The sequence below is a fragment of the Pecten maximus genome, chromosome 8, assembly GCF_902652985.1.
Source record: "Pecten maximus chromosome 8, xPecMax1.1, whole genome shotgun sequence".
In the NCBI taxonomy this organism is placed as follows: Eukaryota; Metazoa; Mollusca; class Bivalvia; order Pectinida; family Pectinidae; genus Pecten; species Pecten maximus.
The window spans coordinates 29,807,625-29,942,389 of NC_047022.1; the positions used below are offsets into that span (position 1 = coordinate 29,807,625).

General features: G+C 36.9%; 6 protein-coding genes across 10 annotated transcripts; 3 read left to right on the plus strand and 3 right to left on the minus strand.

Annotated features, from left to right (window-relative positions):
* Positions 1 to 39: 39 nt before the first annotated feature.
* Positions 40 to 5,300, minus strand: LOC117333144. 3 transcript variants are annotated; one of them, XR_004533831.1, is made up of 3 exons: positions 5,191 to 5,300; positions 421 to 4,609; positions 40 to 284 (listed from the first exon to the last, which is right to left on the minus strand). XR_004533831.1 is itself a non-coding variant. In XM_033892287.1 (2 exons), exon 2 carries the CDS (start codon positions 4,422 to 4,424, stop codon positions 3,390 to 3,392), a length of 1,035 nt encoding a protein of 344 aa, XP_033748178.1. In that variant the 5' UTR covers positions 4,425 to 4,609; positions 5,191 to 5,300; the 3' UTR covers positions 40 to 3,389. The 3 variants fall into 3 exon arrangements, 1 of the variants encoding a protein (XP_033748178.1); XR_004533832.1 differs by having other exon boundaries at positions 40 to 250; positions 404 to 4,609; XM_033892287.1 differs by having other exon boundaries at positions 40 to 4,609.
* Positions 5,301 to 9,860: 4,560 nt separating this feature from the next.
* On the minus strand, positions 9,861 to 24,777 carry LOC117332259 (amidase-like). The gene is made up of 11 exons (XM_033891143.1): positions 24,756 to 24,777; positions 24,443 to 24,550; positions 23,859 to 23,973; positions 22,985 to 23,157; positions 22,321 to 22,460; positions 21,020 to 21,220; positions 20,272 to 20,346; positions 19,935 to 20,091; positions 14,012 to 14,071; positions 12,406 to 12,693; positions 9,861 to 10,358 (listed from the first exon to the last, which is right to left on the minus strand). The coding sequence occupies exons 1-11, from the start codon at positions 24,775 to 24,777 to the stop codon at positions 10,159 to 10,161; spliced, it is 1,539 nt and encodes a 512-aa protein (XP_033747034.1). The 3' UTR covers positions 9,861 to 10,158.
* Positions 24,778 to 43,196: 18,419 nt separating this feature from the next.
* On the plus strand, positions 43,197 to 52,399 carry LOC117333147 (conserved regulator of innate immunity protein 3-like). The gene is made up of 6 exons (XM_033892291.1): positions 43,197 to 43,463; positions 46,821 to 46,962; positions 47,428 to 47,503; positions 48,436 to 48,556; positions 49,069 to 49,157; positions 51,534 to 52,399. The coding sequence occupies exons 1-6, from the start codon at positions 43,265 to 43,267 to the stop codon at positions 51,681 to 51,683; spliced, it is 777 nt and encodes a 258-aa protein (XP_033748182.1). The 5' UTR covers positions 43,197 to 43,264; the 3' UTR covers positions 51,684 to 52,399.
* A 716-nt stretch (positions 52,400 to 53,115) lies between these two features.
* On the minus strand, positions 53,116 to 67,288 carry LOC117333146 (N-lysine methyltransferase KMT5A-A-like). 2 transcript variants are annotated; one of them, XM_033892290.1, is made up of 9 exons: positions 67,193 to 67,288; positions 66,009 to 66,120; positions 65,087 to 65,250; positions 60,710 to 60,840; positions 60,227 to 60,317; positions 59,728 to 59,787; positions 59,108 to 59,298; positions 56,971 to 57,147; positions 53,116 to 56,753 (listed from the first exon to the last, which is right to left on the minus strand). In XM_033892290.1, exons 2-9 carry the CDS (start codon positions 66,112 to 66,114, stop codon positions 56,717 to 56,719), a joined length of 957 nt encoding a protein of 318 aa, XP_033748181.1. In that variant the 5' UTR covers positions 66,115 to 66,120; positions 67,193 to 67,288; the 3' UTR covers positions 53,116 to 56,716. The 2 variants fall into 2 exon arrangements, with proteins under 2 accessions (XP_033748181.1, XP_033748180.1); XM_033892289.1 differs by lacking the exon at positions 53,116 to 56,753 and having other exon boundaries at positions 56,881 to 57,147.
* A 176-nt stretch (positions 67,289 to 67,464) lies between these two features.
* Positions 67,465 to 105,098, plus strand: LOC117333148 (protein strawberry notch homolog 1-like). 2 transcript variants are annotated; one of them, XM_033892292.1, is made up of 31 exons: positions 67,465 to 67,544; positions 68,575 to 68,700; positions 69,550 to 69,699; positions 70,919 to 71,728; positions 71,865 to 71,976; positions 74,753 to 74,962; positions 75,404 to 75,488; positions 76,005 to 76,095; positions 77,026 to 77,187; positions 78,936 to 79,071; positions 79,451 to 79,556; positions 79,802 to 79,955; positions 81,658 to 81,840; positions 82,360 to 82,457; positions 83,299 to 83,450; positions 83,927 to 84,121; positions 84,314 to 84,526; positions 86,970 to 87,112; positions 87,417 to 87,545; positions 88,006 to 88,141; positions 89,701 to 89,813; positions 90,318 to 90,389; positions 90,688 to 90,787; positions 91,012 to 91,086; positions 91,870 to 92,016; positions 95,139 to 95,233; positions 95,585 to 95,677; positions 95,877 to 96,023; positions 96,485 to 96,561; positions 102,421 to 102,617; positions 102,888 to 105,098. In XM_033892292.1, the coding sequence occupies exons 1-31, from the start codon at positions 67,527 to 67,529 to the stop codon at positions 103,019 to 103,021; spliced, it is 4,659 nt and encodes a 1,552-aa protein (XP_033748183.1). In that variant the 5' UTR covers positions 67,465 to 67,526; the 3' UTR covers positions 103,022 to 105,098. The 2 variants fall into 2 exon arrangements, with proteins under 2 accessions (XP_033748183.1, XP_033748184.1); XM_033892293.1 differs by lacking the exon at positions 67,465 to 67,544 and adding an exon at positions 67,854 to 67,929.
* A 10,378-nt stretch (positions 105,099 to 115,476) lies between these two features.
* Positions 115,477 to 125,613, plus strand: LOC117332260 (probable proline iminopeptidase). The gene is made up of 7 exons (XM_033891145.1): positions 115,477 to 115,604; positions 119,335 to 119,458; positions 120,173 to 120,348; positions 121,682 to 121,766; positions 123,194 to 123,381; positions 123,921 to 124,065; positions 125,221 to 125,613. Exons 1-7 carry the CDS (start codon positions 115,477 to 115,479, stop codon positions 125,329 to 125,331), a joined length of 957 nt encoding a protein of 318 aa, XP_033747036.1. The 3' UTR covers positions 125,332 to 125,613.
* Positions 125,614 to 134,765: the final 9,152 nt, after the last annotated feature.

A 134,765-nucleotide genomic window follows, 5' to 3' on the forward strand; every position in this document is an offset into this window, starting at 1 on the left:
TTGTTTTGCTATGGGCTGACCTTTGCTATGGGCTGACCCTTTGCTATGGGCTGACCTTTGCTATGGGCTGACCCTTTGCTATGGGCTGACCCTTTGCTATGGGCTGACCCTTTGCTATGGGCTGACCCTTTGCTATAGGCTGACCTTTGCTATGGGCTGACCCTTTGCTATAGGCTGACCCTTTGCTATAGGCTGACCTTTGCTATGGACTGACCCTTTGCTATGGGCTGACCCTTTGCTATAGGCTGACCTTTGCTATGGGCTGACCCTTGCTATGGGCTGACCTTTGCTATGGGCTGACCTTGGCTATGGGCTGACCTTTGCTATAGGCTGACCTTTGTTATGGGCTGACCCTTGTTATGGGCTGACCTTTGCTATAGGCTGACCTTTGCTATAGGCTGACCTTTGCTATGGGCTGACCCTCAGTATCTATAAGAAATAATGATATATCCACAAGTTCCAGTGACATCATTAGAAGGTTTAAGTTCTCCGACTTCATCATTGTGACTTGATCCTCTTCCCCAAGGATGGGGTCAGCTTCTTATGTATAGCCAACATCCTGATTATTATTGATTGTATACAGGTAACAGTAGAGTCATAAAAGTTTAATCAAAATCGTGAGAAATTTTCATGAAAGTTTAGTCAAATATCAGTAATTTTCAAACATATAATATGAATGCTTTTCATAATTTTCAACCTTTTATAGCATCATCTCTAAAATACCTAAAATTATCAGCCTATTCTTGATAATCTACATAACCTTCATCATGCAAGGTTCATTTCAAGAAATATCGGTAAATTTCCATCTAATTAATAATTTGACTGTAGGTCATCTAGGCCGAGTTTTCTCTAGCCCTGTCACCATGTCTGCCTACACCAGACATGGTGACAGGGCCAGAGGTAACTCGGGCTATACATTGTAGGTCATCCTGACCCTTCGGTTCAGACAACCTAAATAATACATCAGTTTCTGGATACCTTAATACTTAAAAGAAATGCAATGAACATGCTGCTCAATATCATAAGCTCACAGACACTATGTCAGGTAAGCTGAAACAGAGATATTACAAATACTGAAAAGTGTTTTGCCTTGTGACCTATATTACAAATACTGTAAAGTGTCTTGCCTTGTGACCTATATTACAAATACTGTAAAGTGTCTTGCCTTGTGACCTATATTACAAATACTGTAAAGTGTCTTGCCTTGTGACCTATATTACAAATACTGTAAAGTGTCTTGCCTTGTGACCTATATTACAAATACTGTAAAGTGTCTTGCCTTGTGACCTATATTACAAATACCTGTAAGTGTCTTGCCTTGTGACCTATCAATTCAGGCAATTACATCAGTACAGACAATGTACTCTGTATGTACTTTTGACATTATACATAATTTCTCTGGATAATTTAAATCCTTGCTAATATTAAACAAAATATGATAAAGATATAAACGTGGCAGTAAAACCTGGTATATACATACAAAGGTTATTTATAAAACAAAACTATACAACTACAGTTGCAGCAGTGATATACAATGTATTCACTTTTTGCTGAAACTAGCCTGAAAGGCTTATATATTTAGGGAAAATTCCACATGAATTTTTTTTCTGGTAAAATACACAATTACGTATACATATATATATATATATAACTGATAGCAAGTAAAGCTTCAAAAGCTCATAAAACAGTTAGTAGGTAATCTATATTTAATTTTTACATGACATACTGCTGGCCAGTAGAACAAATACACAAGCACAGAAGCAATATAAATATGTACAGACATTAATATTGTAAACAATGTATTTCAAAAAATGAAATCTGGGTAGAGAGATTACAAATAAAAAAAAATTACTTGCAATTGTCTGACTTATTTTTTCATATTTCGTAAAGAGAAAAACATATAATCATGATATCTTTGTTCTTAAAACATATTTTACATTAAAGTAACGTACATTACTTTAACATAAGGATTTATAATCATTTTTCAAGAATGGCAAGACCATGACAAACACTACTTTTAATGATGAAAAAAATCATCTTAAGAGTTTTAAATTTTCATCATAAACAAGATCATAAAAAGATTACCGAAGGACAGGTACACGAGTCGAATGCTATATATTGTTACTCGCACAATAACACCTTACGAGTAGCTAAGTGGCATGCTATAATCTTACTTTTCACTACAAAGTCAATATTTAATTTTCTGACAGTTTGACGAAAACAAACTACTCCAGCCTTCTACATCAGAAATGGACAGCAATAATTACTCTGTTAAAAAAAATGAATAGTGAAATAAACAAAGGACATAAACTTTTTCAAAAACAGTTGAATCGAAATACTTTTAAGAAAGACATAACTTCATATCAGGATCATGATATATTCCAAGTTTCAAAGAGATTGGTTGAAAAATGCAGGTGATTACCAGAGAAAAATCAAATACTGAAATGAACAAAGGGCAATAACTTTTGCGAAACTCATCAAATCAAAAATTCTTTTCAGGTAAACATAATAATATATCATCATTATGAAGCCTTCCAAGTTCCAAAGAAATTGTTAAAAAATGTAGAAGATCTCCAGATAAAAAAAACCTGAATACTGACATGAACTGTCAAATTAAAAAAAAATGTTTTCAGAGAGACACAACATCATATCATGACCATAACTGTATATATACCAAGTGTGAAAGAGATCAGTGGGAAATTTTAAGATACGATTTCTGGACAAACAAAAGTTTATGCCTGCAGATAGATGGATGGACGACACAATACCATAATACTCCAATCATATTTGACTGGCGTATAAAAATTGGAAACACAAAAAGTCGCCAAAAATGTCAAGATTTTTGCAAATGAGCCGATTACTTCCACCTTAGATTCTATATTAAACATTTTTTTTCAAGTAGACATTATTTTGTCCTCATGAGAAATAATTTATATAAAGTTTCATTTATCATAAGAACAAAAACAATTTATGATAGGAAAATTGAGAGTGAAAGTGTCAATATCTTTGCAAAAATAATGATACTTATAAGTTATTATATAATAATTACTTGAACATTCTTTATTAAAGATAACAAAAAGTACATACTCTATTTATATAAAACTCAATACTAGTAATATACTATTTTGTCTGAAGTGTCTAAATAATAATGATAATTTGGAGTTTTATCTATGAGTATCACAGCATCATATATATATCTCGAAGAATTCACAAGGTAGAGTGGCTAAATTCTTGTGGTAGAGACTGCGATCTAAAATAAATGAAACCACAATAATGTTGTTTTTAAATGTTATCTACAATTGTAGATGCCCATGACAGATTTTTTGCCAAACCCTTCAACCAAACCTTACCAACCTATACCAATAGCAATTTTAAAATACTTTAATTACCTAATTTTTCACAATCTTTCTTACTGCATCCATATCACAAGACACGTTGTCTTCCTTGATAAACCAATGGTGCCACTTCTTTGCCCGGTCAATCTTAGCCTTGTTCCCAAGTGCCCAGTTGTTATTAATGATATCTGGGTCCAGCTTGTTTCGTTTTGACTCCGGATAAGAGTACCACTTTCCATCAGGATAGACTTGCAGAGTCAACATCTTGTACTTCAACCCTTTATACTTTGACATGATCAAAACTGATAGGAACTGTTGATCATTTTCACCTTCTGAAATCTGTTTGTTTGGCGGCAGCTTTTTCAGGCGTGAATCGAGGTTATGTAGTTTATCAGTAAGAGCATGCCAGGTATTCTTCATTGCAGTTGTTGGACGCATGAAAAGAAACCCGCCAGCAATAATGCCTGGCCTATCAGAAACTGGTGTAACCAAAATGTCAAAATGTTCAGCTGTTTTTTTCAAAGTTGGCATTGGATTCCGAATCCACAGACAATCTACTTCAAATAGGAACATTTCGATGTCAGCATTTAATATGGCTAAAATTGCCTCCGTCCTCCTCACCATGAGCCGAACATAGCCTGCATGACTGTATACCTGATCTCCACTCAGAGATAGGCCGGGCAGTGTCACTGCACTGACCTCTGGCCAGTCCTTGTGAAGTTTGTCTCGAGAAATAGTGTCGGTAGTGATGAATAACACTTGTTTGTGAATTCCCATATGTTTAGTATTACACAACCAACTATAGGTGAAGCTCATGTAAGCATCATTGATGAGTGTGACCAGAACAGTATCATTTGTATTGGAGCGGATCTTGTCTGCTGTCTCTACCACTGTTACAATGCCTGAACTTTGGTCACTGACAGTGTTAGATTCTATAATAATGTTTGGGTTATCTGGCAGGGAATCACGCTTGGTCTCCTGTTCGTTAGTCATAAGAGATCTGTCTGCTTTGAAGTAGATCAGAAGTGGACACACAATTGCTAAAATGAAGCACAAAGGTATCAAAATGACTTTTTTCAACATTCTCATTTTTTTTATCTGTAGAAATTTCTTTAAGAAATATGATTGTCCTTTGTGGGCAGAATAGGAGACTTGATTGGTAATTGTGGTAGGGTGTCACATCACTTATCTTGTGGTATTGTTGAGTCACATTACTTGTCTTGTGGTATTGTTCAGTCGCATTTCATTGTCTCAGGGTACTCTCATTGTTAATGCTACAATGAAAAATAAATATTTAAGACCATTTATTTACAAAAAAAAAAGCAATTATGCATGCGTTTTTTTTTATCGAAAGTATATTATCAAATTGATTTATGATCACACTTAATTCCCAAGGATGGACAAAGAGGAATACTTAAATTTAGACCTCTGACCACTTTTCGCTAGCTAGGGGTATAATAGTTACATGTAGCTAGGCCTACAGAGTACAGACTAACGAATAATACTAAAGTATCACTCCAAAACTGTCAATTATATGACGGTGATCATAGTATGAGGGGAGTTGCGTATAACTTGGTTAATCTTGCTGGAAATATTATCTTTCTCCCCACTTTAAATACTCTTTTCATTGGCAAATAAAATACCGTTTCTTTGTCTGGCTATGAAATTGAAAGCATGTATAGCCCTGTTAGCCTGTAGACAGTAAGTACCGTTACGCACAGTGCATATGTAACAGGAGTTTTAGGCATGCGGCAGCAACTGTTCGATACTTATGTGTATTCGTATTTATTTAAGTATCGCAGTCTTGTCGGTGCTTCGTGTAAAGTAAAGAGAAAATGACTTGTACATCACTCACCGCCGGGAAAAGACTCCACATCAGCTCCTACCCCGAAGGATACCAAACAGGAAATAGATTACGCTGTTTGGAACATCTCTGCACTCATCCAATGTTTCCAATCGGATCTCTAATCGGAACCCCTCGTCATTTTCTTCGAAACTATCTATCTTTTCAGGGTAAAGGACTTCATTATATATATATATATATATATTTGTATGCGTGTTTTATGGAACGCCAAATTAGCATATATTCAATTAATTGAACTTATCTTCAATTATTTGTACCCATCTTTATTATTTAAAGATAGATTATCTAGGTACAATCTCTTATTGAATTAAACCTATCTTTAATTGAATTGAGCCTGTCTTCACACTTCTACACTTTTTTCATCAAAAAAGAAAATCTTTAAAATCTCTCAATGTTCAGACCAGAAACTTGTTCCCACTGGTCACTGGTGAGTTCGTCAGAAGTCCATTTTCTGTATCCTTTACTGGGGAACCAGGTTCGGAAAGCTCTTGTTGGGACTGAAATCCCAACTAATTTACAGTTAACCTTAATTAATTTCCCCGTATGCCGAGTGCCGACACTATAATTTCACATCACAAACCCAGCCAAAGTATTAGATACACAGAAAACTGCATTTCCCTTCATTTGGGCAGGGACGTATAATAAGACATATATATCCCTGATTTGGGTTTGTATCATGTATCACTTTTAATGTCATGATTTTGTTGGCAGCTATGTAAAGTGAGTCGGACATGATCAAGAGTCGGACGTTTTCAGCACGTCATACCGTCCTCATTCCGTCCACCCCATTATATAGACTGCCCTATTTATACACAATAAAGCCTCCACTACCCAGAGTTGTCTCCATTTGAAAACTCGCTCGTTTCTGACCTTTGCAGTGTTTGAACCCGGCAAAGTAGAAAAGCGCCAAAATACAAGGAGTGCAAAGATAAACTTTTGTGGTGTCAAACTGATATGAACAGACAATACTTTGAATTGTTACGGCTTACAGCGCTGAGAGCTTCATTTCAACTGTACGATTCGTGCATAATGCATTCAAATATATCTTTATTTCATCAAAAGGCATTATTTTTCATTTAAAATTTAGCTTTAAAGTCGACCATATGATTTGATCTTGAGTCGGACACCAAAAACATACAAAATGATCATAATTCGGACAGTATCCAACTATATCTTTTTGTATCAATCTAAAAAACCTAAACTAGATTTCAACTTTGATTATAAAACATTACTTTTTTATTAATATTTTCATATATCTTATGTTTACAGTTATTTTCAATCATTCTATGTTTCTGTACGATCCGCTCGATCATGGTAATATCTCTTGGTACGGTCATAGAAGTCGTGAATCTCTCATATGCGGTCAATCTGTGGTCCACTTGAGCGAACTATAATTATCCTAAAATAAGCGGTCATCTGGGTAACATATGGCCAGCGGTCACTTGTAAACGTTGGTCCATTTTGTCAAGAAATTAGCGTCAAGAATATCACAATATTTGCACATCTCAACAGAGCCAAGCTTATTACAACATATTATTGAAATCCACAGGTAAGGTTTTGACACGTTAATTGACAAATTGCTTACAAAGTGATGGTCAGCTTCCAAATTGGGACAAACCCTACAGACTAACCAGCAATGTTTATCAATCAGTTTGTGATTTTCAAAACAAGTATGATCTGTTGTGGTAGCGGCCCCCTGCATGACTTCTAGATATTGTAAACTTGATCTATTTTACAACATTTGCGAAAAAAACTTATATTTTCCCATTCCATATGAAATATCTGTATTGCATTTTTGCCAGTAAAATATAGAAATTTATCAAACTAATAAAACTTATATTTTTCACTGCAGCGATGAGCAGTGAAAATATAAGATTTTGCAGTGAAATTATAAGTTTTGCAGTGAAAATATAAGTTTTTCGTTTTTGATCAATTAGAGCGGACCTCGTTGAAACTTGCAGATTTTTCCAACCGAAGCGGAGATAGATAAATTGGTTATTTTGCTGTATTTCTGAAATTTTCAGACTAGTTTTTGACAAAATACTCAATTGATATTTGCTATTCATGCACATATTCTCCGATAACAGCAGAAAACGCTTAATTAAGTTGCGTTGATCAGTCCTTTCAAAATGGCGCGGTCAAGTTGACGTGGAGGAACGTCACAAAGAGATGACGTCATTACTGATTCCCGCACTTTTTGACGCTATTAATTTTTAATGTTTTTAATTTTGTTTTTAAGTTTATGAAATGCAATAAAAAGAAAATTGAATGGTTTCCCGTTAAAGATAACATATATTTCACGAGTATGACAGAATATTTCGATATTTTTCACTCGTGCTTCGAACTCGTGAAAATATCGATATTCTGTCATACTCGTGAACTATATGTTATAGCCTATTTAACGGGAAACCATTCAATATCCTCTATGTATTTTAAGTATTTTGAGTATTGAATGAAAATATTGTTTAAACTAACTTATTTTAATTACCCTCTTTTGCCGGAATCGAAGCACACGAGATGACTTACTGTGGCACGCAGTGGACCGTTTCACGTCCAGTCGGGGAATCGAACCCCGACCACCTAGGTGAGAGGAAAGTGTGTTAATTACCACTGTGCCACCCGATCAAGCTATTTAGGGGATATTGGAGAGACCAAAATAGATCTCCTGCTTCCATTACAAAACTTCAGATTTAAAATCTGTCCTCACTACTCTTTCTTACTATACGTTTTCTTACTCTTGGTGTCTCGGTGAGATCCCTCCTCATATAAATATATGACATTGAGGACATTAAACCCCAAAACTAAAAGGTTATTTTCATTGTTATTCATTTTCTACATTATATTTATTTGGTTTGTAATAGGACATTCGTGTTAACCTTTCCATAGGTCACATGGGTGTTGTGAATAAAAGTACAATGTATTACGTTAGGTCGAAAACTCAAAGATTCTTGCAAAGCTCTACATTTATTGAGTGATTTATGTATGAGTTAAGTAAATACTGATATATCATTCCATTATAAATTATTTAAAGCACATTGATCAGACTGCATAGCGATGCAGATTTTCGGGTAGATGTTGATTCCAGTACCAGTGCACGTGGTTGCAACTATCTGGTAGTACAAACAAGTATGTACCGAACCACTAAAATCTTCATTTCAAGAAATTAAACACCAACACATCTTTTATTTTAATGCTTATGCGTTTAAAACCAGCATATTAAGGTATCTAAATATTTAAGTATGAAATCGTAGCCTTGTTGTTGAAGTAGGGACATACATGTATATGTACGTCCCTGGTTAAAAGGAGAAAAATAAAAACTGAAATAAAATAATAATAATAACAAATAACATTCAGTAACCCGTGCTTAGAAGCTTTGTTTCTGATTTTCTGATGGAACCAGTTTTAGCAGACGCCAGCATTATTTTCTACTTGACGGTGTTCTGAGGGGTATCTGAATACGATTTTAAGTTTATATTAGTTATCAGATACATTATAACTGAATCTGTTTGCAGATTGATCTTAAGAAACACCTTATAACTGTTTTTATTATCAAAGATTCAATTGAACGCTGAAACACCACATCCTAATGAGATATCAGGAGCCATACTGTTGATCTGTGACACCAAGAAACGAGAAATCAAAATATGATTATATATAAACGGGAGATTACTCCCGATTAGTGCAATCAATGATTGCGAAAGCTCACCGGCGGCAGCAATCACACTATGCATTCATTTCTATGTATGTATAAGCATGTCATTTTGAAATTGTATGTCACATAATATCGCTCCTAGACCTCTAATGGATGTATAAACCAAATAAGAAGGGTGTGGACTTACAAGCTTTCCAAAACTAACCCCCAAAATCTTTAAAGTGAGTTTTTGTGTCAAAAAAAAGTAAGTCCACTAAATAGTAAAATGCCAAAATGCCAATTTTTTCTGCATGATTTACCACAGCATCACTCCTGGATCTCTAATGAATGTATAAACCAAATTAGAAGGGTGATAGGTGTATACTTTTGGACTTACCCTCAAAACTTTAAAGTGAGTTTTGGTGCAAAAAAAGTCCACAAAATGGTAAAATGCGAAAAAAATCACAATTTTGTTTCTGCATGATTTTGCCATAACATCACTCCTAGACCTCTAATGAATGTATAAACAAAATAACAAGGGCATGAGGTGTATACTTTTGGACTTACAAGCTTTCAAAAAACTTACTCCAAAAACTTTAAAGTTTTGGGGTGGGACGCCGACGCCGACGCTGACACCGACGCCGGGGTGTCAGCATTAGCTCTCGGTTACTCGTAACCGGTGAGCTAAAAACGACAATGATGTATGTTTTTTGTTTTCATGGTAAGATCATGTTTTTATTCTTCACTAATCCAGCATGTATCATAATCTATCACTGCAAGAATGTTGATATGATTTCATTTATTATTATTATTGTTATTATTTAGTCATTAATTCATTAAAGCCATATACTCGCGAAGAAACATATATATATCAATGTTTACATTTTGAGGTTTTTACAGTTTTCGGACTTGATACATACCTAACAGATTATTATGAACCAATAACTGAAAGAAAATGTGTATTTATGAAAGTATACGGGGAATTCCCAAAAATAATGGCTGCAGGACCAAGTTTCTCTGAAAATTAGTCCCACAATAATAATGCAACGGCGGGTTTTACAGTCCATACAAAATGGCGGAACGCCGCAAGCGTGGAACTGCAAAAACGCAGACAGATTCACATTGTAGACTACAGCAATATTCCTACTCTCCCGTAGGAACGATCTAAATGTTGATAGCTATGTACTGACGAAACATCTAATTCAATATATATAATAAAGTTTACAGTCAAAAGCTTGACTAATCGTGTAGCCGACATCTTTGAATAATTTTACAGTAAACCATGCTTAAAATGAACGATACATTTCCAACCCTATTTTATGCGTTTTCTATGAATTGTGTTGGTCTCTGATTTTTTCAAAGGCATGCGCCATTTGCATGACCATGACGTCATCGAAGCTACGACCAACAAACATCATTCCGACCGGAAGTCCCTCGCAAAATCCGGCGTTGACAGTCAAGGCTGGGTGTCCCGTGGCGTTAAAGGGAGCAACGTTTTTCATCATTCCGAAGGTCAGGCGAAGAGTTTCTGGAACAAAGAAGGAACGTACTTTTGTCACTTTTCAGTACTTTGAATTATAGATACAAATTATTCAAATTATACACAGTGGGTACTTTCTGGGGCGGAGGCGGTCCCTTTTAAGACGGGGACTTGAATGATATGTCTCTTATGATAGGGACTTGGCTAATAGGGTTGGTCTCTCTTGCGATAGGGACTTGATTGATAGAGTTGGGCTATCTTACGATAGGGACTTGGTTAATAGGGTTGGTCTCTCTTACAATACGGACTTGGCTAATAGGGTTGGTCTCTCTTACGATAGGGACTTGGTTAATAGGGTTGATCTCTCTTACGATAGAAACTTGGTTGATAGAGTTGGTCTCTCTTACAATAGGGACTTGATTGATAGGGTTGAGCTATCTTACGATAGGGACTTGGTTAATACGGTTGGTCTCTCTTACGATAGGGACTTGGTTAATAGGGCTTGTCTCTCTTACGATAGGGACTTGGCTAATAGGGTTGGCCCTCTTACAATAGGGACTTGGTTAATAGGGTTGGTCTCTCTTACGATAGGGACTTGGTTAATAGGGTTGGTCTCTCTTACGATAGAGATATGGTTAATAGGGCTGGTCTCTCTTACGATAGGGATATGGTTAATATGGTTGGTCTCTCTTATTATAGGGACTTGATTAATAGGGTTGGTCTCTCTTACGATAGGGATATGGTTAATAGGGCTGGTCTCTCTTACGATAGGGATATGGTTAATAGGGTTGGTCTCTCTTACGATAGGGACTTGATTAATAGGGTTGGTCTCTCTTACGATGGGGACTAGATTAATAGGGTTGATCTCTCTTACGATAGGGATATGGTTAATAGGGTTGGTCTCTCTTACGATAGGGACTTGGCTAATAGGGTTGGTCGCTCTTACGATAGGGATATGGTTAATACGGTTGGTCTCTCTTACGATAGGGACTTGGTTAATAGGGCTTGTCTCTCTTACGATAGGGACTTGGCTAATAGGGTCGGCCCTCTTACAATAGGGACTTGGTTAATAGGGTTGGTCTCTCTTACGATAGGGACTTGGCTAATAGGGTTGGTCGCTCTTACGATAGGGATATGGTTAATAGGGTTGATCTCTCTTACGATAGGGACTTGGTTAATAGGGCTTGTCTCTCTTACGATAGGGACTTGGTTAATAGGGCTTGTCTCTCTTACGATAGGGACTTGGCTAATAGGGTTGGCCCTCTTACGATAGGGACTTGGTTAATAGGGCTTGTCTCTCTTACGATAGGGACTTGGCTAATAGGGTTGGCCCTCTTACGACAGGGACTTGGTTAATTATGGCGCGGGAAGGATGTCATTTAATTAAATATTTTTGCCTAGTCGAAAATAAAATATTGCCTAGGCAAAATTATTTCTGCCTAGGCAAAAATAGTTTTGTTTCGATTATTGCCTAGGCAGAAATAGAATATTACCTAGGCAGAAATATTTTTGCCTAAGCAATATTCGATTTTTGCTTAGGCAATATTTTATTTTTGCCTAGGCAAAATTCGATTTCTGCCTAGGCAAAAATAATTTTGCTTAGGCAAAAATATTCAATTATGACATCCTTCCCGCGCCATAGTTAATAGGGTTGGTCTCTCTTACGATAGGGACTTGGTTAATAGGTTTGATCTCTATAACGATAGGGACTTGGTTATAGGGTTGGTCTCTCTTAGGACAGGGAGCTCATTAATATGATTTGCCTCTTACGACAGGGAGATGATCAATAGGGTTGATCTCTCTTAAAGCAGATGACCTCTTAACCAAGATGGTCATTAAAGACCAGGGGCCAGTTTCATCAACATTTCTGAACTTAGAGGAAATCCTTATCTTGAAATGTTTCATTGAAAAGCATTACAGAAGTTAAGGATGTGAAGGAATGGCGATGAAACCGATGCCTCAAGAGGGCACTCAAGAGACCATTATTGATTTGTTACCATCATTACAATTATTTTCTTGTCCTTTTTTCTCCTGTCTGTCGATTTTTTTCTCTATGGTATTATTTAACGAGAACCCATTAAATATAGCTACATACCTGACACTGATATGTCTTCAGTAGGTAGTTCCATGGCGGTACATGGCAGAGTTGGCATCACCAGGACGTCATACGTCTGAAGTGCCTCGTCGTACGCCTGGGTGAGCAGACGGTTGATGTTCTGTGCTTTGGCGTAGAACTTGTTCTGATAGTTCTTGGCGATGTACTCACAGGACACCGCTAACATTTTACACGGTAAGCTAATGTCGTGAGGACGAAGGTTGTACCCTCGGGCTAAGGCTTCCTGCATGGATGTGCAGTAGTGCCCTTTCCAGTTCTCACCGTTTCCTGGTAAAATAAACATAGATATGAATGGTTTTACAGCACAATCACAGTAGACATTGAACACACCTACATGGGGTCTTGAAAACATTTACAGGGGACTTTGAACACATCCACACAGGACTTCGAACACATCCACAGGGACTTTGAACACTATCACATGGACTTTGAACAGATCCACAGGGACTTTGTACACATCCACAGGGACTTTGTACACATCCACAGGGACTTTGTACACATCCACAGGGACTTTGTACACATCCACAGGGACTTTGTACACATCCACAGGGACTTTGAACACACCCACAGGGACTTTGTACACATCCACAGGGACTTTGTACACATCCACAGGGACTTTGAACAGATCCACAGGGACTTTGAACAGATCCACAGGGACTTTGAACAGATCCACAGGGACTTTGAACAGATCCACAGGGACTTTGAAAGGACTTAATCCCTTATGACTCTCTTATATCTATTGCTGCCACGAACGAACACTGCATACTACTACAACTGTAAAATAATATGATGTATGGTTGATTATGTAACCTATGATGTGTAGGTTCGGTTAGTAGGACGAAATATCCGAATTTGCGCCGCAGACACTTGGCGACCGTCATTATAGTTTTTACATTAATCTGCACTCAGTTCAATACCACAAAACCACTTACTTTGGTATGTGTAATTCGTCTCTATTTTATTAATAACTATCAATAACAATGACGGTTACCTGACTACCTACCATCAATTAAACAATGAAAATACGGTAAGGAATGTTAGATACATAAATGATATATCATTCATTAACGACCTGAATGTAGTTCCCGGTAAAAGTATATCCGATTATCCAAGGACAAGTTCCCTTCGGATAATAACATCAATGATATCCACACATATATGTTTGCCATGACATACCTAAGATATAGCTACTTAACATATCACTAGTAGCTACTACTGCTATACGTATATGAGGTCTTATTCCACCTGATTACATTGGTGGATATTGTTACATGACAGCCTGTCAAAAGTTTCCTATCGTGTAAACCTCTAATATTGTTGGAGTATAGTAGCTACATGCAGTACTTCATGCCCATGACTGAGGCATACGGACCTACGAAACACTGCATTATAAGTGATACATTTGAAAAGCATTACAAGAAAAATACCAAAACCAAAAAGAGTTCATAAGATTTTATTGACATGTTTGTACCCCAGTTGGGACGTGTTTGTCTAAATACTCTATTAGGAATATATACATTTGATAAGTATGAAGTCCAGTAACCGTGGACAACGACAGGCGGACAAGTAGTAGAGTAGTACTTACCGTTTCCTTTCATCATCATTGTATAGGCTCCATAACTTATAGGAAGCCATATAGCGAATCCTGCGAAAACAAAACAAGATTGAAAATTAACATGTCTAAAATTGGACGGGATTGGAAATGCCATAATTCGTTTACTGCATGAAATTCTGCGATTCTCAAACTTCTTGTCATCGGGAAATGAATACAGTGTACAGATCAATAATATAACCAGCTCTTAGGGAACGATTAGGGGACAACTCCTCTACTACGACTACATCTCCGGAGTACCCTCCGGACACCGCCTTTACCACAGCCCCGACCCCAAGAAAACCTCTGTCAATGTGTAGTGGTACGGATACCTCCTCTACCACGACTCTGTCTCCCGGAGTGACCTACCGACAGTGTATACCGAGTAACCAGTACAGGCACCTCCCGCCTCCCGGAGTAACCTACCGACAGTGTATACCGAGTAACCAGTACAGGCACCTCCCGCCTCCCGGAGTAACCTACCGACAGTGTATACCGAGTAACCAGTACAGGCACCTCCCGCCTCCCGGAGTGACCTACAGACAGTGTATACCGAGTAACCAGTACAGGCACCTCCCGCCTCCCGGAGTGACCTACCGACAGTGTATACCGAGTAACCAGTACAGGCACCTCCCGCCTCCCGGAGTGACCTACCGACAGTGTATACCGAGTAACCAGTACAGGCACCTCCCGCCTCCCGGAGTGACCTATCGTCAGCGTGTACCGAGTAACCAGTACAGGCACCTCCCACCTCCCGGAGTGACCTACCGACAGTGTATACCGAGTAACCAGTACAGGCACCTCCCGCCTCCCGGAGTGACCTACCGACAGTGTATACCGAGTAACCAGTACAGGCACCTCCCGCCTCCCGGAGTGACCTACCGACAGTGTATACCGAGTAACCAGTGCAGGCCCCTCCCGCCTCCCAGAGTGACCTACCGACAGTGTATACCGAGTAACCAGTGCAGGCCCCTCCCGCCTCCCGGAGTGACCTACCGACAGTGTATACCGAGTAACCAGTACAGGCACCTCCCGCCTCCCGGAGTGACCTACCGACAGTGTATACCGAGTAAGCAGGACAGACACCTCCCGCCTCCCGGAGTGACCTATCGTCAGCGTGTACCGAGTAACCAGTACAGGCACCTCCCACCTCCCGGAGTGACCTACCGACAGTGTATACCGAGTAACCAGTACAGGCACCTCCCACCTCCCGGAGTGACCTACCGACAGTGTATACCGAGTAACCAGTACAGGCACCTCCCGCCTCCCGGAGTGACCTACCGACAGTGTATACCGAGTAACCAGTGCAGGCCCCTCCCGCCTCCCGGAGTGACCTACCGACAGTGTATACCGAGTAACCAGTACAGGCACCTCCCGCCTCCCGGAGTGACCTACCGACAGTGTATACCGAGTAAGCAGGACAGACACCTCCCGCCTCCCGGAGTGACCTATCGTCAGCGTGTACCGAGTAACCAGTACAGGCACCTCCCACCTCCCGGAGTGACCTACCGACAGTGTATACCGAGTAACCAGTACAGGCACCTCCCACCTCCCGGAGTGACCTACCGACAGTGTATACCGAGTAACCAGTACAGGCACCTCCCGCCTCCCGGAGTGACCTACCGACAGTGTATACCGAGTAACCAGTACAGGCACCTCCCGCCTCCCGGAGTGACCTATCGTCAGCGTGTACCGAGTAACCAGTACAGGCACCTCCCACCTCCCGGAGTAACCTACCGACAGTGTATACCGAGTAAGCAGGACAGACACCTCCCGCCTCCCGGAGTGACCTATCGTCAGGGTGTACCGAGTAACCAGTACAGGCACATCCCGCCTCCCGGAGTGACCTACCGACAGTGTATACCGAGTAACCAGTACAGGCACCTCCCACCTCCCACCTTCCGGAGTGACCTACCGACAGTGTATACCGAGTAAGCAGGACAGACACCTCCCGCCTCCCGGAGTGACCTATCGTCAGCGTGTACCGAGTAACCAGTACAGGCACCTCCCACCTCCCGGAGTGACCTACCGACAGTGTATACCGAGTAAGCAGGACAGACACCTCCCGCCTCCCGGAGTGACCTATCGTCAGGGTGTACCGAGTAACCAGTACAGGCACCTCCCACCTCCCACCTCCCGGAGTGACCTACCGACAGTGTATACCGAGTAAGCAGGACAGACACCTCCCGCCTCCCGGAGTGACCTATCGTCAGCGTGTACCGAGTAACCAGGACAGACACCTCCCACCTCCCGGAGTGACCTACCGACAGTGTATACCGAGTAAGCAGGACAGACACCTCCCGCCTCCCGGAGTGACCTATCGTCAGCGTGTACTGAGTAACCAGTACAGGCACCTCCCACCTCCCGGAGTGACCTACCGACAGTGTATACCGAGTAAGCAGGACAGACACCTCCCGCCTCCCGGAGTGACCTACCGACAGTGTATACCGAGTAACCAGTACAGGCACCTCCCGCCTCCCGGAGTGACCTACCGACAGTGTATACCGAGTAACCAGTACAGGCACCTCCCGCCTCCCGGAGTGACCTATCGTCACGCAGTGTGTAGTGGTACAGACATCTCTATTACGACCTCCCGCCTCCCGGAGTGACCTATCGTCAGTGTGTAGTAATACAGATACCTCTATCACAAAGCCTGCCCCGGAGTAATCTACCGTCATCAGTGTGTAGTGGTACAGGCATCACCTCTACCACGACCCCGGCCTCTCGGAGTAACCTACCGTCAGTATGTAGTGGTACAGGTATCTCCTCTACCACGACCCCGGCCTCTCGGAATAACCTACTGTCAGTATGTAGTGGTATGATATCTCCTCTACCACGACTCCGGACTCTCGGAGTAACCTACCGTCAGAATGTAGTGGTACAGACATATCCTCTACCACGACCCCAGCCTCTTGGAGTAACCTACCGTCAGTGTGTAGTGGTACAGGCATCTCCTCTTCCACGACCCCGGCCTCTCGGAGTAACCTACCGTCAGTGTGTAGTGGTACAGACACCTCCTCTACCACGACCCCGGCCTCTCGAAGTAACCTACCGTCAGTAAGTAGTGGTACAGACACCTCTACAACGACCCCGGCCTCTCGGAGTAACCTACCGTCAGTGTGTAGTGGTACAGACACCTTTACCACGACCCCGGCCTCTCGGAGTAACCTACCGTCAGTATGTAGTGGTACAGACACCTTTACCACGACCCCGGCCTCTCGGAGTAACCTACCGTCAGTGTGTAGTGGTACAGACACCTTTACCACGACCCCGGCCTCTCGGAGTAACCTACCGTCAGTATGTAGTGGTATGACACCTCCTCTACCACGACCCCGGCCTCTCGGAGTAACCTACCGTCAGTTTGTAGTGGTACAGACACCTTTACCACGACCCCGGCCTCTCGGAGTAACCTACCGTCAGTGTGTAGTGGTACAGACACCTTTACCACGACCCCGGCCTCTCGGAGTAACCTACCGTCGGTGTGTAGTGGTATGACACCTCCTCTACCACGACCCCGGCCTCTCGGAGTAACCTACCGTCAGTGTGTAGTGGTACAGACTTCTCCTCTACTACGACCCCGGCCTCTCGGAGTAACCTACCGTCAGTGTGTAGTGGTAGAGACACCTCCTCTACCACGACCCCAGCCTCTCGGAGTAACCTACCGTCGGTGTGTAGTGGTACAGACACCTCCTCTACCACGACCCCAGCCTCTCGGAGTAACCTACCGTCAGTGTGTAGTGGTACAGACACCTCTACCACGACCCCGGCCTCTCGGAGTAACCTACCGTCAGTTTGTAGTGGTACAGACACCTCTACCACGACCCCGGCCTCTCGGAGTAACCTACTGTCAGTGTGTAGTGGTATGACACCTCTACCACGACCCCGGCCTCTCGGAGTAACCTACCGTCAGTGTGTAGTGGTACAGACACCTCCTCTACCACGACCCCGGCCTCTCGGAGTAACCTACCGTCAGTGTGTAGTGGTATGACACCTCTACCACGACCCCAGCCTCTCGGAGTAACCTACCGTCGGTGTGTAGTGGTACAGACACCTCCTCTACCACGACCCCGGCCTCTCAGAGTAACCTACCGTCAGTGTGTAGTGGTATGACACCTCTACCACGACCCCGGCCTCTCGGAGTAACCTACCGTCAGTGTGTAGTGGTACAGACACCTCTACCACGACCCCGGCCTCTCGGAGTAACCTACCGTCAGTGTGTAGTGGTATGACACCTCTACCACGACCCCGGCCTCCCGGAGTAACCTATCGTCGGTGTGTAGTGGTACAGACACCTCCTCTACCACGACCCCGGCCTCTCAGAGTAACCTACCGTCAGTATGTAGTGGTACAGACACCTCTACCACGACCCCGCCCTCTCGGAGTAACCTACCGTCAGTGTGTAGTGGTACAGACACCTCTACCACGACCCCGGCCTCTCGGAGTAACCTACCGTCAGTGTGTAGTGGTACAGACACCTTTACCACGACCCCGGCCTCTCGGAATAACCTACCGTCAGTGTGTAGTGGTACAGACACCTCCTCTACCACGACCCCGGCCTCTCGGAGTAACCTACCGTCAGTGTGTAGTGGTACAGACACCTCTACCACGACCCCGGCCTCTCGGAGTAACCTACCGTCAGTATGTAGTGGTATGACACCTCCTCTACCACGACCCCCGCCTCTCGGAGTAACCTACCGTCAGTGTGTAGTGGTACAGACTTCTCCTCTACCACGACCCCCGCCTCTCGGAGTAACCTACCGTCAGTATGTAGTGGTATGACATCTCCTCTACTACGACCCCGGCCTCTCGGAGTAACCTACCGTCAGTGTGTAGTGGTATGACACCTCTACCACGACCCCGGCCTCTCGGAGTAACCTACCGTCAGTGTGTAGTGGTACAGACACCTCCTCTACCACGACCCCGGCCTCTCGGAGTAACCTACCGTCAGTGTGTAGTGGTATGACACCTCTACCACGACCCCAGCCTCTCGGAGTAACCTACCGTCAGTATGTAGTGGTACAGACACCTCTACCACGACCCCGGCCTCTCGGAGTAACCTACCGTCAGTGTGTAGTGGTACAGACACCTCCTCTACCACGACCCCGGCCTCTCGGAGTAACCTACCGTCAGTGTGTAGTGGTATGACACCTCTACCACGACCCCAGCCTCTCGGAGTAACCTACCGTCAGTTTGTAGTGGTACAGACACCTCTACCACGACCCCGGCCTCTCGGAGTAACCTACCGTCAGTTTGTAGTGGTACAGACACCTCTACCACGACCCCCGCCTCTCGGAGTAACCTACCGTCGGTGTGTAGTGGTACAGACACCTCCTCTACCACGACCCCGGCCTCTCGGAGTAACCTACCGTCAGTGTGTAGTGGTATGACACCTCTACCACGACCCCGGCCTCTCGGAGTAACCTATCGTCGGTGTGTAGTGGTACAGACACCTCCTCTACCACGACCCCGGCCTCTCAGAGTAACCTACCGTCAGTGTGTAGTGGTATGACACCTCTACCACGACCCCGGCCTCTCGGAGTAACCTACCGTCGGTGTGTAGTGGTACAGACACCTCTACCACGACCCCGGCCTCTCAGAGTAACCTACCGTCAGTGTGTAGTGGTATGACACCTCCTCTACCACGACCCCCGCCTCTCGGAGTAACCTACCGTCAGTGTTTAGTGGTACATACACCTCCTCTACCACGACCCCGGCCTCCCGGAGTAACCTACCGTCAGTGTGTATTGGTATGACACCTCTACCACGACCCCGGCCTCTCGGAGTAACCTACCGTCAGTGTGTAGTGGTACATACACCTCCTCTACCACGACCCCGGCCTCTCGGAGTAACCTACCGTCAGTGTGTAGTGGTACAGACATCTCCTCTACTACGACCCCAGCCTCTCGGAGTAACCTACCGTCGGTGTGTAGTGGTACAGACACCTCCTCTACCACGACCCCGGCCTCTCGAAGTTTGTACGCTGCATCCATGACACATGTTGACACGCCCTCATCGACTCCGTCAAAACCTTCTTTCAGTATGCCAACTCGCTTTCCATGAACTCCTTTCGAGATCTATTAGGGGATCAACCGTGATATTATAATTGATTAATATAATTTGTTCCTAATCTTTTACTCTTCAAAAAACAGTGTTTTTTTTCGAAAAAAACTGATCAAATTTTATTTTTCTTCTTTAACACGTAAACTAGTTAACGTTAAATTTCATGTCATTAGGTGACCTCCCTGAGGACTGACCATGGAACTGTAGGGAGGGACTACGATGTTTGGTGGTTGTCGAGGATCCGTCCCGTTGTCGTATCCAGCTAGCACCTGTAACAGGAAAACAAATATGATGGTCTACGCATCAGTGTCACCATGGCCGCTTTCGTTTATCGCTGTCCAAACGGTTGGACCGGTTTGACCAAAGTTCTTCATTTATGAAACCGGTCATTTATTGTTGTTTTCAGACGAGCTTTGGTAAAGACTTTCAAGGCCTGCATTAACATCTTGAGGTCCGTCAAGATATTTGCCCGAAATATTACATTTAAAAAACGAACAAGCCCCATGACTTAACCTACGACTATACACATCTCTTTGAGCAAAACCTCACTAAAACTGTTTTCCATTACGATGGGTCTGGTCATCAGTGGGCAACTACTTGTCAGCATAGTTATCAAAATTATTTCAAACAAAATTTGAGCTATTTTCCCCTGGTGGTTAAACAAACCTTGCGGCGCATGACGGCTATTTAGAGTCTATCTACACAAAATCAATTTCTCTTTACGTCAGATCGCAGCCTTTTCTGGATGTTCAGGTAATACTTCTAAGGAGATGTATAACTGGTGTCTAGACATGCACTCGAATAATACCTTTTGAGCCATAACGCCGTATAAGAACTATGAACGAATACTGAGTACGACTTAATAATAGAAAAGAGGAAAAGAGCCATTCCATTGAAAATTGTAGTAGGTCGGTAGTCAAGGTACAGTCGGCAGTCACGCACCTCAAGTAGGAGCGCGCAGTCCGCCACTGTGCGCGTCATTGGGCCGAGATGGTCCACAGTCATTTCAATTGGCACAGCCCCCGTGTACGGTATTAATCCGAACGTAGGCTTCAATCCCACAATCCCACACCAGCTGCACGGGATGCGGATAGACCCGCCCTGGTCAGCTCCGATCGCCAAATCTATTTCCCCTCGGGAAACCTAGTAACACAAACAAGAGTTTCGTGATATTTTATCTGTAACATACACTGTTTGAATTTTGAATGTATTTCATGTAAGAAAAACCAAAAACAAACAAACAAAGAACATTCAGAAATTCTAGCTTAAGCTCGCTACAAACAAACAAAGAAAAAACAGAAATTCTTGCTTAAGCTCGCCAAAACGTGAAAATAGATCTCGATGTCAAACCAGGGTTAAGGGGTTAAGTCACGTTCTCAAAATGGAAAGTAGGGTAGTGACAAAATGTAGTTTGACAAGCAATCAATTGAAGTAGACAGCCTCTTCATATTATTAACAGTAGTTCACTAAACTGTTAGCGACCGACATGACATTCCAACAAACGTTTTGTTTATTTAAATGTAGCTGCTGTCCCCATTGCCGGATCGTGAGATGTGATTAAAGATAGTATCTTATCTTTTCTCTTCTATCGAAACAGCTCTTTCTTCCTACTGTCTCCCTTGATACTGCATCATTTTAGATGAGCGTCATCCTCAATGAGGAAGGTTTTCAGTTCGGCCCTAGACCGAGAAGATGCTACTCTGCTTAACCCTCAGCTTCTTTGCATCGTCGGATACCCACGGTTGATTGCACTACGCTACATCAATCACTATATGGGGAAGCACTATCAAGTCAACATCAGTGTTGCACTATTACAAGGAGACAAGGGGCCGCGGTGGCCGAGTTGTTAAGGTGTCCCGACACTTTAACACTAGCCCTCCACCTCTGGGTTGCGAGTTCGAAACCTACGTGGGGCAGTTGCCAGGTACTGACCGTAGGCCGGTGGTTTTTCTCCGGGTACTCCGGCTTTCCCCCACCTCCAAAACCTGGCACGTCCTTAAATGACCCTGGCTGTTAATAGGACGTTAAACAAAAACAAACCCAAAAACAAGGAGACAAGCGCGAACATTCGACATCCTTCTAAAACGCTACACACACATCTAGATCGCAGGGGAGGCCGTCCTAAATTACCATTGTTGTGTCGTATTGAAAGAGCGAAAACCAAACTGATTCGTTGACCGCTGTTTTTGTATGTATTGATAACAACACCATGTACCTATTTACATGTGATGTATGTTACCCACCAGAGACACGGAGCCGCTACTGGACCCTCCTGCTGCTCGAGTGGGACAGTACGGATTGGGAATGGGTCCAGAGGAGGAAGTCCATGACGTTCCGGATAAACACATATCTTCACAAGTTGTCTTACCAACAATACGTCCACCTGTCGTATACAACCACCTTAGTATATAAACAAATTCAACATTAATATCAATCTCAAAATACAAATACTTAAATACCCAGTTCTAATCCAGAAGAGACACATTTTACCCAGAATTCGTTCCAACCTAAGGGACATGTCTAGTCTAGACATACAGTGTATATAGGTATTTCTAGCTAATCTTAATCTATACTCCAACCTAAATCATGACAGAGCCAATCCTTTACGTGCTTACTTATATTTGTATATAAACCACGATAGTTCAGTCCTATCAATCCCTTATATGTATTTTGTATGAATCTATACATCATCGACAGTTTCTACAGATAAACAATTCACAAGAAGCTTTCGATTGACAAGGTGTTATTAAAGACTTTAATACCGACAGATATGGCGTTGGTGCTGTAGCCGACTATCAACATTTATAAATACAGCATTTACACTATCTACCTAGTAGGTGGACCAATTTATGGCAGCATTATAAACCATTATAATGAATTTTAGAATGACAAGCAAAATCACATCACCAGCCTCGAGCATCCTTGTTACGACTGTCGCGTCGAACTCTGGGGTGTATCCCTCCAGTTGCCTGTTGCCATTCATCATAGGAACTCCAGCCACGGCGACATTGTCCTTGACTCCTATAGTTTTGCCAGCAAGTTTCCCTGTGTCAGCACCAGTGATGTCACATCGCCAGTACCTGGGGACGTAAATAAACACCTGAGCATCGTAACCCTTGACGTCACATATCGCCACCAGTTTGATACGTAAAATAGTCTTTAGAGCTACGTAACGCCATCACGTCACATCGCCACTACCTGAATAGTCACTAGAGTAGAGAAACACTTTACGTCAGATCGCCAGTACCTGGATACGTAAATTAAATACTCGAGCATCGTAACCCATGACGTCACATCGCCACGAGCTGGATACCAAAAATAGTCAATAGAGCTATGTAACCCATGACGTCACATCGCCACTACCTGGCTACATAAAATAGCCATTAGAGTAGCTAAACGCTTGACGTCACATCACCAGTACCTTGATACGTAAAATAAATACTAGAGTATCGTTACCCATGACGTCACATCGCCACTAGCTGGATACTTAAAATAATTATCACAGTACCGAAACCAATGACGTCACATCGCCAGTATCTGGATACGTATAATCCCAACAGCAACAAAACCCATGAAGTCACTTCGCCAATACATGGATACATAAAGATAATCACTACAGCAACGAAACACATGTCACATCGTCAGTATCTGGACACGTAAAATGATCGCTATAGCAACAAAGCCTGTGTCGTACCGGCAGTTTCTAGACACGCACTGACATCACTATAGCAACGACACTCATTATTAAATGAAAAAACATTTCAGTTTTAAAAAAACTAACCAAGAATTGTCCTTAGTTTCTCTGTGTCCTGGTGTCCTTGGATACTTTACCGGAAGTTGCGGTTCTGGGATTTCATTGATCCGCTGGTAAACCTTCATGGTGCCCTCGAAGTATTCTGTATTTAACAAAGATGTGTTCTGGTTGTAACAAGTTATATTAAAAGAAAATATGCATTGGTCATATTATATGTTAGAAATAAATACCGGTATATCATAGTTCTATCAAGAGTAGGTTCTATAGGTATTTAATTCTGGTAGCATTCTTTTCGCTCCAAATCCATTCGATACCATTCACATGGAGGAGTCAGAAGGTGGTGTGTCGCTGCTGTTTACGTGAATGGTGAGTGACTGTAAAGTTATGGTACTTAAGTAGTTAATATTCGCTGCTGGTTCTTCATAAAAACTATACACGAACTATATATATATATATATATATACATGTAGTATGTGATTTTATTTGTAATTTTTTGTGTTTTGATAAAGGGGCGGATTGCATCGAAAATTAAACAAACCTTATTGTTTACACTGTTTGAATTACTTCTTTGTCCCATATATATTATATCAATTATATCACTTTGAGCATACCCTGAAATCCATCTATTTCCTCTACGGTACACTTCAGGCGGAGATTTTCTGATATCAGAGTCAGTTCGGACTTGGACGGGAGCAGGACGGCGGGCGTCTTCCGGAATTCTATGGACATTGTAAATGTTATGTTTCTTGGATAGGTAATCAGAAAACGAGAACTAATGACACGAATGAACATGACGTCAATAAAATCAAATTTTGTATTTATTATTATTCCGAGGACTGCCACATTGTCCTGAGGCAACTTAAAAAAAATTCTTAACGTTTTCAGGTATTAAGAGCTTGTTAAGCATTAAAGATGTAAACTCACCAGACTGCTTGGCGTCTCCCATTATCATATAATATCCTGGATCAAAATAGGATTTTTCAAGACCTCCCAAGGTATTCTGAGGAAATCATATACTATAACCCATAGTCCTCATGACATGGTATAATAACACTATTTACAGGCAGTGTCAAACGCTGAAATGTCACGTTAATTAAGATATGGTTGTGTCGATGAATACCAGTATTGACATAAAATCGGAAACGTGTTATAAACCAATCAGTGAATGGTAGAGGTCTCTGAAGACGACCGTACACTGGTACAAGTTTGTGCTGAATTCACCATTCCTGTTTTGAATACTTGTGTGACTATATGTACAATATATCGAGATAGTGTGGTGGTAAGCTCGGCTGTCTTACGTACAATCCTCTTCTAAGGACCCAAAAGTATATTGGTTGCTAAAGAAATCATTAAGGTTTCAACATATTTTTGAAATGATCTTATTTATTGATGTGTTGGTAATGGTCGATGATATCTTGTTTTGAATCAACTGGATGGACTAGCATTCGACATTATTATTCAATATTACAAATGAATTAAACCTATTGTCTGATATATAGCTTGTTATTTTTTTTATTTTTTTTTTTTATTATTTTTTTATTTTCAAAAGCATTTGATAATAAAGACATATACATGTTATATCCACTCACATACAAGTATACAATTCATTCCATTATCATTCCCATCCTTCATCAAAATCATCATCTTTCTCGTTAATCGTCTATTATTTGTTTAATATTAACTAGAGCATATCATCATCATCATTATTCATCATCATCACATTCAACATTTTCATCATCATCATCATCATCACCATCATCATCACATTCAACATTTTCACAATCATCATCATCATCATCATCATCATCATCATCGTCATCATCATGAGTTCTATCATCATCATCATCATCATTATCATCAATCATAATCATTCATAATAATTATCATAATTATTGTCTCATCATCATCATCATCATCATCATCATAAACTCTATCATCATCATCATCATCATCATCATCATTATCATCAATCATAATCATTCATCATAATCATTCATAATAATTATCATAATTATTGTCTCATCATCATAATTATCATTATCATCAATCATAATCATTCATAATAATTATCATAATTATTGTCTCATCATCATCATCATCATCATCATCATCATCACAATCCTTCATCCTAATCATCATTACTATCATAATCATTTTCTCATCCTTGTCATCATCAACATCATCACAAGTTCTCAGGTCATGATGAAATAATAAAAACAAAAAATCAAAAACAAACAGACATATGATGTTTGTGGTGTAAGGAACATATGGACAGCCATGAGTATTTCTGCAAAGCAGATAAACATGTATAACTTCCACACACAACCACACATACCTGCACACATATCCACACCCACCCTCCCACACAACCTAAACACTCATAACTCATCCACCTCACAAACACATAACACACACATACACCCTCACCACATAGACAGTACAACCAGACACACATACAATAAACATTAAAGGGAAAGAGACATATAGAGAGAGAGAGAAGCCACATTTACTTACAAGGTATATTCTGTAAGTGTTAGATGAATAACAAAAAAATAGGAAACCTAAATAAACAATTAAAGCCAAATGTGGAGACTTGGGGTTAGCTGTGTACATATAGTAGGGAAAACAAAATTTAGTGTGGGATAAGCTACATTTCCAGGATAGGTTTCCATTTTCTCCAATTAATTTCAAACTTCCTTCTCATGTAGATGTTTTTCCTATAGTTAATAAAGCTTTGAATAATGAAGTGGTCTTTAATAACATTAATAAGTGCATTGAGGCTCAAGGACTTGTGAAGACATCTAGTTTTATATATATAGTGTTTAATAAGAATTAAAATTTCATTATCAACAGAACTTGCTTGAGCAGTTAATAGTCCAAAAAGAAAGGATTCCTTATTTATCAACACAGGAATTAAAAGAATGTCACAAAGAGAGTCCCTGTAGCAGTTTCTGAACTTCTTGACATTCCCATAAACAATGGATAATAGTTTCTCTCTCCATATTACACAAAGAACATAATGGACTAGGATATAAATTTATCTTGAAAAGAAAAGTATTTGTTACTAAAATATGGTGTAAAATTCGACTCTGAAACCACTGTAACTTGGAATATTTTTGTGACAGTAAATGGGATTCTAAATACTTTTTGCCATTTCTCAATATCTAACTCATCATTAAACTCTTCATTCCATTTTTTCACTCCAGTAGGTGTTGATGCTGGTGTAATAAGGTAATTATAAAAATCTTTACACCCTTTTTTACTCTTATAGAATATTTCAATGAGAAGAGGTCTGAAAGGTTGGGATGGTCTTTCTATCTGAAAATCATATTTCCTAAGAAAACGCTTAGCTGCTGAGACTAATCCTTGGTACTGCAAGAAATTTGTATTAATTTGAAAATTATGCAGAAATTCATGAAATGAGTAAAAGGTCAGATTATTAGAATTTTTAATAAGGTCATTTACTGAATGAACAGATGCCTGAAACCAGTTTGGATAAAAAACAAAGTTATTTCCTACTTGTATATCAGTATTGTACCAAAGTGGAGTTTTTAGGATTGAAACTTGTGTAACTTCCCTCATCGAATTAGAATTATTCAACCTAATCCAGCCTTTAAAAACATCCTTCCAAAATTTATTTTTGCAGTTAGCTCGACACAGAGAAATATATTCCCTACCACAACTTTGTAACTTTTTTTTTATTTATAACCAGATCTAACAGTAAATTCCATTTTCCTGATGAATGGAGTATTCTTCTTGCCCAACCTAGCTTAAGAGCATCTATAAAAGAATGCAAGTCTACCATTTTCAATCCCCCATCTATATAATTTTGAATTACTACATCTTTCTTAATTTTATAAGATTTACCATTCCACAAAAAGTCAAATAATAAGGTGTTAAGTTTAGTAATACATTTTTCAGGTGGGTTAGGTAAGGTAATGAACAGGTAATTAAACTGAGAAATTAGTAGAGACTTAATAATACTAATTCTACCAATTGGAGTCAAGCTCCGCCTACTCCATAAGTTAATAAGAGATTTAAGTTTCACAATTTTTTTATCAAAATTCATTTTGGGGATCTCATTTAAATCAACAGCGAAATCTATTCCTAAGAAAGTAAATTTTTCCATTCCCCATATTAGATTCAGTTCTGGCAAGAAAGTTTCCTGACTATACTTTCTACTACCTATCCAGATAACCTGTGTTTTGTTAGTATTAATATTTAGCCCGGAAATGTTTGCAAAACTGTTAAGTTCATAAATTGATTCTTTAAGGGACCTCTCGGAGCCATCTAGAATTAAGCCTGTGTCATCAGCATATTGAACATTAAGAATATCTACATTTTGAAATTGTATCCCTTTAATATCTCTATTGTTTCTTATTCTTGCCGCTAGGACTTCAACGCAGAGGATAAAAATATATGGAGCAATAGGGTCTCCTTGGCGACAACCACGTTGTATATTTATAGGTGCTGAAATGTTACCACCTTGATTAACTGAAGAAAACACATTATTATGCAAGATTTTTATCTAATTTCTAATATTTAACCCAAAATTAAAAAATTCAAATACCTTATTTATAAAATCCCAAGAAACAGAATCAAATGCCTTTTCAAAATCTATCATAAGTAACATACCAGGAATATTTAACTCTTCTGCATAGTGCATTACATCATAAACTGTGCGAATGTTTTCCCCAATATAACGCCCTGATAAAAATCCTGTCTGGTCTTCACTGATAAGTTTTTCTAACACTGTTCTTATCCTATGAGAAATAATTCCTGAAGCTATTTTATATGTGATGTTCAAAAGTGAAATTGGTCTCCAGTTTTTTTTAGAAAATGACGTGGCTTATCTCCCTTTGGAATACATGTAATTATGCCTTGTCTTTGAGTAATTGAAAACTGACCTACCGAAAAGCTATAATTAATTGAACGAACAACAAATTCACCTAAGTCTTTCCAAAAAGATTTAAAAAATTCAGCCGTAAAACCATCAGACCCTGGGCTCTTATTATTTTTCATATTTTTCAAAACCTGGCCAGCTTCTTTTAAAGATATTTTACCTTCTAGACAGTTTGAATCAAAATCACTTAACTTTGGAACATCACAACCTTGAAGATGGACATCTAAGTCAACATTATATACATCCCTAAATCTATATAAATTTTCATAAAATATTCGCACTTCCTCTAAGATATCTTCCTGTTTTGTAATTATAATGTTATCATCTCTATGAACTTTTGGAATAATTTTAGAGGTAAAATTCCTATTTTCAAGGTTAAAAAAATATGAAGTTGGTTTCTCCCCCTCCTTGCTCTAGATCTAATCATACTACCTTTTATCTTCCCTAGACGAATAGACTCCAACTCTTTTTTCTTATTGTCTAATTCATCCTGGTCTGCATTATTATTAGCTTCTAAAATTTCTTATAAGACTCTTTCATATGTGTATATGTAGGATAGGGACATTCCACCCGAGGGGTCACAAAATGTGGTGAAACCCGAGGCTTGCCGAGGGTTTTACCACATTTTGTGATCCCGAGGGTGGAATATCCCTATCCTACATACACACATAATGAAAGAGTCTTTTTCTCTCATATCATTACCGAATTTCTGGCGAAAGTGTCCCTCAGCCATCCATTTTCTTCAATTTTTTAATTTCTTTATTTGACGTTTTTACTAAATATACTTGTGATATTCTGAAAGATCATACCCTATTTTTAGCAAACTATGTTTGCACACAAATTTCATTCATTTTGTGGTTAAGTGATGAACGAATGAACAATTCGCCGATAAAAATTACCGTAACTTGACCGACTTTTACGTGGCCGTGATCAAATTGTCAACATCCGAGAAAAAGAAGTTCTATCAACAATACTGAAAGCCAACGCTGAAATGAGTTTCCCAACTTCACATATAATTTGATTTGCACCTCGACATATTTAATCATTTCACAGAACACACTGTACTTTTAAATGTCAAGTCAATTTTTTTTTATAAAATACTACGTCACTGCATGACGTCACGACTGTCATTGGAATTCCATTCATACATGTAGTTCAATGAGAGTGATGTCGATCTCGATCGCCATGACGCGGCGATGTTTCGTGGCTGGTAATTTTAAATTCACTGTGATTTTGGCAACTTCGTGTGTGAACCAGCGAACAGTGACTCTATACGAGTATTCGATCTTTTCTGTGACATAGGATTATATGTGTTTAACCGGTTGTCTTGATGGAATGACGAAGGTAGGTCAGTCGATAGGCTAACGATGATCATATTGAAAGGCTAGGATGGCAGTTAGTTTTCATGGTTACTCTACACAAATATAGACTCTGGGTTACAATTGAAATAAATATTTTTTATATGAACATCGAGGGGTGTCATTTTTACCGAATGTTCGTTCATTTAAGAGCCAATTCCCAACTTCCAAATACACAGGTTACTGAGTAGGCCTAACAGTTACTGACAGTACCGTAGAGTAAACAAATTCCAGGGCCCCCTGCTGACGCAAACGGAACCATTTCATAGGTTGTGACGTTTGACATTTTCTTTTTTATATTTTTTTATGTATGGCTTTTATTTTACTTCCTGTCATTGCCAGGTGATTGTGTGTGTTTACATGTTTTTAATGACAAATGACAAATCTGTCGGGTAGGCAAGTCTGTATTGTACTGTAACTGTTACAACAGGCCTGTAGGCGTAGTCTAACTGTTTGTTACAGTAACGGAGTTATATGTTCGCTCAGATGAAATGTCTAATCGTTTAACCGTGTAGCCCTATTGATTTACTGCTGATATGATATATATTTATCTAAGAATGTATGTATTTTTATAGTTAAGTCCAACGTTTCAAAACCGACACCGACGATAAGGACTGTCGGATGTGAACACAAGCAGACGACGTTGTGAGAGTTGTCCCCCTTGAACGCAGATTAATCCGCGCGCGTGAAATGCTATGTAAGATAGATTTTTCTCTCATATCTCGCCATGTTGGATAGAGTTTGCCCATGTATAATAGCTATGTAAGATAAATCTATCTTACATAGCATTTCACGCGCGCGGATTAATCTGCGTTCAAGGGGGACAACTCTCACAACGTCGTCTGCTTGTGTTCACATCCGACAGTCCTTATCGTCGGTGTCGGTTTTGAAACGTTGGACTTAACTATAAAAATACATACATTCTTGGATAAATATATATCATATCAGCAGTAAATCAATAGGGCTACACGGTTAAACGATTAGACATTTCATCTGAGCGAACATATAACTCCGTTACTGTAACAAACAGTTAGACTACGCCTACAGGCCTGTTGTAACAGTTACAGTACAATACAGACTTGCCTACCCGACAGATTTGTCATTTGTCATTAAAAACATGTAAACACACACAATCACCTGGCAATGACAGGAAGTAAAATAAAAGCCATACATAAAAAAATATAAAAAAGAAAATGTCAAACGTCACAACCTATGAAATGGTTCCGTTTGCGTCAGCAGGGGGCCCTGGAATTTGTTTACTCTACGGTACTGTCAGTAACTGTTAGGCCTACTCAGTAACCTGTGTATTTGGAAGTTGGGAATTGGCTCTTAAATGAACGAACATTCGGTAAAAATGACACCCCTCGATGTTCATATAAAAAATATTTATTTCAATTGTAACCCAGAGTCTATATTTGTGTAGAGTAACCATGAAAACTAACTGCCATCCTAGCCTTTCAATATGATCATCGTTAGCCTATCGACTGACCTACCTTCGTCATTCCATCAAGACAACCGGTTAAACACATATAATCCTATGTCACAGAAAAGATCGAATACTCGTATAGAGTCACTGTTCGCTGGTTCACACACGAAGTTGCCAAAATCACAGTGAATTTAAAATTACCAGCCACGAAACATCGCCGCGTCATGGCGATCGAGATCGACATCACTCTCATTGAACTACATGTATGAATGGAATTCCAATGACAGTCGTGACGTCATGCAGTGACGTAGTATTTTATAAAAAAAAATTGACTTGACATTTAAAAGTACAGTGTGTTCTGTGAAATGATTAAATATGTCGAGGTGCAAATCAAATTATATGTGAAGTTGGGAAACTCATTTCAGCGTTGGCTTTCAGTATTGTTGATAGAACTTCTTTTTCTCGGATGTTGACAATTTGATCACGGCCACGTAAAAGTCGGTCAAGTTACGGTAATTTTTATCGGCGAATTGTTCATTCGTTCATCACTTAACCACAAAATGAATGAAATTTGTGTGCAAACATAGTTTGCTAAAAATAGGGTATGATCTTTCAGAATATCACAAGTATATTTAGTAAAAACGTCAAATAAAGAAATTAAAAAATTGAAGAAAATGGATGGCTGAGGGACACTTTCGCCAGAAATTCGGTAATGATATGAGAGAAAAAGACTCTTTCATTATGTGTGTATGTAGGATAGGGATATTCCACCCTCGGGATCACAAAATGTGGTAAAACCCTCGGCAAGCCTCGGGTTTCACCACATTTTGTGACCCCTCGGGTGGAATGTCCCCATCCTACATATACACATATGAAAGAGTCTTATAATCTTACATAGCTATCTTACATGGGCAAACTCTATCCAACATGGCGAGATATGAGAGAAATTGTTTTCTTAAGATCTTCTTCTCTAAGATTCTGCTGTTTTTTCCTATAAGATGCATAAGAGATAGATTTTCCTCTAATTTCCATGAGCAAAGTCTCTAAAAATAACTGGTCATTGATAAAAAATTGAATGTCACTATTGGGAATAAGATTAATGGAATTATAATTGTACACAGGTAAACAGTATTGTAACTTAATGCGCTCAATAGTCTGTTTTATTGTATTTAAGTACTCCGGCTCATGTAATAACGAGTTATTTAATTTCCAGTAACCTCTACCTCTTTTAAATTCATTTATTTTTAGCGATATAACTGTGGCTGAGTGGTCTGATCTATAGCTAGGTTCGATACTTGATTTGTTAATACTCGATAAAAGGTTTTCTGAGACTAAAAAAAAAATCTAACCTGGCCTGTTTTACTGGAGGAATTCTACGCCAAGTAAATCTTCTTCGGTCTGGATGATGTTCTCTATAAATGTCATTCAGATTATAATTTTCAATAATTTCCAATACCTTTTCCCTAGCAGCAGAGTTATTTATATTAATGTAGTTATGATCATAGTCTAACTCTGGGTTCAGAACTAAATTAAAATCTCCACAGATTATTATATTATCATTCCCAAAATTATCAATTGTATCTGATACTAAGTTATAAAAGCCTGGATTATCTCGGTTTGGGCCATAAAGAGAAATAAGTGTTGTCCTTGAGCCTTCAATGTTTATGTCTAGAGCAAGAAAATTACCATTTAAATCCCTCTTTTCCTTGTGTACCTTGCATTCAAAGTTATTATTTAAAAGGATTGCAACACCACGTGAGCTGGATGAAAAGGAACTGAAGTAACTGTCATAACCCCATTCATGTTTAATATATAGCTTGTTATTGCCGTAAGGTGTTTTCAATACTTCAGGTCAACAATTCTTGTCAAAATATCGGAAAACAACGAGGTAAGTTGATAATACTTTTTCCTTGGTGGTCAACAACCTTACGGGGGAAGTGACAACCCTACTTTTCTACTGCTCACAACAGTGCAGATATACCACATATTAGGATAACAAAAAACGGCAAGCATTCTTTTCGGTCAGAAGCACTTAAAATCTATTGTGGCTGGTATGTGCCATTTCGTTGTTTCGCCCGCTAATCATCGGCTTTTCGCAGCGACAGAACGAAATAACGAAATAAGTAACGCGAAATAACGCTGTTTAGCGAACCGAAATAGCCCTCGTATTTCGTCCCGCTCATCAACGTAACTTCGCCCCGCGGGACGAAAGGACGATAATCATCACTTTCTCGCTGCGAAAAGACGATAATCTTCGCTATCTCTCCCCGCGTCGAAACAATAAACATCGCTATATTGCTGTGGGGCGCGGGGCGAATAGCGGTGTTTTAAAAAAAAACATTTCAGTTTTAAACAAACTAACCAAGAATTGTCCTTAGTTTCTCTGTGGCCTGGTGTCCTTGGATACTTGACCGGAAGTTGCGGTTCTGGGATTTCATTGATGCGCTGGTAAACCTTCATGTGCCCTCGAAGTATTCTGTATTTAACAAAGATGCCCATCAAGTGTTCTGGTTGTAACAAGTTATATTAAAAGAAAATATGCGTTGGTCATATTCTACGTTAGAAATAAATACCGGTATATCATAGTTCTAGCAAGAGTAGGTTCTTTAGGTATTTAATTCTGGTAGCATTCCTTTCACTCCCAATCCATTCGATACCATTCACAGGGAGGGAGTCAGAAGGCGGTGTGTCGCTGCTGTGTACGTGGATGGTGAGTGACTATAAAGTTATGGTACTTCTGTAGTTAATATTCGCTGCTGGTTCTTCATAAAAACTATACACGAACTATGTACAGCTCTTTTGTATATATACATATCAATTGTATCACTTTGAGCATACCCTGAAATCCATCTATTTCCTCTACGGTACACTTCAGGCGGAGATTTTCTGATATCAGAGTCAGTTCGGACTTGGACGGGAGCAGGACGGCGGGCGTCTTCCGGAATTCTATGGACATTGTAAATGTTATGTTAGATAGGTAATCAGAAAACGAGAACTAATGACACGAATGAACATGACATCGATAAAATCAAATTTTGTATTTATTATTATTCCGAGGACTGCCACATTGTCCTGAGACAACTTTAAAAAAAATTCTTAACGTTTTCAGGTATTAAGAGCTTGTTAAGCATTAAAGATGTCAACTTACCAGACTGTTTGGCGTCTCCCATTATATATATATATCCTGGATCAAAATAGGATTTTTTCAAGACCTCCCAAGGTATTCTGTGGAAATCATATTTTTCATATTGTATATATAAATATAGGCGGCAAGATATCAGTATAGCAGTTTGAGGTTTTTATATTCCACCTATTGCCGTTGTAAAGCTGTACAGTAGTACTAATAGATACAGATATAGTGCATCATATCTGTATTGCCGTCTCCTCCATGCCTTATCATTACCTGATAATTATATTTCAATGATCTAACATTTAAACCTAACTCTTCATTAAATAATAAGTAATCTGCAATGTAATTAGTAATTGTTATTTTTTTTTTAAATATTTAAGTAAATAACCAATAAATATTGTTTTTAAAGTTTCGGAAGAATATTTGGCATGCCATTCAAAAACAAGTACATGTATATCACGTCCTACTTACTAGAGTACGGTCGTCTTCAGAGACCTCTACCATTCACCGATTGGTTTATAACACGTTTCCGATTTTATGTCAATATTGGTATTCATCGACACAACCATATCTTAATTAACGTGACATTTCAGTGTTTGACACTGCCTTTAAATAGTGTTATTATACCATGTCATGAGGACTATGGGTTATAGTAGGTCATGTACATGATATTTATATAATAATTCATAATAAATTCATTGCTTACAATGTCTCCAGGTTGCTGGCAGACGTTCTGATTGGAGAATCAACACCATGTCAAAAATGTGACTTTAGTCCACATACAGGGGCATCTCTATCTTATATTATAAAAAAAGCCAGAAATACCTATATATAAATGTGTCTTTATAAATAGGTAATTCTGGCTATTTCTTAATAAAGGACTAGACTTGCCCCTGTGGTCCATACGTCGTTGTATCGCTCTTTACCAAAACAAATTTTGACAACGCTCTTGGAATCATTCGCGACCGCTTAGAATTAAATAGATCTTGGCGTAAGATCACTAACATACAGATCCAAAATAGCATGCACTATAATTTTTATTGACACACTTGCCTTTCACCTAGGTGATGGGGTGTGATTCCCAGCTATAGAGCCTTAGGGGACACCCTACTTTACATTAGCCCATAGTCACAGCCCCAGCCCAACCTTCTGCTGTCTGCCACTCAGGTAGCTGCTGCTGAAGTCAATAGCTGACATACTCAAAACCAAAAGCATGCAGCTTTCCGAGAAACAGGTTATGAGGAATGTTCAGTGTGTCAGTGTTTCCTAATTTGATTTTCATTTCTGTATATGCTAGTTGATGTAAGCACTTCCATTTAAATTCCTTTATTTTTATATCTGTTAATATGTTAAAACAGTTTAGCCAGATATCATTCCACAGCATTGGTTTCCGTTAATGTTTTCTAATTTACTTTGAACTTTAGTTTTATTATTACCATTTAATTTCACGCGTATTATCTTTAGCTCAAGCTTTGTATGTTCGATGTTTCTATTGTTTCGATCTCGAATATTTAAGACAGAATCTAAGAGTGGGTAGACATTATCATCAATCATTTCTTACTCTCATAATATTCTTTTCTATTTTGTCGGTATAACAGATTTAAATCCTGCAATTCAGATATTTTTTTTTTTCTTATCTTTTAATCTTCCATATATAACGCTTTTTTTTTAATTTCTCTGCGTCGAAATCCATATGTCTTCTATTGTGTTGATTCTACTTTTTGTAAGAGTTAAAGAACAGTGACTTCCTGTTGAAAAGAATCATGATTGCCAAACAAATCTTCCCTTAACAGTTTTCTCATATCTTTTGGTTTAATGATTCTTAAGAATCTCGACGATGCTGTTAAAAGATATTTATTAAATGGAGACATGTAAGATTTAAGAAACTGGTATCCGAGCATTTGCACAATATATAATTTTAATGTATGATGTTGACTATTTTTAACTTTCAAGTTATTTCTAGGTAGTATAATATCACTTATTCCTTTGCGTACGTGTCGTAGTTGATTCAATATTCGATAATATGTTCGATATGATTCCCAGATGTCGATTACTGACGGAAAAGAATACCTTACAAAGGTTCATGGTAGACATCATAATCTCAATGCGAAATACTATATTTCCTTGTGCAATATGAAGTTAGATTAAAATGAATTTCATTTAAATGGCCGGTGTCATTGAGGAGGCAGAAGAAACCCATTCTTCCGGAACACCTGGTTGTGTTTGCAATCTACCTTTTAAAGGATCCAGCTCAAAGTAAATATGTATTTAGTTGATTCATTTCATATTTCTTTCGGATTTGAAGTGAGAATTACAAAGTCGATATTGTGTTCGTTTCTGCACATTTTGATACCGTGCATTACAGCCATTCATTATTCAGCATACTGAGTATCTTGTGCTGAATTCATCATTCCTGTTTTGTATACTTGTGTGACTATATGTACAAGATAGTGTGGTGGTAAGCTCGGCTGTCTTACGTACAATCCTCTTCTAAGGACCCCAAAGTATATTGGTTACTAAAAAAATAATGAAGGTCTCAACATATTTTTGAAATGATCTTATTTATTGATGTGTTGGTAATGGTCGATGATATCTTGTTTTGAATCAACTGAATGGACTAGCATTCGACATTACTATTACAATCTTATCTCGTAATATGAAGAAGCTAATGAATTGATTCATTTTATCATGTCTGATTACATTACATCTCAGACTTATATTAGATAAATACCCTCTCATTAGGTAATTGTGATTACAAAGAGGTTAAAGCTTCCTGCTATTACTGAGCTTTGGAATAGTGAGATATATATTAATAAGATCGTGATCATGTCTCTGAAAATATAAAATTGTATGTGATACATTCAAATATTAAACGGTGTGTTTATGCACCCTCACAAAGTATATCTATATCTGAGTAATTTATGTCTAGCTTTGAGAACACAGGAGGAGGGACGACCGTTTGGTATACTACTCCACTTAAGCCTATATACAATGAGAACAAACATCGTACCTGTACTCAATGAAGCTTGACTACTGCATCGGTTAGTGAATGACTGGTGTGTAAGTTAACTTATGATCGTAACGAGGTGAAGTTCAATATTACAAATGAATTAAACCTATTGTCTGATATATAACATCTTGCTGTGGGGCGCGGGGCGAATAGCGGTGTTTATCGTCTTTTCGCGCCCCCTCCCCCTCCCCGGGGGCGAAATACGAAAAACAGCGGGGCGAAATAATGAAATGGCACATATCAGCCGACATAAAATGCAGCACATGCAGACAAACATATATAGACATACACATATCAATTCAGTTCTTTTGGCGAACTCACGCTTTCATGCATTTCCACATTTTAACAGGCTAACATTTAAAGGTTCATGACCACACCTCCAGTACATATTATTTGCTATTGAAATAATTTGTACAAACACCAGGGTGTTTGCGAGATTAGCTATGGTTTTACCTGTGTTTCTCACAAATGCCTACCAACTCTTCCTAATAAACCAAATGGTTGGTTCGTTTATTGCGAGAATAAGTAGAAACTACAAAAAAAATCTATCTCAAAACAGGTAACAGGTACGAAATCATACTTTTCTATGGATAATCATATGGTATTTACAAAGGTACACCTATGCTTGAATTCTAAAAATACATCTTAGATTTTGACTTTTAGTGTTGTAAACTCACCTACCCTATGTATCAACAGACCATTTCAGAGGGGTAGGTACATGTGTCAATGATTTTTTTGGTATTTATAATCAATACTCAGGTAAAATAAAGCATATCCCTTATCGAGAGCGCCTTGCCCCCTATCAAACACACGCGAGCACAGGTAAATCGGTCTTTGCGCATGTGTGTATCGATGTACTGGACTTATTCGACATACAACGATCATGTTCTGGTTAATCCGCCATTACGTCAGACCAAAACATCGTCAATTTTAAACGCACACAAAAAGCACCTCGTTTTATTTAGGCCACTACAAAAGTTACCACATTAACCAAAAACTATCATACTTATGGGATACAGTCTTATTGATCATGCACATTGTTGTCATTTATCCGTACTTTCGAAATTCCACTGGGTCCTATCGACATGTCCAAGTTTTGTAATTAAGCAGCCATTACGTCAGACCAAAACATCGTCAATTTTAAACGCACACAAAAAGCACCTCGTTTTATTTAGGCCACTACAAATGTTACCACATTAACCAAAAACTATCATACTTATGGGATATAGTCTTATTGATCATGCACATTGTTGTCATTTATCCGTATTTTCGAAAATCCACTGGGTCCTATCGACATGTCCAAGTTTTGTAATTAAGCAGTCATATATACGTCAGACCAAAACATCGTCAATTTTAAACGCACACACAAATCACATCGTTTTATCTAGGCCACTACAAAAGTTACCACATTAACCAAAAACTATTATACTTATGGAATATGGTTTTGTTTATCATGCACATTGTTGTCATTTATCCGTATTCTCGAAAACCCCATTGGAACTTTTCGAAAATTGGAGATTCCCGCCGATCTTTCCTGTGCTTGACTTTCATACTCAAAATACAAACACTTGGACAGCAAATTGTGATATATTTCATATTGATGACACTTCTGCACTTTGGTATTAATAAAATTAAAGCACATAATTGGATCTTGGTGATGATTTCAAATAGAAATTATCGATAATTATGTGTGTGGTTTTCACGATTTCTCGAATATGGCGTCAAGTGAAGACTGAACCGAGCGACCGCAAAGGATTGTGGGAAGGTCAGGGGCCACTATGTTAACACAAGGGCAAATAGAGAAGAGTGCAAATCGAGTGGGGCTCTGGGTTTACAGGTAAAATAAATCTGAACGGAGATGTTATGTCAGAAGTATTTAGTTTTTTAGTTTTTTAGTTTAAACATATTTTATTGTATCAAATATATACAATAGGATTGGGCACAAGTTTTCCAACTTATATCAAGCCCTTTCCATACAATATTATATAACACATACAAAATATACAAGATGACATTAACAATAAAATAATTATTTAGTGTGGGAGTGTGGATAAGGGAAGGGTAAGGATGGGGTGTAAGAAGGTGCAAGTATGTGAAAAGAATGTGACATCTCCTTCATTTTAATTCTTTTATGAAATAATTTAGACATTTCCACTAGTAATTGAAACATCTTTTTTTTTAAGACTGCGTGAATGATTTTTCTCGACCCAGATGGCACAAGTACACAATCCACTACTCGTAACTTTCGGCTTTTCAATGTTCATCATATTCCCTGCCACGGTTTTCTTTCGCTTTGGTCTTTCCTTTCCTTCTGATATTTCCGTTTCCCAAGTGCCATATGAGTCGAGAAAGATAAAAGACGCAGACTTTGATAGAGTTAAAGGGGTTAAACAATTTACATATATATATATGATTTTTTTCTTTTTCCCTTTTTCTAAAAACACAATATATCAAATATATTAAGTACTGAAGAGAGATATGTTGAAAAAAAAATGAAAAAAAAAAATGGGGAGACTTGCACGAATGGAGTGATAGAGAGAGGTAGGTGGTAGAGAAAGTACAAATGTAAAATCAAAATCTATTTGTATCGTGAATATATTTCTGAGTGTGCAGAAATATTTTTTCGTTGTCTGCTTTGGATAATTCATGACTGCCATGTAGAATAAGCTGTAGGTCCAGTGGGATGAAATCATTTAACTCACGGTACCACTTTATTCTCTGATCTATGTACTTGTTGCAAATAAAAAAGAAGTGAAATGCATTTTCAATAGAATGTCCACAATGACAAATTTGAAAATCAATTAAGTTAGCATGAAATAAGTCGTCGTTTAGAGTACTTGAATTAGTTCTTAATCTAGCATGCAAAATATTAGATTTTCTGTCACCAAACAAATAATAAGAGGGGATATTTATGTCATTAAGCTTACGAAGAGAGTTTTTAAAAGCTGGGGCTGACCTACTCTGTCTTATGCCAGGGTCTAAATTATTCCAAAGTCGAATAGTAGACGGGAAAAAAGAACTATTAGAAAGTTGAAGTCTGAAGTTAGGTAAGGAGTAATGGTTTGCATTACGGAGGTTATATTCTACATTTTGTGACACTAAAGGAGGTAGTAAAGCTGAAAGATAATTCGGCGTGAGGTTAGCTTGAATTTTGAAAAAAAGTTGTAGTTTTCTGTTCTTTCTTCTATTTACTAGTGGTTCGAGTCCACTTTCTGAATATAATGAAACCCTACTTGCATAAGATGGTAAACCTGTTATAATACGGATAGACTCTAACTGTAGTTTTTCTAGATTGTCTGCGTCACCGAGGGTACATCCGTCCCAAACTTCACAACAATATTCTAGTAAAGGAAGAATATATGCTCTGTAAATTTTGTCTAACGTTCGTCTATTTAACAAATACTTCAGTTTTCGTAAAACACTTACCTGTTTTGACACATTTTTACAAATATTTTTTATATGCATACTCCATTTACAATTTTCACTTAATACTACTCCAAGGTGCTTATGATTTTCTACAAAGTCTACATTTACATTATTAAACTTAATTTCAATTGCATATTCAAGTTCAAAGTTGGAAACAAGTAATGCCTCTGTTTTAGAAGGGTTGAAATTTACTAACCACTTACTAGCCCAGTGTTTAATTTTATCTAAATCGTTATTTATTTTTCTTTCAATAGTTTGAGGAGATGTATCACAGTATAATAAGGAGGTATCATCTGCGAATAATTTACAAAGACTTTCCAGGTTATCAGCTATGTCATTAATATATAGAATGAATAAAAGAGGGCCTAATACAGAACCTTGAGGAACTCCGGCATTGGTAGATTTAACCAAAGACTTCGTATTTCCCACAAAGACTTGTTGTTGTCTATCACTAATATAATTTTTGAACCACGCTAACAATTTTTCGGAAATGCCATAATTTGCTAGTTTAACTTCCAATCCCCTGTGCCATACACGGTCGAACGCCTTTGAAATATCACAAAAAACTATACATGAAGGACGTTTTTTTTCTAAGTTTTCGCATAAAGTGTGATATAATTCAATAATTTGATGTACTGTCGAATGACCTGGCTGGAAACCAGACTGATATTTATATATTAATGAATGATCTAATAAATAGTTGTGCAAATATTTCACTACCAATCTTTCAAAAACTTTACCAACAGTGCTTAATAGTGAAATAGGTCTATAATTTGAAACTACCTGTTTATCCCCCTTTTTGAATATAGGCATTACTAATGCTTTTTTCAATTGTTTGGGAAAGATACCAGTTTCTAAAGAAGATCTAAAGATAAGAGAAAGAGGAAGAGCTACTGATAGTGCTGTGTTTTTTAACATATGATGACTTATGGTATCAATACCTACAGCTTTACTAATATTTAACGATTTAAGGATGTCGATAATGTCGTTCAAATTGAAAGGTATGTCAGAAGTGTGGACATGTACCTTAACAAAATCATAATTATTGTGTTTCAAGCGCGGAAAGCTCTAAAACCAGATTACCACTAGAAAATAAGTACATAAAAACTTACTGTAACAGGTGTCATAGAAGCAAGGGTACGTAAATTCGCACACCTGACGATTTTTTGCGTTTTTTCTCCAAGTGGTCGAGGACTGTGTTTTTTTGTTTATATGTTGACTAATGTTAACCTTTAATGGAACATTTGCCGTTTTAAGTACATCTTTTCAGATTAAATTCGTTTTGAAAACAAATTTTAACTGATACGACTCTCGTCCGATAAAATGGATACCGGATGATTAAATATTTTATTTAAAATAATCCCAGTTGTTGATTGGCATGTGAATTTGCAAATATTTAAGGAAAATATCATTTGATCAGATTATAAACAAAACTTAATACAAATCCACCAAGTATAACTAATAACAGCGCTAACCTGTAGACACCCCGTCATTTTCACCGCCTGGTTTACATTACCTCCGTAGGGAGCGGTCATTATTTAAAGCAAAAATGGCGGTAAATTGACTCTTTCCAATTTTACATTATTTTGTTTTTAAAGATTTTTTAATCGTGTCATTGGGCTTTATCTTAGTTTAGGATGTTGTTTGTCTACAAAATGGTTGAAAACTATTTTTACCTACAAAATTAAAGAAGTTAGATGGGTGTGCGAAATTACGTACCCGATCGTTTTCAAACCCAGCAATAAACACAAGTTAACAACAGCTCCCCTGCGCAGTGATACGTGTGCGCATATCAGGTTGCACACTTGTATGTTACGAAACATTTGTACATCTAACAATGTGAGGTATTCTTTCTTGATTTGAAATTGATTTGACGGAAATGTATTTAAAAACATACCAAAAGTGTGCGAAATTACGTACCCCCACTCACACTTCACATACAAACAGCCAAGACGATATCTCTTAGGCCTAAGCAGTGGAAGACGATTTCTAGAACAAAATGCGATTCCTATTTCGGAAATTAATTCTATAAGGACTTTCAGTACTTTGATTATTTTCAGTTGTGTCCAATCTGATTACAGAGTAATGTCCCTTGGTATAATGAGCATGCGCGAAGTAAGGTCGCATGCTTTCCGGTGAAGGACATAACCTCGTGTAGCAACCTCAGGACACATTAAAAGATGGCAGGTGTTATTACACGATCACTTTCAAGGACGGCAAGTTCACTGCTGCGAAATTCACACCTGGCAAAGCAGTTATCTAGGACGACAGTGAGAAACTTCAGTCAGCTTCACCGGTCGTCACCATCGCTGCTTGTTTCAGCCTCTAGTCAACCCAACATTCACGGAAAAACGTGCAGATGCTGTTTGCATACACAGGGTACTCCTACTTTCATATTAATGTATTGTGATTCGCTTAGAAGATCCTCTTAACACAGATCGATAACTTATGCCTAACCCTTTTGTAAATGCAATAGTTTTCACCAAACGTCTTTTTGTCAGTTTTGTTGCACTTGTCAAACTGAAACTAGATCTCCTAGCAGCATGATGAAATTTGCAGGGACGTCAAAAATAGTAATAACAAGAAATATCTTTAAACAAGAAATATCTTTTTTAAAGATAAACGGCATAGTTTTAATGCTGGTGGTTATAATGTAAAACTACTGGTGAAATAAATTAACGAATTACGATGTAATTAATAAATGCGCAGTTTCAGCACGGATAACAAAATTATATCAGTTTGAATCATTTTTGGTGATAATAACACTACAAATGTGTCATTTGAATAGATGCATCCACTTATTCAGCTTGCATTCAATTTAAAAGGGACATCACAGTAAAAACGGTGCAATTGTCACTGAATCAATGAATGTACGCGTTTTGTTCCTTTCCAGTTATGTTTCTGTGCTGTTCCAATGTTCACAGTCAATCCCTATGTCCAGCTTGTCCACTCGATTTAGTTGGGAATCCCCCTCTAAATTTAGCGCGGAAATTATTTTAAAATCATTACGTGACTGTTTTGAAATCGTGGCAGCACAAACACACGATAGTTTACTAGGTGATATCTATATTCCATCTGGGTTAGTTGGATAACGATATTATACAGTGGTTTAAATGTTAAATAACACGTTCTGTATATATTACGGCACACATATTTATGTGTAAATAAGTGTAAACATTGTTCATATAGTATAGTGACAGTAGCGATGTACTGGTACAGACTGTATAAATATTACCGAGTTTGTGGAACTATTACAGAGTTTGTGGAAATCTTATCGAGTTTGTGGAAATCTTACCGAGTTTGTGAAAATATTACCGAGATTGCCATGACCTACTATCAAACAATCAAGCAGAATACGAGCGGCGTCCGTATTACTGCTGTTTTCATGTTTGAACTGTTACAGTCTATTGTACTGCTTCCCAAGTTTAATTCTAGGATTATGTTTGACCCATTTTCCTATTATTCTCTTCTTTGCGGAAGCTGTTATCGTTTTCAACCGCAGTCGATTCACATTGGAAGCTATTTTTGTTTCCATGTGTTTTAGTTTGTTGTGCGCATGCATTTATCGTATATGTCACAAAATTTTTGCATATTCAGATTGTTTGATAACCTTTTAATAATTGATAATTGATGTTTTTATGTACATAGGCCTACATCATCGAATTCGAATGGTTATTGTTCAGAAGGTTATTTTTTTAAAAGATATACCCAATAATATGATCAAAAATACAGAATAAATATTGGTTTACTGTGAGGTCCCTTTAACTTTGTTTCGTTTTTAACTGTATATCTGCATTGACCGCTACATTGACCAATCACATACTTCATCTTGACCAGATCGCCACCTGTCGCGTCATATCTGGGGCCAAAACAAAATTAGACGGCTATGCCGAAAAACATAAGTTTACTTTCATGGCTTTCAACATAACTGGGTTTAAAAGTGCGTCAAGAAAGGAAATAGCTTGCTATTAGTTGTAACCAAAAGGTATACGCAAATTATATGCTGAAAGTCCACTATTTCAAGCATTACGGTAAACCTCCGATTAATTCGAACACGCGGATAGTTCGAACACACATTTTTTTCTAGAAAAACAGTAATTTTTTAGCTAGTAATAGTTCGAACTCTGGCTGTTTATAACTGACAACATTTCGGATAGTTCGAACTTGTCAAATGAAGAACGTAAAGTAAGAATTTTTTTATCGGCAAACTGAATTGAAAGCTCGCGACGACCCGGCCCCGATGACCGGCCCACAAAAAATGCCAAGATTTAAATTTGATCAACAAGCACGTTTAGGTTATAAGATTGTATGCGTGATCATTAGAATGCGTCTGTGATTTAATATATGCCACATATTTTAGCTTTAATTCAGTTTTTGTTACATTGCAAAATACACCACGCACGAGACAGCTGATTGCAAAATTTAGGCCCCGACAATGTATAAATAACATGCGATATTTGTATTCGCGCTGTGTATGGCAAACTAAGAAATCGTCCGTGTATTTTCACATATAACTAGTGTTAACTTAGCATTATGATTATTTCATTGTGACTGGACAATCTCTTTAGTATTGCCAATCAAGGTATTACCTGAAAACCTGCGACCTCACGCTAGGTAAGCAGGCCACGCGAGGTGTCGCTTGCGGTAAAGTTGAAAGGTCGGCCGCCCGATCGTGCTGAGTGACGTGAAGAGCATTCATATCCAGTCAAAACAATCCACAGGTGTCCCAATAAGTGATGGATAATTTTGCAGATATCAACTATGTTTTGTAGATAATACGACTGGGCATATTTAAAAACAGACATGTTGATGTTCTGACCTAATTTTACCAACACATATCGCCTATTTTTACAGTAGTGGTTTCGTAAACGCAACAGGTTATGAAGACTGCTTTTGATGTATTTAAGAGACCATTTATTACAATAATAAAGTGATAGTTTCTCATTCAGATAAAAAATATAATCATGCAAAGATTATACTGTACAAATGTTTAACTTTTATGTCACAAATGAAACGTGTACTGTATTGTTTTGGGGCCTACTGTAGCTACGCATTGCCCGATCCGCGAGCGGCTTCGCGCAAAAACCATCATAATTATCGCGAAATGAAGAACGTTTAACGATCAATTAATATTGAATTAAATGAAAAACTATCATTTTTCTTACTTATAAATGTGCCATTGTTCAGGCCGCCGTTGTTACGTATCAGATTTACGATGGATGTGTTTGTGTCTAATGATTTTACTCTGCCGAGATTTTCGCCAATATTGTCTCGAATAGTTCGAACTCGCGCATATTTTCTGAAGCATAATTTCGAATAATTCGAACAGGTTCGTCAATATTTATTTAATTTTGTTCGAACTAACCGGAGGTTTACCGTAAGTTCAGCTAGCTAAAGATTTTGAGTTATTATTCTTTTTTTCCATAGGAAGCCCGTCATAACCTCTAACACTTTTAGTAAAGTATTTGCATGTTTAATATAGAATGCTTAAAATCATTTGGAGGGAAAAGTTGCATTTTATTAGCTTCATCTGTGTTTGCAATTAGGTAGTTTGCTAATCTGGACTGAATGAATGTTGATCAGCCAATATCATAAAGGTCGAAAAACCATCGGACACATACAGCAGAGACCTATATATTTATATAGGTCTCTGCATACAGTAAGTATATATAGAAAGTTAGAAAAAATGACAGTGCTTTATTGGTGGAGTTCTGTATAAGAAATTTCATGTTACAGATGATCAGGATTTTTCCAGTTACCTTGCAGAAGAAATATCTACAGAAAAGAGTACCATGAGAGCAGTAACAAGTATTTCAGACTGGAAAATAACCAAAGATAATGCAGAGGTGAAACTGGAAAAAAATGTAGATAATGAAAGGTAAATTGTGATGATAATTATTTACTTCTGTGTGGTGTCCTCGTATAATGGATCATGGAAATGCAATATAAGAGAAGCTTTATCTATTGGAGGGTACGATAAACTATATACTAAACTATTAGAAGGTGGTAACCGTAATGCATAAACTTATTGTGTGAGGAAAGCGTAGCCTCTGGGCTCTATGTTATCCTCGTTAAAAGAAATGAAGAATTAAACCATAAACTTTTTTTGTAATTTATATACACCTGTCTTTTCTGGTTTTCACCTAGTGGAAATGCAATTAGCATTATATTCAATTTATGTAATTATACATTATTGTATCACAAGTTCAAAATTTTAGCAAAGAAAGACATACAATGTGTATATGGTAATAATTTTTATCCCAGTATCATAGCATTAGAAAGTGAATGAGCTGTTTAGGTCTCTGGCTTATTATCATCTGTGGATTCATTTTTACCTTTTCAGTGTGACAATTACATTTAATATGAATAATGCCACAGGTAGTGAGCAGGCTTTAGAGGGTGAAGGATTAGAAGGAGAGGTAAGTTTTATCTCTTGTTTTTCTAAAATCTGCCTGTAAATTTGTTCTGTTGTGTATTTTCTATCATAGATCTGTCTTTGCAGTGTCTGCGTTTACCCCTGTTTCTCTGATTCTACTAAGTAAAACTGTCATCAAGTTGTTCTAAAACCAAATTGTTCACATCTTCAGAACATAGAGGTCACTCTGACTATATTTTTCCTCTTCATTGATTCACTGTAGCTCAGTAGACTTTGTATTTTACTTTGTCTTTTTGATGTTGCTTGCCCCTTACATATATTTGTGTATAGTGTGCACATTTTTTTCAAAATTTGACTAGTAAAAAATCCACTGTGCACTATACGCAAGTACAAGCCTTTGCCGGTCAGATGCAATTGGGCAAGGATAACACTAATGCCTTGATCTTGTGCGGCACTAACTGACCAACTCAGAGATGAAAATGGACTAAGGGCAAAAAGGCTGAAAATTAGATTACTCAATTTTTTCAATGGGAAAAATTACTAGTTTACATTACACTAATATTCTCAAAAAGGCTGAAATCAGCCAATTGGCTGAATCTCTGCCAACTGGCCCTATAAAATTATGATCTGACTGTGAAAACTGCTGTAGTTAATGGTCTGCACTAACTGGTTGAATTGAAACCGATAGACCTGTTGAACATACAAAAACTATATCATGCAGAGCGTTTCTGAATATGTTGTTTATCTAATTTTGATTTTCAAAAATGTTTTCTACATATTTGTTGGGCAAGTAAATTTTTAGTTTGGCTAGTAGATTTTTGGTGTCCACTAGCCCCAAGTTAGTGATAAGATCATTTTTTCTACACCCCTGCAGTTAGTTCAACATAATCACCAAACTGTTAACAGCCCTGCAGTTAGTTCAACATAATCACCAAACTGTATCATAAAGCAGAAACATTTCATTCTTATTTTCAGATCGAAGCAGATCCACCTTTTAATGTAGAAATAAAAAAACCAACAGGTAAAATAATGTACTTTGAATGTACAATGATCCCCGCAAGTGAACAAGGTGGGGATGCAAATATGGATGAAGTAGGTAAGTTGCATCTTTCACTCTAGGACTGAGGATTGAAAGTCATTTCACATAACACTGTAAATTATAGGTATTTTGTTGAATCCCAGGTTCTTAAGTGACAAATTATTTGCTAATGTATTTCGACGCTAAAATTAGTTCACTCGGATGAGTATTTTAGAGTGTGTAAGTCAAGGCAAAAGATTATCTTACAAGATAAATTTTCTTGTCCCTTCACATCATAAACACATGTTTTGATTACTTGTTTCTCCACTAGCCATTTAATTTGTTGACAGACATTATAAAATATTGGATAATCAACAAAATAAGATATTAGAAGCTTCAGTTAAATATAGCCTTATTGTTAAATGAGATTATACCAGTATTTTTTTCTTTAAAGGTCGCCATTCAACAATAAAACTTATAAATGGCTTTGTTGGGACATTGATTTTCTTGGTTTTCATATTGTTTAAGGCTACAGAAGTCATACTGTGTGATTTCATTCCTCATTAATGAAGTTATATATTTCCTCCCAGCTGATGCTTTTGAAATCACATCTGTGACCATGGATGAAGGCAAGCTTAAAGAGGGTACCTTTACAATGTTTTCTGAAACCATGGATGGGGTAAGTTAGATGGAGTTTGATTGGTGAGGTCTAGTGGCAGGTGTTTATTTTTCACTATATTTCATCAAAATAAGCTATAAAGCATATCTGCAGACATAATCATGATATCATAAACATAGAAAATTGATACCTGCCTTACTTTCATCTGTGTGCCATCGTTGTAGGCCGATTGCCATTTTGTCTTCATCTGCTGAAAGATTGTAACAGTTAGTACAGAGCAACCCGCTTATTTGCATAGCCCTTTTTCAATGACAAAATATGCAAATAACCGGAGTATTCGTATAGGCGGAGTTGGGTTTTGGCCCCTCTTATACACTATGTAGATCGTCAGGTAGATACTCAAAATGGGCGCTATATGATTGTTTACGTTATTTGCATTAAAAATATATTTAAAAAAAACAACATTATTTAAAATATAAGAGTAAATACAAAATACATGGGTTGTTATTCTTTCATCGTTTACTTGTCACTCTGGGTCCGATATTGGTCATACACGCGTGGGTTGGCACTACGATGTACAATGTCATCGTTTCAATTAACATTCAATATCGTCTCAAGATGCGTTGTGTTCCTGCTATGAGTATATTAGTTGTTTGATCATAGATGATGAACTGCTGAAGCAATAGACTGTCTTAAATGACTGTGACATGTGTATTGTCGTTTGGGTTTGTTTTGGAAAATGGCGCACACACACAAAGAGTTGTCGTTCATTACACATATGCCCCCACAATGCAACGCGCCTAGTAAACAATCATGGCGATCGCAACCTGCCTCAGCGAGTGTTCAAGTGCACAGAACACAGGTTTGGATCGATGCTATAATGAATAAACAAATCTCATCAAAAGATGAGGCATATAAACATTTTATTCAGTAATTCTTCTGCACATTGCTACTGATATGGTCTGGATAATAACTAAATGTCGATATCGATGCATTGAACGTAACCTGTAATGACGAAGTGTGAACCAATGATAAGATAATGTTGTACATCGCGTCGAATCAATATGTAAGTTAAAACACATTTCATAAAACTTTTATTATGGGAAAATCACAAAAATACCCTAAAATCAATTCAAATTTTTCAATTTTTTGGAATTTTTATATGCATATAAGCGGGAGTCGGTGTTTTAGTCGATGCAAATACACGGGATTAAAATACAAAGCTAAAGAAGACAAAAATCGGGACCTGAGAATTTTATGTAAATAAGCGGGATATTCAAATAACCAATATGCAAATAAGTGGGCTCCTCTGTATTAAGTTATGAATGTTCAAAAAGGTATGCATTACTTCTAAATGTGCTGTTACCCGATGTTACTGCTATTATTTAAAGTCAAATGCTCATAGCATCTTGACTTTTATTAGCCCACCATAGGGAATTAAAGGATGGGGGAATTATATGATTAATACTTTCATCATTCCACACGTGTGTCTAGGTGCTCTATCTGAAACACTTCTGGTGACTTTAACTTCATACTTGGTGCACAAATTCATCAAGGTGAAGTGGTGCTTTATGTATCAAAAGTAGGTCACTCTAACTTGCACTTTGACCTTTGACCAACGTTCTGTTGGGCGACTAATTTGCTGAATTGTCTAGTTTGATTATGTTTCACAACTAAATGACACCCCAAGCTAATTCATATACAGTGGAACTTCATTAACTCGAACTCGGAAAACTTGAATACCCCGCTTAACTCGAAGTACTTCGTCGGTCCCGGCCGAATTCTCTCTTTATCTTAAAGAAAACTCCAACTCGGAAAACTCGGATAATACGAAGTGAAAATTTTGTGCCAACAATAAAAATCCTACTAGAAATGATCTAAAATAAAATAAAATAATTTTTGTGTCCAACAACGATCGGTGGTAAACGCCGACATTTTTTAACAGCGCAATTCTGTTTGTAATACTGAAGATATCAACACTAAAAACCTACCGATTATTACATGCTATTATAAGTGTTTCATAAATTCATTAAATAATCTTATTATAACAACATCTCATGGTGATAAAAAGTACTGCTTTACTTACATCAGGTAATGTCCTAAGGCGGTCGCTGAATATAGGCCTAGTACACACGATAGTCAACAACTCATCTACCCGCCCCCTCAAGCGGAACTAATCTCTGACACACTGGTACTCGACTGCTGTTTTATGAAACGGTCACCGGTGCCTATTAAATCTTTTAAACAGCTGAAACAATAGCGTAATTACTGCCGAGGTGTTCAGAGTACGACTGTAATGGTCAACGCTGTATCAAAGTTTTCTCGTGGTCCTGTTGACTTCGAGTTAACGAAGTTCCACTGTATGTATCTCAAGTATGGCCTTTGAGACATCTTTGTAATGTTTTGATAATGATGAGATCCTATTTCATTCCACAGCAAATCTACGACAAGCTGATGGACTTGCTGGATAACCGAGGTGTTGGAGATGAAATGATAGCTGCAATGAGGGAATTCTGTAGAGCATACGATCACCATCTTTATGTGAACTTGTTGTGTAAAATGAAAGAATTTGTGGATGAAAAATAAATTGTTTCTGTACAGCACTGTACATGGATCAAGATGCTAGACATTTTTAGGTACTGTATGTGATGTTTAAACCATACAACTATCTCTGTGAAGGGTGAACAAGAGGTACAAGGATTTCAATTCAGTACAATTTTACTGCCGATTTTCTGTGTAGATAGCAATGAAGTAATGATGTTATATTCATCCAGTAATAAGTCCAGGGGACCATCACATTGACTCCTGGGGTGGTTTTAATATTACAGGATAATAGAATACTAGTAAATAGTAACATTTGCTGGCATTTTCACTGAACTTCAATAGACAATAACGGGCTTACTATCAAGCAAAGGCGTACTTTATTATAAACATGACAGTGTTTTGGTAAAGGTACGTGTATTAAGTATTTTACAAAATATATAATTATACACTACACAAGTGATGTCATTCGAACATGCTGCAAGTACAATGTATACAGTACAGGTGACTAGTCTAAGGCAAGGAAATGTTCTCGTCCAATGTGTTGATGATTGTTGTATGGAACATAATGCGAAACATGGTATTTATGTAGAATTATTCGACAAACAATCGCAGAAAGTAAATTAGTTTGATTATATTTGAAATACTGCAGTTCATTTGACCATGGACGCCATGCTGAGTTCATTTGACCATGGACGCCATGCTGGTAGTGTTGACTATATATGGGTGTGTCTTAAACAAAATAAAGATCAAATTACTTATCACTTGTTTTGTCTTTTGTCAAGTTACATGTAAAAAGGTACCCGTGATGCTGGTAATCGTAATTAGTACAGCGAGACTTTTAGCCCACATTCATGAGATGATGAACTGTTGAAATTGGCCTTCATTTCCTGGTTAGATATTTGACAAGAAGGAAAAAATCATTTTCAATTTTCATATAATTATTCCTCGTGTCCATTTTGATATGACCCAATTTAAAGAAAAAGAGAATATTAATTATTTCTCTGAAAATGCAGCAGTCCATGCCAATTTCACACAAATGTTTTCTTTGTTTCTTTCTCCTATTGAATGAACTTTCTCACGTTTGACAGTTTCCTGTGTGTAATGTTCACTGAAACTAAGAACATGATTGCCTTATCATTTTGGATTCCGACTTTTAAAAAATAGTACTGGTATTTCTCAGGTGCTGAAGTGTCCTTTCTTATATTAATGTTGGTATCCTCAGTTCAGATTGGCTGCCAGACAATTCTACACATGTGATCCTCAGCAAAATATTGCTGGCAAACATCAGAAACTTCTCATTTTCTTCTCCCATTTTAAACAAGTTTGTGTTACTTAAGAATGCTTCACCAAAGTATACACATGGATAAAAATAGTCCAGTAAAAACAAAAATGATTCATGAACAATATTTTGTATTCAACACTTGCATTATATTAGTACATATATTTCATTATTTTTTTCATTGAAAAAAACCTGCAAGATAAAAACAATTATTTATACAGGTTAACCAATTCATCACACATAGACTCATACTTCCACATGACATTAAACACAATTTGTAGGACAGTAAAAATTTAAATTTCACAGAAGAATTTGTTTCTTTGAAACAAAGGAGACCCCTGCCAATGAACACAACTGGTAAGTTTGATAACAAGCACCAAATAAATTATTTGATTGCACGCAATGAAAATATTTTGTGACGACAGAAAAGGTGCGTCATATTCAATGAACAGAAAAGTGCTGTATATTTAAAACAGTAAATTAGTCTGGTGCATAGTGTTATACATGGAGCTCTGGTTAAGAAGGAATTTTTACAGAACATACAGTAAAAATTTGGAGGCTGCTGACTGAATTTCCAGCAAAAGCATCTACAACTAGCTCAAGCTTACCCTGCACAAAAATTAATTCTCATCTGTAAAACCTGATTGTTTGTATCTGTAAAACCTGATTGTTTGTTGTACATCAAGTGAATTAAAATCAAATTCAGACAGTTAATTCAATAAAATATTTTTCAAATACTGCAATATTTTGATTTCATTAATTTCAAGTGCATATCACCAACAATTAAGACTATGATTTTAATCTTTACAGTAAAACGTTCACTTGTACACAAAAAGACAAATACCAGCTACTTCTCTTTAACCGTGGACATGTGTATTTACACTTTAACAAAGGGAAACTTTATCTGAACCATTTTTCTACCTTGGGTTGAGATAGAGAAGGAATTAAATCCCATTAAAAAATGTGTATAATTCAATCAATGTCTGCATCAACAAAGTCTTCCATTGATGCAATATTGATATTCATATAGAAAGAACATGATTTGAGAAAAATAATCATTCACTCTCTTGAGAATGAGAAAATGGATATCAACCATGAGGATAAGAATCTTAAGTTGTTAACTTTAGCCATGGTTTCATCTTGCAGTCATGCACATATTTGACCGAGTCAATTTGAAAGCGTAGTTCACCGTTGTCAACTGGATTAAAGTAGGGGCAGTTAAACTCCTTTCCTTGTTGATCGCTTTGACTACTTGACCACAGTACTACCTGTAGTGTTGATCATGCCATGTTAGTATGGTCAACTATTGTAAACACTATGGTCAAGTAGGGTAAATTATGGTCAACTATGTTCAAACTAGTCACAGTAGGGTTTTGGCATCTACCCTCACCAGACATTTTGAACATGTTGAAATTTTTTTGGGACTAACCACGACCAGATCATGGGCTTCTTGGAAGTTCAAGCTATGTTTATACCTATGTTGAACTACAGATGTTAAACTATGTCCAACTATAAATATTATTGTTTAGATAAAGTCAACAATAATCATCCCTCACTAAAATCAACTATGAAAATAACTTTACATGGTTTTATTAACAACATCCCTCTGGTGTTTTTGTAAGCACTTAGTAAGTGCGCTTATTAAGTCAAATAAGGTAGTATGGGATCCTCAAAACAGTATTATTAAAGTAGAAAAACACACCATCAAGTTCTGGTACATATTCATATTCAAGATGGTGACAATTTGATATGTGGTTACAAAATAAAGCCAAAAGCTCCTGTTACTTTGCTTTGCTTATGAAAGAAAATGAATTATTTAACTTCCTGAAGGTTCTAAAATCACAACAATTTCACTACATACCTACATACATATATACATTTAGCTGCAAACTGAAGATATCACAACATGTAGTCCTACTGGCCTTAAATCTAAAACACAATGAAACCATAAGTTTACTGAGGAAAATGCTTACATCTTACCGGATCAGATTTACTGACGAGTTTGGTTATCCAATTCAATGACCTGACAAATTGAGAAGTTAGTGATAAGAATACAGGAGAACACAACAATAAAAGCCTGCATGTCTCTCGACTGTTATACTTACACCAGCTGGGACATACATAATTAAATAAAACATTAAATACAGAAGATAATAAAAGTGTATGGGAGATTGCTCATTCCCTGAATTATCCATTCCTGATGTTTTCCTTATATAAATTTCAATTCATTGTGTATGCATTTTATAATGTGTAAAAATATGAACTGGAAACCACGAAATGAGTATAAAAACAGGAAGATATGTTGTTAAGCATTGTAGATGTAAAACTTACCAGGTATTTTTTCAATATCAATTATAAACATCTTAAAATATCATGTTTTGAATATCATGACGACTTGGAAGTATTTTCTAAGATATTTTCACAACTCGGGTAGTTTATACCTATCAATATAGTCATGTATATTGGCACAAAAATGTTTCTACTATGACAATAGTTTTTTTGTTGTTGTATAAGTTACACTAAAATTGTTAGTTTTTTTTAAAGTTCTTGCTCATCAATGGCAAAAATATTAAACCAACTCTAATATACCTGTTTCAACTTCAAAGCAAACATTTGTGATGTGGAGAAAATACAGTAACAGTAGTTGGATAATTACTGGTTACATTAATAGGGGAAAAAGGGTTACAATAATGGGAAAATTATGGAGATTCAATAGTGAAAATCTCCTAGTAAGAACATACATTGTATATATCAACCAGTCATTAAATCCAACTCGGTAAATGAGACAGTTTATAATTTAAAAACAAGATTCATACTACTGAGCTTCCTAATACAGAATCTCGGAACACAAAGACCTTTCAATCAAATACTTATCCTTTCATTCCCAAAAAAACCATTTTGTATTTCATTTACACAAACAGCACATGCATGCATCAAATCCTCAGTTGGATCCCATGCTTCATAAAAATGTGTGAAGACAAAATAATTTGCTACATATTCATATTCATCTAGTAATAAAGTAATGATGAAGACAAAATAATTTGCTACACATTCATATTCATCTAGTAATTAAGTAATGATGAAGACAAAATAATTTGCTACATATTCATATTCATCTAGTAATAAAGTAATGATGAAGACAAAATAATTTGCTACACATTCATATTCATCTAGTAATTAAGTAATGATGACATTGACTTGGACTTCTATCGAAAGCACACATAGTATAGACTGACCCAGTAATACTCCCTCTGGATCATATACACACGAAGATACCATTCTTTCACTAGTAGTGAATCACTACATTGTTTAGGTTGACACTAAAACTTGGATCACAATTGTGAGGGCTACACTATCAAACAAAAATTTCAAACTCTCAATTTCAGAGTTTTCCTTTCAAGATTGGCTTGGAGTTTGTTGACTAGGAGAATCTCAACCTAATGTCTTGGAGAATTTCAACTTAAATGCTTTTTCAACTACCATGATCCCTTGTGTCTAGGACATGTACAAAACAAAAACTAGTCACCTACATACTGTCAACACATGTATATTTTATATTGATAATTCATTTGTTTTTCTACCATATATTTATAAAAATAAATTTAAAATTCGTAATTTAACCAATATCTGTATTGTAAAAAGCTGGAAAAGCATCCTTTGTCCAGTGTAGATTTCATTTTGACATCACATAACTAAATTCCATTCTTACTACACACATATATACTAGTAAATTCTTTCTTTTTTCCCTAAAACCATAAATGCACATGTTACTCCCACTTCTATAATACTAAGACACTTATTGTTTTAACCACGGATGAGAATCCACTGAGGATTTACTGCGGTCACCGTAATCATACAATAGTTCCTCTCCAAGTTGGATGTCCCTGGCACATAACTAAATTCCATTCCTACTAAACACATATATACTAGTAAATTCTCTCCCCCCCCCCCCCCCCCCCCCCCCTAAAACCATAAATGCACATGTCACTCCCACTTCTATAATACTAAGACACTTATTGTTTTAACCACGGATGAGAATCCACTGAGGATTTACTGCGGTCACCGTAATCATACAAAAGTTCCTCTCCAAGTTGGATGTCCCTGGCAGCCACTAGGGTGAGGTAAGGCTTGTTGTTTACTTCCACAAGCTTTGTGCGACAGTTTGCTGATGTTTTACTGTGATTGATAAGTCTACCCAGTCTTCCACTCTCTGCTGTAGCATCAATACTGTAACAAGTTCATAGTTATACATTATATAACACTGGAAACACGAAAACATTCTAGAGTATTATTTGTTATCATCTTAAGTTTTACAAAAGTATCATCAGAAACATGAATATTTTCTACTTGTCTTTCATCTCACAATATGCAGTCTGGTACTTCACGCTATATTTAAATCAAAAAATTAAAACAATCATTATCTTATATAATAATGCTTAATTGACAATACCAGTGGCGTAGGAAGTCGTCAAAAAGTGGGGGGGCAAACTTTTTTTTAACCTTAAATTTTACGCACTAAACAAATCGTATGCCATCTCCGCAAAATTAGCCAATAATTATCATTTCAACATCCCATGATAATTTTGATAATTTATGTAGTACAAAATAAGTTATTTACGCAAATCAGGATATATTATTTATGGCAAAACATGAATCACCAGGCCCGGCCAGGATTTTCGAAAGGGCGGGGGGTTCAGTAATTTAGTAATAATGCGAGCGCCGTAGGCGCGAGCCGATTCTTTTTGCTTTTTTTTTTTTACGAGGGGTCTGAGGGGCCGCCCAGCGGGTCCAGGGCAGCGCCCTGATAGGGGGTTCAAAGGGGTCTAAGCCCTCCGCGGAAAATGAAATATAACACATTTCCAATAATTCGGGATCAGGCGCGGATCCAGGAGTTTTCGAAAGGGGGGGTCCAGTAATGAAGTGATCATGCGAGCGTCGTAGGCGCGAGCCGATTTTTTCCCCCTTTTTGTGAGAGGTTTGGGGGCCGCTAAGCAGGTACCAGGGTGGCGAAGCCCCCCTGTGGATCTGCAATCGAAAGGGGGGGGGGGGGGGCAGTAATTTAGTGATAAAGCGAGCGTCGTAGGCGCGAGCCGATTTTTTTTTGTATTTCCTCGTACCTGTTGGTAATTAGTATCACTCGATTAACGTTAAAACCGCGCATTCTTATTCATGTTGTGTTTCTGTCTTGTTCTCATTATGAACTCAATTAAAATCACAAATTATCATCAACTTATTGAATCTATGAGATGAAGTTAAGCAAAATTTTGTATTAAGATATAAATATTGACTTACCAGGCTAGTGCAGACGACCGACACACAGACCTGTCTGAGGATTGATATACTAGTATAAAAGTCGGAATGTTCCGGAATTACAAGATAAAGTGTTTATCGTTGCCTTCAAGAAAACATTATCGGTTCGAAAATATACAGATATTTATCGAAATGAATATATAAATTCGTGTTTTTCCCCTTTTTTAGATTTTGGATGTCAAAAAGTGGGGGGGCAAAAAGATATGTTTGCCCCCCCACTGAAAAAAGTGGGGGGGCAATTGCCCCCCCTGCCCCCCCCGCTTCCTACGCCACTGAATACTTACACCTAGTTAACCGATCCAATAGATATATCTTTTATGAACGTGACAAAGGCAACCACCATGTACTTATAAATGATCCATTTAAAAATAAATGATAGTCACAACAATATAACTTCATGAGGACTTTAATTATACATTTATAGCTACAATATCTTTGTGATAGAATGTATTGTGTACAGTTTTAATAAACATTTATGTAGATACTGGTAGTTGACATTTATAACCTGTGATAATACCAATTGTAATAAACCTTGAACCAAGTGATTCTTTTGAAGAATATTTTATAGCTTAAAACCTCAATAAATAAACCTATAAAGAACATAATATTAGTTAAATGAACTTGATTTCACACATACAAGGAAATGACATCAATGTCATTCAAACTCATAATATTGTAATTTCATATCAATTGTAGTTATTAGCCTGCTGATGCGGTCATAACACTTTGAATGCTGCAACCATTATAAACATTCACATGACATATTCTCCATTATTCTTGTTAAGAAAATTCAAGAACATACGGTAAGTTATTTTAATCTTAAGCAGATTTAACATTCATGTTATTTAATCAAGATTTAAAATATAATGTAGCTTACCAATAGCTGTGGTTTTTGTGATGAAAATAATACATGTAGCATCCTGTCTCTGGAATTTCAGAGTAGATTCTTTCTTTTTCCTTGGCATCAGATAGTGCTATCAAGTCACCAGCATATTCCACCACAAAGTCTCCACGTTTGAATATCTTGGTGGATACAATGCCACGTCCCTTGTTTTCCATTTCCACAATCTATCATCAGAAAACAAACACAAAATATTGAATAAGAAACAAGAACATAATAAGTTGCATTAGAGGTTTGAAATTTATGACGGATATTTCTACACAACATACATTAGAGGTTTGAAATTTATGATGGATATTTCTAAACAACATACATCTATTTTATTGGTGTCAGGTATTGGACATTGTTCCATTAAAGTACAATCCTCCAAGACTTAGGTTCACATGCTGTTGTGTTGAATTACCATCTAGTATGTGACCACTAACACTTTCTTACCGTCTGTCTGTCAGAACAGTAGGCTGATGCATACTGGTCCTCCCTAATTTATGTTTCATTTTACTCCATAGTATTGCAACATGCATTTCCAATAGAATTTTACTTCTCCACAACTTGTCAAGTCCCACAGAACAAGTAGACAGATAGAGGATAGACCATACCTTTAATCCTTCTTCTCTCTTGTTCAAAATTTTGTCTTCAATATCTGTCCATATTTCTTTCTGAAATGAATTAAGGTCTGATGATCAACAAGTGTTAATTACAAAATACTTGATAAACATAAATCAGAACTTGCATCTTCCTAGTCTACAACAGTCTGGGGATGGTGATTTGTGTATTGATAGTAAATATAAATCATAAAATATCATAAATGAATATAAACAAGCATACTGAGTATTGCTAAAGCATTCCAGTCCTCCAGGCCCTCGCTAAAAATAGTAACAGTGACAAACTTTGGCATTGCGTACATACATACAAGATGGCAGAGAGGAAACTTATGGACTCCCCCCAACTTCACTGGTAGGAGGTAAATAATAAATATAAATCTACAATAAACAAAACTTTTAATATTGTATAACTGAAAACCGACATCAGCCTCACAGACTCACATTTACCAGCTGCCACATAGTCTACAACACTAATCAATATGACACAGTATACCTCTATTTCAGATTTACATCGTCTACTGCTCCTTCGGATCGGGAAGTAGTCTGTGACGAGGGAGTTGTTAAGCTCATCTGGTTCCACATTTCTGTAATAAAAGAATTATAAATACACATGTGCAATGAGACATATCCATACCCAACTTCAATGGCACTGATCGTTTTGAGTTGACAATCAATTTACAAAGAAATGCATCATAACTGGAGATGTTGTTTACATAGCTTTCCGAGTCATTTAGGTGTGCTATTATTTAGATTAAATTGTAGAAATTTAAAGTAACATTTACATTAAAAGCAAGTATGAATTAATGGTAATACATGAAAACCAATTTTCTATTTACCTGATTTCTACATGATCATGATTCAGTCGAAGTGTCCTAGTGAGAGCTAGACTATTCTACATCTGGCATTAAACAATTATGAATAAGACCCACTTTTCTTTTTATATGTGTAGTTACTGTAATAAAAACAAAATACTTACTTTTTAGCGGACTTTTTTCTGCCTTTTCTAGAAGTAGATTGTGATGTGCTATTGGTTGTGGTAGAATCCGATACTTTTTTTGTCTTCTTTACTTTTTCTGATTTCACAACTGATCCATTTGCCAGTAAAATCTAAATGATTATGTAAACAAAGTAGTCAGTCTTAGTTTCATCTCAGTCTCATACAAGAATTACATGTAATCATATGTCTTACTTGTCCTGCATAGTATTAGTATAGTAAGTTTTATGGAAATTTTAAACTCACTTAAATTTGATTATTTTTTCCCAAAAACAATTTAAAAAAAACCTAACAGTAAGGAAACACAACGTATGTTATATACATGTGTAAATATTGATGCACTGCGAAACAGGCATACTTGCCAACTTTTTAAAATTCTCATCGGGGAAGTGTGTGAGCGACATTTTTGACCGGAAAATACATTTCACACGTGACACATTTAGCAAACAAAAACTAAAAAATAATTTGCTATAGGAAAATAACTTCCCTGTCTGAACACTTCCCTCCCTTACTTAAATTAAAACAAGCATTCTGTGAGTATTGCTAAACCAATACATGTCCCCTACCGGTGCGCCCAAGTTAAAACTTTAGCCTTTGAGTAAAAAAAGTTTAGCCACAACTGAAATATGATCATTTTATGAAAATAAGTTCATTCCAAACAATGTGTAAATTCAACTCTATTGGGGTGAATAAACAATGTTTCCTGCCCATAAAAGATATTCAGGTATTCTTTCGGTATGTCTACTCTACAGAGTAAAAGAATCTAAAGTGAATTTAAATTGAAATGTGTAATAACAGCCTTGGATTGAAATACATATTTGTATAAACATAATTCTACATAGCACAGCATAGTAGTAAACTGATTTTATTCCAAAAGAATCTCACATCAGTGAAGCATTCAATACAGAGAAAACAGTTAAGTCCATATTATGGAAAAAAATTAATCAGCATCCTTATACCATTATTAAGTGAATGGTGTGCCATTATAAACCAAAAACTTTAAGCTGAAGAATACAGAGAAAAAAGTTAAGTTCATAATATGGCAAAAATTTCAAAAATTGAAAATAATTTTTCACTTTTAACCATACAAAAGTAATGCCACACACCCAAAGAACCTCTATACAAAGAATCAGCATCCTAATACCATTATTAAGTGAATGGTGTGCCATTATAAAACTTTAACCAAAACTTTAACCGAAACTTTAACCGGACGGACGGACAGACTGACAGACAGACAGACGGAGGCAAAACTTATAGTCCCCCCGGTTTCACCGGTAGGGCACTAAAAAAACTTATTTCAAGCTTGGCCAATGATCTTTTTTTATTCATTTCAAGCTTGGCCAATGATCTTTTTTTATTCCAAGTTTGGAAAGATAATTATATAAGCAACAAGTTACAAAACATAGATGCAAAATTACATTATTTTTAATTATTTCTGGAAATTATTTAAATCACTGCTGACTCTAAATAAAAGTATTTACTTAGATATATATGTTGTAAGATAGCTGTCAGTTAATGAATGCAAATTATCACTATGATATCACTTTCTAACAAGTTTTCTCTCAGTAAACTTCAAAAGAAAATACCGGTACCTAACATGTTACAATAAATATCTAGTAGAGTACAATATATTTCTGAATGAAGTTTCAAATGTTTCTTTTGGTTTAAATTACAAAGACAATACAAAACAAGAAAAATCTTTAAAAAAGATAAACGGCATAGTTTTAGTGCTGGTGGTTAAAATGTAAAACTGCTGGTGAAATAAATTAACGAACTAATGCGTTTCAGCATGGATAACAAAATTATATCAGTTTGAATCATTTTTGCTGTAATAAGACTGCATTTAAATCAGGAATATAATTTAATTAATGTGTCATTTAAAAAGATACATGTCCACTTATATATATAATCATTCAGCTTGCATTCAATCTGAACTTTGTTTCGTTTGTAATTGCACATCTGCATTTTGCATTTACCGCTACATTGACCAATCACATACTTCATCTTGACCAGTAACGCCACCTGTCACGTCATATCCGGGGCCAAAAGAATATTATACGGCTATGCCGAAAAATAAAAAGGGCTGTACTAGCAGTTGTACTCACTACAACTCGGTGCTTTGTAGGTGGGGACTGATACTTAAATTCTTAGTTTTAACATGACAGTATTTAGTTTAGTTTTGTGGACATGTTTTTGTCTTTCAAAATGTGAATTGGGAAAGTTTCTGCCACAATAGATATCTGCTAACTGACACTAGGTATGCTGATGATATCATACAGTGATTGAAACGACATGTTACCTACCGGCAACCAGGCCTTCAGTCTAAATGTTCGTTATTGTGAATTATTTCCTTGTGCTAATTATTTAAAGATCAGCCAATGTTTAAATGTAGTTAACATTTCAATAAGTAATCTGTCACATTAGATACTCGGTTAATAACATTGCCAATGTTGTTTTCACTTTTTCTGTCCGTGATATTACCGTGTCTGTTTACTGTCAAGTAGAGGTCGTTCATGTGCTTGACATCAAAGGCAGTATACTGTACGAAGCCATTTGCAAGCATTTCATCAACCATGATCGACCTGCTTCGAAACCATCACCACGCATCCTCAGCTTAATTGGTTTTAATTAATTGTTTATTAATCGGGGTACTGTCACCCTTGCAGTCAGTGAAGTGTCAGAATTTTGTTATGATCTGTGAGCAGGTCAGTTAACTGACCAATGCCCCACACATATGTCTTTAACCAGCCAGCAAGCGTTACCTGTCACAGGCCTAAGTGAAACGTACAAGATGAATAGGGGCTCCATACGGGGTTATCAAGACATATTCTCCAAAATAGGGAGAAAACCCTATGTTTTATCAATATGATCGGGAGACGGGGCAGGGAGTCTGAAATCAGGAAATTCCCGATTAAATCGGGAAAGTTGGCAAGTATGAAAAGGTATCAAATATTGTGAAATCACAAATTCTCAAAATTCACCCAATTATGACATTTTACCCCAAATATTACTTTCTGAAAAGTGAGAGGGGAAAAATCATTTGATATACCATCTATTATAGAATTTATTCCAGTTTGTCTATAAGCTATTTTTGTAATTAAATTGGAGAAGCAATAAAGATTTAATATTAATTTCTCAAAATCTTAATGTTTTCAACAAGAATATACAGCAAAAAAGTAAAATTCCTGTAATCTTTAGGGTGTGCTGATCAAAAGATGTCTATACTACAATCATACAATGCACACTAAATTCCAGGATTGGTTGGAATAACATTGATACCTTTTTGAGAAACTGAGCTAAACACCAAATGAGTCTACAATCCCAGCATCCTTTCTTTCAAAGGTGATATTCCGTAAATGAAGGGTTCAGATGTCTGCTAGAAAAGATTCATCATAGTCTTGCAGACAAGACAACAAAGTAGTATATAAAATATCAAAACACTGAACATGAGTCAGTGAATTAGGCTATTAGAATTTAAAATCTTTGACAATTTCCATGCAGACATATAATTTATGTTGTCATTCAAATTTGTACATTTGGATACTTTCTAAATTTGCTTGTCTTGTGTCATATCAATTATAGTATATTTATTAATTTTGTATTATTATTTTCTTTCATCAGGTTTCTATTGTATGGAAAGTTTTTCGCAGAGGAGATTGTACCTATCTAAGTGTGTATCTGGTTCTTTCATTTTCTTTGTAGTTTTCTTGTTTGTTTTTTATTCTGAAGGTGACAGTCTAATATAGAGGTCTATTATTATTTGGATTTATGTTACTGGATTATTATAATACTAGGTTAATGCCCTTCAACACTTGCCACAAAAACTTAACGGCATAAAAATGCTTAAGTCAATATTTGTCAAAAAGTAGGTTTGTCTCCCCCAAAAATTCTTTTAGTTTACTCTGGGAGGGGATAGTATAACCCTGCAGGGACCCCAATACCAAATATCAGTATGCCTTTCAACACTTGCACCAAGATATTAATATAAGAAAACCAATGCCAACACAGCATTAACTCTGCCTCTTCTTCAAATAGATGAGCTAAAAATGATCCCATGCAAGCATTTGTGGTAACGGAAAAACTGCATGAAGTTGGAGTTTGGTCGGCCCAAGGGAACTTGAGTTATCGCATGGAAACATCTACTGCCAACGACATATATAGTGATACCTATGTTGCCTGCTTCTTGCAGGTGACACACACACAAAAAAAAATTAAATTGTTTGTTTGCTGGGTTTATGTTTAACGCTCAGCTTCTGTGTTCCTCTTACAATGGGGATAACACCTAACAATGTTTTCCATGTTTTCATCAGCCACCACACATTGCTCAGAAATGAGAGAACAGTCAAAGCATTGACAAACCTGCTTTGAAGGAAGGTCTGCACTGGATTGGCTGTCGGAGTCACTTTTTTCCTCCTTCACATTAGCTGCTGATTTGTCCTCTTTTGCTGGAGAAGCTTCTGGGGTTAGTAGACCATTAGGAATCCTCTCATCTGGTTTGTTTTCTTTCTTTATAATAACACTTGCTGCAAATTGGATTTTTATTTTATTAATTGATTCACTGTTAAAATCTGAAAGAGCTGGCTGTCAGCCATTTTGTTTTTCCTCATTTGTCTCAAATTGCACAAGCAGGGACTAAGGAGAACAAATTTAAGAACAATGATTAATATCCCTTCAGTCCTTGTCAAAAAATACAGATAGCAATATTCCTAAAATTCCTGTAACTACCAGTAATTTAGATTAATATCCCTTCAGTCCTTGTCAAAAAATACAGCTATCTATATATACATATATGTAGCAATATTCCTAAAATTCCTGTAACTACCAGTAATTTTGAATACTGAAAACCAGATGACAAATGTAAATTGATGCACATGTGAATTGTTTCACTTGACCTACCTAACATTTTTGGATAAATGAGATATTTATTTACCCTAAAACACCCATTTATTCCCAAATCAATGTTCTATTCCGAACGTATAGATTCTCACTTTACGCTGTCAAAATTTCATGGAACAGACCATCGATTTGGGACTAAATGGGTGTTTTGGGGAAAAAAGATATCTCATTTATCAAAAAATGTAGGACAGGTAGATGTTATGGCATGCCTGAAGTGATTGAGTTTGCACCAAAATCTTATAGTGACACCAAATGATGTTGGAGAATTCAATGTTTTCATATAGTAGAGAGTGCTCTGGCCCTACACCAGACATCGAGTCAGGGCCAGATGAAACTCTGACCAACTTGACTGATGAGTTGATAAACTGCTCTTTGAATTCCCTACCTTGGAGTTTTTCTTTCTGAGGCTTGGGACTTGCCGGAAAGTAATCTGTGATTCTTGATGTCAAAGGTGATGAAGTAGGTGTTTCTTCTTTAATTTGATCAGCCATTTTTTCCTTAAAAAATTTTGTGAAAGTGTTATCATTATGTCATATTATACCAGAGTAGACTCACTAATTAAGATGTTAGTTTGCAAGAGTCAGTAATTGGAGGTTGCAATGTTTTGTCAAACTAATTGTAGTCCTAATCCATTGGACCAATGGAAGCTAGAACTGGGCATAGACAGCTCAAATATATTGTGACATGAATCACCACTCCACTTTGGTAAAAAATAATGGTAAGGCCTTCATGATAATATAGTTCTTCAGTAATATAAGTATATATATATATATATATATACACACACACACACGTGTTTCTGCTAGATGTATGTGTCACCAAATACTCTAATGCTGTAATAAGTTGTTTATATATCATGCAATTGTATTTGTATTCGTTGTGTCTTAATAAAGGGGCGGATTGTCTCGAAAATTTGACATTTTTCATTTTCAACGTTTTTGGAACTACTTCTTTGCACCATATATATATCAAATTATCTCCAAGTTAATTAGTATCCTTCAGACACGTTTGCAAGGATCCAGTTTTATCTGGAAATTTACCTACATATATGTATAATACTTGCGTGTTGAACAATTAATCTTGTCATGCTTATACCTCTGCTCCTTGTCTAGCAACTGTATGATATTATTGACAACAGTCTATAGGCCTATAACATTTTGTTTACATTTGTTTTAAATCACACAATACAAAACTGTCAACAATAGCAAAATTGATAGTCTAAGGGAGATCACTCTCACTTGGTACACCAAAATCTGTGAATAGCACTTACATGCCGAAACACATGCGTTGAAGGAGCATAGTTTTGATAAACTTAGGAAAATATATATATAAATAATTAAAACATGACAAGTTTCCATGTTTACCCTGTTTTACATTATGAACACTACTGTACAGTAGTCTTGTACTGTAGATGGAATGGTCAACTTATAAAAATTGCAGACTGGTCACACAGTAGTCAATCTGGTAAGTAGGTAAGACATCAAATATTATCAATGGTTAATACGTTCATAGAGCACTATCTTCTTATGGTATACGTTTGTCCCTGCATGTCATTATTAAAGTATATACCCGAAGCTTAAACTCTGGAGTCCCGCGAATCCGTGTTGAAATGTCTTGTTCCAAATTTCGTCTGATTGTTTACGTTCTCTGATTGGTCAATCCCAAATCTCGTATTATTTCGAACTAATGATATGACTGCTTTTAACGTAATAATTTAAATTATCCTATTAGATGAATATCTTATTTACATTGTTATTCAAAAATTAAATATTAACAAAAATAAAAGATATATTGAACATATTAGATTTTCACTTCGACGTCACGCACTGTGGAACCCTGGGTAATAAGAGTATGGTGGAGTCGAATCAGCAATGAAAAGCTGTGCGGCCGTGTGTCTCAAGTGATGGCCAATGAAGCGAATGTAAGGCGTTTTGGTCTTTGAAATGACGTTTCATTATTAATAAAATATACCGCTGATTCAATGATTATCAAAAATATAGTAATTTCCCACCTGTTAAAGGTTTAAAATGATTTTCTATAAGTATCCATGTGCTCCTTCCTTGTTTCTTTTTCGTTAGCAGAGAACGCATTTTCGTCGATGTCTCATCATTATTTCGTAATCCATGCATGATGACATGTCTATATAAAAACATCGCAGAATATTAATTGTTTGCGTTGAATGATTATTCAGTTTTGTGCCTTGAAGTATTCAGAGACTTTGTTTATACAGCTTGCGCAGTAGCTTCAATAATTTGGTAGAACTTCATTCTTATTGAAGGACACAGGCGGCCATGCCGTATGCAGAGGTAAAGAAATGATAAAGTATCTGTTTAAATTTGGATTTCTTACTCTCTACACTCGAATTATCTTTTTATGAATATACCATAAGGGTATTCTTCTACTATGATTCTACCACCGAATACCGTAAATACGAATTAAAATTTACTATTGTGCGTGATCGACGTTATGTACATTGTAGGCCCCTATAGCAAAATGTTTCGTTAAAAAAACTGACAAATATTTGATTTAAATAAATTTAAGTATAGAATGAATGGTGTTATTCCAATCGGCAAATTACCTTTTCATGGTAGACTAATGGCACTAAAACATGTGAGAAATGAAACATTTCTGTGCGAAAAGCTAAACGGATCTTGTTTTTTAACTTAACATTTGAAGATTTGTTAGGAAAATTTTTCGATGGAGGAAACTATCAATCTCTTTAAAAAATAAATAAAGGCAAATGCTGGTCACTGTATACTAGTGATACTTGCTAATTCACCTAAAATATTCACAGGTTAAAGAAATGTATACTCATGTTTTAAGACATTTGTTTTTGAATCATTTGGATCTGTGTCTCATAATTTCATAGTTAAATGCACTATCAAACAGTTTTTACTCTGTGATGCTAATGAAATTACACGGAGTACACATCATATGACATATTATTTCAGAATTCCTTCACTGACATCTTATCAGCAGCATTAGATGAATCTGGAATCTTAGGAGACTTCGATGACTTTGATGAACCATCAGTTGCAGAACCCATCAATAATGTAGCATATCAAGAAGTTCCGAAGGCAAGAGCTTTTAGATTTATATAACAATATTATTGACTCTCTTGATGATCTTTCATACAATAACATACATGTATATGAAAACTAAAACTAAAAAACTAAATAAACTACACATTTTGTGTGGGACATTTTCTGAAGACAGTGACTTGATCCAAAATGCTAGAAAAATTGCTGTGACATGTACAGGGTTAACAATGGTACTGGGTGTTTTATGAAAGATGTCCTTTTCAGATTAAATGTTGCTCAATCTGTTTGGTTTGAAAAGACTTCTTGAAAATAAATGGAAATCTTTTCATTTTCAATGCTTATAAGGCTGTAGCAACAGTGCCGTCCTTACATTACCTTAGCTGTAGGTTACTATAGTATATATGTTCTGTACATTGTGTAACACTTGAAATAAAATGTATTAATATATAATGTAATTTTTGCAAGTTAGACTGCACTATATAAATGTTGTATATTATTGTTGTTATCATTATGGTCATATTTCACTAAATATCTCTTGATTCTGATATATAGAAGACATTATTCATTTATTGAATATACATGTATGCATGTCATATACATAGGTTTCATTTATAGTAATCAGTTTCTGAAAAGATACAAAATGTTGAAAAAGCTTTATTGATATAATATCATTTATCAAATCATGCATATGTTTCAGTTATAGTAATCAGTTTCTGAAAAGATACAAAATGTTGAAGAAGCTTTATTGATATAATATCATTTATCAAATTGTTTCTACAAAAGGAACATATGGTCTGAAATTTTCTACAAATTAATTACCAAAAATTCTGCAACACAAGGAATTTTCATTTACAGTTTATAGCAAGGTTTTATTATAAATTACAGAACCAACCAGTCACAGTACCAGTGACATCATGGAATGGGAACGCCATTTCTCAAACTCAAGTGGGACAGTCAGCTGTGTTTTCTCATGCTTTAAAACAACTGGCATCTACGTCACAGGTTATCCCTACTGTTGGGACCCTACCTAGTCAGGTAAATTATATTATTTGTTCTGATGTAGAGTTCTTTTTTGGTGTTTCATATTGGTTTTGTAACATCATCAAATTTCTATCTGAGTTAGCAGGCTAATTGCACATATACATCTCTGAACTCATTTTCGCTAACCAAGGGCAAGGCTTCTGATTACGTTTCACTTCACGAACCCTTGGCAGATATAGTCGTATTAAACCGTCGCACCCTGGAATCCTAGGGCATCCAATCAAATCACGTTTTACATTCAGGCGTGGTTTCGCAGTAAACAAAATTGCAGCCCTTGTTGACTATGTCATGGCATTTCACGTAAATCCAGAGACGTATAATCTTTGGGGAAACATTTACAGTGTTTGATCAGTTGATAGAAGTTATTGATCCCATATCTCATCAAAATGACCAGCCTCCATGTGTGTTGTAAACATCACCAATGAAGTACATCGGTAAGGCTCGTTTTGATTGGTGGAAAATTTCATGCGTACAGGGTGGTAATTTCGAATCTCTGCTAGAGGGCCAAAACTGTAAAGTAATCAGAAGCCTTGGCTAGTGAAGATGCTCTGAACTATACTTTTTGACTGGAATTGAGTACATTTTATAGTGGCCTACTACAAAAAAAAAAAAAAAACTGGTGAAGAAAAATCTCAGAGGCACTCATGTTTTTAACGTCAGGATGCCTTTGGCACCTGCCGTTTTAGTCGTGGTGGGTAAATTTTGTTAGTCACACTTTTGTTTCCCGCTAACAACTTCTCTTTTCTGTAATACAAATGATATACATCCGCAGCCTAATAGAGTTCCTATTTTAACGGCAGTTATTCACGAGATTTAACTGATTGTTCCCGTGTTTACTGCAATTATTTAAAATGAAATATGAATGTTTGGTGTTCTGACTATTTTAGATTATACATATAAACATTTTCCTCATCAGTATATGCAATTTTGTTGGCGTAGGATTACATAGTTCTGTCTCAATCCTTGAAAACAAAAGTAAAAAATTCAGTTTACTCTTTGTTCTGACATGTCATCTGTAGGAATAGACAAAAAGTGGCGAAAACTTGTGTTCCAGTTACTTAATTTGCTGTAGAAAATTAAACACATAAAGTAGCAAAACATTTCACAAGAATTATTACTTTTATTACTTTTGAATACCATTTTCACACTGATATGAATAGAAGTATTCAGTGAAATTGAAAATACCAAAAGTTTGTGATTTTTCTATTCCTAGGTTGGAAATGTCCATCAGAAAGTTGCCCTACAATCTACACTGGGTAGATCAGCCTCATCCCCTGCAATGATTCGAATACCCAAGTCCAGTATTCAGAATTCTGTGGCCAATCCAAACAGCATTCCAATAACCATACAGCAAGCAGCCAGTGCTGCATCAGGAAACACAACTCCTCGTATCATCAAAATAACGAGGGTTGGCGGAGCACAGGGTCCAATAAAAATACCCCAAAATAGTGGCGGAATAACCCTAGGAAGCCTGGCTGGGGGATCCTTTGCTGGCAAAAAAATCATAATCAAAAGAGCAGTGTCAGGGGCTGGTTTGCCGAACATTGGTGGTGCTAATGTGGGTGGACAGGGTGTTGTTGGAACAGTTCAGGGGGTTTCAAATATTGGGGAACTTGTCCCAGGCAATCGCACTGGAGTGACAACCCACATACAGCAACGGCCATTCTCTCCCCAGCTGCAACCTGCAAATTCTCCTATACAGATTGTGAGTCAGTCTGGTTCAACTGGAAGGTCACTACAGAATGCAGTGTCATTACTGCAGCGGAGTGGAGATTCACTGCTCATTCCAAGGACATCTAGCACCATACAAGTGCCACCTAGTGTCAATAGTGGTATCTCCTATACAAAGAACAGTATTGTTGTCAACTCTAGTGGAACAAATGCTGTCGCAGCTGGGACCAATATTGCTAATATAAAAACTAGCTTGTCGCATAAAGATGTATCTAGAATGTGGTCCAATGAGGATATCAAGATTAAAAACTTTTCTGCACCAGTCATAAAGAACATGGGTGGCGGTTTTCAGGTAAATTTTCAATATGCTAATTACTATTGAATACCATTTTAAAAATTGTATATTTTCTGTTATGAAACAAATCACGAGATGTATACTTATTTTGTTCCCCCTATTAAATTTACTTCATATGGATGTGTTGTTATAGCATAGCATAGCAGGAATGAGTGCTCCTACTTTATTGGAAGATGAGGAAGTGGAGGATGAAGTTGAGGAGCTTGGACATGCAGAGACTTATGCTGACTACATGCCTAGTAAATGTAGGTTTGCCCCCTCCATCACACCATAGTAAATGTAGGTTTGCCCCCTTCCATCACACCATAGTAAATGTAGGTTTGCCCCCTCCATCACACCATAGTAAATTTAGGTTTGCCCCTCCATCACACCATAGTAAATGTAAGTTTGCCCTTCCATCACACCATAGTAAATGTAGGTTTGCCCCCTCCATCACACCATAGTCAGTGTTCCAGCTAGGATTTGAAAAGGGCAGGGCGCTGCCTAAAAAAAAGGCATTTTTGTGCCAACATTTTTTCCAGGCCTATCTATCTTCTACCTTATTTTACAGGACAATGACCTGATTCATAGAGACAAATAGAAATCTGTTGATTTTTTTTTATTATTTCGTTTGTGTGTAAAAGTGTCTTCTTTCTTCTCTTTATTCTTCAAATATTGTTTTTAATTTTGATGGTAAAAGTTACAGTATGACCTAGAGTAATTCAAAAATAAAATGATATTAGCATTATTTCAATTTAAGGGTGTATTGAGAGAATCCATATACGATAATTACGTCCAATCAAAAAGTTACTATCAGATTATAGTCAACAGAGCGATATTTTCAACCAGAAGTTGGTCTGTCCAGAGACCTATATACTAACTAATTAATATAGGTCTCTGGTCTGTCCGTTGTGATTGTAAGACGACTAATTGTAAGTGAAGATATTATGGAGCAAAGGAGAAAATGTGGTCAAGCATATACGAGAAAAAATGAGTAAGTAAAAGAAAATCTATTATTTGATATCTGAATAAACTTCGTCCAAATAACTTCGTCCACATAACTACGATGTATCTTGTAAGCGGCGGTAAATTTCTACTTTCACTTTAGACTCTTTAGAAATAACGGCAAACTAAAATCAGGAAATTATAGCAAGTTAACATTTTCTTGAATTAATTATAAGAAATGGTAAACGAATTAGGGCCGGTCATGATTCGCAAGATTCTGATCAAACATTTGTTCCGTTGCTCTCGTAAACAAACGGTCCCCGCGTGTTGTAGAAATGTAAGTTAATCACTTGGCTATCACATGACCCGCAGTTAATGCAGAGTCGGCATTTCAGATACGAAAATAACACAATATAAACTAAACTTTTGCAACAATTATTCACATGAGCAGATATTTTTATATGTCCTTTATTTATTTATGAAAAATAAACATTTTGTATAGAAATCCGTCAATCCAACAAAGAATTTGCGACATCTGCATTTACAACGAACCATTTCCGGCGTCCCGCCAAACTTCATCAAATAAAATCAACCGAAAGCTAATTTTGATCACTGGAAAATCACTGGAAAGTGATCTCATGATCATTTACCTAAAAATTGCTTGGTTTACACTAGAAGGATTTCATGTTGTCATGTGAAGAAAATTTCAAAGATATATACATTGATCGCCAATGCACATGTGCTCATGGGATAACTTTACGACAAACGTGCGGCTCTTTTCGGTCTTGTCAAAAGTTGTTTACATAAGTAAAACAACATTTCCATCCATTATCATTACTTTGTCCATCTTCAAAAAGCCTTCGTGATCATGATTTAATTGGATTACCAGCCGACCTATCGACTCGTCACGGTTAAATGAATCTATTAAAACACCAGCTCGATCCCCAGCTGACCGATCTCTGCCTCGGGCAGCGTCCATCAGTACCGTGGATAAGGGTCTACAGGTAAGGGGACTAGTGTTACAGGTGGCCAATTAGTGACTGACTGACTGTATATTGCATGGCTTCAGCAAATCGGATCTACATGTAGAGTATACGAGGCAAAATGAGCATCAATGACACTTAGAAAAAGGGCAGTACTACAGGAAAAGGGGCGGGGCGAATTTCTAACTTTGAATTAGGGGCAGGGCGCCGCGCCCTGCTAACCCGACCTAGCTGGAACACTGATAGTAAATGTAGGTTTGCCCCCTCCATCACACCATAGTAAATGTAGGTTTGCCCCTCCATCACACCAAAGTAAATGTAGGTTTGCCCCCTCCATCACACCATAGTAAATGTAGGTTTGCCCCCTCCATCACACCATAGTAAATGTAGGTTTGCCCCCTCCATCACACCATAGTAAATGTAGGTTTGCCCCTCCATCACACCATAGTAAATGTAGGTTTGCCCCCTCCATCACACCATAGTAAATGTAGGTTTGCCCCCTCCATCACACCATAGTAAATTTAGTTTTGCCCCCTCCATCACACCAAAGTAAATGTAGGTTTGCCCCCTCCATCACACCATAGTAAATGTAGGTTTGCCCCCTCCACTCCACCATATATAGTAAATGTAGGATTTCCCCCTCCATCACCACCATTTCATTTTGATAAGTCCTTGTTCTCATGATTTTAAGCTCTATGTGGAAACAAAAGACAGTCCTCTTAATATTAAGACTCCTTCTACAGATCCTAGAGATCTACTAGGTTGTCCAATAAAAAATGTCTGTTCCCTTCCTCTTACAATCCACTTTTAAGTGAAATGTATGTTTACTAGACATGTAGGACGGGTGGCACAGTGAATAGCACCCTTTTACCAAGGTGGTCAGGGTTTTCCCCATATGAGAAGTGAAAAGATTTCACATAGATGATGTGAAAAGATTTTTTCTCTGGATATACAGGTTTCCTCTAATGATGAGATCTCTATATAGTTGGCTAAAGTGACAAGAGGAGTTTATATAAATCGGTAAAGTTTTTTTTGTCTTAATTGTTGTGAAATTGACAAAGCTTATATTAATATGTACTAGGAAAAATGTAATGAAGTTCATATTTCTTTTCAGTGACTGTGGGTGTCAAGCATCCTGACCCTGTAGTGGAGACAAGTTCCTTGTCCAGTGTTGAGTCTTCCGATATCTGGTACAAATTGTCCCTTCCTGACTCTACCATTGATTATGGAGACCTTTCTGCCTTACAGCTGGAGTCCATTGTGTATGCCTCACAGCGACATGATTTGATCCTACCTTGTGGGGAGCGAGGTGGATTCCTCATAGGTAATTCCTTATACAAATTAGCTTTCACAGGACCCAAGATAATTCTATTTACACCTGACCCCCACACTTTCACTTCATAACCAAGACAATTAAAAAAAATAAAAATGTTGTATAACCTTGCTCTTTGAAGTATTGCTGTTACATTTGGAAAACTATAGATATGTTTTGTTGGAGCAAGGAAGAGGGGGTATTACATATCCTTATCCCTAGTAAAGTTATAACGGGACTTGAAGCATTTGATTTATTGTTGAATGAAGTGGTTGAATAACTACTAGAGACATTTAACAACTTGACAAACATTGAAAACAATGGCTACTGTTACATACACATCTGCCTTTTTGATATTATAAAATACCTTATCCCATATCTGACAGCATGTCAAAATCAATGGCATCTCTTTTAGATTAAGGTCTTATTCAAAATCACCTCTTTATGTTACAGGTGATGGAGCTGGTGTTGGAAAAGGTCGAACTATTGCAGGAATCATTTATGAGAACTACATCCAGGGGAGAAAAAGAGCATTATGGTACATTTCAATACTGACAGCATTTATTCTCAGGATCATTGTATAGATCTTTCTTTGAAGACTGGTATACCAGATAATCTGTAATAAGGACACAAATACTTCTTCTAATCCTTTGATACTGCCCTTGTATATATCTTTTGCTTGCTAAGTTACAGACTATGTATTTAACAGAATCGGGGATAACTACACTTATAGGTCTATTTTTAGTCGGGTTAATAATGCTTCATTCCAATCTTACTCTATAATTTGTGTATATTGATATACCTAATGTAAAGTAACATCTCTGATATATGCAAAGTTCTTTCCCAGTGATGAGGCTTTTGTTCCTTTCAAATTTTTCATAATTAAATAAAAAAAGGAAATGAACATTGATATGTCTAGATAGGTCTTAGGTTCTTTCCATGAAGCTCTTTCAGATGCACATGACAAGTAATATAGCATATATATAGTAGTCTTGCAACACCATTATTATGTTATTCTAGCTGTTGTGTAATATGATTTCCTATCTAATTTCAGGCTCAGTGTGTCAAATGACTTGCGAGTAGATGCTGAACGTGACTTGAGGGACATTGGAGCAGGAAGAATAGAGGTTCATGCCTTAAACAAGGTAAAACTTTATGTCTACAGACATATTGTGTATTCATTTCAATCACTGACAAATTAATTTGGTGTATATTTGTTATTTCAAAATTTGATAAAAACCTTATGTTTAGTTAAAGATTAAAACTCGCAATCCTCATCCACAGTGTATGCTTCAAAGCGAAGACAAAAGCTGAATGTCTGCCGCTCAGCAATGTTTGTGCAGCTATATGTGCAATGGGATCCTAATTAGTATCAAAATGATGTGTCCAAAATTACTTATAGTGAAGAACATCTTACTTTAAAAACATTCTTGAGTTTATTCTAAAATAATGTTACAGCAGGAAGGGGCCATTCGGTCAGTGCATTGGCTTTTGCAATCTCAAATAAAGATCCGAAATGCATATTTCGATGCCCCCTACCTGTGGCAGTTGTGTTTCTCAGGAAGCTGAGAAATGGACCTGTCTGTGCTATTGTGGTTGGGTCGGGGCAAAACACTCATGTGACAGGCCTCGCTCTAGATGACATGTGACAGGCCTCGCTCTAGATGACATGTGACAGGCCTCCGGTATGTTGATCAGTGAAGTAGCCACCTGGTATCATAAGGCAAAATGATCCTGCTGTTCATGTGGCGATAAACCCAACAAAGTTAAGCATGCAACTGTGATGGTATTTTCTTTCATCTTCAAGCTATTTGGATAGTTTTGTGATAAAACATTAAGTGGATATGTCTTAGATATATAGAGAGCAGATAGTAAGTAGTATTTCAACTATTTTTGCTGTATTTCTTTCCCATGATTCCTTCTTACTTGAGAAAAATAGCAAAAGTGATGCATAACAAAAAATAAGGTGATAAATGACTGAATGGAGGATTTGGAATGACTTAGTATTTTAAATTTGAAAGTAAGAATAAGATCATTTCACCATCAAATATACATGCCTCTGTTCTTTATTACAGTTCAAGTATGCAAAGATTTCTTCTAAAGAGAATGGAAGTGTCAAAAAGGGTGTTATCTTTGCTACATATTCCTCTCTAATTGGGGAGAGTCAGACTGGAGGAAAATACAAGACAAGACTAAAACAGCTGCTCAAGTGGTGTGGCAAGGACTTTGATGGTTGTGTATCCTTTTCAACTACTTATAGCATTATTTTTTAATGGTTATTATTCTCCTACCATTGAAACCGGGGATTTGACTGTTTGATAGTGGGGTCAAGATCTAGGTCACAGTTACTATTCTTAGAAAATTTTTGTTTGTGCTCTAGCGGCTTCATTCCTTGATGGATTTTGATCAAACTTCACACAAATACAAAGGACCATGATATCTCATTACAAATTTGAGTTTCAGGGTTGTCGGGTAATGGTCACGGTCACTTACTATTTTTAGCTCACCGTTACAAGTAACCGAGAGCTAATGCTGTCACCCCGGCGACGGCGTTTTTGGAGTAAGCTTTTGGAAAGCTTGTAAGTCTAAAAGAATACACCTCATGCCCTTCTAATTTGGTTTATACATTCATTAGATGTCTAGGAATGATGTTATGGCAAAATCATGCCGAAAAAAAATGTGATTTTTTTGCATTTTACCATTTTGTGGACTTACCTTTTTGGCACTAAAACCAACTTTAAAGTTTTTGGGGTCAGTTTTTGGAAAGTTTGTAAGTCCAAAAGTATACACCTCATGTCCTTCTAAATTGGTTTATTCATTCATTAGAGGTCTAGGAGTGATGTTATGGCAAAATCATGCAGAAAAAAAATGTTATTTTTTCGCATTTTACCATTTTGTGGACTTAACTTTTTTGGCACCAAAACTCACTTTAAAGTTTTGGGGGTAAGTCCAAAAGTATATACCTATCACCCTTCTAATTTGATTTATACATTCATTAGAGATCCAGGAGTGATGCTGTGGCAAATCATGCAGAAAAAAATTAGCAGTTTGGCATTTTAGCATTTAGTGGACTTACTTTTTTTGACACAAAATCTCACTTTAAAGATTTTTGGGGGTTAGTTTTGAAAAGCTTGTAAGTCCACACCCTTCTTATTTGGTTTATTATATACATCCATTAGAGGTCTAGGAGCGATATTATGTGACATACAATTTCAAAATGACATGCTTATACATACATAAAAAATGAATGCATAGTGTGATTGCTGCCGCCGGTGAGCTTTCGCAATCATTGATTGCACTTGTTATCATTGTCAGCACTCTAGCTGCTTCATTCCTCAAGGGATTTTAATCAAACTTCACACAAAAACAAAGAACCATATTATCTCGGACAAGTTTCAGGATTGTCCAGTCAAGTTCAAAGTTATCGCTGCTATTTTTAGAATATCCTTGTCAGAGCTTTAGCATCTTCATTTGTTGAGGGAATTTGATCAAACTTCAGACCAATACAAATGACTAACATCTCCAGCAAGTTAGTATTGGGGTTGTCGTGTTTAAGTTCAAGGTCACCATTACTATTTTTAGAGAAATGCTTTAACAGCTTCATTTCTTGGGGGTTTAGACATATACAAAGGATTATTATCTTCGGACAAGTTTGAGATTCAAGGTTTTTGGGTTAAGATCATGGTCACTTACTATTTTTACGGGGGGGAGTAGGGGACAAGCACTGCTGAAGTAATACCCAGTATTCTTGTTTTTGTATGATATTCAGCTTGAATGGGGAACTTTTCAATGGAGAATGTTGCTAAGTTCCCTGCCTTCTATTTCTTTTATCATATTCAAAATTTTAAGCTTGTCGGGTGGCTATGTTAGCTTAGATATTCTAACATCTTGTCTTGCAATGGTGAATTGAATGAAATTCACACAAATGAAATGCCTTTAATTTTTCAATGTTAAAGAATTAGTAGTGTTCCTTGACAGTTAACAGATTATATTTGATGAATGTCACAAAGCAAAGAACCTTTGTCCTGTTGGGAGTAGTAAACCTACAAAGACGGGGCAGACAGTGCTGGAATTACAGAATCGTCTTCCCTTGGCTCGCATCGTATACGCAAGTGCTACAGGTAAGGTACTCTAAGTCTTCCTCAGACACATACAGCTGTTATACAGGTTCTACATAGATATCAAAGTGGTTGTTTCAAGTCATTTGAATACTTTAGTTAAGAAAATTAAGAAAGTTACTACTGTAATTCACTTGTTTGTTGGTTAAATGTCCAATTTGTATTACCTTTGTCACTTCTTCATCTGACTTATTTTGATCCATCCAAGCAATATTGATCAACTGTTTAAAATTCTCACCTGAAGGTCTTGCAAATCATCAGCCTTGAAGAATTTTTCATGGATCCAAATAGGAAGGTGCAAAACAGCATATTAATGTCATTACTTTTTGCATTTTTTTAAAATGTGCAAAACAAAGATATTCATGTTTACTTTAATTTGTAGGTGCTTCTGAACCAAAGAACATGGCATACATGACAAGGCTTGGCCTGTGGGGACAAGGCACACCTTTCCTCGAGTTTAACGACTTCATTCAAGCTGTGGAGCGCAGGTTGTATTCTAGATTTGATACATTGCTTTTTTGACTGCTGTCTACAAAATTATCTGTTGTTGACAAAGTCTGACAGTTTTCTGACAATATTGATCTGTCATGTAAACCTTTACCTATTCCATGTGTAAAACAGTTATCATTTAATATATTCTTATTGGTACACTTACAGTTTTTGAATTTAAAATACCTTCGCCAACTTTCAATGTATTAATACCATATGTCCGATATTTTGATTTTACTTCCAGGGGTGTTGGTGCAATGGAACTGGTTGCAATGGACATGAAGCTTCGTGGCATGTACATTGCTAGGCAACTCAGCTTCAAAGGCGTGTCTTTCAAAATTGAAGAAATTCCTCTAGAGAAAGAATTTGAGGAAGTGTACAATGATGCTGTGAAGATGGTGAGGAGAATTTTACAAGTAGCAATGAAATGATTCAGTTAATGCTTTTCTTTATCCAAATTCACTAGAATTTACTGTTCCAGATAGACTATCTTCAAAAATTTATTGCAACCTGTTAGTTGCTTGTTATAGCCATCATGTTCCATCCATTGTCGTCCGCCGTCCCCCGTGCGTAAGACTTTCTTTCAAAACGCTACTCCTCCTTAACCCTTGGGTGGATTACTTCCAAATTTTGTTTGAAGCATTATTGGGGGAGGGCAATCATATCTTATATGAATGAGGCTGGTCCGACCCCTGGGGCCGGAGGGGCGGGGCCCCAAAAGGGGAACTTTGGTGAATATTTGCTATAAAATCCTACTCCTCCTTTCACCCTTTGGTGGATTACAACTAAATTTGGTGTGAAACATCATCGGGGGAGGGCAATCATAGTTTATATAAATGAGGCTGGTGTGAGCCCTGGGGCCAGAGGGGCAGGGCCCCAAAAAGGGAACTTTGGTGAATTTTGCTATAAAATCCTACTCCTCCTTTACCCTTGTGTGGATTACAACTTAATTTGGTGTGAAACATCATTGGGGAGGGCGGTCATATTTTATATAAATGAGGCTGGTGTGCGTCCTGGGGCCCAAGGGGAGGGGCCCCAAAAGGGGAACTTTGGTGAATTTTTGCTTTAAAATCCTACTGCTCATTAACCCTTTGGTGGATTTCATCCAAATTTGCTGTGAAAAATCATTGGGGGAGGGCAATCATATTTCATGTAAATGAGGCAAGTCTGACCCCTGGGGCCACAGTGGCGGGGCCCTGAAAGGGGAACTTTGGTAAATTATTGCTTTAAAACCCTACTCTTCTTTAACCCTTGGTTGGATTACATCCAAATTTGGTTTGAATTATTATAGGAGGATGGCAGTCACAATTTTTATGGGGCCCCTGGGGACAGAAGGGCGGGGCCCCAAAAAGAGAACCTAACAAAAATTTTGCTTTAAAATCGTACTCCTTCTTAATGCCTTTATTCATTACAACCAAATTTGGTTTGAAACATTTTAAGGGAACAGCAATCATAATTTATATAAATGAGACAGGTCTGAGCCCTGGGGAAAGAAGGATGGGGTGCCCAAAAGGAGCACTAAGGTTAAATATTGCTTTAAAATGCTACTCCTCTTTTAATGCCTTAATTGATTACAACAATATTTAGTATGAAACTGGGAAATCCGTTGGGACAGAGGGACATGCCCCAAAAATGGGAACTTGGCTGAAATTTTGCTTTAAGATGCTGCTCTTCCTTTAAGCCAAAATGGATAAAAACCAGATTTGAACTGAAATATAACTGCCTGCATATAAATAATTTATGGTAATGATGCTGGATTGAAGGTTTATGTCTCTGCTGTAAGTGTTTGTCAGATGACCGTTAAGGCCCATGGGCCTCTTGTTGCTAAATTGAAAAGTGTTAAATTTTACCTTAAAGATATAAATCTGATGGGCGATATCGGATTTAAAACTAGAAGAATATAACATTTGCCAGTAAAGGATTTGATGGGGAGAACGTTTTGCAGTATACAGTGAATGGTTAAGGTTTAGTATATTGTATTGGATAGTGCTATTAACTGTCTGGAGTACCATAACAGGTGTGAAGGAAAATGGCACTGGCAATGAAATACTAAATTGTTTAAACAATGTGATCATTTGTACTTAATTTTGCTTTCATCAGTGGGTTGTGGCTAGAGACAGATTCCAAAAAGCTGCAGAGCTGATAGATGCTGAACAGAGGATGAAGAAGACAATGTGGGGTCAATTCTGGTCGGCTCATCAACGCTTCTTTAAGTACCTGTGTATATCAGCAAAGGTCAATCATTGTGTTAAATTGGCCAGGGACGCTGTCAGAAATGGAAAGGTAAAGAGTATTCAGGATAATCTACCTGGTAATGTCAATATTACCCTGTACCTTAGGGACAAGCTAAACACTTTTAAGCATATAGTCTTTTTTTCTCGCCTGCAAAGAAAAGAGGTCACCTGCAACAAAAATTTGCAATGGAGTATTACTTGTTAAGTAGCGACAGCATCTTCATCAACAATTCACTCTAAAGGTTTTGCATGTAGATCTGTTTCTCAAAAGTATCTGAATTCAGATTTTTATTTTCTGATACTATAACATGGACTGCGAAATTTGAATGAGCACAGAAATAGTTAATGGTTAAATGACTGGACATTAGGGATGCTTTAAAACTTGAAATCTTGCATTTAGCTCAGTATCTTGTCATGTTGACGAAGCAGGAATCACAAGACATATGATTACACTTGGTTTCTGTTAACTTAATTTACTGGAATTTTTGAAGCCATAGCATATTTTGATGTAAAAATTTGTGTTAAAAAAATTAGTTAAATTGATGTCTATTGGTGTGTTGTGTTGCAGTGTGTTGTGATTGGTCTCCAGTCAACAGGAGAAGCTAGAACATTGGAACAGTTAGAGGAGAATGGAGGAGAGCTCAATGACTTTGTGTCTACAACAAAGTAAGTCCTTTTGATCTAAAGATGCTTATTTAGAACTCCAGAATGTTACTTTTAGTGTGTATTAATTGGATGGAAACACTGTCCTTATTTCAGAATCTTAACGATGCAAATCTATATGTTGCAAATTTTTTAGTTCTTCTTTGAGAGCATGTTGACCTCCGTCTTTCATATTTTTCGTTGGGATAATGTTGTTTCATTCTGGGATCTTTTTTCATCAACCATTTATCAGGCTAAGCCTAATGACATTTAATATTCGTGTTATACTAGGCTCTTCAAAAGAATGATAAAACAATGTTTTTTTTAAGGTCACCTGAGGCTAGATGTCTCAGGTGACCTATTGTGGTCACCTTTTGTCCAGTGTTGTGGGTCATGATATTGGGCCAGTAGCATGCTGGGATGAAGGACAACCAATTTGGTTCAAATGAATGACTTTTACCTAATTAAATGGTGACATGGGTCAAATGTGTTAGAATCTTTAAAGGACTTCTTTATAATTATAACCAAGAGGCCTATATCCACGATATTTGGCCGATTTCATGCTGGGATGTAGGGCTACCAACAGTATTCAAATAAATGTCCTTTATATACTTTCAAGTTCAAGATCACAAAGGTCAAATGTGTTAAAATCTTTGAGAACATCTTTTTAATACAAAGATGCCTAGGTCATATAATTTGAGAGGGCTATGCTACAAGTGACAGGTAAGGCCCTTATAAATGATATTTCCTGTCAGTTTCTGATACCGTATGTGAATTCTCAAGTTCTTTGTTCAACGCATCCTAGGTCATTGTTAAAGAATATTTCGGGCACAATATTTTTGTTTATTATATTTTATTTCCGCAGGGGTGTTTTCCAAACATTAGTAGAGAAACATTTTCCAGCGCCTGATCGGCGAAAAACCTTTGACATCTTTGGAATAGGTGGATACCCCAGATTTCTTGATAACAGTAATCCGCCAACTCCAGAAAATCGCAATGACAGAAAAAGAAAAAAAGGTGAAATTAAATGTTACATTTGTTTGTTCAGGTTTAAGTTTCATAAAAATGTGTAAAGGTATATAAATGTGTGTTGTTCTTGCAATTCATCAATCACAGCTTTCTTCAGAATTATATTTGGGGAAAAAATTAAGAGCTGATCATTTTTTCATATCTTTATTTTCTGCTACTATCTACTGTTGATATTAAAGATATTTGTGTCCAGATACTCAAAGCTATAACTAATTATACAGACATTTCCTTTCTGGTGATAAAATTTGTAATTCAGAATTTGTATTCTGATACTATTTCTTGACCAATTTGTATGACACTTGAGTTTGCTATCAGATGAGTAAATGTGGTCCTACTTTTTACCAAAATGTCCCCTCCATATAGAAATATGCCTATTACAGATTTCAGGATCATATTGTAATGGTTGATAGCTATCACTCTGCTAAAGATGTGACCATTAACACTAAAACTTCTCATTTTACCAGGCCAAAAAACTTCTAAAAGTGCAAAGAAGCAGAAGGGTAATGGTAGCTCAAGTGGTTCTGATGACAGTGACTCGGATTGGTTGAGATCAGACTCTGATGCTAGTAGTGTAGACTTTGGGGCTGACAGCAATTCAGAATCTGATGGGGACGTCGACGACTTCAACCCATTTGGCAATGGATCAGATAGTGATGACGGTAAACAATGCCTGTGTTAACATTATCGTGTTGAATTACAGCTGTAAATATTGAAAAAGTCAATCAAAAACTGCAAAGAATTGACTTTGTGATTATTAATTTTATATTCTCAATGACAGATAAGTCTGTATTAAAGAGAAATTGTTTGTTTGTTTTTTGTCTTGACATTTTTCGTATATCTTTTTGATACAGATCCATGGTTAAAAAAGAAAAACAAAGTAAGCAATAAAAAAAAGTCGAAGAAAACAAAGAAGAAAAAGAAGAAACAGAAAGGTATAGATGAAGATGAAGAATTCGACAAACAGTTGGCAGCTGCAGGACTCATGAAAAAGAACGTTAGTACCAAAGAAAATATCAACAACATGGGCAATAATAACACAACCAATAACAGCTCAAACCACCCAGGTGAGATATCATCAGATATAACAGTACCACAATAAAAAATTGTTAGGATTTCCTATTTGCAAAATTATTGGGCTAAGATTAAATATTTCACTTTAATGATATGTATACATAAAATATTTCATTGTCATGTACTCTAGGCACAATGGTCATACAGATTAACTCCTCAGGTACCTAGATTGGGTTATTTCATATCTTTATTTTCTGCTACTATCTACTGTTAACTCTTTACGTACTCATTCAAATTTCGCGGTCGCTACCGGAAGTGAATGCTGGGTAGGTCCTTTGTGTATTGGAGCATATGGCTATCACATCAGACGTCGATAAAACGATCTTTTACTGATCTTTTACTGTTGTATAATGCTTAATATTAAATGAAGTTTATCATATGGAACAAGTACTGAGTACGGAAACTCTTTTACCCAATTTTTCCTTTAAAATACGGCGAAATCACCAGGCAGAATCGCGGGAAATGACATGTTAATCGGCACATGTGTCACACATGTGCAAGAAATCACGCAGCCAAAACATCGTTTTTTCGGTGTGTAAAAATATTTTACGTATTTCTTACTTATTTTGATGATAAACGTTACTCAATTATATATATATTATCGTTTTTAATTGTTTTATTGTGTTTAACACCTCAACAATCTCGCAGAAAACGAAAGTAAATTTGAGGCCGCCATTTTGTAGCTATGTAAACAGCTCGGCATGAACCGGCGGAATTCTTTGAAATAGACAATCTTAACGAATGAATTATGCTTCTGGTACGTAAAACATACCATCAATACAATATTTACATTGCTTTTTATTTCTTAAAAGCATCATTTCCGTGTCAATTCCTTCGTATGACTATGCTAAACCAGCAAGTAATATCAACATCTTTCGCGATGTTTTACGACGATTTGAGTCGTCACAAAGGATGGAAGGCATGTTAATTGTGACGTGTGTAGTCGTCATGAAGGATACAAGAGCACATTTTTGTGACGTCTGTAGTCGTCGTGAGTACGGAAAGAGTTAATATTAAAGATATTTGTGTCCAGATACTCAAAGCTATAACTAATTATACAGACATTTCCTTTCTGGTGATAAAATTTGTAATTCAGATTTTTGTATTCTGATACTATTTCTTGACCAATTTTTATGACACTTGAGTTTGCTGTTAGATGAGTAAATGTGGTCCTACTTTTTACCAAAATGTCCCCTCCATATAGAAATATGCCTATTACAGATTTCAGGATCATATTGTAATGGTTGATAGCTATCACTCTGCTAAAGATGTGACCATTAACACTAAAACTCCTCATTTTACCAGGCCAAAAAACCTCTAAAAGTGCAAAGAAGCAGAAGGGTAATGGTAGCTCAAGTGGTTCTGATGACAGTGACTCGGATTGGTTGAGATCAGACTCTGATGCTAGTAGTGTAGACTTTGGGGCTGACAGCAATTCAGAATCTGATGGGGACGTCGACGACTTCAACCCATTTGGCAATGGATCAGATAGTGATGACGGTAAACAATGCCTGTGTTAACATTATCGTGTTGAATTACAGCTGTAAATATTGAAAAAGTCAATCAAAAACTGCAAAGAATTGACTTTGTGATTATTAATTTTATATTCTCAATGACAGATAAGTCTGTATTAAAGAGAAATTGTTTGTTTTTTGTCGTGACATTATGGTGTCATTTTTCGTACATCTTTTTGATACAGATCCATGGTTAAAAAAGAAAAACAAAGTAAGCAATAAAAAAAAGTCGAAGAAAACGAAGAAGAAAAGAAGAAACAGAAAGGTATAGATGAAGATGAAGAATTCGACAAACAGTTGGCAGCTGCAGGACTCATGAAAAAGAACGTTAGTACCAAAGAAAATATCAACAACATGGGCAATAATAACACAACAAATAACAGCTCAAACCACCCAGGTGAGATATCATCAGATATAACAGTACCACAATAAAAAATTGTTAGGATTTCCTATTTGCAAATTATTGGGCTAAGATTAAATATTTCACTTTAATGATATGTATACATAAAATATTTCATTGTCATGTACTCTAGGCACAATGGTCATACAGATTAACTCCTCAGGTACCTAGATTGAGCACCCTTTTAAACATCGATATTGTTTTGTTAACTTACTTTTGCATAATGAGTGTTGTCTCATTGGACCAATCGTATGGATAAGGAATATATATTCCCCATTTTCATAGTTAAAGTTATATTACTAATTTGAAATTACAGATTTCCATTCATTTCAAAATTGTGCTACATGTATTGATAACGTTTATAACAAAAAGTTCATAACTTGCTTGAAAACATGGTTAACACTCACTAGTATATGTATCCTTTTTACTGAGTATATATTCTGCAAATGCCATTTTATCTCTAAAAAACTTCCCAGTCTTTGTAGAATCAATGTATTGTATTGGTATATGCCACTATTTCAGTACTTGGTATGGACAGTGTGGAAAGAGCCGTGTCAATGAAAAGAGAACTACTAGATACTTTGGATGAGATAGGAGACAAATTACCTCCAAACTTGCTAGACCACTTAATAGATGAACTCGGAGGCAAAGAAAGTGTGGCAGAGGTAAGAAAGACTCGCATAAATCTGGTATATATTCCGATTTGTAATATTGAATATACCGGGTCACTTCTGTTGATTGTTGTCCAAACAGTTGGGACAGGAGATATTCTTTATGAAATAAAGATGAGCCTAGTGAGATTATGTTGCTATCAGGTAAGCAATTATTATAAAGTTTTTCTAGACCTGTATTGAAAACTGGATGTCTGTTGAGATTTTATGCTAAACCCATAAACAAAAAGCCTGTGGATTACTATGTAGCATTTGTTCTATACTGTATGACAAGGTTGGTGTTTATGTCGTATTACAGATGACCGGTAGGAAAGGACGTGTTGTGTGTACAGACGAAGGCATCAGTTACGAGTCCAGAAGTGCCTCAGATGTACCACTAGAATACCTAAACCTGACAGAGAAACAAAGGTTTATGGATGGAGAGAAGGCAAGTTATTAGCTCACCTGGTCTGATGGACAGGGCATGGCTCAAAAGGGGAAATATATCAAATAATTTAAAAATCCTCCTTCTTTAAAAATGTCAGGCCCTGGTCCACATTTGGATTGCACCAGTTTTGGAAGAGGCAGCTCAAAAAGTAGGAAAATATTTGTGATATAGCTTGAATGAGAGTGTGTTGCCACAATTACTGAAATATCCAGGTGAGCGATGCAAGCTCTCCTCTTGTATTACAAAACTTAATGTTATCTGTTGCAACTTCTGTAACTAAATATTGTTTGATACTTCAGTAGATGTTTACAGACATAAGTGCAGATGATCTTTCACATTTACTCTTTGTACATTATATTCTTATCATTCTTGAAGGAATTTTTTATTTAAAATATATTATCATTTTCGCTGCAATAACTGATATCTTGAAATTAATAGTTATAATACTTTTCTTTGACAGAATATAGCTATAATTTCTGAAGCAGCTAGTTCCGGTATCTCCCTCCAGGCCGACAGAAGGGCTATCAATCAAAGGAGACGTGTTCATATCACATTAGAATTGCCTTGGAGTGCCGACAGAGCAATACAGCAGTTTGGTAGGAATAAAACAAATATTTTAAGTGCAATCCAGACAGAAGTATACCACATTTAATTTAATATGTTAATACCACAGTCAAACTAACAATAGTATACAAAAAATCATATAGAACACAATCATTTTATGAAGCTGTACATACTTTTGTTCTTTCGAAGTACCAACCTGGTTTGGGTTTGCTACTTCATGCAGGGCTGCCACCTCTGAAGTCCTCAATGGGAGACTTACAATATTCAAAGCTTCTCCCACAAAGTCTTCTGTCAGACAAAATATCTCATTACTCAAAACATTTCTCCCTTCATATCTGATCATGTGAAGCCATTTATTATACTGGATTGCATAGCATCCATGCACTGCCTGCTATTGTCAATCATGCCTGGCCCTCAAAACATTAGGGCTATGGATTGTTTATGTACACAAAGGAGTTATGATGACAATTAGCCTGACATAAGTAGATGTGGGCTAGCCGGACCTGACTTGGTTGATTAATAATGTTTGTGATAATAACTTAAGGCCCTTACTTCAGAAACAAATACTTGAAATGATTTACTCACATGAAAATATAATGTGGAAAGATCGTACACACTAGTAACTAGTAACAAAGCGTTTGTACAGACCACCATCTTTGATTGGCCTTGGGTAATAGTAAAAGAAGATTCGGAAATTGCTACAAAATTTCCGGATTTTTATATCCTGGTTAAACAGAGGGAGTTGATTGACAAATGATAAGATGTATATATATATATAATATATATATATAAAATAAATTGAGAAGTTAAAATAGATAAAATGATCGACTAAACTAAAATTAGACAAAAAAAACAAATATAATAAATATATGTATATAACTGCTTTGGGTCATTGTTTGAATAAGCATATCTCAATTTGCTTGAATTTCCACTTATATTTGAAGATAATAATTTACTGATCATTGAAAATGGCATATCGAAAATTCATTTAGAAGCATTTATTTCTTTATCATGTAAGACTAATAAAACAACTTTTGGTACTATATGATGAAAATTACTGTACAAAAACAATTTTATATCATTCAATGTTGTCATGCTAAATCTCCCACTTTATCCGGATAGTCGCTTGGTGGGAGTTGTCCCACTCTGGTATTTCTGGAGGGTGGCAACCCTGCTTGGCTCATTCCCTGAACACCAACTTTGGTAAAAATAAAGGAAGGTGTGTTCTTACACTGAGGATATTTCTGTAACAGACTATAGCTCCATATCAACACACCTTAGCCCCTATGTAGGCACCCCAGCCTAACCAGAGTTGGTGTTTGGGGAACACCCCCCTCCCCCCTCCCCCCTCCCCCCTCCCTGCTTTATGTGTGATTAGGACTTTTAAAGAAATCCACCTGAAGTTGTAAAGTAATAATCTATTTAATAGCTTGTGACTAAGAATATAAATAAAAAATTGAATGAGCAAATTGCTAGTTTTTTAAGGAATTATTAAGCAATTATTGAGATCCATAAACAATTCTTAAAAAAAATGCATTCTGCTTTTACGTTATGAAACATTAACCCTAAAACATTCTCCATGTGTTTTCAGGTCGTACCCACAGATCAAACCAAGTACACGCCCCAGAGTATCTGTTTCTCATCTCTGAGCTTGCAGGGGAACAGAGATTTGCATCTACTGTAGCAAAACGTCTTGAAAGCTTGGTGAGTATTCTAACAGTTAAATGAGTCAATTCTTACTTTAATACCATCAACATATAATAGATGCTGCAGAAGTACAGGCACATCATTATGATGAACCAAGAAATTTTTTACTATTTATGACGAACATTTAAGTAGGGAAATTCCTTAAAAAAATTACATGATTTACAAAAATCTAAACATTATTTTCAATTAATTAAAAAAACAAAAGATTTGGAAAATTGTTAATTTATTATGTAGAGAGCAAGTTTCAGATATATGTGTTTCACTTTCAGTTTTGCTTTTGTCTTTTGAGACACATAGAGATTATAATTTGCAAACTGATGCCATTAAGTTGTTTTATTCTTGTTTAATTAATTTTAAGGGGAAAAAAAAATTACATTTCAATGTCAAATTATTTTTGTTGAAAGAATTTGGCAGAAAAGAAAGATTCACAGTCAATTTAATTGGCAATATTTGGCAGAAAAGAAGGATTCACTAGCAATTTAATTGACTTTATCTTAACAGGGTGCCCTCACTCATGGAGACAGAAGAGCAACAGAGTCGCGGGATCTCAGTCGGTTTAATATTGACAACAAGGTAAAGCACTGGATAGTACTGGAAAGCCAAGACTAATATTTCAGTATTAAAAAATACAACATTATGAAGCATTTTAAGTTTTGTGATGCTATAGCAAATTTCAAAAAGATAATTCTAGAAGTTTGAAGAAGTTAATTGCTCTGTATATTGTCATACAAAACTGTGAAGCTTTACTCATGATTTGGGTCAACCAATTAAACAGAATTATTGGATTCTGCTGTGAAAAAACCCCTGATGCATTATGCTTCAGAATAGAAATGAAAGCAGTTAAAGATGATAACTAATACTGTGATTTCAGTATGGTCGTGTTTCCCTGGAGAATGTCATGAAGTCATCTTTAGGGTTTGAGAGTCCTCTAGTTGCCCCACCCTCAGATTACCAAGGAGATTTTAATGCAGGTAAGTTATCCAGTGTTGCCTACATTTTCTGTATTTTATTTGCTTCACCAGTATACACATTTTATATCAAACACAAATTAAAATTTACTTGTTAATAAAGTGCTTACTGCCACTCTGCTTTCCGTGAGAAGATATATATATATAGATTGTGCTCTCATATAGGTTAAATCTTGTTACTATTTCATCTAATATCAATATTTTAATTCATATTCATTTTTGTTTAGATGTCAGGAAGAGTCTCATTGGAGTTGGCATGGTAACTGTGGATGACAGAATTAATGTTCCGATCTTGGACAAAGGTAATGTTATAGGTCATTGACATCATTCAGGTATTTTAAATAGTCTTTTATAAATTAGCTATCTTGTTCAAATGACTGGTTAGCTTATGCCATTGTATGAGTCTGTCGTCTGTCAGCTTATCACTTAAATCTCTAATAGTCAGTGAATGACTGAATGATTTTAACCAACTTTGGTCAGAATCATCCTTGTTGTAAGGAAAAGTTTTTGCAAAAATGGTGACTGTCTCCCTGGGCTTGAGGTCACAGGGACCATTACACCATCAGTCATACAGACTATTGTAATATTGGTCATACATGATGCATGTGTAACTTACCTATCAAAGTAACTTCAGATTAAAGCGTGAAGTGTTTATAAGTTAATATTTAAACCATATGTACACCTATCCAAATGGCAAGCAAGATTGGAGCCCAATAGGGAAACAGAATTAAGTCTTTAAAAATTAGTCATTAAGAATTGCATGGATTTAAAATTGCAACTTTATAGTCATTAAGGACTGCATGGATTTTGACCAGATTTGGTCAGAAGCATCCTTGGGGAAGGGGAACAAATTTTACATCAATAATGACTGGTTCCCGTGGGGCTGGAGGTGTGGGGCCTAACGGGGGGAAATAGAAGTAATTTCTTAAGATGGCTACTAGTTTTCACAGATATCCCCCTTGGGCCTCTTGTTATTGAAATCACTGGTTACTCGGACACTTTATTCTTAGTTTGAATTAAATATCATGAATCCTGTTTTGAGATTGAGACTGGAGATGTTAAATTTACCATATTCTTTGTTACAGATTACAACAACATCAGCAAATTCCTCAACAGAATACTGGGAATGGAGGTCGCTTTACAAAATGCTCTATTCAAGCATTTCTCCCAGACCCTTATGGCCATTATCCTAGAAGCCAAGAGGAATGGACGATGGGACATGGGCATTCTTGGTAACTATAGAAAATTCATATACTATACCATGCATTATAATAATGTCAATGACATGTCACATTTGCCTTTACCTGACCTGCCACGTTGTCTTTCAAACCAACATCGACATATTCCTGTCAAATGTAGGGCCACAATAGCTCACTCTATAGAGCAGCATCAGGTGAGAGTGTCTGTGTCTCTTAGGAAACAGATTGTAGACAGTCCTTTACCGTCATGGTTGTGTCTTAGGAAACAGATTGAAGACAGTCCTTTACTGTCATGGTTGTGTCTTAGGAAACAGATTGTAGACAGTCCTCTACCGTCATGGTTGTGTCTTAGGAAACAGATTGTAGACAGTCCTCTACTGTCATGGTTGTGTCTTAGGAAACAGATTGTAGACAGTCCTTTACCGTCATGGTTGTGTCTTAGGAAACAGATTGTAGACAGTCCTTTACTGTCATGGTTGTGTCTTAGGAAACAGATTGTAGACAGTCCTTTACTGTCATGGTTGTGTCTTAGGAAACAGATTGTAGACAGTCCTTTACTGTCATGGTTGTGTCATAGGAAACAAATTGTAGACAGTCCTCTACTGTCATGGTTGTGTCTTAGGAAACAGATTGTAGACAGTCCTTTACTGTCATGGTTGTGTCTTAGGAAACAGATTGAAGACAGTCCTTTACTGTCATGGTTGTGTCATAGGAAACAGATTGTAGACAGTCCTTTACTGTCATGGTTGTGTCATAGGAAACAAATTGTAGACAGTCCTTTACTGTCATGGCTGTGTCTTAGGAAACAGATTGAAGACAGTCCTTTACTGTCATGGTTGTGTCATAGGAAACAAATTGTAGACAGTCCTTTACTGTCATGGCTGTGTCTTAGGAAACAGATTGTAGACAGTCCTTTACTGTCATGGTTGTGTCTTAGGAAACAGATTGTAGACAGTCCTCTACTGTCATGGTTGTGTCTTAGGAAACAGATTGTAGACGGTCCTCTACTGTCATGGTTGTGTCTTAGGAAACAGATTGTAGACAGTCCTTTACTGTCATGGTTGTGTCTTAGGAAACAGATTGTAGACAGTCCTTTACTGTCATGGTTGTGTCTTAGGAAACAGATTGTAGACAGTCCTCTACTGTCATGGTTGTGTCTTAGGAAACAGATTGAAGACAGTCCTTTACTGTCATGGTTGTGTCATAGGAAACAGATTGTAGACAGTCCTTTACTGTCATGGTTGTGTCATAGGAAACAAATTGTAGACAGTCCTTTACTGTCATGGCTGTGTCTTAGGAAACAGATTGAAGACAGTCCTTTACTGTCATGGTTGTGTCATAGGAAACAAATTGTAGACAGTCCTTTACTGTCATGGCTGTGTCTTAGGAAACAGATTGTAGACAGTCCTTTACTGTCATGGTTGTGTCTTAGGAAACAGATTGTAGACAGTCCTTTACTGTCATGGCTCTGTCTTAGGAAACAGATTGTAGACAGTCCTTTACTGTCATGGTTGTGTCTTAGGAAACAGATTGTAGACAGTCCTTTACTGTCATGGTTGTGTCTTAGGAAACAGATTGTAGACAGTCCTTTACTGTCATGGTTGTGTCTTAGGAAACAGATTGTAGACAGTCCTCTACTGTCATGGTTGTGTCTTAGGAAACAGATTGTAGACGGTCCTTTACTGTCATGGTTGTGTCTTAGGAAACAGATTGTAGACAGTCCTCTACTGTCATGGTTGTGTCTTAGGAAACAGATTGTAGACAGTCCTTTACTGTCATGGCTGTGTCTTAGGAAACAGATTGTAGACAGTCCTTTACTGTCATGGTTGTGTCTTAGGAAACAGATTGTAGACAGTCCTTTACTGTCATGGTTGTGTCTTAGGAAACAGATTGTAGACAGTCCTTTACTGTCATGGTTGTGTCTTAGGAAACAGATTGTAGACAGTCCTCTACCGTCATGGTTGTGTCTTAGGAAACAGATTGTAGACAGTCCTCTACTGTCATGGTTGTGTCTTAGGAAACAGATTGTAGACAGTCCTTTACTGTCATGGTTGTGTCTTAGGAAACAGATTGTAGACGGTCCTTTACTGTCATGGTTGTGTCTTAGGAAACAGATTGTAGACAGTCTTCTACTGTCATGGTTGTGTCTTAGGAAACAGATTGTAGACAGTCCTCTCCTGTCATGGTTGTGTCTTAGGAAACAGATTGTAGACAGTCCTTTACTGTCATGGCTGTGTCTTAGGAAACAGATTGTAGACAGTCCTCTACTGTCATGGTTGTGTCTTAGGAAACAGATTGTAGACGGTCCTCTACCGTCATGGTTGTGTCTTAGGAAACAGATTGTAGACAGTCCTTTACTGTCATGGTTGTGTCTTAGGAAACAGATTGTAGACAGTCCTTTACTGTCATGGTTGTGTCTTAGGAAACAGATTGTAGACAGTCCTTTACCGTCATGGTTGTGTCTTAGGAAACAGATTGTAGACAGTCCTCTACTGTCATGGTTGTGTCTTAGGAAACAGATTGTAGACAGTCCTCTACTGTCATGGCTGTGTCTTAGGAAACAGATTGTAGACAGTCCTTTACCGTCATGGTTGTGTCTTAGGAAACAGATTGTAGACAGTCCTTTACTGTCATGGCTGTGTCTTAGGAAACATATTGTAGACAGTCCTCTACTGTCATGGTTGTGTCTTAGGAAACAGATTGTAGACAGTCCTTTACTGTCATGGTTGTGTCTTAGGAAACAGATTGTAGACAGTCCTTTACTGTCATGGTTGTGTTATTGGTCAAGACACTTTACCCCTTTACTTTTGATTGTATGTGACAGGATTCTTGTGTGATGTTCAGTGAGGCAGCCACCAGCTTCAACAAGGAGACTATTCCTAAAATGACACTTGTCTGTTCATTGGGTGATCAGCCCAATTCCTAAAATGACACTGTCTGTTCATTGGGTGATCAGCCCAATTCCTAAAATGACACTGTCTGTTCATCGGGTTCATCAGCCCAATAAACAAGCTTGTTTTGTCAAGAAGTGATTACGATTTATTTTGGTCCTGTACAACCTTGTTCACCAGTTTACAACAGTTCATTTTTAAAACTTACTAACAGAATGGACTTTAAATTGCTAACTAATAAAGTTTATGTTTGTTGTGTTACAGATCTCGGTTCTGGAGGAGAAAGTGTGAAGAAGCTAGAGTCAAGAGTGTTCGTAGGAAATACAGCCACAAACACAGCTAGGACAGAACTCACCACAGTAAGTTTTAGATATCATAGTATTGTGGGGAAAATTTGTTTATGGGAAAGTACAAAATGCTAGAGAAAAACCCGGTCGGCTATAGGGCAAATTCAAAATTTATTTTGTTATAGTTGTACTCATAATGGAATAAAATAGCTAGAGTTTTTAATAGCAAAGGTCATTTGAACTCAAACACTGAATTAAGAAATCTGCCCACTTTTATTTCCTGTAGTCCAAAACACTAAAGCTATCTGAATGTAAAAGTTTTGTAATTAAACCATTTTGACCTAGACTGATATTCAATTATCTTAAGTTGATAAGCTCCTTCTGTGATGACCATATTACATTTTGTATTTGTGAAATTTTCAGTTTTCTGTGGAAAGGGGTATGTCATGGACAGGAGCCTCTGAAATCTGGAGAAAATACACAGGGTCAGAGGATGGATTTTATGTCTCAACACAGGTAAGACCCATAGATATATTTGACAACAATGAAATTCTATCTTTAACAAATTACATCTTATTTCGAGCTTGATATATAGATATATATAGGTATATAGATTATATCACCATTAAAAATGAAGTAGTATTCTGAGGTCAGAGATTGATGCTTTTATTGATTTGTGTTTATACCATTTATGACATGTATGTGATGTCGATAGGAGAGGAGTATGAAGAAGACGGCAGTCCTAGCAGTGTACTACGGATTGAGTAAGAAGAAGGAGAAAATGTATAATGTATACCGTCCAAACACTGGCAGACAGGTCCACACAGAGTCTCTGACAAATCTAAAGAAAAAGTACAAGAAGGTATGGTCTTTAAAATTTTTAAGATTGAGGTGTGTAAGTGAAAATTCAAAATTGTAGAGGTCTACAAGTGAAAGTAAAAAATTGTTCACTGTTTGAAATTCACTGACTCCAGGTATTTAAGCTCCGAGTTGACTTGAAAGACTTATACAAAGTAAAATAATGAATGAAAATACAGCATTTGTGTTTGGTCAATAATGTTTTATATTCTCAGTACATGAATTGATATAGAATGATTGTTTATTGCACTCTGGTCACCTGATAAACCTTGATCATGATACCACTGACTAATTGGTCGCCACCAGACTGAAGAAGTCAAGAGTATATTCTGCTGAAATGTCTCCAGGCATATCTTTACATTCTCAGTCAAGGTTTTCATTGTGTAGTTTTTCCTGCTGTGGTTGTAGTAAATGTATGCAAAAAATCAAAGATCATTAGTTTGCATGGTGCTCTCTTCATTACAGGTACTGCCAGATGTTGCTAAACCTATTTGGGATGACCAATACAATTTATCTGCAAAAATCTGTAGTCATGCATATTGGTATGTATCTTAATTTATTTATATGGCTTATTGTAATCGCTTTTCCTTGGGGCTTTTTCACAACTATCTGTGTAGGAGGGGTGAGAATTATCTTTTCAGAGACCTCACCCCCATCAAATATTAAGACAAAGAATACTAAGAATGAAATAAGATAATAAAATAAAGAATACTGTTTAGAAAAATAGGGATTTATCTCCACCACCTATCACATTTGAAGTGACTTCCATTCCACCCACATAGATAATGCTGGAAAAGCCCTTAGTTTGACCCTGGCTGATGTGAGGATGTTAAGCCCCAAACTAGCAAACAATATTTGATGTCAGTAAGTTTATGCATAAGATGAAGATTAATTCGGATTGTTGCACCCAATGGATGTTCACATGGTTATGTTCAGAACATCATCAGCAAACGATACTCCCTATTTACTACTGGATTAAGTGGAAACTTGTTTTAAACAAAAGTTTTTTCATCATTGGTTTTAAATGTTCAGGCCTTCAGTCCTTTTTAGTTGAAGAAAGTCAACTAACAGATAATTTTGATTTCATTATTGAATGAACCTCATTAAGCTGCAATTTTTGCTTTATACAAAATGTAAATATAACTAATTTCCTGTGTATTGCCTGGTTAAACGAACATTAATGTTCCCTTATTGCAATCAAGAACTAGACTGAGAAATATACAGTCAAACTTGTAATAGCGGACACCCTTATATAGCGGACACCTGTCCATAACGGACATTTCCAGGAATCCCCAATGAAAATCACTATATAAATATCATGTATATAGCGGACACCTTCCTAATGCGGACAGCGGACACTTATTTTTGTCCGTAAAGTTGTTAAAAAATCTGTATAACGGACACGTGAAACCATAGCCGTGTTGATATTTGTGTGTAAAACGTTTCTAAATAACAAGCAAAGCCTTAATTACTCAACTCCCCTGGCAGCAATGCTAACTTAGGAAGCCACTTCATCAGTCACTAATTGTCCTGTTACCTGTAAGTTGCTGTAACAATGGGCAGTAATTACAAGAGAGTGACCGATCGGCAGAGGTGTTTGTTTACTCAACCCCACCGGTGACAGCGAAGCTTATAGCCATTCAACCATAGCCTAGACAACAAGAATGGTCAGGGGGTAATTAAATCATTATCAAGACCAACAAAAGAGGGACAAAGCAATAGTGATGTCTGTCATAATTGTTTTACTTACAAAATCAACCGTATGCAAATCTGACAAGGCAGGCACATGGTTGTCAGCCGCCATTTTCTCACACTCGGAACTCCTCTGAATATGACTACGTAACATATTAAGAACAGCTGAAGAGTTCCGAGTGTCTTTGTATACACTATACTGTCTAATTGACTGAACCAGAAAACGGTATTTATTAAATTAAATCCCTACATGGATTTCAGAAAATATGTCTCAAAATAAATGCTTAGGGATTATAATCATCAGAGGAAAATGCACTTTCATTTATAAAGAGTTAATGTTGTAATAGAAAAGATATTTCAAACATATTTATTTTCCAAAATATTGAGGATTAACAAGAATTGTTTTACACTGATAAGAATTACCTTTACACTTTTGACTATGTTGAGTATTTGTCTGAATAGATATTCAGTATAGTATGATATTGTGAAGATTTGTTTTGAAACTATAGGCTTAATATAAATTATTAGAAATATCAACTTCAATTTTTGTGTCAGATGAATGATTGAAAAATTAAGCATTTATCTTTAATTTTTTGTCTTTTATTCATTTGTTTAAGTGTTTAAATATAATAAATCAGGAGACATATAGTGTACTATAAACAGACTTTAGTTTGTTTCTTCGTTTATAAGGGACATAACTCGCTGAACCTCTATATAAAGGACACCTCTCTATAAAGGACACTTTTGTCTTGTCCCTTAGGTGTCCTTTATAGACAGGTTCGACTGTAACCATATTTGGTAGCCACATTCACCAAAACGCCAAAATATAACCATATTTGGTAGCCACATTCACCAAAACGCCATCTACTGTCTGTTTCAATGAAATATGGCTGCCGCCATGGCCTTACACTTCAAATAATTTACTTGCAAAAACATCTTCGTTTTATTTAGTAGTTTTACCGAAAATGTTGAAACGTATTCAGTAGATGTTTTCAAGTTGCATATGATTTGAGAATTGTATAACGCTAGCGAAATGTGAAGACTAAATGAACCTGAACTTTGCGAATCAACTCCAGGTCAATATATTTAGGTAAACAACGATTACGCAGGCGCATTCGTCTCCGGATGTTTCGATATTTTTGCCCTGTCAGAGTTGAATTACCGAAATGGCCGATGGTGGACCCGAAATCAATATTTTTAAGGGAGAGTGAACCCAATATTGTAATCTTCGTTGTGTATAGAGGTCAAATGAAAACTATTTTTTATTCATTTACCTGGAAGTATTTTGAAATAATTAGCAAAATACCGAATTCACGACCAAATTTTCGATTGTGACGAACTACTGAAACGGTGTTAAGTTCACCTTAAATTGTCTGTCTTTGAAGAGAATGAACCCAAAATATTATTCTATGATATACAACTTAGAAATTTCTAAAAGATGAGGGTTTTAAGTGTTTGAATTGATTTATTAAATCCTCGATATTTTGCATTCAGATTGTCATCAATCTGATCGCATAAGGCGTGAGTAAAAAAATAAGAGCCGCAAAACATAAATCCGGACTATCTAAAAACAAATGCAAAAATATTTATGAATATGATATTCACTTAATTTGATATTCAGGTTTAATGTTATTTGTAGTTTTATAACTTCTAAAATATTGTGATTCATTATCTATATAATATTGCTGTGGAACTTGTGTTATTTCTCAAACAAATTCATTTTAATAATTTGTAAATTTCGTATTTTCATTAAGTCATGATCAAGACTTGAAATTCTCACTACTCCATACCACTTCAAACACAGAGTAATCAATGAATTGATAAATCGAAAATTGAAGTCAAGGCAATGAGTTAATATTTTCCTTAAATAATTTTTCAACAAATGTTCAGATGACTATTTGTGCCATGCTGTCACAAGATTTCAATTACAATTCTAAAATTGAATTAGTATGTAAATATATGTTATCCTGTCAATATTCACAAAGTGAGTGTAGTCTACTTTACTCAAAGTTATGCCAGTAGATAGCGGTACTTATACTTTTCTCTTTTAGAAATATTGATTTCGGGTCCATTTTGGTAATTCAACTATGACGGCAATCAGGCCACGAATAGCGAATGATTGAAAATTAATTTAAAATACTTCTCGGTCAAATAAACCCCTAATATTTTACATATGACACATTTGGAGAACATATAATTGTGTCCATTCTTGGAAAATAATGCCAATTTAAGCACTATTTTTCTCCGTTTTGGTAATTCCAAGTCAATATAAGTCTGTTCCCCCAACCCATTTTTTTAATTTGATTTTATTATCATGGTAGAAAGTAAAGAATAGAGCTTCTGAAATATATTATCAAAATTACTAATTAAATATGACATTTTACATAAACCTCCCATGACCGAAGGCGAACTTATATTCTTGCAAATCTCCTTTGTATCATTCCAATTTTGATATATGTAAATACACATATGTATATAGAGATATATATATGGAATGCTTCACAAATTTGCGTACAGTTATGGAATCTTATAACACCCCCAAAAATGTTCTCTCCACATAAAAGTGTGCTTTGTGCGATAACATTGCTGAACTGTGTGGTTCAGTATGATTGGATGATCAACATTGGAAAGGGACAATAAATAGGGAATGTGTCGTCCCCTCGGATTGACTTCTGTAATCTTTGTGATCAGGTTTGAAGTTGAAAACAAAGCTTGAAGTTTTCTTTTCCTGTTAGCTGAATTATTCAATGAAGATACAGTCTCTATCTGGTTGATATCCTTTATCACATTGTTTACAATAATTATACCAGGAGTATATCTTATCATATAAAGATTTATTAACATCAAATGATTCTTGAACAAAAGGACTCAAGTTCTTATTTTGAAGTACCATACATGCTTGAGTACAGTTTCAATACGATACATTCCTAATTCAGACCTTGATTAGCAGCTCTAGTTTTGGTTCTCAGTAATTCTTTATGCATGTAACTGTTTCATCATATTAAGTTGAAATATGTCTAACTAACGATGAAACTAGCCTAAATTGAGTGCCTATTAGAAGTTGGCATCAATAAAGTCACAGAGTCCCGACTGTATTATAACTTATGATACCTTCCAGAAAAAAAGAAGACATATTTTATTTTTATCCATCCAAGATAGATCAACATACTTCAAAATTTCAATTAGGACATTACAGAAACGTGTACAATCATATCAGAACAGCTCCAAACATTTTAAATTATTTGCAATTAATTCCTAAATCAATATCAGTCATTTTATCAACTTTAAACTTAGAAGATTACTGATTTTGCATTAAATAATAATGTTCGTTTACAGTACTTTGATTTTATAATTTAAAGTCTGCAAATAGCCCGCTCTAGTGCATTGCTTGCAAGTTGTCTGCTACGTAATTGAGTACGAGTTCCCACTATCAAGGGAATCCCCTACTGTATGTGTTTAGCTCTCACAGTTCACTTGTATTGCCTTGACACATTAACAGTTTTAATAAACATATAACTAGATCTACTAGATATTTTCATGCATACAAATGTAGCTAAGCGAATTATTTTTAGTTGAGATATGCCGCTTTTATTGCCAAATATGGGCATTGTGTAGAAAATGCAAGAAGTTTTCTATTTTTTTATTCAATTTCTTTAAGATTCTGCACAATACAAATAAAAGCTATTATGTTAATTTATATTGCGGGTTATTTGCTTGTGTTTCAACTATTGGCATAAGGACATTGTATATTTACTCAGGTAATTTAAAAGTTCATTCATTAACAATTCTTTGTTAGCACTCTCTTGCCTTTATTTATCAACAGATTTCTATGAAACTTGCTTCAAAAATTCAATACCTCAATAGCTCAAACGAGTTCGTGTTACGAAATTTTGTTATTATGTTTACCAGAGTTATGCCCCTTTTATTGCCTAATTTGGGCATTGTGTAGAAAATGCAAGAAGATTTCTTTTTCTTGTTTAATGCCTCTAAGAAGCAATTATGTTCCACATATATTAGGGTTTTTTATACACCTGTCAACAAGGCTACATTTTCCTGTGGTAGCTTTTCCAGTGACGGACCGGACCTATCGTGCTCCGCTTGCAGAGCTTTTGTTATATTTATTGGAAAACATTTATCATTTCAAAGGATTGGTTGATAATAACCTTATAACTGCTAAAATGAATTTTGAAAAAACAATTGTTATTCCATGTCCATCCCATCCCGTCGCATCGCATCCCGTCCTGTCCTGTCACGTCCCGATGCAATGTAACTAGCTAATCTCAGGCACTGCTGATGCGATCCTCACCAAATTGTGTTTCGGGTGTCAAGTGGCAGCGGGTGCATTTATGTCTTACCGACATTTTCTAGTTGTAGTCCCAATAAGTACAGACATATCAAGCTGCGTATGTTCTAAATAAATAGAACATGTTGTTGATTCTACAATACATACACAAATAAAATTAATATTTGATGTATGTTCAGGAGAGGGCCTCGATAAGTTTTAGAACTTGTGCCCCAATCCTATTTGTCATTATGAACCAATCAAAGGCAAAATAAAATATGTTTAAACCAAATAAAATTGATGGATAGTTTGAAAGACGAAGTACAAAATTTATCTAGGATCAAGAATGTTCATAAAGTATGTATTATCATGACTATTTATATCTATTAAAGAAAATAAAAACCTAAAAATTATGTATTATTTACAGGAAGGGCAACTGTAAGAAGGTGAGCATGGGCCTGCCATGTGAGGTGGGACTCAGGAGTCGAACATTCCATGTACTTAGTGGGTCAGTTCTCAGTGTCTGGAGCAAGGTAGAAGGCGTCCTTGCTTCAATGCCAGGGGGAGCTAACTCCAAGATGCAGATCATACGTCTACGAACAGACAACGGCCAAAGAATTGTTGGTTAGTAAAAATTTCAGGTTAACTGAACCAGTAATGGATAGAGATAAAATCATTATATATATATATATATATATATATATAGTATATATATATACAGTTAAAATTCTGATACCTATGCAGCCAATAACATGTAATTATAGAGTGTCAATAAGAAATAACTAGAGAATTAACTTCTGAACGGGTAACATTGTTGATTTGTTTGTCCACTTTGTATCATGAAAAAGAAACAATCTACAAAGTACTAATATGCTGATTGTGTTTGTGTTATAGGTAGCCTTATTCCAAATAACTGTGTCCTTCCGCTATGCAACATTCTGTCTCAGGACTGTAAACAGACATTCACAGAAAAGCACCCTGTGCATGAGGAGGACTCATCACATCTCAGCATGCCTCTTCTTTTCTGACATTATTCCTGGAGAGTTGCAAAGATTCGTGCATTCTTCATCAGTGTCTACATCATTTCGTCTGTACCATTAACTGGAAAACTTTCTAAAAAGCTAGATTCCTGTTAAGTTGGTTATTACTGTTAATTAAAAACTTCTTGATATTACAGCTTCCTTGTTCACAAATCCAATCTTCAACAAAGTATTATTTTGTGTTGCTTTTGCATCACCCATCCATTTTTTTTTTTATATATGTAAACAACAGATAACAGCACCTTCCAACATTCACTGTTTACAGTAGCAGATTTCTATTTCAAGAGAAATGGAAGAATAGTGGATTTTATTAGAGCTGTTAGTTTGCCTGTTGTTTAGTATTTAAAATAATTGTATTGGCACAGTACAAGGATCTCTCTAAAGATAGGTATTTAATGAATACAGGAAATGATCTTTTCTGGTATGTGTAATATAATGTATTTCCATTGCTTGGTGTATAGATTTCACAGTGTGCTTGCCATTGCAGTTAAACTGCGTTGCATAAAGTGTTCATTTTTATTGTCAATGATGTTTGCAGTCGGGACACTGTGTGTTCAATCTACTGTATACCAATTTGTTTTCTAGATGATGATTTGATGATAACACATCCTCGGTTGTGATGTAAATGCTTTTCTTATGTGCCTCTAATAGTTTACAAATGTCTACATTTGATCTTTGGAGTGTAAATGCAACTATAATTGTGCTGAATTTCCACAGCCGCCAGAGCTACCAGTATATATGCCATTCTGCACATTAGGATGAGATTTATTTCCAAACACTTATTGTATGGAGCTTTTTTGTCCAGTTTTGCAATTAATTAGATGAGAGGCCAACAAAATTTTTCCATATTAGTGGTTAGTGGTGCATTATTTTGACATTTTTGAACTCCATACAATATCCATAAAACAAATAATGCTTACATACATTGTTTTTTTTGGATGTACAATGCACAGGTTCTTCAGATGGTACTGTGGTATCGACTTAAACCCAGACACCGTTATTGTTTTCACTATAATTTGGAATCCAATTAGCTTTACACAGGCCAGATCAGTGAAAATGAATCGGTTTAACAGGTTTTTCTTACTTTTTTTAAGAAAAGTTCAAAGTGAGGAATTAAACCATTCCAACAATAGAAACAGTCCTAGACATATTAAGTGAAGATGAACATACTATTCTATCAAACCAGGGATGAGCTGGTATGTATCAGCTTCTTCACTATCTAGTTAATATCATTTGACATGGTTTCATGTTTCTATGGTAACCTCTGTTTTTCAAATCCATACTCTTAGCGGACCATAATAAACTATCATAAAAAAAATGGAGGAATTTTGTTTCTAAGATTGTGCAGCATTTTTGTTTCAAATGTATGGCCTTAGGAAGCAAATTTCATTGTTTTTAATAATTGCTCATATTTGATGTTTTATTTTCTTATGTGTAATTTACACTATGTTGAACTGAACCACGTAATCTTTTTTGCAATGTATAGTAACTGGTAAAAATAACCCACTTGCTGCATCTACTATCTTAATATTTGTGATACGTAATGAACTATTCCAATATTTTGCTTGATACTGGGTATTTGCACATCATATCCACATTTTAGTTTGGTTTGATTGATCATCTTATAGATTCAATTATAACTAGTTTAAGATGATAGATGGTCTGACCTTGCCCACAAAGTTTTGTGATGTTAGAGGTCACAGCAATATGAACTCATCAAAGTCATGGCAGGTGACCTAAAGAAAAACTAAACTAGATTTCATCAGAAGGTGAAAATAAATGTCTCTTGACACAACATTAGATTAGCTAGGTTAAGTTATTAACAAATGAGCTAAGATTTTTGTGACATTGAAAATGTACTGTTATTATTGCTATGTGATCCTATTAATGTGTGTAATGTGATTCAATGTGAGATGAGAACATGATCTGTGTGACAGAGTTGTGTACTAGCTGTTCACCAGTACAACTATGCATGCCATTGAAACAGTGGTCAGATGGTCAATTATGATGGTGCTTTGGTGTGCTAGTATACACGGGAGTGTGATGGTTGAGGAGCAAGATTAGATAAAACAAAACCTAATGTATAGGAGTAACAGAACAGTTTTTCTTACTGTGTATAGCTGTAAGAAATGTTCTCTGTAAAACATGACTGGATTACTACAGGTGTACAATATGTAGTGGCACAGAACATAGCAATGCCCCAAGTCTTTCAACATTGTGTTCCATGAAGATTTCCTGCCATTCTTGTTAACTTTGTTTCTGTCATTCCTTTGTGATTGTGTGAAAGTCATAATGAGCACATCAGACAGTGCTTCTTGATTCATTATCCCTCCAAAGATTAATTACCACACCTATGGCATAAACAGCTACATCCACATACTTATATAAAGCCATTCCCACAACATTTACACACACATAATTATTGGTCTCACCCACTCAATTAATGTCACACACAATGGTCACACCCACTCAATTAATGGTCACACCCATTACCTTAATGGTCACACACAATGGTCACACCCACTCAATTAATGGTCACACCCATTACCTTAATTGTCACACAATGGTCACACCCACTCAATTAATGGTCACACCCATTACCTTAATTGTCACACAATGGTCACACCCACTCAATTAATGGTCACACCCATTACCTTAATTGTCACACAATGGTCACACCCACTCAATTATCACACCCACTCAATTAATGGTCACACCCGTAACATTAATGGTCACACCCATTACCTTAATGGTCACAATGATCACGCCCATAACATAATAGTCACACACAATGGTCACACCCACACAATTAATTATTATATCCACACAATACATGGTCACACGACTGACACTCACACTTTCATAGGTCACATCCCCACCATTTACAGTCACATCACTACTCTAACGGTATCATATTAATACCACACAAATGCATTCATTGAATGATAAAAAAAGATATTGTTTCTTTGTGATATATTTTGGTGGTGAGTTCTGCAAGAAGTGTTTTTTGTTTTGATGTATCATAATAAATCATAATTTGTTGCTCGGAAGTATATGATACCATTTTAAGTGTGAATGTTATCAGCTTAATTGATAATGTATATGAATAGTGTAATGTTATATATATAAAACATGCGGCTACAAAAAGACAGAAAATGTTCACTGTAATATTTCATTGTATGGAGAAATGATGCATTATTTGGTTGAATAGTATTAACAAATTCATATTTTCCACAAAACTTAAAGAAATGGTTGATATAAAAAATTAAGTATTTGTGCTGATAACAACTTTTCATGTCAAAATTGATGATTAGATATTTATTTGAAAAACCATAAAGTGAAATTCAAGCAAAATAACAATGATAACATTACATAAATTACATGTATTTAGTATGTTGATTGACAATTTAGCTAACAATGTAATTTTATGTTTTCAAATTTTTATTTGTAAAATTTGATATAATTTGTATTTTACTATTTCAGTTTTATACACACTTCTCAAGCTTTACACAATCTCAAAAAGAAAAATCTTCTCGTCAAATGTTTTTGAAACCTAGCTACATGTTATGTAATAATTTCCTTATGGGTGTATATCATATTTACAGGTTTAGGATATTGTACTGAATTTACATGTTCATCGCCTATCCTTTCAACACCTGTCTATTTATTCAGAAGAAGAGGTATATCTGTATTCATTTAAAGCCATCTGAATGTGTTTCATTATCTTATTAGTAATGCATAGACTTGAGTGAAAGTTTCGCTTTTTTCATTAGCATATATATATTGAAAATTGAAAGTACTTTAAAGAGTGAGAACCATTCATTTCTTGTTTAGTGTGTTGTTTGTGTGAGATTTGTATCATAAATATACCTAGTAGCAGTGACTACATCAATCTTATTGTTTGTATATACTTAATACATTAAGTTATTTTACTTAGATCTCATTACCCAATGACTAGACATGCCAAACATTTGTATTACAGGTGTTCAAGACTTCCCTTTATTTGTGGCCTTTAACATTTCAAACAATGACTCAGTAAAACTTTTGATTCACGACACGTTAAAGTTTTGTGCGGAGATCCAATGTAATTTCTCCAGAATTCTCGCCTCAGTTTTATGTATTTTTGGTGCTATATCATTATTAAAAACACCCCTAGATATACAGTAAAAGCATATTGTCTATAAACCAATCTGTGTATGGAACTACCAATATACTTCATCACTATTATTGATAGTGCATTATTACAAAGAGAAAATATTTTTGTAACATCCTTAGCTTAAAATATATTGCTGCAGCTAGATTTAGATAAAACTATCAGTACAGTTCTGAAGCACAAATTTTTTACTGTAAAAACTGCAGACACACCTGCAACTCAAAAGAGCTATGTATCAACAGTATAATAAGTTAAATTTTCATATTGAACTGAAATAGATTGTATAGTTGGGTTCTATATGAAGCCGTTGTGTATTCTGGTTTTCATTGAGTTTGTTCCTATCGGAAGTTGAGGTTTCGTGTAATGGGCTAATATATAAAAAGTGTAGCATACTTCAGTCTTGAGATATGATTAAGTGGAATACTCTCTAAGGGTGTGGAATACTCATTAATGACTTTTCATGTAGCTCAGTTTTATATGACAGTAATTCTTGATTTCATCTGAAATAAGGTAAAGTGCACTAATTATACATCATTTGATGTTCTTATGTTTTGGCCAATGAGTGTTGATAATATATATCCAATTTCAAAATCTTAATTTTGGTCAATTGAAGTGATGTAAATTGACAAATCTAACTTGTTGTCCAGCTCTTTGAATATTTACAATATGTTTTATATGACTAGAAGATCACACTATCTTATTGATGTCTATTAGCACAATTTAGTTAGATCCAAATACAAGGAAATGTCAGTGGATCTCCGATCAACACAAGGAAGTGCACATCTGTATTTCATAAACTATGACTGGGAATTAGATAGTATGTACATGCTTTACGGTTTTATTAATGACTAAATTTAACACAATGATTTCAATATAAACATTTTTAAATGATGGGTACTTGGATGTTGCACTATCTGTTTTATAAATAACATTAGATTTATCCACTTTATAGCGGAGTTTAACTAGATATAACAAGTTAGGATTTCATGTTTTTAATGGAATTTGCACAAAAGCGTCGACTTATGTTCTTGAATACATTTAATTTGTGGAAATTCCTTATAGATGTAGGTATATTGAATTACAAATGTTCACTTGACACTGATTGAGTAATAACAGGTTTGCTCTGTATTAGCCAGACAGGATGAAATATATGTGTACATGATAAAATTGACAGGAATAAGCCTTACAAGGCAATGAAATTGAGATTTCAGCAGGAATATTTAATTAACAGTGTTCACATTGGTATATTCAGTTTATCCTATACATGTAGTAACATCAAATCTATCATTCAGCAAGCCTACCGTTCCTGATTTCCCAATGCACTATATTTAGTTTCTAATTATATATTGACCATGATTATTCCCACCAAGGCTGTGTGTCCAAACTGACCACAGGAAGAATATTTTAAGCTGATAATAGTTTTAGAAATCATCAGAAAGAGTAACTCCCAGGATTTTTTAATGGAACTGCTATTGGCATAGTTGGGAGTTAAGAGGTTAAAAGGGACGTAACAACAAGAACTTTCACAATTTGTGTGTAATATCTATTAACACAGATATGTAACACTAGGTCCATTTTAAAAGAATTAACAATTGGATTTACAGATATCTATTTTACTCTAAATTAACACCGGGAATTGATTAATGTACATGCTTTTAAAAAACATGCCTGATCCTGATTGATGTTTTCTAGGCTACACTGGGATCTAGGTTAGGATCCTCTAGCTGTTTCCATCTCTAGTCACATGTTTGTTATGTATGGTTGTTATGTTTGGTTATCAGAGATGTGATGATATTCATTTATTGCTCATATTCATTCTGGTTTGTTTCCTTTGGCTGTTATAAATATAACTGGGAGGAGGATGTCATGTGATTGGAGGGAACAGTAGTCATGTGACTAATAGTGTGTGTATGTGTTAATGAATGGCCAAGAAAGAGAGCATAGTGTGATTGGTTGAATGTTGTCATGTGACTGGTTTGTCTTATTTAATATCAGATAGATATTGTCACATGTAATTGTTTGAAAGTTACTTAAATAAATATGGAATTCCTTATATTGTTCAGTGTTTGAATTCTAATTTGTCAAGTGTTTATGTTATGTTCATGGATACTGTACTATACAGTCAGAACTGGAACGTATACGTTTTACAGCTATGATCGTGAGGTTTAGTTACCTTGACTGTATCGACAGTGTTGAGAGCTAATATAATAGAAACTGACAAAAGGACATCTAACATTGGCCTTAAAGCCCCGTGTAGAAATGCGACAGTGGCAGCAGGCAATTATGTGCCTGTTCATATTATCAATTATCTTTAGTTGATTTATTAATATATCAAGTTTTAATAATTGATTTCCATTAATAAACGCAATGCAACCAAAAACGTACGATTAATTTTTCATGATAATGTCGGGATGATACGAGTTGTTAGGACACTTGAAACTTGTTCACATCAAGTCGGGTACAATTGACCCATGCCGTAATAACAAGAGTAGAAAGGTAGCAGCCTGACTGAAAGCAGACAGACATATATGGCGAGTGTTTCATCATACTGGGAGTGCTTTGGACTGTTGGATCTCGACCAAATTTCGTATGAACATCACATAAGGTAGGAACCTCAAAGAATTGAGCTCAATTCGGTTTTCGATTGACCCATGACATAAAAAAAAACACAAAATTAGAGCAGCAGAAAGCTTACTGACTGTAGAATAGTTCTTAAGGCGACTGTTTCGACACGGTTGTATCTTGACAAAAACTCCGTATGCACATCAAGTCAGGTAAGGACATCACATACATGAGTTCAATTTAGATGCTCAGTTGACCCATGACGTAACACTAAGTAATAGCGGAGTGAGGCTCACTGGATGAAGGACGGGTTCTGGGACGACTGCTAAATCATGCTAACCGTTCTTAGTACTGTTGGATGTCTATGTCTATATGGTACTGGCCAACTTCAACAATTTGAAGGGAAAATGCCAGAGAGGAGTAAAAATGAAGAAGATATTCTATGTATTTTGGGATAAAAATTGGTTAAAATATTTGGCTCTACTCTGTGATGGTAAAGTAACGGTAGATGACCGATTTAAATGAGTCTGGTGGAACAGGAGACGATGTCTGGTGGTAGTTTGTTCCACTCATGTAGTTTTTGGAAAAAATGAGGTTTTTCAAGTCAGATTTTTGTTGAATGGTGTATTTGAAAGGAGAGCTGATGACAGTGGAATACATGTTAAGGGGAATTAGCCTATCGCATTTCATTATAGCGACTTTTTTGTTAACGATAATATACAACATGGTCTGACAAGCATCTCTTCGTCTGTCTGCTAGGGGGCGAACTTTCAGGTGGACCAGCATTTTAGACACGCTGGATGTGTGGTGATTGTACCGATATTTGTTCAGGATGTAGTGCGCAGCCCTGCGTTGGACCATTTCTATTTGGTAAATGTTGGACTGGGTGTGTGGGTCCCATGTGCAGGCATACTCTTATGATGGTCGTACTAGTGATTTGTATGCCTGCAATTTGACTGATGTTGAGCCGATTTCGCCTCACAAAGCCAAGAGTGGGTTTTTTGAACAGATGGTATTGATATTGAAAGTCACGCCTAAATACTTTGCCCGATCAACATGCTCTAATATATGCTCATGTAATTTGTAGTTGTAGACTCTGTGAGTTTTGGTTTAAGTCGCAGATACCACATTGCATTTATTTGAATGGAAATAGTCTACTTGTAGCATCAAGGACCACAGGGTTATCATTTATATAGTAGAGAAATAAACCGGGTCTCAAAACTGATCCTGGGGTACTCCAGAATTTACATTGACAGCGTCAGACTTTTCTCCCTCTACTAATACTGTTTGAGTCCAACCCAATAGGAAACTCTCAATCCAGTTGACAGCATTGTCCCTTATTCCATAATGTTTTAGCTTGTGGATGAGGAGTGAATGGCTGACTTTGTCAAAGGCCTTGGCAAAGTCCATTATTAGGATATCTGTTTGATGGCCATCGTCAAGATTTCTTGTTATATCGTCAATGAATTTTAAGAGCCGAGTTTCGCAGGATAGTGATTTACGAAAACCATGTTGAAATGGGTACATGGTGTTATTTGTATCTGCATGAGTCATGATGTTGGAAAATACAATATGCTCTAAGATTTTGTTACAGATATACGTCAAGGATACAGGTCTGTAATTTTCTGGATTGGACTTTGGACCCTTTTTATAAACTGCTGAGATATTGGCAGTTTTCCAATCCAGAGGGACTACACCTGTTGCCAGAGATTTGCTATATATCAGAGTAAGGATCGGTGCAATTTGTGTGGCTAATTCTTTCAGGATCCTGGGTTTGATGTTGTCAGGGGCTGAGGCCTTAGATGGATTAAGGCACTGGAGAAGTTTAAGGACAACTTTTTCCTGGATGACAATTTCAGGCATAGTGAGGTAGGATTTGAAAGGAGACATATTACATCTGGTGCGAAACTGGGCGTCAGTAAGTGTTTCCGGAAGACTGAAAACAGATTGGAATTGTGCGTTTAACACCTGGGATTTACTAAAGGAATCATGGACTAGTTTTCAATCCTTTTTCAAAGAAGATATGCTACAATAATCTGTCCGGTCTAGATCAAATTCCGTATGCACCTCGTCAGGTAGGAGCCTCGCAGGAATGAACTAAATTCGGTGCTCAATAGACCCATGACGTAAAAACCACTTGCGCGCGTCAGCATTCTTAATGTATACGGGTCAAAAGGCATTGATGTCATCATGGTCAGATTACTCGGGACGATTGAATCTCGACCAAACTTCACATGCACCTCAAGTGAGGATGTAATTACCACAGAAATGAGGGTTATTAAGGCTGCTGTTTCAAAATGGTACCTTGTAAGTGTGCTAAGGGAGGTTGGATCTTGACCACATTTAGCGTGTAGATCAAGTCAGGGAGGAACCTCACCAAAATTAGCTCAAGGCGGTGCTCATATGACCCATGACATAACAACCACAGTAAAGCGGAAGCAGCCTTTCTGAATATAGACGTGTTCCGAGGCGACATCTTGATCATACTATATATATAGGGACCGTTGGATCTTGACCAAATGTCGTATGCACATCAGCATTTCGACCCGTTTACATTCAGTAAGAACTTGGTTTGAAGTTCATCGTTCTATTCAGCAGCGATTTGGGCGCATTTCTGTAAGCCACCACCTCATTTGATGTTCATGTGAGTTTTGGTCAAGATGCAACCGCCTTAAAGTACTCTGGCCATAATGACACAAACGCATTTTGACCCGTTTCCATTCAGTAAGAACGCTGACGCGCGCAAATGGTTTGAAGTTCATCGCTCAATTGGGCAGCGATTTGAGCTCATTTCTGTGAGCTCCCACCTCACTTGATGTGCATGTGAGTTTTGGAAAAAATCCAAAAGACCTAAGTTCACTGGCTATGACGACACAAACGTCTTTTTGTCTCGTTTTTATTCAGTAAAAATGATGGCGAGACCTGTATCCAAATGGCAGGTGTCATCTATGAAGTAGAAGACGCATAATCCTTCCGGGACACCTGGTCGTATTCTTCATGTTTATTTTTGAATTATTTTCTATCGTTTTTGAAATACAAAAAATTATAGTTTCGTTTGCATGTTTGTATAATCTGGGATGTGTAATGAATATATTTTTTAACACACAAGTCAATGTTCCATATTTCTATACAGAAATAGTTTATACGGAATGTTTAATGAACGTATGTTTGTATGACTTTAGGTACAAAAATAGTTTATACGGAATGTGTAGTGAACTAGACCTACAGTCATATCTTTAAACCGGATTTACCAGAGGTATAGTAGCGATGCCTGGAGCTCTCTTCATCACAGAACTCACGGTCAACGCTAAAGACACCAACGAAACATTATACCTTAGATGCTCGAAAGGCCTTCGATGTGGTATGACAAGATTCACTACTAAGAAAACTGCACCAGCTGGGAGGTGCCGCGGTGGCCGAGTGGTTAAGGTGTCCCGACACTTTATCACTAGCCCTCCACCTCTGGGTTGCGAGTTCGAAACCTACGTGGGGCAGTTGCCAGGTACTGACCGTAGGCCGGTGTTTTTTTTCCGGGTACTCCGGCTTTCCTCCACCTCCAAAACCTGGCACGTCCTTAAATGACCATGGCTGTTAATAGGACGTTAAACAAAAACAAACAAAAGCACCAGCTTGGACTTTCTGGCTTGGATTGGCGCTTCATAAAGAACTTGTAAAACGGGAAAACATCACAGGTCAGCTGGAGAGGTGACATATCCAGGCCCATCAGAGAATCTCAAGGGTTATGTCCAGGTGGAATTTTCATCTAGTCTCCGACAGTCTATAAAGCCCACTGCTGCTCGCCCTAGAGAAGAACAACATGGGGATAAAAGTTGGCAATGTGTACTGTGGAGTCCCAACAACCGCTGACGATGTATGCCTGGCGTCCTGGTTATAAACATATTTATTCCATGCGTTGTGATAAGGCTGTTTGATCGACATGGTCAGATAAAAAAATCTGCTAGTGAAGTACAGCGTCCCATCTAATATACGATAAAGTCCGCGTCTCACATCACCCGTCCCCCAATGACCAGGCTTTTCTCTCAAAATTCACCGATTTATACTAGATCTGTCATGGAAGATACAACGTCAACCTTGTATAGTGTGGGCAGAAGACAACTAGCAGTAAACGACAGCAGTTCCCATAATTTGTCTGTGTGGGCCTACTGCATCTTGCTCAACTATGGGATGTCAATTCCCAAGATCTCACACCTGTTAATCACATTTTGCAGATGTCCAAGTTTATGTCGGACAACCGTAGAAACCATTGCTGAATAGGATTAGGTGTGGAGACGTTCGTTACAGGAGCGAGATAAAATAGGTTGTCATTCTGGATGTAGTTTGATGGTCTTTTGTCAACTAAACACTTTGTAGGTTTCAACAGGACACTTTGATTTATTTTCCGGTGTAGCATATATTCTTGGTTTGCTGTCACGTATGTCGTTTAGGTTGGTCCGTGTTTTTGTCTGACGTTCATTGTACGTAAGATATTCCAAATTTGTTTCATTGTCGTAATATACCGGTAGTTGTATGTCCCAGAATACAGTTCTATATTGTTAGTTCAATACAGTTCTGTATTGTTCATCCACATCGTGTTCAATAATGAAGTGGGTATTTGGTTACCTAACTGTCCTTTCTCATAGACTTTGTCAACATCTGATTTCCCCTAACCCTGCTTTTTTAGGTATTTTTTGTTTAGACAGTAAGGCATCCCACATACCAGAAACCCCGTAGCCTATAACTAGACTAGTGCCATATAGATGTCTTTGTACCTTTCAAATGACCCCATCATTCCTCTCAAGTAGACTCGGAGCGATCTTTGTGGTGCATACAAACGAAAAATTTCGTAAATTTTAGCTCTATAACAGGAATGTCGTGAATGAGTCTCTGTTCATTTTCCGAGTGAAGAAACAAACTAACAGGTTCACATTGTAAAGGTTTTTCCCATTGTATTGCGGATTTACTGTTTATACACAAACTTCGCTATACTTTTCTGATCCATTGCTACGAATCTTGCCTTGGCATTGGATGAAGGAGGTGTCACTGTGTTGGGTATGGGGGATGGTCATACGTAGAGTGTAGAGGCATATGATGAGGAAGGGGAGAAGGAGAAGGATGATCTGTTAATGTTGGTTTTGGTGCAGGTCTAGAGACATATTTAATTGGATTATTATAATCTTTCGTGAAATCATCAAACATTAATCCAAAATCCTCGATGGTCCTTCAACCAATTCATGCTTGGCTAAGCTGACAATCTCACCTGAGTCCTTCATTCTTATGTACCAATATGGCGGAATGTTCCAATAATGTTGCCCTTCTTACCATTCTCACCTACATTAACCCCGTTCCTTATTTCAAACGTCATCTTTAGGGATATTAGTAGCGTGTTTGTTTATTTTCACTTGCTTTAATATAATAAGCAGACGACGAATTGTATACAAAAAAAGTAGTTCCGGAAATTATTCCGGTTCAGAACGTTTGCGCGTGCAATCTGTCATACCCTAGGGGGTTGACAGAGAAATCTTTCGTGTCTAAAACTAGTAGAAATCTGTGAACTGAGGAGAAACTCCTGGTAATTTGGGGCAGGTGATCTGATTCATCGTATATTAGATGGGATGCTGCCCTTCACTAGCAGTTTATTTTAAATCTTACCATGTAGATAAAACAGCCTTATCACAACGCATGGAATAAGCATTATAACCAGGACGCGAGTGACATATTTCTGTGGACGATGTCAGCAAGGAGGGGTTTGTTTCCAAAGATAGACCCGTTTCACACAGGGAGACTAAAGGTTTCTGAAATCCACGAAATCTATTACGAACAATGTGGAAATAAGGAAGGAAATCCTGTTCTCTTCCTGTAAGTTACAATGCAACCGTTCAACGTATATACATATTTATGTATATACATTATCATATATATTTGTCTAAAGGAAATTGACAAAGACATTTTATCTGCAAAACTATCTTCCGTTTTGTGATATCAATAACTATTAATCGGAAATATTGATACAGGTTTGAATGAAATAATTAATTACTTATCATTTTATTGTTAATGCACCGTTTGATACACGCTTTTTCTTTCATTAAAAATATCCAAGCTGTCTTTTATCGGGGTCATCCTAAAAAAAAAATAAGCAAACAAATAACGCAAAAAAAAACCAATCGAACTCTGTCATTCTAACAGATGGCATGTGCTTTTTTTTCTCATAACGCATTTCTTCTGCACATTGAGTCTGTAACGATAAAGCGGTGCAAAGGGTGAATAGGTCGTTAAGGTTATTTTCTGTTGGTAGATAATAGAGTCCTATAGGCCTAAAGGCTCACCTGATTGGGTAATTATTCCTCTACAGGCAAGGCACATTACATGTAAATTTTAATTTACTTTTACTCATTTTAAGATATATTTTGATATGTGTAGTTACACAGATACAAACTATGGTCATTTACTTGTTCTTCCCTTATACATTTCAATATCTCCTTGTCATCCATCTTCAACATCACTCATCTTTATCTTTATGTCCCCGAAGTGCTAAATGTCAAATTAACTTGCATATATCATTACACTGCAGACTTAGTATCAATATCACCATGTAACTTGTTGGATATCACAAGCCAATTTGGTCAGTAATGTTCATCAACGTGGTAAACTCTTCATTTGTACAAAAGTCACTCAAGGTCACGGGTCGAATAGGTCATCCATTCTGAGCAACATGGTATACTTTGCATTTGTATACCTTAGAACACTGTATAATTATGCCAAAAGAATATATATAATATTCCTTACACTGAAGATGATATTCGAAGTATAAGGTAAATACCTATTTTAAGCATGGCGGTCTTAGTGGCTATATATTGCATTCTGTTTTAACTTGAAACCTGCAGATATTTAGTTAGGACCTGTCACTAGTCTTTCCAAGGAAGTTCCATTTATATCTCATATATAAAAAGAAGCAAAATTAATTCCTTCGGTAAATATTCAAAAATAATTGAGCCAATACTTGTTGACGTGCCAGTAAGTTATTCTTTGTTATCCACTGACTGTTCACCTGTCAACCAGTCCTCATATATAACTCTGTCTGTCTCTCCAGACACGCCAGTCCTCACATGATCTAGGCTGTTGGTGCCTCCCTAGACACCAATCCTCATATATAACCCTGCCTGTCTCCCCAGACACGCCAGTCCTCACATGATCTAGGCTGTTGGTGCCTCCCTAGACACCAATCCTCATATATAACCCTGTCTGTCTCTCCAGACACACTAGTCCTCATATGATCCTGGCTGTTGGTGCCTCCCTAGACACCAATCCTCATATAAAACCCTGTCTGTCTCTCCAGACACACTAGTCCTCATATATAATCCTGTCTGTCTCTCCAGACACACTAGTCCTCATATGATCCTGGCTGTTGGTGCCTCCCTAGACACCAATCCTGATATCTAACCCTGTCTGTCTCTCCAGACACACTAGTCCTCATATGATCCTGGCTGTTGGTGCCTCCCTAGACATCACTCCTGATATATAACCCTGCCTGTCTCCCCAGACACACTAGTCCTCACATGATCCTGGTTGTTGGTGCCTCCCTAGTGGACAATGGCAAATTTAAAGAAGCGCGCTAGCGCTTCATGTTGAATTTGCCTTTGTCCAGTTGGCATTCATCAGCCCATAACTTTCAACTGAAAGCAGTTCAATACTTATATTTACATTTGACAACGATTTTTAAAGATTATATCCAGGAATTTGGTTTCTACGATGAATGAACATTATTATCGTCAAAGACGGAACAGGCTTTTCAACAGCCATCTTTCGTTATCGCCGACGTTACAATTATGACGTCACTATAATATTGACGTCATAATAGAGATTTGGAGGTTATGGACTCGTAACCTTCAAGTGGGCTTGGTAAAGTTATATAGTGGGACTGCAGTGTAAATGTAAATATATGATCCTGACTGTTGGTGCCTCCCTAAACATCAGTCCCCATATATAACCCTGCCCGTCTCTCCAGACACACTAGTCCTCATATGATCCTGGCTGTTGGTGCCTCCCTAAACGTCAGTCCCCATATATAACCCTGCCTGTCTCTCCAGACACACTAGTCCTCATATGATCCTGGCTGTTGGTGCCTCCCCAGACACCAGTCCTCATATATAACCCAGTCTGTCTCTCCAGACACACTAGTCCTCATATGATCCTGGCTGTTGATGCCTCCCTAGATACCAATCCTCATATATAACCCTGTCTGTCTCTCCAGACACACTAGTCCCCATATGATCCTGGCTGTTGGTGCCTCCCTAGACACCAATCCTCATATATAATACAGTCTGTCTCTCCAGACACACTAGTCCTCATATGATCCTGGCTGTTGGTGCCTCCCTAAACATCAGTCCTCATGATACAGGCTGAAGCGATGACGTTAAACCCCAATAAAGCCAGCGTAGATTATTATACAATCAAATTATCTACTTCACAGGATTTATGTAAAATATCACCCTTATGTGTCATAGTGGTTCAAGTTAAATTGACGAAAACACATATATGTCATATATTTGTAAATCAGATTTTATTTGGTCACTTACAAGAAATCTGACGTCGCTGCTACTTTAAACATGTCTGCAGTATACCCTGGGATAACAACATTTCTACCCCAATACGCTGTGTTATTCCACTCTCAAGACATTGTATAAATGTGCCGACTGTTGGATAAATATATGTTATATACAACTAGTGTATATGATCTTCCGGTCTTTTGATTGGTCAATAATTCGAACTTTGACCCGCGCTGCAATTGTTATTGACGTCATCAATAATAGAATGACGTCACATGATCGGGTCCTGGCCGTCACATGTACACCTTATTTGCATACGCGAAACTTGGCCACGTTTCCCTTTGATTCAAGCCGATATTTTTGTGGTAGAAACAGGTCACACGACTCGTGATTTTTGGATATGGAATTTATTTCACACTGGTAAGTTATTTTTTAAAAATTACAAAAGACACTCGCTAAACCTCGTGTCTTTTGTAACTTTTAAGAAATAACTCACTCGTGTGAAATAAGTTCCATATACAACAACCACTTGTCGTGTAACCTCTATTTAGATGCTCTTCTTGAAGGATAATGTGAGATAGCGCTAAATTATCACTTCAATTAGCACAATTTGTCTGATAATGTCATAAAAAAACTTGAGGAATGGGCGGCGACGGACGCATGCTGAAATCGTTTAAAAAATAATCTTTCTTTTAAAAACTCTGCCGAGGACCAGACGACGGACGCATAATGCAGCTAAAAATCGACGCGGGACTATGATAGATGGTTACCACAGGCAAATATTTTTCTTCCATGTTATAGGTTGTTTATTCGTTATTAATTAATTAATTCATTCATTCATTCATTAATACAATTATTAATTTATTTATTGAATTAGTTATTCATTCATACATCTATTTATTTGTTTATTTTCAAATGTTATTGTATAATTGCCAACAAGACAGCAATTATATTCACTTAGTGGACCTTCATATTACTTAAGTAGTCACATGTTTAATTTTAGAGGTTTGTAATGATGTCAATTTGTTTCTTCAATCCTTTAGTCACGGAGGTCCTGGATCGGGCTGCTGTCCCCGGGAGCGACGATTTTTTGATCCTGTGGCCTACAGAATTATCCTGTTTGACCAGAGAGGGGCTGGAAAGTCCACACCTGCTTCAGAATTACGAGTAAGCTTGATCAAATCTTGTAGAATATGGTGTTCAGTCGCCAGCGAATGGCTATTGCGCGGCCATTTTGGAATAGTGATCGTATATCTGTGTTTTAAAATGACAAAATCCAACAATGGTAATTCACATTTCGTCAGCGAAGTGTAGCTAGAGTAACGGACGAACTAGATTTTTTAATATAACTGATAGGAATATTTCGATATTTTTATGTGAGTGCACTTCCCATATATAATTCTTCTGTTCAATTCCCTCTTTATATATCTGACTTCCATTTCGGATTTCCACACTTTTGGCCTTTTGCACTGACGAGTGACCCAGATAGACACAACGGCTGTATGATGTACTTTGCATGACTGATAAGTCCTAGATGAATGACAGAACGGCAGTATGACGTCCCAGGCATCACCGACGAGGCCCAGGACAGAACGGATATATGATATCACAAGCACTACTGTCGAGGCCCAGGACAGAACGACTGTATTATGTCTCTAGAATCACCGACAAGTCCTAGGAGGACAAAACGGCTGTATGATATCCGAAGCATCACTGATGAGACCTAGAAGGACAAAGAGGCTGTATGACGTCCCTAGCATCACTGGCGGGACCTAGAAGGACAAAGAGGCTATATATAGTGCAGTTGTATTTTTCCAGCTACATTTGTTTCCCTATTTTTATTTGAAGGTTCTACTTACTTTTGTACAATCCTTTTGACAGGAAAACACAACTTGGCACCTAGTAGAGGATATAGAACGTCTGAGAAAACACCTTGGTATCGACAAGTGGGTGGTATTTGGGGGGAGCTGGGGAGCGACTCTCTCTCTCGCTTACGCCGAGAGACATCCCAATTGTGTAAAGGCTCTCATCCTCAGAGGTATCTTTGGCTCGACAAGGTAACCATACAGTATCAGCAATTTAACAATTAGTTTTTAAATGAAAAATAGATCTGCATTTCTACTTCATTTACAGAAACTATACATGACTGAGCTTTACAGATAAGCATGATATTGCACGCTGGAAAGGCATTTAGTTCAATACTTGCTTATATTTCTATTACCCAAATATTTTGCTGTTTTTCTTTTTCTTTTGTAGGAATAATCGAATTCAAACTAAAATGTATCACTCATTACCGACAATGTAACGATTTAGATTAAACATGATTAGATTGGATGACGTTCGGGATTTTTATGAAAACATTTGAATCGCAATATGTGTTGCCGACTTCCACTATTTTGTCCAAAGAAAACGTGATGAGTATTGGACAGCTTCTTTGTGAATCTTGTTCAATTTTTTCTAGTAGCATTTGATTGATATACGTAGGAGTTTGATCCATGAAGTTTATATCCCTAGGCGACCTTCACCTTAGCAAATTTACGTTGTCACAGTACAAATTTGATAACCAATCTAAATTTGCTATGATCTGAATATTTGCCAAATACCCATGACAAACCGTATGCGGTGTTGCCGCGTTCAATTAACGATATACATTTTAGTCACATGGCCATATGATGACGTCATGTTTAATGTGTGAATGACTACTAAATCTGCTTTAATAATTCGGTTGTTGCCACAAGCACCGTTCTAGGTATAGTTGACCAGACAGTTAAGGATTGTATTTTGTCATTTATTACATTTTTACCAGTGAAATATCAAAAATTATTCATTCTATAAAAGTGATATTTTTCACTCGTGTGGCTAATATTTTGATATTTTTCACTCGTGCTGCGCACTCGTGAAAAATATCAAAAGATTAGCCCCAATCTATTTGGTATTACTGAAGACACTGTTAGATATCCTCTATTTCTTAAGCTTTATCTTTTTGTTTTTAATTATTCATATTCTAAAGAGTATCGAATATAACTAATTGATCGTAGATAAATAAGTTCTACAATTAAATATAATATCACGAAGTACAAAGTCGATATTAAGATATTATACATAAAATCTCGGAAATGGTTTTTAATTTGTAACATTAAACTGTAATACTAAGTAATCATTCAATTCTAAAACAGTTTGCTATATGAACACAATGACTCAACATGTTTAGTTAGAAAGGACGCTAAACAGGAACAGAGTTGGTGGGAACTCATTTTGTTTGCGAATTATCGTACATCATCTCAATTAGCAAAAATGTTTTTTTTAATAATAATTTAAAACTGAAAGATGTTGATTAAAGCTTGCATATTATCTAATCTTACCCTGATATTTCTATAACCTGTTTTTCAGAAGGGAAACTCTTTGGTCTAACCAGGATGGGGCCTGTTATATATTTCCAGATGTTTGGGAGGAATTCCTGGCTCCTATACCGGAGGTAAGTAAGGCGAAGCGTATGCTTACCTTATCTTAAAGACCCCCGAAAATATATTGTTTATATAATCTTGTTCTATCGCAGTGATACCTGATGTTAAGATTTAGTAGTCATTCACACATTAAATGCGAAGTATGACTCATCTATGACGATATTGTTTAGCAAAACTATATCTTGTAATGCCATCACATTCAGTTGGGGTTTGCTCAGGTGACTTTTTAATAAAAAAAAAAAACATATTTAATATGCAACAGTAATAATTGCATATCATAAAAAGTTTTTTTGTCTGACCAAACTTTTAAGTGACAATAATGATTGTTTTTCTTAATTATTCATAATATTGTGAATTTTTCAACAAAACCTAGTTAGGTCAATTCTAACTGTTGTATATACACCAATTACGTACATTCCGTCTATGCTGATGAACTAGGCACTCAAACCTCTTTACCATACGAACAGCGGAAACAAGTACACTGTATTGGTATTCGTCTCTTTCACTGAGGAATAACTATATCAGATTCTGTATTTATTGCATTTTTGCCAGTGAAATATAGAAATTTATCAAACTAATAAAACTTTATTTTTACTGCAGCGATGAGCAGTGAAAATATAAGATTTTGCAGTGAAAATATATGTTTTGAGGTAAAAATATTAATTTTCCGTTTTTGACCAATCAGAACGGTCCTTTGTATTCACCTCGTAGAAACTTGCCGATTTTTCCAATCGAAGCGGAGATAGATAAATGGAGTTTTTTTGCTATATTTCTGAAATTTTCAGACTAGTTTTTGACAAAACACTCACTTGACGTTAGCTATTCAAGCACAGATTATCCTATAACAGCAGAAAACGCTTAAATATTGCGTTGATCAATCCTTTCAAAATGGCGCCGCCAAGTTGACGTGGAGTAACGTCACAAACAGATGACGTCATTACCGATTCCCGCACTTTTTGACACTTAATTTTTCGATGTTTTAAATTTTGTTTTTAAGTTGATGAAATGCAATAAAAAGAAAATTGAAAAAATTTGTATGACAGAATATTTCGATATTTTTCACTCGTGCTTCGCACTCGTGACAATATCGATATTCTGTCATACTCGTGAAATATGTTATATTAAACGGGAAACCATTCAATATCCTTTATTTATAACATTTTTACGGGCGAAATATCGAAAAATATCCCTTCTGTAAAAGTGATATTTTCACTATATTTTTTGCAAACGACAAAGGGAAAATTAAAGCTGACCCGGTATGTTTTTGCGATAAAATGTAATAAACAAAATATCTAACAGCATATTCAGTGATTCCGAATATGTTTTATTCGTGTGGCTAATATAAAAACAAATTAGCCCCACTCGTAAAATATATATGGTAATACTGAAGACGCTGTTAGATATCCTCTATATATTTTGTCATGTTATTATTCATCAGGGCGAAAGGGGAGACTTGATGAGTGCATACTATAGATGTCTCACGGGTGTCGACGAGAAAAAGATGATCCAGGCAGCCAAGTCCTGGAATAAATGGAAGCTAGCCACGTGCAATATGTTTGTAAATGATGATATGATAAAGAAGGCAGAGGAAGAAAAGCAGCCCCATCTCTATCCAAGGATTGAAACGTAAGACAAAACTTAGTACATTACACGTTGTGTGACTATCATTTTCTTTTATTTAACATGAATAATGGATACGTTTGTTTCATAGTAAACAGACTATTAACACGTTTGAAATAGAATGTGAACACATGATTAAAAATACTACTAGAAACTTTCTGTAAGACATGAATGCCTCCATTTTTAAAATCATTACAAGTTATCTTCACAAGCTCAGTGAGATGCGAATACACGAGATAGCTATGGGATCGACTAGTTGTTTACGCTTTAAACGTTGGTTGAATAATATTGGTTGACTAATTGGTTCTCTCAATCGACGATTATGTTGAAGAGTATCGCCTCTAATTAGTGTTTAACTGATCTAGTGCCTCGGCTACTGAGTTTATGACACGTCACAGTTTGTATCCACTGACGCTCATTCAGGTTGTGACCCTTTCTTTCTTTCTTGATATGTTTATATGCGTTCGTTGATATAGATTAGATTTAGGAATTAACTCGATGACGATATTGTTGATACGTTTACACAATCTCTTTGCTATTTCTAGTCATTACGTTGTACATGGAGGATGGCTAAAGACAAATGATCAACTTCTGAAAGATGTGGAGAAAATTCGTCACATCCCAGGAACGATTGTTCAGGGCCGCTATGATGTCGTTTGTCATATGGAAACAGCCTGGGCAATTCATAAGGTATTTCCTGTGTTGTTTTGCGCTTGAAAGGTTGTTAAGGGGATACGACACGGTCAGGAAATAGTGATCCGATATTCAGGAAAATTGATATGAGTAATCTCTGTGCCACCATTTGCTTTGTTGCAAAAAATTACTATGCTTTTCCAATGTCAATAACTCGATATCTAGACTGTTTGGTTGAGAAACCTTACTTATGTAAGAATTCATTTTTGAGGGACATTTTATTACAAAACTAAAACAAAAATGTTATCAACTAAATCCTACACTTAGTAACATTTTTGCAGAGATACATTATGATAAATATTCGATTATAGAAAAATAAAAACATAACCTTATCAAGAAGTTTTTCTTATCACATAAAATGGAGTTATCTATGTCAGAGTCAAACATGCCTCCTGGCTACACATATTACGTATCAGCTGTCACAAAGGGAAAGACTCCTAAAACCTGTACTTACACGTACAATGTAGCTCTGAAATTTGGAAATCTTTTTTTTCTTGGGAGATAGCAATTTATGAGTGTTGCATATCCTTCCTTTTCTGTACAATTGTAAGAGTTGTAATATAATTACTCCTTAAACAAAGCCCACTGTTGGAACACTTTAAAACTGTGGGACTAAAAGAGCCCCAAACCATGTAAAATTATTTAGATAATGATAAGCAGTGGAGCTTTAAATTCATGATCGTAGAAGGCGCCTTCTATTGGTCCATTTTTCATTTCTTGCGAGTAGCATTCCTGCTTCCCAAAAACTATGTTTTTTTTTTTGAAAATCAAGAATTACGATTAGTGTCCATTCCGGTTTGTTTAATACATTTTTTACCTTTTGATGTACGCAAGGTACTTGGTACAAAGATAAGAGAATGTTTTGTGGTGTCTGTTTACTTTATGTAACGCATAGCCATGGAATATATGGACCGATTTTATATGAATGCAGTATTTAAGAATCCCTCACAACCTTTTATCTTATTGAAATTACAGACCTTTCCAGCGATGGGTATAAATACAATGATGAACCCCATGCTTAAAGAAATTTGTAAGTAATTATCCTGATCCTTCGGTATATCGTAATATAACATTACTAATTTCTATCAGATCAGAAGGTTGACATATTCCCTGGTATTGCCGCAGTTTAAAATTGTTTTTTTTGTTAAACAGAAATGGCCCGAGGCCGATTTGTACGTGGTACCAGACGCGGGACATTCTTCAAGTGAACCGGGCATACTACACCAATTGATTGAGGCCACGGAAAAGTACAAAACCCTTTGACCTAACTCTTCTGATCATTTACTCTTTTCCCCATTTTAAAACAATGTATCTATCAATAGGATAGCAAACACACACTATCTTTGTCTTTATGTTATGATGAACGTGCAAACATTTTTTTTATGGTTGGACTTCAAATTAGCCTGATAGGTTAATTAATTATATTGTAACGCAAGTTTAAGAATTGTTGATTCATGTACGAGTCAAAAGGTTTCATTCTGTCGCTCGCACGCTTGACGTACTTGTAAATATCAGCAAATCGTTTTTCGTGACAGAAAATTGCAAGTGAGCTAATAAGAATTAACTTTCAGTTTTTGTGATTTTATCTCAACCTTTTTTAAATGTTCCGTAAATTCACAATATAAATACACAATATAAGATTTCTACTAAATGAGTTGTTCCTCCATGCCTGTAGGTAGGAAGAGCGCATAGTATTTTTTCATTGTCTGTCATATGTTAGACATGGCTGGTTATCATCGCCTGTCATATTTACGAAACGCATGGCTTGCTACCGGCGCCTGTCAGTCATACGTTACGCACGGCTGGTTATCATCGCCTGCCCTACATACGTTACGCACGGTTGGTTATCATCGCCTGCCCTACATACGTTACACATGGCTGGTTATCATCGCCTACCCTACATACGCTACACATGGCTGGTTATCATCGCCTGTCCTACATACCTTACACATGGCTGGTTATCATCGCCTGTCCTACATACATTACACATGGCTGGTTATCATCGCCTGACATAGCGTCTGGCCGTGGTTACCCGTGAAACACCAAAGACGTATTAACCCGAAACAAAATGTTTTGAGATTACTCAAATACAAATCTAACGATAAATAGAATTGTCGTTAAGGGACACTACAGATACTACAGCTTAGAATTTAACAAACACGAGCACAGCTGTACGATAATTGTGATTATCTAGGTTTCTCTTACATGATAGTACATATTCACCTTTTAGTTTAACATTTTATTTCTCGAATAAAATGCTTAAATCTTTCATATTAGGATATTTCATACGAAGGGTTTTCTTTGTATGGGATTATTAAGAGGAAAAGAGGAAAGAAAAGTAGAGCGAAGGTCAGTCTGTCAGAACCAAAAAAGATCATTGGGACGGACCTCTTGTTAAATAACAATAAAGTCGTCGTGTAAACGTAATCATATAGTCATTAAGATCCACTGCATAAGGAGCTGTCAAAATAGGGATATAATATACCCCCACGTATCGTTAGGCGGATGGTAATAGCAGACATCTTCAATTGTCAAAATTCAAGAGGGCTGCCAGACGGCCATTTTGGATTCCTGATCAAAAATCAAAATTAAATCGGCACAGCTAGGTATCGAGGAAAGAAACATGTCAAGTTTGAGAAATAGCCTCCCAATATTTTGCAAAAAGTAGCGATAACAAACTGGAATTATCAAAATCCAAGATGGCCGCCTGTCCGCCATTTTCCCCCTGATAAAGAAGTCAAAATTGAATTGGCACAATTAGGACTACGAGGAACATACACGTGAAGTTTTAGAAATATTCCATCAGTATTTTTAAAGAAATGGCGACAAAAGGGACTGTTACGGATGAACGGACCACGGACACAGGGCGATTTGAATAGCCAACCATCTTAGGATGGGTTACTAAAAATATATATATATATATTATCTAAATGTATCAATATTTAAATTAGTAGCAATCTCCGAATGTGGGATATATTATTACAACGAATCGTTTAAGCAAAAGATTAATGAATGTGTTATTATACTTTTTACGTTTGATAGAATTATAAAAACGCCAACAAACTATTATACATACACTTAACCTTTCAAAACTTGACAACAGCACCCGACGGGCTCAATCGCTCACTCGGATGTTTACATGATTATGGCAAACACTATCGTTTAAGTAAAGGATATAAGCCGAAAACTGTTTATTACATTGTTGTATGTAATATTAGGACTGTCAAAAATTTAGGTAAAAGGCCTTTTGTATATCTATGTATCTGTGTTAGATAGGAAAGTGTTCACTATATGTTGAGTATATGCAAGTAACCACGAAGCTTATTGATACGATATAATTTGCATGCTTTTGCACAAGTGCATGCATTATAGGAGTATGCTCGGGTAGAATTTAGTCTCTTTAAAAAATTTTGCCCATCAGAGTGGTCACCCGCTTTAAAAATCGGAGTGACCTTTGCTCTTTTCCACTCTGAGGGAAATACACCTTTAGATATTGACATATTAAATAAAAAGGTAAGAGGAGATACAATAGCTTCTCCTGCACATTTCAAAGTTTAACAGATATGCCATCTACCCCCGTGGCTTTGCCATCGGGCATGTGTTTAATTTGATTAAGTACAAAATCTGCCGTAATACTTGTGGGACTAAAAGAACCCCAAACCATGTAAAATCATTTAGATAATGATAAGCAGTGGAGCTTTAAATTCATAATCGTAGAAGGCCATTTTTTCATTTCTTGCGAGTAGCATTCCTGCTTCCCAAAAACTATGGGTTTTTTTGGAAATCAAGAATTACGATAAGTGTCCATTCCGGTTTATTTTTAATACTTTTTTAACTTTAGCTGTACGCAAGGTACTTGGTACAAATATAAGAGAATCTTTTGTGGTGTCTGTTTACTTCATGTAACGCATAGCCATGGAATATATGGACCGATTTTATATGAATGCAGTATTTAAGAATCCCTCACAACCTTTTATCTTATTGAAATTACAGACCTTTCCAGCGATGGGTATAAATACAATGATGAACCCCATGCTTAAAGATATTGTAAGTAATTATCCTGATCCTTCGGTATATCGTAATATAACATTACTAATCTCTATCAGATCAGAACGTTGACATATTCCCTGGTATTGCCGCAGTTTAAAATTGTATTTTTTTGTTAAACAGAAATGGCCCGAGGCCGATTTGTACGTGGTACCAGACGCGGGACATTCTTCAAGTGAACCGGGCATACTACACCAATTGATTGAGGCCACGGAAAAGTACAAAACCCTTTGACCTAACTCTTCTGATCATTTACTCTTTCCCCATTTTAAAACAATGTATCTATCAATAGGATAGCAAACACGCACTATCTTTGTCTTTATGTTATGATGAACGGGCAAAATGTTGTTTTTTTATGGTCGGACTTCAAATTAGCCTGATAGGTTGATTAATTATATTGTAACGCAAGTTTAAGAATTGTTGATTCATGTACGAGTCAAAAGGTTTCATTCTGTCGCTCGCACGCTTGGCGTACTTGTAAATATCAGCAAATCGTTTTTCGTGACAGAAAATTGCAAGTGAGCCTATAAGAATTAACTTTCAGTTTTTGTGATTTTATCTCAACCTTTTTTTAAATGTTCCGTAAATTCACAATTTAAATACACAATATAAGATTTCTACTAAATGAGTTGCCTCCATGCCTGTAGATAGGAAGAGCGCATAGTATTTTATCAGGGTGATACAACTGTACATACTTTCATTTTTCACTGTCTGTCATACATACGTTACACATGGCTGGTTATCATCGCCTGTCATATTTACGAAACGCATGGCTGGTTACCAGCGCCAGTCATACATACGTTACGCACGGATGGTTTTCATCGCCTGCCTTACATACGTTATACACATGGCTGGTTATCGTCGCCTGCCTTACATACGTTAAACACGACTGGCTACCATCGCCTGCCCTACATACGTTACGCACGGCTGGTTATCATCGCCTGCCATACATACGTTACGCACAGCTGGTGATCATCGCCTGCCCTACATACGTTACACATGGCTGGTTATCATCGCCTGCCATACATACGTTACACATGGCTGGTTATCATCGCCTGTCCTACACACGTTACACATGGCTGGTTATCATCGCCTGTCCTACACACGTTACACATGGCTGGTTATCATCACCTGTCCTACACACGTTACACATGGCTGGTTATCATCGCCTGCCCTACATACGTTACACATGGCTGGATATCATCGCCTGCCCTACATACTTTACACATGACTGGTTATCATCGCCTGCCCTACATACATTACACATGGCTGGTTATCATCGCCTGCCCTACTTACGTTACACATGGCTGGTTATCATCGCCTGCCCTACATACGTTACACATGGCTGGTTATCATCATCTGTCCTACACACGTTACACATGGCTGGTTATCATCGCCTGCCCTACATACATTACACATGGCTGGTTATCATCGCCTGCCCTACATACGTTACACATGGCTGGTTACCATCGCCTGCCCTACATACGTTACACATGGCTGGTTATCATCGCCTGCCCTACATACGTTACACATGGCTGGTTGTCATCATCCGTCCTACATACGTTTACGCACGGCTGGTTACCATCGCCTGACATAGCGTCTGGCCGTGGTTACCCGTGAAACACCAAAGACGTATTAACCCGAAACAAACTGTTTTGAGATTACTCAAATACAAATCTAACAGTAAATAGAATTGTCGTTTAGGGACACTACAGATACTACAGCTTAGAATTTAACAAACACGAGCACAGCTGTACGATAATCGTGATTATCTAGGTTTCTCTTACTTGATAGTACATATTCACCTTGTAGTTTAAAATTTTATTTCTCAGAATATTATGCTTAGATATTTCATATTAGGATATTTCATACGAAGGGTTTTCTTTGTATGAGATTATTAAGAGGAAAAGAGGAAAGAAAAGTAGAGCGAAGATCAGTCTGTCTGAACCGATAAAAATCATTGGGACCGACCTCTTGTTAAAAACAATAAAGTCGTCGTGTAAACGTAATCATATAGTCATTAAGATCCACTGCATAAGGAGCTGTCAAAATAGGGATATAATATACCCCCACGTATCGTTAGGCGGATGATAATAACAGACATCTTCAAATGTCAAAATTCAAGAGGGCTGCCAGACGGCCATTTTGGATTCCTGATCAAAAATCAAAATTAAATCGGCACAGCTAGGGATCGAGGAAAGAAACATGTCAAGTTTGAGAAATAGCCTCCCAATATTTTTTCGAAAAATAGCGATAACAAACTGGAATTATCAAAATCCAAGATGGCCGCCTGTTCGCCATTTTCCCACTGATAAAGAAGTCAAAATTGAATTGGCACAATTAGGACTACGAGGAACATACACGTGAAGTTTTAGAAATATTCTATCAGTATTCTTCAAGAAATGGCGACAATAGGGACTGTTACTAGCATTCAGTATTGAAATAATAGGATTGATTTTAAGAAAGTGATAACAGTATATTTATGTCATAATATATGAATATGTAAGAAAATGAAATGAAAGAAATAAGACTAAAAAACAAGAGTTCAACACAAAAATCTTTTTAGAAAATATATATCCCAGCTAAATTTCTTGGATTATGCAAGATCTCAAGGGATAAAATACGAATGAAATTGTGTGCACATAGATTGCGAAGAAAATGTAATATTTCAAATGCAACAACGAAGTATTGCCAAAATTTCGAATTCAAATGAAAATATAATTGATGCTAGAAAGAAATTGTACTCTCAGTATATGTATACATCTCTAAAGATGTTTCATGTAAAAAAAAATTTATGATTAAAACCTGTAAAACGAAAACTGATAGTGCATGGGAAATAGACTAAGGGAATATAACACTGTATACATGTTAAAGAATGCTAATATTTAAATGTTGTGTTATATTTAATAAATAAATTCTTTTTGCCCTTTTTCCCATATCATCCCGTTGTTGATTTACCATTTTTTCATGGTCTCGCATGATGTGCTCATTCACAAAATCGTATCTTTAGATGGCCAATGTAGCCATCCAATTTGTTACCTGAATTTTTTCTAATAATTGTATTATTTTGTTTACTTATTGGACAGCTACAGTCAGATGGTTACAAATAATTCCTTTAATTTCTGCTGAACATCACAGCTGTGATATAGTTATAGCGCACATATTATTTGCCACTCATTACTCGGCATTACATGCACTTCTGGGTGCTCAATTGAGAGATAATATTCAAACTACGTGCGCGCGTACGCATTTCTACTGAACGTAAACAGGTCAAAATGTGGCTGTGACGTCATGGCAAGAGTACATTTGTAGAGTACTTTGGACGGTCGAATCTTAGCTAAATCTATTCAACCTTTCGAATGGGATCTGGGTACTACAGAAAGATGCTCAATCCGGTACTCTTTTAAGTGATGAACTTGAAACCGCCTGCGCGCTGCAGCATTCTGGTATTCTTACTGAATGTGGACGGGTCAACCGGCATTTCTGTCATAATTTCAAAAGTACTTACACCGATCGGATCTTGGCCAAAATCCATATGCACCTCGAATGGGATGTGAGAACAACGGAAAGATGCTCAATCCGGTACTCATTTAAGCGGTGAACTGTAAACCATGTGCGTGCGGCAGCATTCTTACTGAATGAAAACAAGACCCGACCGCCCTAAGTACTCCAGAAATGATTAGAGAACCGTCTTTTGACTATACCACATTCAATAAGAATGGAAGATTGCTGACCCTACCACATTCAATAAGAATGGAAGATTGCTGCCGCAGGAATGTGGTTCGAAGTCCATCACTGAATTGGTAACCGGAATTAGGACAATTTCGTGTACCACTCGAGAAACTTAAAAATGATGACAGAACTGCCTTTTGAACCGTCAACTTTCGGTTAACGTCCTTATTACTCTAGAAATAATGACATTCGGTAGCAATGCTGCCGCTGGCACGTGGTTCGAAATCCATAATCAAAATGGTTACAGGAATAATGACATTTCCATGTTTCCCACATACCACTTGAGGTGTACACGAAACTTGATCAAGGTCCGAGCGTCCTAAGTACTCTAGAAATGATGATAAACCCGCCCTTTGACCCGTTCACATTCGGTATGAATGCAAGAATGCTGTCGCGGGCACGTGGTTCGAGATCCATCACTAAAATGGTAACCGGACTGAGTACATATCCGTGTTTCGCCTATCACACTCGAGGAGTACACGAATTTTGACCAAGATCCGACCATCTGAAGTACTCAAGAAATGATGACAAAAACGCTTTTCGATCCAACCATATTAAATTAGGATGCTGAAGTTCATAATCGAAATAAGTACCGGATCGAGCACATCCCCGTGGTGCCCACGTCCCACAGAGAGGTGCAGATGAATTTTAGCCAAGATCCGATCGTTCGAAGTACTTAAGAAATGATGACAGAATTGCATGTGGATCCGTACATATTAGGGAAGAATGTAAGAGTGATGCCGCGCGCACGTGGTTTGAAGTTCATAATCGAAATGAGTACCGGATCGAGCTCATTAACGTGGTCCCCATGTCCCATCCGAGGTGCATTTAAATTTTGGCCAAGATCCGACCGTCTTTAGTAATTAAGAAATTATGACAGAACCGCCTGTTTACACGTCAATTTTCGGTAAAAATACTGCCGCGGGCACGTTGTTAGAATAACCACATTTCCGTGTTTCTCGCATCCCGCTCGAGGATCGAGCATACAACCGTTGACCATGATCCGACTGTCCTATGTACTCTAGAAATGATGACAGAACCGTCTTTTGACTAAAATAGCTGCCGGCATGAGCACATTTCCGTGTTCCAAAATCCCACTCGAGGTGCATACGAATTTTGTCCAAGAACCGGCTGTCTTACGTACTTTATAAATATAACATAACCGTCTGTTGACCCGTCCTCACATAGTAAGAATGCAAGAATGCAAGAATGCTGCAGCGGGCACGTGGTTCGAAGGCCATCAAAATGGTAACCGGAATGAGCACATTTACGTGTTCCCCATTTCCATTCGAGCAGTAACTTTCAGTAATTTCAACCAAGAACCGGCTATCCTAACTACTCTATCAATATGACATAACCGTCTGTTGAACCGTCCACATTCAGTAAGAAAGCATGGATGCTGTCGCGGGCACGTGGTTTGAAGTCCGTCATTGAAAGGGTAGCCGGAAAGAGGCACATTTCCGTCTTTCTCACATCCCACTCGAGGTGTACACGGAATTTGATCAAGATCCGACATCATAAGTACTGTAGAAATGATGACGATACCATATGTTGACCCATCCACTTGCATGACCAGTAAGAATGCAAGAAAGCTGCCGCGGGCACGTGGTTCGAATGCCTATCACTAGAATGATTACCGGAAGCACATTTCCGTCTTCCTAACATCCCAATCGAGGAGAAGCGAATTTTGATCAAGATCCGATCGTCCTATGTATGTAAATTGATGACAGAACTGTATGCTGATCGGTCCACATTAAGTAAGAATACAAGAATGCTGCCGCGGGCATGTGGTTCGAATCCCATCACTTAATTGCTATTCCTCACATCCCACTCGAGGTGCACACGAATTTTAATCAAGAGCCGGCTGTCCTTAATACTCTATAAATATGGCATAGCCGTCTGTTGACCCGTCACCATTCAGCAAGAATGCAAGAATGCTGCCGCGGGCACGTGGCTCTAATCCCATCACTAAAATGGTTACCGGAATGGGATTATTTCCGTATTCCTCACATCCCATTCGAACTGCACACGCATTTTGAAAGAGATCCGACCATCCTAATTTCTCTAGAAGTGATGACAAATTTGCTTTCTGACCCGTCTACATTTAGTAAGAATGCGGACGTGGAGACGTTGTTCGGAGTCCCTCGCTGAAATGGCTATCGGAATGTGCACATTTCCGTATTCTCCATTATTCTTGGGTTTAGAAATTGATTCTGTCAATATGCAAATAAGAATCCCCCAAGATAAACTTGAATTACTGGCTAGACTTTGAAACATTGAAACAGTTACAATCTCTCATTGGGTCTCTAAATTTCTGTCTTAAGGCCATACCAGCTGCACGGGCATTTATCCGTCGCTTTTACAATGCTATGTCGGCTTACAGAGCCCACACCACTTGACTCGAGTCAATCAACGTATGAGGGAGGATGTTCACACCTGGCTACAGCTCTTTAATGGTTATTGTTATGGTTATTGAGACATTGGGTAGATAGTGCTGATCTTCAGCTCTCAATGATAGTGCTAGGGGATGGCACAAAAAGTAGGGATGCTTTCCTTCACGGTAGCTGGGCATACTTCCCTTGGCCTGAGGCTTTGATGGAGAGTGTTGGAATTCGAGACATAACATTCCTCGAACTGGTTCCTATTGTGTTGCCATCTTTTAGCTGGGGTTCCAAGCTAAAGAACAAAAAGTTTTTTTTTTTTATTGAACACTGATAATGAGGGGCTAGTTTCCATTTTGAACAAGAAAACATCTAAGTCAGGTCGAGCTATGGAACTTCATATTTCAGGTAAGTTGAACTTGCTGATGCTATCTCTCGACAGCAATAGGAGCGGTTTCGCAGGTTGGCCCCTGATGCTGCTTTATTCCCTTCAAGGACTCCAGCATCATTCCAGGAGTTATTCTGCAACATGAAACT

Coding starts and splice junctions, on each gene's coding strand:
- LOC117333144 (XM_033892287.1), bottom strand. CDS start 4,424: ATGAGAATGTTGAAAAAAGTCATTTTGATACCTTTGTGCTTCATTTTA.
- LOC117332260 (XM_033891145.1), top strand. CDS start 115,477: ATGTCAGCAAGGAGGGGTTTGTTTCCAAAGATAGACCCGTTTCACACA. Junction 120,349..121,681: donor GGTATCTTTGGCTCGACAAG/GTAACCATACAG, acceptor CCTGTTTTTCAG/AAGGGAAACTCTTTGGTCTA. Junction 123,382..123,920: donor CTCTATCCAAGGATTGAAAC/GTAAGACAAAAC, acceptor TGCTATTTCTAG/TCATTACGTTGTACATGGAG.
- LOC117333147 (XM_033892291.1), top strand. CDS start 43,265: ATGGCAGGTGTTATTACACGATCACTTTCAAGGACGGCAAGTTCACTG. Junction 47,504..48,435: donor GTGAAGGATTAGAAGGAGAG/GTAAGTTTTATC, acceptor TCTTATTTTCAG/ATCGAAGCAGATCCACCTTT. Junction 48,557..49,068: donor TGCAAATATGGATGAAGTAG/GTAAGTTGCATC, acceptor ATTTCCTCCCAG/CTGATGCTTTTGAAATCACA.
- LOC117333148 (XM_033892292.1), top strand. Junction 75,489..76,004: donor GGGAGAAAAAGAGCATTATG/GTACATTTCAAT, acceptor ATCTAATTTCAG/GCTCAGTGTGTCAAATGACT. Junction 90,788..91,011: donor CCAAGGAGATTTTAATGCAG/GTAAGTTATCCA, acceptor ATTTTTGTTTAG/ATGTCAGGAAGAGTCTCATT.
- LOC117333146 (XM_033892290.1), bottom strand. CDS start 66,114: ATGGCTGATCAAATTAAAGAAGAAACACCTACTTCATCACCTTTGACA. Junction 60,841..65,086: donor CAGACCTTCCTTCAAAGCAG/GTTTGTCAATGC, acceptor ATAATCATTTAG/ATTTTACTGGCAAATGGATC. Junction 59,788..60,226: donor GATGTAAATCTGAAATAGAG/GTATACTGTGTC, acceptor AATTCATTTCAG/AAAGAAATATGGACAGATAT.
- LOC117332259 (XM_033891143.1), bottom strand. CDS start 24,777: ATGGGAGACGCCAAGCAGTCTG. Junction 24,551..24,755: donor GGGAGACGCCAAGCAGTCTG/GTGAGTTTACAT, acceptor CAATGTCCATAG/AATTCCGGAAGACGCCCGCC. Junction 21,221..22,320: donor GTAGCGGCTCCGTGTCTCTG/GTGGGTAACATA, acceptor TTGTGTTACTAG/GTTTCCCGAGGGGAAATAGA.